Below are 121,896 nucleotides of genomic sequence, written 5' to 3' on the forward strand. Positions count from 1 at the left end.
CTTTTTAAAAAATGTGTTTTTGAGAACGTGACCCTATATGTATCTAGAAAAAACAAGACCCGATCCTAAAACATTTTCAATGTATTTTTGTTGCGTCTTCTTTAAATATGTAGGTGGAAATAGTATTATATACATAACTTTTTATCTGGACACTACTTAGGTTTTTTCGGCACCTTCCCAGAAACATATTTTTTTAAGGCTTTGACAGTTATATTTTATTTGGAATTGTGTTGAATATAAACAAAGTATACGAAGCTATAAAACGTTTTTCTTTATTAAAAATAAAATCTAGAAATATTAATTTGCCCCAAAATTGTCTTTTTAAGACAATAATTATACATGGTTTTGAAATTTGGAGATACAGCAATATTGATATAACAGAACGTATGCAAAGTAATTCTATTAAAATTTCCAATAAAATTAAATAAAAGTACTCTAACTGTATGCTTTATGGAGAAACTGGTAACACTGCCATTGGTGGTTTACATAAACTTTCAATAAAAACTTTAACATTTAAAAAAAAATAGAAAAAAGTTTTATTAAGTTACAGCGGCATGCTAACTTTTTCATGACTGGTACTCCGCCGTAAAAGAAACGGGGTATGCGATTCTTGAAGACAGTTTGTTTTTGTCTGGTGCGAGGAACCATTTCCCTTGTTTCTCCATTTAGGGCAGAACAGACCCCAGCATATCTGGCGAAATTTGCTCCCCAAAACACAGTAGAAGATACAGTTGAGAGAAGAGTTTAAAATTACTACGAAATTAGCAGCAAGGTAAAATGTATTACACACTAACGTACAGGTTGTTTTCCAGTTGAGAAACTTAAACAGCATAAAGCCAATGGAGCTGAGAGAAGTATTGATCAACGACAAGGTAGTTATAGCGATGATCATAATTGTCAACCGGATGTCGGGGTTGTCCGAGTGGTTTCCCAGCTGCTGACTTTGTCTAAACTGTGTGTGCTGTTTGACTGTTCGCACAATGAGAATATTAAATATAAACATGGTGGTCATCGGGATGAGAAAAAGAAATATAAAGTCGAAGAATCCAAGGTACACAGTATTGTAAAAGGTGGATTCGAAAAAAGGGACTTTGTTTGGCATTATGTACGTCGCAGGACGGATCCACGTGATCTTAATGTCCGTGTTGTAGTAGAAAACAGGGTAAAGCACTAACCACTGTGGTATGTTGAAAATTACGCACCAGGCCCCAAGAACCGCCATTATTATAACCAATCGCCTCTCGCTCATCAACCTTTTCGCTGCCAACGGTTTTGCAACAGAAACGTACCGTTGTACGGTAATTAACAAAGTCATGTAAATCTCCGCCATGTATATTGTCCTAAACAGCGGAATGGTCACGTCACTCAGTTCAGTTAGTGCCTTTCTAGCAACTTTCCCTACTTGAAGATTTTCTGTATATCTAGAAATATTAAACACTAAAAACAGAATATCCACCAAAGCCAAATAGACTAATAACTTTGTACCCAGACACCGCATGGGTTTCTGTCGCAACACAACAATAGCGATAATGTTTCCAAAAATTCCGAATATTATGAAGCACAACCCAGCTATTCCAAACCCAGCAGATATGTTCTGCAATGCTTCAGTGTCATTATTTACTGTATCTTTAATAACCGAACTGTTGTTATACTTCACTGACAGGTTAAAAGACATCTTTAAAAATGGGCAAAAATATTATCAGTTCATAAACTACATGTAGTTGAAATTTCGAATGTTCACATAAACATCAACAACAATAAGAATCAATCCAAAACAAACCTCATCACCACTATGTATTGGAATAACGTATTCAACTAGCGGGATGAACGATGTCATTATTGACCACTTCACTAAATATACAGACACTCTATCGATCTCTTCATAAATATGCACACTAGGGACCATTTTGTTCAGTTTACTTACACAACTTTCAGATATCGCAGAACACAACTCAAAAATGTTAATGCTACTAAAAGACATGCTAATCAATTTTCAATGGATCGACAAATATAACTTATTAACATTTTGAAAGCAAAATATTCCAGACACACACGTACGTGTTATTAAATTATATTGTTGTGGAATTGACATTCTTGGTAATGACGTCGTTAAATATACAGACACTTTACACCGTACATGTTAAATATGTTTGTTGAAATGCGCATTGAAAAGAGGAAATACCCGGTGAACTTAATTTTGTATTGAGAATTCGCCCACAAACATACACACGTTTCACATACACGACTGAACCGTGGAGCTGAAATTTCGGTTGTACACATGGCAAAACTCTGTCTTTGTATTAACAGTATCCCAAACAGCTTCACATTAGGTGTCATTTGTAGTGCCACTTTTTCCAGTGAAAAATATGATGGTACACGGTCCACGAATTGTACGTCTGCCGTCAAGTGAGTTTGACAAATTGACACGTGATATTCTTCTTCTGCTACCTCTTGGCTTTAGATCTTACTGATGTTTTTGCCCTGACAGAAGACACAAAGCTATATTTTCAAGTTCTTGCATAGGCGTGCAGTATCAGTCTACTGTATGGGAGAATGAGAATTCAAATTATTTTGGGTAATATGTACTTAACTGTGAGCCACCAGACACTACTTCCGTTAATATTTTATAATCCTTGAAGTCACTATATCATGGAAAACATGCTATAAGCAGCATATCAACACACACAGGCAGTACGCCGTCATCGGACTTTGACAAATTGAAATATGTATTCTTCTTCTGCTACCTCATGGTGTTTAGATGTTACTGAAGTTTTTGCCCTGACAGAAGACACAAAGAAATATTATTTTCAAGTCTTGCATAGGCGTACAATATAAGAGAACGGAAATTCTAATTGTTTTGGTAATAAGTACACCAGACCCTACTTCCATTACTATTTTATAATCCTTGTAGTCACCACATCATGGAAATCAAAAATAACCAAGCAACCAGTCTGTACAGACGTTTAGCACGGCGTTAATTCTGAATACGCCACTCAGAAACCATTATGGCCAAACTATCCAGAACAGTTGAATATAATAGATGTTTAACGACTCCCCAGCTCGAAAAATACATCGGTTATTGGGTGTTCAGAAGAGTTTCGTCTGATCACCACACCACTACTCTCAGCACGATGGAGTATTATAACCATTATCCAGCTGTTGACTGTTTATAAATAATAAAAAAGTTCACCCATTAACGTCCATTAGCCCAGACATAAATTCTACTCTGACAATTTGTGATAATTCTTTGAATGTTTTTAATACACTTCTCGTAACTGGGTCGGGAACATTAAGTGATCACGTTCCTCAGCTATCGTCATTTATCAGCCAACCAGTTTTCGTGTCTGCTCCGGGACATGCAGGTTGCATGGTATCAACAAAAATAGAGTTCCGTGTTAAAGTTCGAGGTGTACGGAGAAAAACAGCTGTGGCTGAGATTGGTAGTAATATGTGACATTGATTATTTGTGCAAATTCTATTATCCATTGACAATAAATAAATAAATACACTTTTATTTGTTATACAGTTATTATGCAGTATATACCAGAGGTTGAAACTAATGCTGAGTACCCTCAAAAATAAAACAAAACTGCAATTTGCTAATAAAAACATTAATTAAATCTCTTAAATGGAGAGAGAGTAAACTAAAACATGAGCCGTATGTATTGGAAAGATGCATACCCGGACCACCAACACATAGTGACACTTTAAAGTTACATTATCTGGTTACCATATTATAACATCATGTACAAATGTGAAATACAAGCTCAAATGCACTTTTAAAAAAGTCGTGTGTGTTCGCTATGAATGGATATCGTCAAACGTATACGCTTGATTCGTCGCCTGTGCCGCCATAGCTCGGCAAAGCACAAACGACAGCCTGTTGTCAGTTTCAGTTAACACGTGCGTTTGCCGATTTCAAATTGTAGGGTTCGTCTCAAAAAATTAAAAGAGAAATCTTGCGCTGTACGAAGAACGTTCGGTTGAGGATACGGTACTAGAGTCTTTAGTAAAACCGGTTTGATCTTGACAACGTATTATCGACAGTCGTACCTTCCTATTTCAGAATTGATATTTCATAAAGTGTTAGTAGAACTTTCAAAGTTTAGTTTGTATACTAGTAACACATTAATCATGTATTTATTTTTAAAATAAAATGTACTAAAGTAGACAATGAACGTTTTCACTTCTTAATATTACGTGTTAAAATCGACAAATTCAAATAAATATTATTTCGTTTGGAAAGGGTAAAGTTGGGGGGGGGGGGGGGGGGGGGGGTGTTTAACGACATCAAAGATAAAGCATATTGATTTAATAATCATCCGACTCCATACAACCGTAAATAAAATGTGCTGAGTGCGTCGTTAAATAAAACATATCATATCCTTCTTCCATCTGCTGTTGGATGTCTAACATTTGGTAATTTTGACATATAATCTTAGAGAGGAATCGGGTGCATGTAAAGGGGGAGGGTATTGGAGGTCGAAACCCTTACTTGCCCAAGCTTAAAAAAAATTGAAATGTATTATTTGGGGGAGCATGGCTCCATATAAACTTCGCCCAACACAAGTCTATAACCCCAACCTCGCTGAAATCCCTGCACACGCGCCTTGGAAACCCGCTACATTTTTTTATTTTTTTTAGCAAGAGATCGTTTATATGTACCATCCCACAGACAGGATATCATATACCATGGTCTTTTTGTATACCCGCCGATGGGGATCGATCCTAGACTGACCGCGCATTTCCAAAAAACAACTTTTTAGCTCTAAGTAATGAATAAAAATAACATATAGTCTTGAAAAATGTTACGTAAATCGAACACAGTACCCTCTTCCTCTACCCCTAGAGCGTTACGTAATTAGTAACACCCCCTTACATGTAACGTGTATGCCAACAGCTGGCCACTGTGAACATTTCAAGGCAAATCCCCCACTCACCGACCCCTGGAAAGGCGTTGTACCATACCTCTATGGATATAAATATGTTTTGGAGATATGAGACGACCCCTCAATCAAGACAGTTAAATTTGTTCAAAAATTGTGAAATCTCACGTGATCTCTTGTTGGGGAATTCTATACTTGTGATAAGCCAATGAAAACCGAGATTGGTACGAGCCCGTCAAAAGTGTCCCACTTTCAAAATACTGGCTTTGTTTTTGACCTGGATAAGCCAGCGTATCAAACGTAATTGGATTTTCTGTTCTATATGCTTAAATAATAAAAATATTCCAGGGAATGTAGTTTTAAATATGTAGGTGGAAATAGTATTATATACATAACATTTTATCTGGACACTACTTAGGTACATGTATTTTCGGTACCTTCACAGAAACACATTTTTAAAGCTTTGACAGTTATACTTGTAATTGTGTTGAATATAAACAAAGTATATCGAAGCTATATTTCGTTTTCGTTATTAAAAATAAAATCTCGAAATATTAATTTACCCCAAAATTGTCTTTTTAAAGGGACATACCCTAGTTTTTAAACACTAAGGCATATTTTTTACTATTATAGCCGAAATCTATGATAACTGAAATCATACTTTACTTAGATTTTATGGTTTAGATTATGAATTTCCGTTTTTAGTCATCCTGGTGTTTTAATATTACAAAATACATTTATCATATTTTTAAAAACGCACGTGCATCTGAGTAGTAACAGTTATGAAGTGGAGTTTTAGTCTATTTATAGAGGGTATTTCACCATTTCAAAGTCACAGACTTATGTTTCACTCAATTGTAACTTTATCGAACTGTGTTACAGGTTTGTAGATTAAATAAACTTTGTGTTAATTTTCACGGGTTGAAACTAGGGTCTGCCCCTTTAAGACATACGATAATATGATTACAGCAATAATTATACATGGTTTTGAAATTTGGGGATACAGCAATATTGATATAACAGAACGTTTGCAAAGTAATTCTATACTGATGAAAAGAAATAAGGGATCGCAGGCTTATGTTATCTAAATTTAATTCACAACTTATTTAACAATTAAAGAAGAAATCATAAACATAACATTGTTTGATTGAAAGTTAATAACGGTTGTGTCCTCCATACACTCGGGCAACTTCTGCACAACGGCGGGGCATACTTTGGATAAGAGTACGGATGGTAGCCCTGGGGATGTTGCGCCACTCTTCTTGGAGGGCCAAGAACAGTTGATCCCTGTTTTTGAGGTGCATTAGGACGTTCACGAATACGACGACCCAAGACATCCCACAAATGTTCTATTGGATTCAGGTCTGGGCTTTTTGCTGGACAGGGTAAAATTTGGATATTGGCACTTGCTAAGCAGTCCATTGAAACACAGGCTATGTGAGGGCGTGCATTTAATATCATGCTGGAACTCAAAGTTGCGCCCAGCTCGGCGGGAAAACGGTACCACAACTGGCTGCAAAATTTCATTCCTATATCGAACACCAGTCACTCTTCCCACACCATTACAGACCCACCACCATATCTGTTATGTTGTTTAATGATAAAAACATTGTAACGTTCATTACGACGCCGCCAAACGCTCAATCTTCCATCTGCATAGTCAAGATTGAATCGAGACTCGTCACTAAACATTGTATAGCGCCAATGACGCATTTGTCGTACCCGGTACTGACGCACCCACTGTAATCTCAGTCGCTTGTGTTGGACTGTCATGTTGATTCCAATCACTGATCGTCGACTTTTTAAACCTGCTTTTTTAGCCGATTGCGTAGTTCGATCGGTGATTCTTAGCCGAGAGACAGCCTTGAAATCAAAGTTTATTTTGGAAGATGGTTTAAATCTATCCCGTAAGGAAATAAGCCGAATTTGACGGTCCTGCCGAGAAGTGGTTAATTTACGTCGTCCTTGACCAGGTCTCATTTTGACATTGCCGGTTTGTCGGTACAGGTTCCATAACTGTGATATCACACTAATAGACTTCCCAATAGTAGTTGCAACCTGTCTCAGTGATTTTCCTGACCTCACCATACTCACAGCAATCCATTTGTCTGCTAATGTCATGCATTGCCTTGCCATGTCAAAAGCGTTTACAAACAGTAATTTACATTCTTCAGTAACTTTTATACCCGCAAGAAATAACGTGGAAACATGTTGTGCACACGTGCATTACAGAAACTGGGGTGTGTTTTGTCACAGTTAATAGCGTTAGGAACAAGATAGGCATTAATACTAAATGTACAATCCTGACCATATTATATATTTATAGTATAAAAGCGATCTCTTATTTCTCTCCATCGGTATATTAAAATTTGTTTCGAATAAAATTAAACAAAAGTACTCTAACTATGCTTTATGGAGAAACTGATAAAACTGCCATTGGTGGTTTACATAAACTTTCAATAAAAATTTTAACATTTCAACCACAACAAAACAAAAACAGTTTTAAGTTCCAGCGGCGTGCTAACTTTCTCATGACTGGTACTCCGCCGTAAAATAAACGGGGTATGCGATTCTCGAAGACGGTTTGTTTTTGTCTGGTGCGAGGAACCATTTCGTTTGTTTCTCCATTTAGGGCAGAACAGACCCCAGCATATCTGGCGAAATTTACTCCCACAAACACAGTAGAAGATACAGTTGAGAGAAGAGTTTAAAATTACTAAGAAATTAGCAGCAAGGAAAAATGTACTACAAACTAACGAACACGTTGTTTTCCAGTTGAGAAACTTTAAGAAAACAAAGTCAATGGAGCTGAAAGAAGTTTTTATCAACGACAAGGTAGTTATAGCGATGATCATAATTGTCAACCGGATGTCGGGGTTGTCTGATTGGTTTTCCATATGCTGACTTTGTCTAAACTGTGTGTGCTGTTTGACTGTTCGCACTATGAGAATATTAAATATAAACATGGTGGTCATCGGGATGAGAAAAAGAAATATAAAGATGAGGTATCCACGGTACACGATCTCGCAAAAGGTGGATTCGTAAAAAGGGACATTCTTTGGCATTATGTACATCGCAGGACGGATCCACATGATCTTCATATCCGTGTTGTAGTAGAAAACAGGGTAGACCACAAACCAATAGGGAATGTTGAAGATGACGCACCAGGCCCCCAGAACCGCCATAATTATAACCAGCCGCCTCTCGCTCATCAACCTCTTCGCCGCCAACGGTTTTGCGACAGAAACGTACCGCTGTACGGTGATTAATGAAGTCATGTAAATCTCCGCCATGTGTATTGTCGTAAACAACGGAATGGTCACAACACTCAGTTCATTTAATGCGTTTCTAGCAACTTTCCCTACTTGAAGATTTACTGTATATCTAGAACTATTGAACACTAAAAACAGAATATCCACGAAAGCCAAATAGACTAATAACTTTGTACCCAGACACCGCATGGGTTTCTGTCGCAACACAACAATAGCGATAATATTTCAAAAAATTCCGAATATTATGAAGCACAACCCAGCTATTCCAAACCCAGCAGATATGTTCTGGAATGCTTCAATGTCATCATATACTTTATTTTTAATAACCGAACTGTTGTTATACTTCACTGACAGGTTAAAAGACATCTTTAAAAATGGGCGAAAATATTATCAGTTCATAAACTACACGTATATTATTGTGCTTTGTAGTTGAAAGTTCGAATGTTCACATAAACATCAACAACAATAAGAATCAACCCAAAACAAACCTCATCACCACTATGTATTGAAATAACGTATTCAGCTAGCGGGATGAACGATGTCATTATCGACCACTTCACTAAATATGCAGACACTCTATCGATCTCTTCATAAATATACACACTAGGGACCATTTTGTTCAGTTTACTTGCACAACTTTCAGATATCGATGTAGACAACTCAAAAATGTTAATGCTACTAAAACTGCTTGCTAATAAATTTTCAATGGATTGACAAATATAGCTTATTAACATTTTGAAAGCAAAATATTCCACACACACACGTACGTGTTATTAAAATATATTGGTGTGGAGTTGACATTCTTGGTAATGACGTCGTTAAATATACAGACACTTTGCACCGTACATGTTAAATATTTTTGTTGTAGAGTTGAAATGCGCATTGAAAAGAGGAAATACCCGGTGAACGCCGTGTATCTGAATTTTGTATTGAGAATTCGCCCATACGCGAAATGAATGTAACTTGATAACACAAACATACACGCGTTTTACATACACGACTGTACCGTGGTGCTGAAATTTCGGTTGTACACATGGCAAAGGTCTTGCCTTTGTATTAACAGTATCCCAAACAGCTTCACATTAGGTGTCATTTGTAGTGCCACTTTTCCAGTGAAAAATATGATGATACACGGTCCACGAATTGTACGTAACGAAGTTGGTCCGATACTTCTGCCGTCAAGTGAGTTTGACAAATTGACACGTGTAATTCTTCTTCTGCTACCTCTTGGCTTTAGATCTTACTGATGTTTTGCCCAGACAGAAGACACAAAGATATATTTTCAAGTCCTTGCATAGGCGTACAGTATGGGATATGAGAATTCAAATTATTTTGGGTAATATGTACTTAACTGTGAGGCACCAGACACTACTTCCATTAATATTTTATAATCCTTGAAGTCACCATATCATGGAAAACATGCTATAAACAGCGAATCAACACACACAGGCAGTACGCCGTCATCTGACTTTGACAAATTGAGATATGTATTATTCTCCTTCTGTTACCTCATGGTGTTTAGATGTTACTGAAGTTTTTGCCCTGAGAGAAGACACAAAGAAATATTATTTTCAAGTCTTGCATAGGCGTACAGTATAAGAGAATGGAAATTCAAATTGTTTTGGTAATAGGTACACCAGACCCTACTTCCATTACTATTTTATAATCCTTGTAGTCACCACATCATGGAAAACAAAAGTAACCAAGCAACCAGTTTGTACAGACGTTTAGCACGGCGTTAATTCTGAATACGCCACTCAGAAACCAGTATGGCCAAACTGTTCAGAAGAGTTGAGTCTAATCACCACACCACTACTCTCAGCACACTGGCGTATTATAACCGTTATCCAGCTGGTGACTGTTTGAATAATGAAAACGTTCACCAATTAACGTCCATTAACCTAGACACAACTAATATGTCAATCTGTGATAACTCTTTAAACGGTTTTAATACACCTCTCGGAACTAGATCGGGAACATGCAGCAATGTTCATCTGTGTTGAGGTTCCAATGTACCAAATCAATTCATGTTGCCGGTAATGTTAACGTTTACTAATAAAAACTGATAAAAGCACCGTATCAACAACATGAAAATAAAACGTAGTACCTCAAATTTAATCTACCTGCAAGAAAATGGGGTTGCATAAAATTAATGTTTATTAGCAACTCATTTTTGCTGAAAATTGCAGTTCCAGTTTTGGGAGTACCATGCACTGTATACTAAATAAAAGTGTATTAATTTATTGGGAATGGACAATATTAGTTGCATAAATAATAAATGTCACATATGATACGTAACCCTCTGCTCGATGCTTGATGCTCGATGCTCGGTGGACTAATAACGATATTCCATGCTAATGGGTCCCAATTCGCCAAACAAATATGTAATTAATGACAAAATTCTCTAGTAGGACGTCCAAAATATTACTTGATTTTTTTTTTAAAACGTTACGTTCTGTTGTATGATGTGGAAACGAGCTTCATAACATCCAAATACCTAGTGAGGGTGCGGGTAGATACAACCCTAGAAATGAAAAACAAAATGTCACGAACATCTATCATCATTGTTTTGACAGTGACTCACGAGTGCATGTAATCGTAGCTATATTTATACAAATGAGCTCCGTCTTGCGCTAGTTTTGACTGAGTAAATTGGTTAGAGTGGTAGTCCTCTATATGGCGGTTCAGTAAAATATATTTGGAGTGGCTGTCCTCCCATACATGTAGACGAGGCACTAGATACAGATTCATTGAATCAACCACAATTTTGCCAAATGCCCATTTGCATAACGGTTATGTGGTTCAGATTACACTGGAGTTCAATGAAAGAACTGTTTTATTTAACGACAGACTCAACACATTTTATTTTCGGTTATATGGCGTCAATGGAGTTTAGTGAATGCGTACCCAACTATTTCAACACCCAGGGTCTGCACCTGTATATTATGAATGGAAAGTTAAAAGTTTGTTGTGTTTAACGACACTACTAGAGCACACTGGACGTCAACTATTCAATATACATGTAATTTTAATATAAAAAAGACTGTCCGTCGGAAACATCTTACACTACAATGGTTGTAAACTCATGGCATTCCCTTTAAATTTGTAGGGGCGGGACGTAACCCAGTGGTAAAGTGCCCGCCAATACGCGGTCGATCTGGGATCGATCCACGTCAGTGGGCCCATTGGGTTGTTTCTCGTTCCAGCCAGTGCACCACGACTGGTATATCAAAGGCCATGGTATGTACTACCCTGTCTGTGGGATGGTGCATTTAAAAGATCCCTTGTTGCTAATCGAAAAGAGTAGCTCATGATGTAGCGACAACGGGTTTCTGCTTTCAATATATGTGTGGTCCTTAACCATATGTCTGACGCCATATCCTTCCTTCCTTTAAATTTGTATTATATTACTAGTACATGTAGCATTGATAATATATTACTAGCTTACCTGCATTCAGTTCTGCGGAACAACACTAGGGTGACTTCAATGAGTGGTTAAGGTAGAGGACAGGTCGTTTAGGTAGAAGACAGGTCGTGGGTTACATTACACATAGAAGAAAACTAAGACGTTTCCTTTGTAAAACGATTTGTAAAAGTGAAAAGGAAAAGAAAACAAGTGCGCTCATTAAGACGGGTTCAGCTGGATGTGACAACACAATGGGCATGTAGTCGGCTTGTTCCAGGAAATGGCGAACGATACTTTTCAAGTTGCGAAGTTTTGTTTATCGCCACCACTAGAGCACACTGATTAATGAATCATTTGTTTTTGGGAACCCGATCCTATATGAACCTTAAAAAAAAAACTCACCAAGTTGCCCCTAAAAACATTTTCAATGTATGTTTTAATGTATTTTATCTTTTAATTTTCATTGGGTTATTTCTCGCTCCAGTCATTGCACCACGACTGGTACATCAAAGGCCGTGGTATCCTGTCTATGGGATAGTGCATATAAAAGATCCCTTGCTGCTAATCGAAAAGAGTAGCCCATGAAGTGGCGACAGCAGGTTTTCTCCCTTAATATCTGTGTGGTCCTTAAACCATATGTCGGAAGCCATATAACCGTAAATAAAATGTGTTGAGTGCGTCCTTAAATAATAGTTCAACAAATTTAGTTAGAAGAACACATATTTCATTTTCTTTTGTCTTTAAAATACTCCAGCTTCCGTCATAACGTAATGTTCTACGTGAAATTGATGCCAAACACATGCAAATGCGACCGGTATAACTGCTAGTAGCAGACGTAAATTTACGATGTTTAGTGAAATGGGCCCCTGGTTTGCTGGACTCGGATGTTTGCACAAAAGGTTTACCATTACTGGTCCAACGTCGAAAGATCATGGAGTCTCACTGCTTCCATATACAGCTTATGTTTCTTCGCTGTCATGTCTTCGTTGACAAAAATTCGACGGCCATCAGGGGTGCGGAAATCTTTTAACTTCATGCGAGCCTTATAAGAACGTCTTCTGGCCTGATATTGGTGTATTCAGGACTGTTAGTAATCAGGTTTTTTTTTTTAACCAGAACCTGGGGGTCCGAGGCGATGCGACCTGTCAATCTCACAAATTTATAGTTTTATTCCCAAGACAGTATCGGCAAAGTTACACAAAATATCGTCGGTGTCCTCTCCCGGGTTTTCGTCGATCCCCGATACACGCAAACTATAACGTCTAGTATACTGTTCAACCTCGTCAATCTTTTGATCCAATGTTTCATTTGCAAAACAGAGAGAGGTTTCCAGTTTTAGAGGTTTACTTTGTTTCTTCCACTATAGCACGAAAATAAGAAATGATCAAATATATTCCATTAGATGATTCTGGCGGTTCTGCCTTATAACCGTCAGCCATTTTCGACCTTTAGTCTTCAGTTTTGGAAATGGATGCAGCGGCGGATTTGCACGGACCCCCCCCCCCCCCCCCCCCCCGGCTAAAAAAAAACCCAACCCCACCACGTAGATCTACATTGACGTCCACGTGAAATTTTTAATTTCAAATTATAAACATTTACATATTGTTTCGGAAACCAACCTTACCTAAAGTATAATCCGCCCCTGGGATGGACTGATAACTTTACGTTTGTTCTTCGTTTGACGGCTTGCCATGCATAATAAGCATACTATGTAGCTTACTGCAACTATGTTAATAAATTTCTGTCTTTTACACATACATCTCAGGGGTAGCATTAAGGAGTCAATTTTTTTCCAGCGGACTCATTTGCTCCTGAATTGGCTCATTTTCATGAGTCCATTCTCAAAATCCACGAGTCCTTATTTTTTCGGATATAACAGCTTAAGAACACGTTTCCATAGCTTCAGTCAAGACGGACATCAGTTATATTTAACAGTTGTGCAGTCAACAAAATTGATTTCATCATTTACCATAAAAAAAGAATAAAAGGAACACTTACTGGACTCAAGTAAAATACTGGTGATTTATTGAACAAAGAATTAATGTCAATTACTCTTCTACTGACTATACATCTGAAAGTCACTTGTCTGACCTAATCTGAGATGATAGATCATCACCTTCACTAACTTTAGAACTGCTTACAGCCATGATAATATGTGATGCTGAACAATATTTTTGACCTAGTGACCTACTTTTTATTTTCAAAGATAAACATATCGTATTTGGTATCTAAATAAATGTATTTGGTGGTGGTGGTGGTGGTGGGGTCAAATAAATGTTTCTTCGAGTTAGGTGTCAAAATAAAGGGAATTTGAAACTGAATAACATTCTAGTCCTCGTGATATATTTTCCAATTTTATTTTCAAACATAAACATATCGTGTTTGGTACCAAAATAAAAGGTATTAGAAAAATTAGCAACTTTTATATCCATGTCTTGTAGGCCTACCTGTTCGTTTTTTATTTTGTTTAATGATCTTAAAAATTGCGTTTTGGATCGTTCGAAGCGGACAACTTTGGAGGCCACGATTGTTTCTAGGTCTGATGTCGGGCAAGTCCAATTTCCATAATAGGGGTGCGATGCTTGTTACTCTCTTGGTTATCGTATTGATATTATGTTGTTATAGTTTAGTTATTTGTTATGAAAATGAACAATTAGTAATGCGTATCTAATTTAGATTGTTTTGTTTGTAGCAAAAAATATCTCCGTTTGTAGGAATATTCAAACAAGTTAATAAACTGTATTGCTACACTCTGTTCTGTTTCGACAGAAGTTACGAGGATTTCAGATTGACCAATATCAGTGTGGCCAATCTATGTCATAATGACGTCATTTTGTAGACTAATTTCGATAGTTATGTTAATGGTTTAAATAAATAATTAAACAAATCCACAAAATACCTAAACTATATCAATATTCAAACGCATAGTGATATAGTGATGTAGTTTGCTGATATAGTGGCCGCAATAATTAACTTCTTGTAACATTTCATCTTTCCACTATAGTAAGGTACACGTCGACTGTTAACACGGCTCCAGTGTTAGTAACGTAGCCCGTGTTCTGCTTACGGAAATCCATTGTGACGTAGATTGGCCACACGAGGATTTCCGATGGTGAAAATGATTTTCACTCATTTTGTACAATAGGTTTATAGTGGGAATGGCCGGATTATGAGTGACGGATTGTTTGACTTGGCTAAATGATTCCATGCGTCCAGATCACTTAGGACGTGGTGATGATGAAATAATAGAATAAACATGGGTCTGGAATGCGTCTTTGAAAATAAACTAGGACGGTTTTATTATCACCCGTGATGATGAGCAGGCGTCCAAGTCTGCTTTCCATACGTGCAGGGACGTATGGACGCATCTTAACGCGAACCCTGCATCTCCCGTGACAGGCAACATCTTCGTCACGGTATACAACATGGCGGATACTAGCACGTAGAGAACGTGTATAGCATGTGACGTCACCAATTGTTTTGACTGTTTTTCCCCCGTCGAATTTACAGTAATACAAAATTGCAAAAACTACCAATCCTGCACAAATATATTAAGAAAGCGTTTATGAATAGAATGACTACCAATAACCATGCTCACAGATGTTTATCCCAGCATTATCGCGGTCTCACAAGAGAACATGTTGTATCCGCCATAAGTCACGTGGTTTCACTTGCTGTATTAGAAAAAATGTAGCGGATTTACTCTGTTGACTACTAGTCAGAAATACCAAATATTTGACATCCAATAGCCGATGATTAACTAATCAATGTACTCTAGTGGTGTCGTTAAACAATATACCCAGGTCTACTGGCCAAGTCATAAAAACACATAAGTGAACAGGCTTCTAAGCAACTTTTTTTTTATTAAGAAAGTCAAGAAATATTAATTGATAACAAGATTGTATTTTTAAGACATATGATCATATAATTACACCAACAATTATATATGGTTTGAAATTTGGGGATATAGCAGAACATTTGTCAAGTAATTATATTAAAATTTGTTTATAATAAAATTAAACAAAACTGTATGTTTTATGGAAAAACTGATAAAACGCCCATTGGTTTATAAGTTATTAAAATAATAACATCGTACTGGTGTAAACATTATTTTGGACAAGGACAAGTTCCTGGGAATTTAATTCTGGTCGTCGTTTTGGGACTATATAATTATGTAGTGGTCAAACATGCTTACTAGATAAATACAATATTTTGTTCAAATTACACACGTGTGCGGGCACTGAACAAAACATACATTGCACGTGTAGTAAACAAAATAGCGACATGATGATTCCTTTTGTTAAGACAGACTTCAAACGACACCATAACGACACATTGGCTAACTGTTAGTCACCTAACGACACCATAACGACACATTGGCTAACTGTTAGTCACCTAACCTGTGGCATGCTGTTTTAAATTGGATTTTAAACAAAAAAGGAATTCGAATAAAATTAAATAAAACAATTCTTTTATTTGGACAAATAGGCGATATAAAAGACTTATTTATAAACTGGCTGTTAATAAATATTACATATTATATATACAAGGCAAAAATGGAAAAAAAAATGAAATAAATACAATAGCTGCTCAAAACGTTTTGCAAAATAAATACGAAATATTTTTTTTTTTTTTTTAATAACTGTAAATATGAAGAGTATAATACACTCTGGGCACCATGGAAACGACTCTTCAGTCAAGAAAGTAATTTGATGGAAGAAAATAGAAACAATTATCTTGACGTGAATTTTGACATTATTACTTATCACTATAATTACTACTATAGCTTTTCTTTTTAACAATCCTTTCTAAACTTATATTTATTTTATGTCCCCATTATATCAACCAGCCTATTTAAATATATTTTTATTAACTAGCCATTTATAATGTGTTGTTAATATTACTATCTACATGTACATATGCATTAATATTAAATATATTTGTATAAGTATTACTATTACTATAATCAGCATACTGCCACAATGTGTATGTACTCCTAGTATTTAGCGTGCATAATTTAATTCATCTTCTATGAGGCGATGAATCAGGGCAATCCAACCCTGGCATCGTCAAAATGAGCTGGGGACAATAAAAAAAACCCCTCTTTGTCACCTTGTCGGAACAAGGCAATTGCCCCCACCTCCAAAAACAAATATAAAGACACTTCAAGATTATAAGTAAATGTTTTCATTTGATCAAACAATTTGGGTCATGATTGTTTTGTTTATATATACTAAAAGGCAAAAGTTATTGTGACATAGATTGTTTGGAGTAATAAATTTGTGAATAGATTTATGGATGTAAACCAGAGAAAATGTGCATGAAACAGCTCGAAGAAATGCAACCAAGCAGTTGTCGCAGCGATTGCATGCTTTGCGTGAATAACATGGGATATTCGGGACGAATCCTGTCCAGTGTTCATCATAAAAGGCCAGACATTCAGTCGCAAATCATTGCCACTCTGTGCAGCCTTCAGAAGTTCAGAAGTCAGAAAAACACCATTAGTGAACTGTTTGATGCAATTTCGTCATGCCACGCTTCAGTAAAAATGACAGGTGGCGAGTCATAGGGATGCTTGAATCTGGGACCTCGCAGCGTGACGTCGCACGTCAATTCAACGCCCACAGAAATACCATATGGCACTTATGGCAACGATATCAACAAAACAACCAGGCCGGGAACCGTCCCCGTAGCGGCGCTTGCGACGTCTTCCAAATCCTCCAACAACACTACAGGAACTCCGGCTGATCCTTCTTCAGATCTGGAATGGCATTCCCAGGAAGGTTCTCCAGCGTTTAGTGGCCTCAGTGAGACGATGTTGCCAAGCCTGTATCAATGCTCAAGGTGGACACATTCGCTACTGACTGTGTGAACTTCGTTCTTGACCGCCTCTAGTAATGTGGCTCATTTGCATTTGGCAGGTGCGCCCTTTTCATGGACTATTGCTCGTTTCCATACCTTCTGACATTTCTCTCTCCATGTTATAACGTTCCATACACGGCAGTAAAAACTTATCATCAATTATCTTTGTCTTTTGTGTGTCACAATAACTTTTGCCTTTTAGTATAGTATTCAAGGCAACACAAAATTATACGTCGTGAAACAATGCATTTCAAATGTTGTATTTACTAGCATTTGTCATGCAGAATTTTACTTGCAGAACGCAGGAAATTTCATTTCAAGATATCTGATTTTCAAAATGAAATGCTAGATTCTAAAGGAATCGAAGAACGGTGTAACATGGGGCCATAACAAGAGTTCACAGTAAATACTTTTAGATTTGAAAAACAATTCTCAAAACAGCAACTTTAACTACTTTTTGTCTCCACTTTGACACTACCGTCAGTTTAGGACACGCGGTCACATTGATGACATTGACTTAGGTAAAATCTACCAATGGAAACTTACAGCGGGAATGACGCGTAAGATCTGCATCAGTTAGACTGGCGCCGTGGTTTATAAACTTTCAATAAAGTTTTAATCTTTTGTATAAGTCACAGCGGCGTGCTAAATTTCTCTTCACTGGTACTCTGTCGTAAAACAAACGGGGTATGTGATTCTCGAAGATAGTAACCCCAACCAAGTTCAGCCAGCAAAATTTTTCGCTAACGTTCGCGAACTATTTGATTGGTTCCGGCGTGGCCATTTTGGTTTATATTGAAGCGCATAAACCAGTCTGGCGAACGTTGTTTTGCTCCTTCTGGCTGGACTCGGGCCATGTTTCCGTCTGCTGCGAGGCATCGCTTTCCTTGTTTCTTCATGTAGGACACAACAGACCCCAACATATCTGGCGAAATTTTGACCCGCAAACACAGTAGAAGACGCAGTTGAGAGAACAGTTTACAGTCACCAAAAGAATAGCAACATGCCCACAAGTAATGCACGCCAAGGAACACTTGGCTTCCCAGTTGAGAATCTCAAACAGGGCAAAGTCTACAGTGTGCGGGAAAGAAGCCACCAATGACGAAGTGGTTATAGCAATGATCGTAATTGTCAGACGACTGTCGGAGTTGTCTGATTGGGTTTTCATCTGCTGACTCTGTCTAAACTGTTGTTTGATTGTTCGCACTATGAGAATATTAAATATAAACATGGCAGACACAGGGATCAGAAAGTGAAATATAAAGTCGAGGTATCTACTGTACACGGTAGCGTAAAAGGTGGATTCGTAAAAAGGGACATTGTTTGGCATCACGTAGGTATCGTGACGGATCCACGTTATATTCATGTCAGTGTTGTAGTAGAAAACAGGGTAAAACACTAACCACAGTGGTATGTTGAAGATGACGCACCAGGCCCCTAGAACCGCCATTATTATAACGAGCCGTCTCTCGCTCATCAACCTTTTCGCCACTAACGGTTTTGTGACAGAAACGTACCGCTGTACGGTAATTAACGAAGTCATGTAAATCTCCGCCATGTATACTGTCATAAAAGGTGGACGCATCACGTTATTTAGTTCACTTAATGCCCTTATGGCAACTTTCTCAACAAGAAGATAGTTTACTGAGCGCAAACCGCCGAGCACTAAAAACAGAATATCCACGAAAGCCAAATAGACTAATAACTTTGTACCCAGACACCGCATGGGCTTCTGTCGCAACACAACAATAGCGATAATGTTTCCAAAAATTCCGAATATTATGAAGCACAACCCAGCTATTCCAAACCCAGCAGATATGTTCTGCGATGCTTCAATGTCATCATCTACTGTATCTTTAATAACCGAACTGTTGTTATACTTCACTGACAGGTTAAAAGACATCTTTAAAGCGACATACCCTAATATTTAAAAACGCACGTTCGTCTAGGAATTAATGATTAATTAGACAAGCTCTAGTTATTTTTGACGGTATTTTCCTGTTTATACATCACAGACTCTAGCTTCTCTCTGTTATAACCATATCCAAATGTGTGTAGCAGGTTTGTAGATTAACTAAACTTAGTGTCCATTTTTGCAGGCTGAAACTAGGGTCTGCGCCTTTAAACATGGACGAAATGAATATCACTTCGTAGGCTAAACTACACTCTCTTATTTTTGAGGTAAATGTACTGACGGAAAGCAATAAGAGATCGCACTAAACCTAAGAGGAAAGAGTGACTGCAGCCGAAATCCGCACCCATGGTGACAGTACGGTAACCGTGTTACTGACGGCCAGTCTCAAATTATTGACATTATCCAACATTTGTTTTTCAGTTAAAAATAGTGTTACTCGACACAATTGACGAATTTCACACAACGATGTTTATAAGCTGACACATTTATTCTTCGTCTGTAGGTATTTCTTGGTGGTTAGATGCTACTGAAGTTTTTGTCCAAAAGGAGAACACGAATAAATATCACTTTCAAGTCCTGCGAATGAAATAATGAGAATTAAAGTTGTTTTAGGTAAACTGTTAGCTATAAATCTATATTTCCATTAAGATATTGTAATCCCGAAAGTCACAGTGTGGTACATTAACTAACCAATCTGTACAAACAGTTAGCATGGTTGTTAATACTGCCTACCAGTGCACCACTCAGAAAGATCATGGCGAAACTGATCTTGAGAGACACCACATCACAATTCTCCATACACTGGCGTTCAGTCAATATCCAACTGTTGACTGTTTATAAATAATAAAAAGAAAAAGGTACACGCTTTAAAGGGACAGTCCTTAGTTTATTGCCTCAAATTGAGACGTTTTAATACCCCACTGTTGGCTGTTTATAAATAGTAAAACCAAGTACACCCTTTAAAGGTACAATCCTGAGTTTAAGATGTTGCCTTCAATAGAGTCGTTTTAATGACTAAAATTGCATTTTGAATACATTTTTCCTGCATCAGATATTAGTGGCTGTATATTAAATGTGTTTATAATCGTCCCAATATTGGACTTTGTCAAACTACATTTTATTCCTTAATACTAGTGTATATTTTTTGTACGTACGAAATTATTAGGAGACCAAATCCAGTTTGGGCTTCTTACAAAAAATGAGGACACGGAGATAACCATATACACATACTGATACTCGAAACAAGAAACTGTATTCAGTTTGTAATTTTAGTCGTTAAAATAATTTTATTAGTCGGAAGCAAAGCTAAAGTTTGTTTTGTTTTGATCCTAGACCGACCGCGCATCAAGCGAGCGCTTTACCGTTGAACTACGCCCGCCCCTTGTCAAAAACATCACACAATGCCAGGACACTCATGACTGTATCTTTAAATTAACTCCCATTAGGCCTAACCGAGATATAACTACTAAGTCGATCTCTGACAGCTCTCTGTACGGTGTTAATACACCTATCAGAAACTGTTCTGGAACTTTAAAACGCCATGTCCGTCTGCTATCCTCGTTAATTCTATCTGATGCCACCAGTCACCTTTGGCGTCTGCTCTAGGACATGCAGCTAATAGTGAGGATGATTACAAAAACCAATAACGGTAAATGTCAAACGCATCATAAATATCATATGGTGGAGTAATATTGTTATTGCATATTAATGGGCCCCAATTCATCAATCACATAAATGTGTCATTAATGTCAAAATTCCTGTAGTCTGACGTCGAATTCACTTCATTTATTGAATAAATAAATATTGTTTTGTTTTTTTAAAAAAGACGTTCGAAACTCTAACGTGTATGGCTTAATTGAATTAGTTTTTTCCATTACACTCTTATAGTATGATGTGGAAATTAGTTTTATACATCTCTACGCACATCAGAACCATGCATGAGGTGCTGGCGATACAGCAAATACAACACAAAGATATGAAAAAGCCCCTTTACAGACTTCCCTTCTTCAAGGGCGTGAGCATGATGGTATCTCCGCACACCCATTAATTTAATTCAAGGACTGCAAATTGTCGCGTTCCTTGTTTGAAGAAACCGTACTTTCCATCTAACTGACGCTCTTTGGTTTTTCTAAAAACGAAAATACTGTCGCGGACAATGAAAATGGCAATTTGAGAGTGTCTCTCAAAGGGGTATACTTCGAGCATCATGGTAGGCGCAAAGAACGATTGTTATGTGCGACAATTGGGTCTAGATAATGTGAGACTCTCGGGCGTTCGGGTCCTGGTTGGAGTTTATGAGTATTTAGTTAGAATCACTCCATGGAACGGGTCCTACCCTGTGTTGTATATATAGAGACTATATGATATATATAGATATATTCTCCAGCTTGCTAGTCAGATATATTCTACTGCTTGCTAGTCATTGAACTTGGACCAAGGTAAAAAACTCTCTTTTATCATAATAGAAAATATTATTTGCATTAAGTCAAAGCCGTTAGGACCTTCTTTAGTATAACATATTGTATATCGTGAATTTCTAGAACTGTGTTTTTCAATCCATGTACTAAGTTGATAAACCGCTAGCGACTCATTATATTGTATTAGGAAACACCACTTTGTAAAGTCAAAACCGCTAGGACCTTTTAGTAAAATATATTGTATATTTGATCTCTTAGAACTGTTTTTGTTAATTCATGTATACTCCGTACCCTGAATTTTCTAGAACTGTGTTTTTTCAATCCATGTATTAAGTTGATAAACCGCTAGCAACTCATTATATTATATTAAAAAACACTATTTGTATAAAGTCGAAACCGCTAAGACCGTATAGCAAAATATATTGTGTACCTTATCTCTTTAGAACTGTTTCTGTTAATTCATGTATTAAGTTACTAAACCACTAATAATTAAGGAAACTCAACCCAAAACAGAGAATATTATAGACCTTGTTTAAACTTTTAATTAAAAGCAACTTAGTGACAAAACGCTGCTAAACCTAAAAAACAATAACAAAATAACGAAAATTACTGGCTCCGTTCAGGTCCGCAAAGAAAAGCCTTTGTCTAAATCACTCCCTCCATCCCGAGTCAGGCTATCGATCTTATCGGAGGTCGGGCTCGGGATGGGCGTGTTCGAAACCCTAGTGGTATATGGGCACGTTAAACTAGTTGTCATCATCATCTAAATCACTTAACTCGCTATATTAATTACTAAATTTACTAATAAACTTATTTTTTAATTAGCTCTAGTTGTACAATAATATAAGTATATCGTAATACTACTCAAAATTACCTAGATAGCTCAACAAAGCCTTAAAACGCCCAAACGAAATAGGAAAAAAAAACATAATAACCCCGCTAAACCGAAAAACAAAATGGCTGAACAAAATCAAACCAAAAAAACCACGCCCAACATAGCCGAGGAAGAAATTCACGTCCTAACCCAGGACGATAAAGAGCCAACCCCCACCCCAAAATCTCCTACCCCACCTCCCCAACCCAGTAAGCCCACCACCACCAAAAAAGGTAGAAAAAACAAAATAGATAAGGAATTAAACCCTGAAACTGAATTCGTCAGCCTTAACCCCCACCTTAAAACAAAGGAGCTGGCGCTAAACCTAGCACGTAAATCCACCTGCCGCCCCACCCCCACGAATCCCAGGAGCTCGATAAAGCGGCCCGGGTCTCTTAATCTGAGCCAAGAGTTTAACCTGTTTTCGGATAGTGAACCAGAAGATGAGATGGATATAAATGATATCCATCCAGAAATCCCCATTAAAAACAAATTTGACATACTCGCCACTCCGGGCAGAAGCCACAAAAAACAAAACAAAAATGGAAAAAGAAAACAGCGAAAATGGAGTTAGGCAAATTAAAATTAACGGGACTAACCCAACTCTGTACCAGTACATGTACTGGTAACAGACCGTTGCCGAAGCAACAACAAACCTAACTGATAAAATCTTCCACACGCGTTTAATAAACGGAGATACCTTCATCAAAGGGGACGAGAATAACCTTATAGAATTAGGCCAAATAATTGAACTAAAAACAAACCCAAATCAGGACAAACATGAGAACCTCCAATTACTGCCAGTCGCCTTAGGCAACAAAAATAAAGAGGTAGAACCAAGGTCAGGAAGTCTCAAGCTTCACTATCAAACAGAAACTGTCAAGGTCAGGAAGGTCAGGAAGTCTCAAGCTTCACTATCAAACAGAAACTGAAGCAAACAAAAATCCACGAGTTACTCAAAACCGACCTCAACAGACGAACGCCGAACAAAAACTGCCCAAAAAAAAACTAAACTTCATACAGCAGGAGAACCCAAACACCATCAGTGAAACCACAGCGGACATGATGGATGTTACCGTACCGGCCAACACTAATCAAACCAACAAACACGGGATTGAAGCTACCGCGTCCGCCGTGACAGCTGTCAAAAAAAAACGAACAAGCAAGCCACAGCGAACCGACTCTCGACTCGTCCAAAAAACTACTTACCCACAAGGGCAACAATGCTGAAAAGAATAACTAAACAAAAAATTAAAACTCCGACCAAAAAACGGAAAAAATGCCAGCAACTTCCTGAAAGTAAATCAACCCAAAACGTCTAAACCAGTAACAAAGTCTGACTGTTGTATTCTTGAACGATATCGTTTCGGGGGTGGGGGTTGTGACATGGTCTGGGCAGCCATTGCCCACGGTTATCGTTCACCACTAGTCGTCATTGATGGCAATTTAAATGCTCAACGTTACCGCGATGACATTCTCGCTCGTCACGTCATTTCTCTGTTCCATAACAACGCCAACATCTCGATTTTTCAGCATGATAATGCCACCTCTCATACAGCTAGAGACACTGTAAATTTTCTTAGGACAAATAACATTGATTTCATTGATGACTGGCCCGCTAAACGTCCTGATCTCAACCCCATCGAGCATGTCTGGGATAGTCTGGACAGACGATTGAGGCGTCGTCCCAACCCACCCGCTAACGTCAACGAACTTGTCAACGAATGGAACAATATTCCACAGGCAGAAATCAACACTTTAGTCAATTCTATGCCCCTGCGATGCACTGCAGTGGTCAATTCAAGAGGTGGTCATACCCGTTATTAAGTGGGTGTTGTTTTTGTTAACCCCTACCACACTTGGTCAACATTTCTCCCAGTTTCTGTTAACCTATGGCCATGATTTTTGCACCAAACGATGCATCATGGAACACTCTTTAAACGCATATATAACAATTATTCCCCCGGTTTGTTTTCATCAAGTTATGTTCAAGCAAAGTTAGCGGAAGGTTCTTATTTTGTTCAGTATATATATATATATATATATATATATATATATATATATATATATATATATATATATATTATCACATGTATATTTGAATTGCACTGCGAGATCGCCAAGTTGCGAGACTTTAGTAAATTAGGCTCCATATTAGACATGTAGCCGCTTGAGCAAGTCAGGGGCCTAATTCACTAAACAGTAGCAACTTTGCGATATCGCAGTGCATGCTAAAAGACTTGCAAAGAGGATGCTTTGTTGTCTAGCAGAGCCTAAGAGAGCTTTGTGAATTAGGCCCCTGATCCCCGTTCCACGAAGCGATCTTAGCGCTAAGATCACTTTAAATGCATAACTACCTAATGTACTTAAGGTGATCTTAGCCCTAAGATCAACTTAAGTGGTTAGGGTAGCTATGCGTTTACGGTAATCTTAGGGCTAAGATCACTTCGTGGAACGGGGTCCTGGTGTTATTCATAACTGACTATACATCGATCACTGTTCACTATAAAGCATTCACAATACGTTCATCGCAAACACTGGACTAAACATGCCAGCCTTACAGGAACACTTACTTAATCTAGACAGAAATAATGTGAACACGTTTTCATTGAGTGAAATGGCTTTTCGAGATTATTGTTTATGCTTGCCAAAGTCCTCGACCATTCATTCAAGACGTTGGACGGAGTCTATCAATATTTATGTGTGCCGTTGGTTAGTAACTGATTACGAGTAAGAAAAAAAAAAAAAAAAAAAAAAAAAAAAAAAAAAAACGAAAAAAAAAAAAAAAAAAAAAAAAAAAAAAAAAAAAAAAAAAAAAAAAAAAAAAAAAAAAAAAAAAAAAAAAAAAAAAAAAAAAAAAAAAAAAAAAAAAAAAAAAAAAAAAAAAAAAAAAAAAAAAAAAAAAAAAAAAAAAAAAAAAAAAAAAAAAAAAAAAAAAAAAAAAAAAAAAAAAAAAAAAAAAAAAAAAAAAAAAAAAAAAAAAAAAAAAAAAAAAAAAAAAAAAAAAAAAAAAGAAAAAAAAAAAAAAAAAAAAAAAAAAAAAAAAAATGTTTGTTTTTCAATGCCCTCTTGCCCGAGCGAATATTTGAGTTGTATGGGAGTTCATTATCGCGCAACTTGTAATTTGATTATGATAATGTTCCCTCGCAGGCACGCAGAGCTAGTCTACCTGTCGACTAACTCCGACGTGCCCATTCGTGGCATCATGCCAGAACGTGTGTACAGGTGGACGTACATTGCTAATGATAGGACACAAATCAATATAGTTTTATATCGCTGGTTTAATTAAAAGAGTCAGGTGTGTTCCGTCGAGAAAACAAACAACAAAACAACCTGGTCACAAAATCCTTTGAGTGGAGATTTGTGTTGTTGGGAAGAACCAAACGAAACTGTTTGATTAGAGCTCTTGTTTTTGTTGACGTCATTTGAGCCATTTTCACAATACAGGTATGTGTAATAGTGTAGTTCATGTTTACACACACACACACACACACACACACACACACACACAGAGAGAGAGAGAGAGAGAGAGAGAGGGGGGGGGGGAGAGAGAGAGACATGCACACATGTATACACATACATACGTACATGCACACGTACGAACATGCATACACACACAGGTGTATATATATTACAGATATAATAATATGTGAGAGAGAGAGAGAGAGAGAGAGAGAGAGAGAGAGAGAGAGAGAGAGAGAGACAGACAGACAGACAGACAGATACATACAATACATACATACATAGGCCTACATACATACATACATACATACATGGGGTTACTGGAGTAACATACTACGAACTTGCTTTGACTGTTGTAAGATTTGTGATGTGTTATCGTTGAGCATGTCTTTACATATAAGCCTAAATAATACACCTAACTTGTCGGGCCTGTAAGAACCTTAGCAGTTGCACAGCCTTCCAAACTGGCCGTAAGATATAACAACACATTTATTACGATCTTTATTTACTTAGTACTAAAACCTGTACAGTGGTTTAGGAGGGGGTGGATATCACGTGTTAAACTGAAACTACTTAAATCGCAGTTTGTAAACTGACTGAATAGTTTAGACGTGTTCTTAAAATAATCAACCTGTATGCTTCCGTGCGCTTAAGTCTTCATTATTTATATTGTTCCCTGTTGCCATTGGCATATAAAACAATCCCCGAACCATAACCTGTCAGTAAACAGTGGTGTCGTATTGTGTTTCCTTTACTTGTTAAGTGTACTGAAAATCCATTGTCCCTTCACCAACCTGAAACAATAATGGAAGCGCCCTGCTGTTTAAGTTTCAAATGTAGCAACTGCAAGCACAATTAATTTCAGAACAAGTATTAACAACGAAACCATGTTCTAATTTGTCTGTTTTATATTTATATCTTATGTTCAATGGCTTTAAAGATATAAATACAAACATAATTTAAAAATAAGTATGAAATATAGCTTTATAGAGACAGACATATTCGGTCTACTTGCACTCTACCAACACTGTCCCCGACTCGTATTTTAGTGATAGTAACTGGTTAGAGGCGGATCCAGTGGGAAACCAGGGGACCCATCCCTCCTAAATATATTCAAGTGCCTCTTTTTATTTTATTTTTAAGAACATTGGGATGCCCTTTTCAGGAATTGGTCCATGTGCCCTTGTTCTCTTACCACCCCCCCCCCCCCCCCCACCCCCGCCCCCCATTTGTTCCTGGATCCGGCACCGAGGAATGTCGGCAAAAAATGATGTCGGAATGGCAGAGAAACAAGCAGTTTTGTTTATAAGATAAAAAGAAAACAAAAGAAGGAAAACAAGTGAAGAGATAAAGTTTAAAGTGTTACGGTAGATTACAACACTTCAGATTTCTGATAACTGCCTACACTTGTGAATGTACACAGCTGTACTGGGGAAAGTGCATACATGTATTAAAGATCCGTTGTTGCTGCCTTGTAAAAGTAACATACAATAAGTGGTGAAACCATGCGTCTTCTTTTCAGTTTGGAGGGGCGGGACGTAATCCTGTGGTAAAGCGCCCGCTTGTTGCGCGGTCGGTTTGGGATCGATCCCTGTCGGTGGGCCCATTGGGCTATTTCTCTTTCCTGCCAGTGCACCACGACTGGTATATCAAAGGTCGTGGTATGTGCTACCCTGTCTGTGGGATGTTGCATATAAAATATCCCTTGCTACTAATGGAAAAATGTAGCGGGTTTCCTCTCTAAGACTATATGTCAAAATTACCAAATGTTTGACATTCAATAACCGATGATTAATAAATCAATGTGCTCTAGTTGTGTCATTAAACAAAACAAACTTCAAACAAAACAAACTTCTTTCAGTTTGAATTTTTTCCGTCCCTTGATTGGTGGTACATGCTGTTTTGGCGTCTTATCAGTAGTCCAGTTTATTGTAACGACATAATTAGAACACATTGATTTATTGGCTATTTTCTATTGGGTATAAAAAAATTAGTAATTCTGACATATAGTCTTAGAAGAAACTCGCTATATTTGTTTTATTGACGACAAGGAATCTTTTATAAACACTTTACCACAGACACGACAGCACATTCCACGGTATTTGATATACCAGTCGTGTAGCCCTGTTGAGACAGGAGAAACCCAATGGGTCCGCCGAGGAGGTTTGACCCCACGTCTGTGTCGAATAACATACGAGACATCTTACTGTTATTCGTTAGGAGCAGGCTATGTATAAAAAGCTAAAGTTCTGCATGTAGTTTGTTAAATGAATTCTTAGAATTTTGCAACCCGTTGACTTAAAAATATTACATATCTATTACGACTCTTAAAAGCAACAGTAGTAACAAACAAGACAACCCCTTACTACTAAGACGGGTGTGGTTAATTCTTATCTGATTAAAAAAATTAATAATAACGTATTTTTTTTAAACTGGCCATTACTTAAAGGGACACACCCTAGTTACGGCTAGTTGTTAACCATTACGGCGTTGTTTTTCGCTATTAAACCCATTTTTTCACAAATAAAATTGCACTTTACTTACCGTTTATTATTTAGAATATACATTTCCATTCACCTGAAGTGTTTTTTTGGTAATCCTGGTAATCCTGGTGTTTGTAATACCACAAAATGCATTTTTCCTATTTCTGAAAAAACGGGCGCACATTTGAGAAAAAACCATTGAGCAGACAAGGTCTAATGTATTTTTAGACGGGATATTTCCATTTCAATGTCACAGACGTTGGTATACCACGTGACCGTTATCATTTTGGTTCGGTTTGTTTTCTCGTGCACGGTTCGCGCGATCAACATCATTTGTTGTTGTTCATTTGTGAGATTTTTCTTCACAGTTCGTGAACATTTTCAGTAACAATAAAGTTCAGACAAGTAAGTATCTCAATACAAAACGTTACAAACCCTTAAAACCAATAATTTTGCTAAGTCCTACGATATCTGGAGAGGGGATACAACCAGGACAGAACAGTTGAAACATGTCCAGGAGAGGTGAAAAGAACGCACCCCAAGTCTGTGAAATTTGTTGTGACGTAGGCATTGTTGTGCTTCGAGCGACATCTACCGGTGACATCAGAATACAAACTTTCAAAATTATTTCAAGCAATTGGGACATGGGGATTCCCATGGTATTTATCGATATAAAACCTGCTTTTTCACTCCATTTGATAAAAACGTGATCTAAGTGTGTTACAGGTTTGTAGATTAACCAAATTATAATTTATTTTCGCTGGATGTAACTAGGGTGTGCGGCTTTAACTTCTTTTCCAGTTATAATTCCTATACACTGTTATTATATACATATAACACATATCTTATTTTACATTTCAGCTATGGTGATGAAACTGTAATTATAGTGACACGATTTCTTTACCAAGACATCAACTGCAAATATGAGTAAAGCGAAGCAGAAGTACGAAGCATCAAAAGCGAAATTAAAACCGCTGACCCCAATAAAGGAGACCTCCAACCTTTACACACCAAGGCTTTCCGAGAAGAAGACGGTACTGGTACAGAGAAACAAGCCGATAGTGGTTCAGACATTGCCCGAGGAGGTTCTGCCAAGACAACCAACAAATAGTGATCGGCCCAAGCCGTATTCGGGGTCTAGACGCGGCGATGACGTTGAACAAGTGGTAGAGGAATACCTCAACTATTCCAAATACAGCAGCGCCATGCCCGTGCAGCATGAGATACTGGATGGACGCAGCACGTTGACGTGTGCCTGCTGTCAGAAGCGGAACATGGAAAACATGCGCTTAAAACGAGAAGTAGCCATTGCGTCCAATCTACCGCGGGCCAGTCTCGAACTCAGTGATTCGCCAAGTCCCAAAGACACACGAACAAGCCCGAGAAGAGAACGAAATGTTGAAGCTACCGCACAGCAAAAGAACCCAAGCGACTGGATTAAATACCAACCAGTGCCAAGTGCTCAGACATACCTAAGTCCCGAATTTAACAGGCCATACGTGCTTCAGGATTTTTATGATAATTCACAGCTAGACGCTCAAAGTACCTACGTCAAAGTGAAAATTATTGATGCCGATGCTAGGTACAAAGAAGCGATGGAAAAACTGGAACGAACATCTCAGTACTTTGGTCCTGATAGAACAGACACAGACAATGGAACAGATTTCTCTTGATGACACATTTGCAATGTTGTTATAAAGTGGTTGTTCTCGGTAATATAAACTATCGGACCGGAGGCTTGATGCATTCTCCCACCCTATGATCAAGATGTACATCTCTCTCTCTCTCTCTCTCTCTCTCTCTCTCTCTCTCTCTCTCTCTCTCTCTCTCTCTCTCTCTCTCTCTCTCTGTGTGTGTGTGTGTGTGTGTGTGTGTGTGCTTCCTGTTAGCCACCAATTAAAAAAATACTAGAGCTGCACCTGTTCATTTGCCACATCTCCTTAGCTGATAATCATAATGCATTTACACCATTGCCATTGATTGTTTTTCTTTAAAGATTAATATCCTTTCATTATCGTAACTGGACATTAATTTTACATGCAAGGAAATGTATTTTATGAGTATTAACCTGGAATATATATTTGTATATAAACTTATTCTAATATTGTATTCAGGTTTAGTTATATATTGCAGGATATTGGAATGAATAGTGACTGAATCTTGAATGGATATAGACACGTTAATACAACTACTTGGACATGGAATGCATAGAATTATCCTGTCTCTTGGACAACGTCTTTGTTTTCTTTTTTCATAAAACCGGCTGTTATATCACGCGACGCATTGCTGTTTTGAAACTGGTAAGCCTAGTCCACACTTTTGTCTAGCTTAATATTAAACAAGAAAAGCTAAATAAAAAATATCCCAAGTGCTGTTTAAAGCATCTACCATTCAAAAGATTGAAGGCAGAAAACCCCACGCAACCCTTCAGTTTTCAATATTAATCTTTAATACACAGACCTTCCCTAAAGTCTCTACTGCGGACATGTCTTGAGTGTTCTGGAAAAACGTAGTACGTCTGATTTTGGTCAAAATTGGGTTAGGACCATTTTTGGACTTACTAGGTTTTTACCTCATCATATAAAACATGTAAGAATAAAAAATCATCCGTGGTTTCACGAATTTTGTAATGGTAAAACCTAGCAGGTCCCGAGTATTGATTCATTTATTCAGCCAAAACCTAGTAAACTGAAGTGGGGCATTGTTCTGATACTTACTAGGTTTTTCCTCAACACATTTCTTACTATTTGTATTGGCAAAACCTAGCAAGTCGAACTAGCCAATCATGACGCAGGAAACACAATGAGGAAAGACCCAGAAATCCCTGATTTTAAAGATTTTGTTGATCTGTGTGCCAGGGCCAGCAATCACACTTCAACAGTAGTTATGCACTACAACGACTTCTACTTTTTTCAAGATGGGCATAAGACTCGCCAAAGCAAGAATGTGCAGTTGCCACTACTGGTTAGCATTTCCGAGGTTGAATTCCATAAGGGTTGTCGATCACTCTTTTACAAGCAGAATTTTGGTGATGAATTTGTAGAAATCGAGTTTTTAAAGCCAAAGTTTGATATCCTGACGTTTCCGGGAGTAATGGTGGAGCTGAGAGGCATCCCTGCAGCGAAAAAACAAAAGCTCCTGAAATTAGCCAAGTGTTTTGTCCCTGCAAAGAAGAGATTCTGGCTAGATCTGCCCAGTAATGATGCTAGCCATGACCTTGTGGTGACTGATGTAGCCATCAGTGGGAATTATGTAACCCCCCACCCCACCCCACCCCACCTCGTCAGGTATTCAATCAACACTACACCAAAATCCTTGACAACCCTTACTAGGTTTTTCCTGACGGGTGGCCCAATAAAACTAAAATGTCCTATTTGTAATGACTAAACGGCTGCTGAAGTAAAAACTTCTGACTTTGCAAGACTGCCAAAGTGCACTATAAAGGGAAAGCTCAGAGCACCTTTCCATGATTGATTAATGCATTAGATTTTGGGACATTTATTTTTACTGTGCCATCCTGTATAATTATGGAAAAATTGGACTGATGTAATCAACATTTTGATGTAGCCAGGTTTAAATTGGCCTTTTGGAGGTAAAATGCACATTTTGTGAATTTTTGTGAACTGTGGTCCTCTTCCAAGGTCTGCTGGTAATAATTGAGAGGGGGTTTCAAATGACTGGTTGTGTATTTTATATTTTGTATTTGCCCTGGAGTTCAGTTAGATCGGCAGTTTGTATTTTTTCAAGATGTGTGGAATAAAGAAACCAATTTTATTGACTTGCTAGGTTATTGTTGATAAACCTAGCAAGTCAAGTTGCGATGGAACTGTCAAAATAAAAACAAAAACATGTTTTCCCTAATTTACTCTTCCTGAGTGATGAACAAATAATCACAAAGCAAGTTGTTTTGATAAGTGGCTGCTTAATCCTGACAGGGTGTAGACTTACTAGGTTTTTCCAGAACATTCAAGATGTTTCTAACAAACGTTGAGCTCGACTAGTATGAGTGCCTGAACCTCTTTTGGATATAGGCACGCTAATAAAGTAAAGTAAGTATGAGAGTGGTTAGTCCAAATAATAAATATACGATATCAATGATCCACTATTGGTAGACCTATATGAGATCCTGTATACTGGATAGAACAGATAAATAAAATATAAACAATATAAAAGATCCCTTGCCGTTTAAACGTATGACAGTTGTCTTGGGTTGTTTTTGTTTTTTTTGTCATACTGTTTCATAAACCCAGTTACATCCATGAAAGCATGCTTGAACTTGAAATACTGAGCCCTTGGTGACATCGTGGTTGTCTTCAGTTAGACCACCGTGGCTAAAGAAAGAAAATAATGTTTTATTTAACGACGCACTCAACACATTTTATTTACGGTTATATGGCGTCAGACATATGGTTAAGGACCACACAGATTTTGAGAGGAAACCCGCCGTCGCCACTATATGGGCTACTCTTCCGATTAGCAGCAAGTGATCTTTTATTTGCGCTTCCCACAGGCAGGATAGCACAAACCATGGCCTTTGTTGAACCAGTTATGGATCACTAGTCGGTGCAAGTGGTTTACACCTACCCATTGAGCCTTGCGGAGCACTCACTCAGGGTTTGGAGTCGGTATCTGGATTAAAAATCCCATGCCTCGACTGGGATCCGAACCCAGTATCTACCAGCCTGTACACCGATGGCCTACCACGACGCCACCGAGGCCGGTCCCATCGTAGCCAGTTTAGGCGGCAGCGTATCCAGGATAGAGCAGGCACGGTGGATCAGGGTGGGTGGAAAATATTATTGGCAGTAAATCCCCCGAACCCTCTAGAAACTTGGGCGCTTTGTGCCCCCCCCCCCCCCCCCCCCCCCCCCCCCCCGAAATGTCTACTTGTTTACACCGTGCCTTTAAGGTCCTATAATCTTATATAGAATAGAATCACGAATACAAACTAAAAGGGAGGAATGGAATGAGCTTTAAAGTGTCTGCATGGACACACCACATTGTATCCGATTGGTGCTTTGGCCTCGCTGGTTAACTATCTTCGTGATCCATGAGTGGTGTGCGTTCATGTGGTAGAGTAGCACGAGTACTCTGACTGTAGATAGCTAGACGGACATTTGGACATATATTCAGCCTTGAATATCTATCCAAATGTCCGTCTAGCCCTCTACAGTCAGAGTACTCGGGCTAGCGATAGAGCGCTCACGGTCTATTTGACTGATACCGACGTCTTCTATCATATCACATTCATCTAACATCGGGCGCAAAAACAAGTATAGGGAGAAACCACGATACGTTCGTCCTCAGAACATGCATCAGGTAATGCACAAACTTAAGAGAAAACCCCAGCCATGCCACTAATTAGAAGCGGTGTCTTTCACGTCAACGAGATATTTTTTTCTTACTCCTACTTTATACAGGGGCGAGAGGTCGATCCTAAAGCGCTCGCTTGATGAGCGGTCGATCCCCGTCGATGGGCCCATTGGGCTATTTCTCGTTCCAGCCAGTGCACCACGACTGGTGTATCGAAGGCCGTGGTGTATGCTATCCTGTCTGTTGGATGGCGCATATAATAGATCCTTTGCTACTAATGGAAAAATGTAGCGGGTTTCCTCTCTAAGACTTTACCAAATGTTCGACATCCAATAATAGCCGATGATTCATAAAGCAATGTGCTCGAGTTGTGTCGTTAAACAAAACAAACTTCTTATGCTGGGACGAGATGTTGCTCAGTGGTAGATCGTCCATCCAAGGTGTCACTGATCAACCTCAGTGGATTCAGGGTTTTTTTCTTCTGTTGCAAATGTCATAGTATGTACTGTCCTGCCCAAGAAAAACACCCATTATTGCTTTTTATACAGAAATAGACCGACTGAGGCAGCCCTCTCAGCAATGTGTCAAAATAACCAAGTTAGACACTCCAAATAACGTAGTTTAAAATTTGCTCATGTTGCTTAACAAACATTCCTTTCCTTTTCCATCTTTATACTGGACATTGGGAGCAAGAGCTCCAGAACTCATCCTACAATTAACGACAAGATCATATACATACTGTGAAATGATGAGAACATTTGTAACGAAATTCCACTTTTGTCTGGAGAATGAGAGGAAGAACCCACATAGATTTTTAAAATGTATTTATTACAGAAAGGATAGCATATATAGTAGTAATACTATGGCCTGCGTTAGGCCTTTTTTTTAAGTTTGGAAGTGTTCTTTTTGTCTGGCAGGAGACACTACATTATAATATTGTGCCATGTTATTTTGGAACAGGTATAAGTGGGAGAGCACTGGTTATTTTACACACCTAACGGTCAAATACGAAGAAACGACACATAGGGAGATAATTTAAACATGAACTTAAAAAAAAGTAAAGACTATTTCTATATTTTCACTGTAGCTAAAATACAGTGAAAATATGACTTTTCACTGGATATAATTTTTATGGTTTCTATATATATATATATATACACACACACACACACATATATATATACACTTCATTGCTATGTATATAATAAAATTAAAGAATAAACATGATGTAGTAAAATTTATTCAGTAAATATATAAATGGTTATACAGTGTACATGTATATCACATGATAAACAGAAAAGGCAGCATACAGCATACCACTGTTCGGTTATTACAAGCTTTGTTAAGTATGCCAAGCACAGATGTTACAAATTATCCACAGTACATTTTCTGTAACATTACAACATTAGAGAAAAACACTTGCGCACTTAAGTTTTTTGGTTGGTTTGTTCATTTTTAACCAATAATGCATATCAAAACAAGTTATTTTCCAATACAGTACACATGGTATGAATGGTCCCAGTACCAAAAACATATACCAATAACATTAATTGTTGCAGACAAAGACATTAAACATTATAACAAAATATTGTAACAGTCATGTATATACAGACCACACTGGAATGTGCTTTTTCATCTACATGAGAGCCAAATGTGTCACTTTAATAATAATAATAATAATAATAATAAAACAAGATAATATTAAGTCCTGAACAACTGGAATTTTAGAACTTAGACAAGCCAAAATAATCCATACATGGTATGTGCAGTTATTTCACAAAAGTACTTCTTACATCTCAAATGACGAGTGAACAATATGCAACAAATACGACCAAATACATTAAATATAAAATGCAAGATATATATGGATAACTGAAATGTACGAGCATGCTAATAACAATACAAGTATATACATTGCATCTACAAAGCTATAACTATTGTTAAGTATTTTTAGTTCTACCATAGTGATTCCAGATACCTCATTAAAAAAAGAAAAAAAGGTGAAAAATAGGGTGGTCCCCCCCCCCCCCCAAACTCCTGCATACACAGTTATGAAGTGTTCAATGGCATGATCAGGAAAGTTTGTTGTAGGGGCATAGTGTGGGAATTTATGTGTTTTTTAAATGCTTGAAAATAGAACCAAATGTGATGCTAGAGAGCAATACACCTCCATAACCACATATTAGGATGTTTGTTTTTGTTAACACTCCCCCCAAAAAAACTTAACTTTTTTTCCCCACCCTGGTTATACCACCAAGTTGTGTGTACCAGTAATTTTATATCATGAAGGTACCCGTATCCAATAAACTATACTAGTTCTATTTGAACATTCACTGTTTTTGAGGTAGATGTTGACATAATTTGGGGCTTAACTGTGGTTTATATTTCATGATGAAGTTAGCAACATAGTTTAAGGTTAGTGCTCTAATCATAAATGTTGATGCCCACCAAAATATGAAAACAGTCTACATTCTAAGCAACAGGTTTAAACAATATGTTTAGTAATACTATGATTAGTAATACGTTTATACTTGGTAAAATAAAGATTTCATATTTTTAACTCATCAGTGGAAGACTTTTTCTTTTATTATTATTATCTCACTTTCTCATTCTTCAAATGCACCATCACTTTACCATTAACAATATATTTTGGACCCAAAATATATGTTAATATAATAACTGGAATGCACACAACCTTACAACATGCCTATTGAACAATTACTGCAACATGCAATATGCAAACAAATGTCCGATAGGAACAAGTTTTCTGTAAACAGGGATGTCAATGTTGAAAATGAAAAAGTTACATGAATTACAACTCCTGCATTTCTTCACAGTAATCAGTAATGCTGTGAAGTTTTTAATTTGCCAGGCCACTTTTTTGCTATTGACTATATTTGACCCCCCCCCCCCCCCCCCCCCCCCCCCCAACCTCTGCATGTTTTTTGCAGTGGACATTTTTTTAATTGCAGTGGTAGGACTAAATGATAAGGGATTCTGCAACTTCTGCCATTTAAAGCAGTGAGACTAAATTTAATACTTAAAAGAGTTATCTTGGATATAGACTAGAGTACAGATGTTTTTCTTGCTGGTTTGGAATATAAAGTAACACAACTGAACTGTGAGACTCGCATATTGTTGAACAGTTCACACCCCACCCACCCACAATTTGATTTTATCTGATATTAATAATATATTATACTGTAGCATAAACAGCAATGGCATATACAACTAACTGAATATTAGTATTTGAATGGAATAATAAGACAAATTGGAATCAGTAGCAGTCACTTGCACCAAAACATTGTTATAATAAAATAAACACTGTTATAATAAAATAAACAAAGTAATTATGTTTGGTCCCAGTATCTTGGAAATTACAGTTTAACAAATGAACAAGTTTAGTTAGGAACTGATCCTGGTATTCCTAACAAAGTGGTTGAAATTGAAACCGAAAATAGAAATCTGAATGTTACTCTGTCAACCATGATTAACAAATAATGCTGGCGTGCATTTAAATGCAGCACATCAAAATCAACAAATTTATCTGAGGAATGTTGTTAAGTATACATCCTACTGATGTCATGTATAAACATCTAACCTGAAAAAATACCTTTCCACTTTAAAAAGATTTTCAAATAACATTATGGAATTCAAAAACAAATAAAAATAAAGAATGCTTTCTTTTTTTTTAGAAAGAAATATATAACCTAACATCAACATAATCCCATCTCTGTTCATAATGTATCAAATATTGTATTTGAAGAATGTCAAGATTCAAACTGAACAATAGGATAAACTTGGAATGAAAGGTATAGTTAGAACTGCTCTACCTATAAAAATACTTAATAGCAAGTACATTTATATATAATATACTTATGTATATATATTTTAACAAAATTCAATATAATGAATGTTGAAATAAGCATATTGGATATCGATAGGAAAAAACAAAAAACAAAGACAAAACCATGCTAGACTCAAAGCTTTAAATTATATAAAGTCTGAAGACTTTAACGTCACACGAAGTGCATGCAACAGTTTACACTTTACAAAAAGTCTGGATATTAAGAGTTTTAAAAACATGGCCCCGAATCTTGTTTACAAAAAGACAAAAGAAAAACCCCACATAAGCACAGCTGTAAGTTGTACTAATTAACTACAAGACCCAAGACAGCATAATAAATCAAGCCAATATTCCATGATATATTTTCTTCAATGTACAGAGATATGGACATGACCAGTGTAAAAAGAAAAAAGAAAAAGAAAAAAAAACGAGGCGGATGTTACAGTGCATATGTGTATGATATTTTTGATATCCGAAATTCCTGCCTTCTCTAGCTATTCCATTAACACTCTGACCTGACACACTGCATCACATTCAAGAAAATATGTCCAATGAATACTCTGTGAAAACAAAAATAAGCACCTTGGTTAGAGATTATACTCTCTTCTTTTAGGACAAGTAAAGTGTACAAAATGGGAGATCACATTTTTTGACACCATCATTAATAAATGTTATCCTTTTGGGTGTAGTAGGCTAAAATAGTAAATGGTGTTTAAGGTGAAATAAAGATAAAATTTTGAGAAATATTTTCAATACTAAATATTTTACAGACAATAAACATTTTATTTAGGCATTTATCGTAAACATGGTGGGTTTTTTTACATTTTTCTTTTTAGTTTTGTTGCTGTGTCATGAGTGCAGTGTAAAAAAAAAATTATATTTATAAAATTTTATATATAATATTTAAATATTTAAAACAATAATCGCAACTTTAATAACTGCTTTTTCATAATTTATAAAATATTTGTTTTAAAAAATTAAATACTTTAAAAAGACAATGAAATAGTGACCTCTTTTAGACATTACTAGAAAATTAACTTCTACCAACAATAATTAATGATAATACAAATAAGAATAGTTTTCACTGTTAATGCCCACAGCAGTGTGTCAGTCAGCACATGTTATTTTGTTTTACAGATGAAAGTATGTGTAACTACTAAATATTAGTAAACATGAAACATCACTCGTCTTTTTTGCCATATTTCAAAATCCGAGTGAATTCCAAGTAATCAAAGTTCCCTCTCTTGATTGGGGCATCTCTAAACATTTCATCCACCTGTAAAAGAAACAAAAACAAAACCCCACATCAATTTTAAAGATCTAAGCTGTAAACAAAGAATTTGTCTGTATTTTGTTTCCACATGGTTGTCCGTGTATTTAAGTTAGTGTAAAGACTTTTGTACTTATTAATGACTCAACAAATATAAAGAAGAAATGTTATACATATTCAATTCTCACAGTTAGGGGAGATAATTCACTACGTGAGTGGATATATGAAATGTAAAAGTGTTTTGAAGTAAACACTGATGTAATTATTAGACAGAATTTAAAATATGATTTTTGGACTTTGGTTACAATTTTAAACATCAGATTTGTGACTTAATTAAACACAGATTTTACAAATAATTAAACAGAATTTTAAATATTTTTGGGCTTGAACTCTAAGGTCAATTCATGTGATTTTTAACTAGTTAATTTACTGTTAGTTTACATGACTTTTATCAGTGTAACTGTAATTTACTTAATCCTAACACATCTGTAGTATAGTTGGATTTGTGACTTAATTAAACACCGATTTTACAAATAATTAAACAGAATTTAAAATATTTTTGGCATCAACTTTAGGGCGATTCATGTGTTTTTAACTAGTTAATTTACTGTTAGGTTTCATGAATTTTATCAGTTTAACTGTAATTTACTTAATCCTACCACATCTGTATTATAGTCATATACCATATTGACAGACTAAATGTAATTTAAACAAAATCATTTTGCAATGAGATAGCATTTTTTAATTTGACTATATTGTACAGCAAACCCACTGTCCAAAAATTCTAGTCTAAAACATTTTTGGAATACATGAAGTTCTGGAATATAGTTCTGAAGGTCCAGAAGTTTGCAACTTTTAATTTTATAATGTAATGATTCCCATGTAACCAATTGGCGGTTCTTGTTAAATTAAAGCTGGGCAACCGACATGTGAACAGAATGACAATTTGTGCAAAATATTGTTCCCTGAAATTTAAACTGTTTATAACCTTAATGTGACATAATTGTTAACAGAATTTTTTTTTTGTGTAATATCCAACGAATAATAGCATTCAATTTCTAAATTTGATATCTCAACCCCTGAGATGTACTTTTTCTTTATTGTTAAAAATAAAATTTACTTTGTGAACTGAAAACAGATTAAAAGTAAATATTAAAACAGTAACTGCACCCTTTAGTACTAAGTATCTGAATCTCAGCATCATCGGGCATGATCGAAAATAATGTTAATTACCAGCATTAAGCGAGTATCAACTAGGTCATTGAACTACTGACTGTTCATAGCACATGCATTGCAGGGACCATTTGATTGCAGGGGGGTGACAACTTGGTATATTATTGAACCGTGGATGTGGTACATTACGGGTGTTTTATTTTCAGTAAAATGTTTAACATACACTCCTACAAGTCACTTGAAGTCTTATGGTGATAATGAGATATTTGTAGATATACATATATACAGAGAGAGAGAGTTCCGATAGTTTAATCAACATTATATATAAGACTCCATCATATGTGGTCATGGGATAGAAAAAGTACACTCGAGGTGGTGGAAATTTCGACCTGGGACAAGGCTTGCAGAGTCCCAGAGTCAAAATTTCCACCACCAAGGGTGTACTTTTTCTATCCCACATGACCGCATTTGATGGAGTCTTTTTCTCCCATCCATTCATGTGTTAACTTCACGTAACATACTTTTAGTCAATGAATATTGCCACTGGTATAGATAAATCTTACAGCATATTGGCAAACAAAACAAATAACACTCATCATTCAGATTTACTTACAATCTAGAGTTGCAAACATGTTAACGGTAAAATTGCTGTGGCAAATGCCATGGGCACTATTTTACCAATTATTTGCTGTGGGTTTTTTCTTAATTGCTTGAGTTGTATATAATTGTAACTTACCTCATCTTCTGAAAAACGGTCACCCATTGTTGTTAGCAACTCTCTCAGTCTGTCTTCAGGAATAAAACCTGTAAAATAGCAGGTCACAAATATACTCATTGAAACTGAACTGTATTATATACATAAACCTGCTGAGATTTTAATTTATCTGTGACCTTCAAAGAAATGTAATCAATAAAATTACCATTGAAATGGGCTTACACTGAGAAATATACTTGAAAACTAAAGATGTGACATATAATCTCCTCTGAATGGTTTTGAACCTTAAACCCTCAAGACAAGAGACTACTAACTGAACTAGTATGGAAATTCTAAAAAACTGCTGCTATGAGCACTTTGTACCATCATCAAAAGCAATGGAAAGTTGAACTAGTTTCATAAAAATGGTACGACAGGCAAGCGATTATAGTATTTTATTTATTAATTATGAACCAACTACAACAAAGCTGCAATGCTTAAGGTGATATCAAAACTTACAACTTGTAATTTTCCTTCGAATTGGGTCAGCAAGTGATCTATGTTACACCTGAACTTAAATGTCACAATGAGCAATAAGACGTTAGCAACATATAGTTTAGATTTCGGCACGCTGCTTGCATTAATTGTCAGTTAATGATGTATTCAAATTCACAATAATGACTGAATCGTTAATCGAACCAGCAAAGATGTGACACAGACATTTCAATGATTTACTCCAGAACTGGGGGTGGGGGTATTTACCTCCTCCCTCCCCAAACCCGGTCTTGTATGATTATGTTCTTACGCTAAGAACACATCCTATCCCTGTGTCCCAAATGTAACATTTAAACCAGTCTCTTCTCTGTGGGGTTTGAATCAGTCACTCACTTATATTGTGCAGTAGAAATTCACACTTGCTTTTGCTTCATACCAACACTACAACAAAACCACAAAGTACATACCAGTATTATCTTCATCAAAACAAGCAAATGCATTTTTGATAACATCTTCTGGATCTGTGCCGTTGAGCTTTTCACCAAACATTGTGAGAAACATTGTAAAGTTGATGGGACCGGGAGCTGCATTCATCATCTCATCGAGGTATGCTTCAGTAGGATTTTTGCCTGAGAAAAAAAAAAAAAAATTAAGGAAAGAATTATATATATATATATAATAAAATAAAAAATAATAATAAAAAAAAAACCTTGAAGAATAGCATTAATCTTTTTGGTTTTACAGGTAATCAGTAATTACTGCCTGTTGTTTTAAAAACCTGATTTCTGTAAATAACTGCTTATTTTCCACATTTTAATACCCCCCCCCCCCCCCCCCTTTTCAAATGCTATTAAGTTTTACAATAAATGGTGATTCGCTGTACCAGTACTACTATTACTTTCAAATTGTTTGAGATTTTAAAAAAATCTCGCTGAGAAATATTATTGAGTTGAGATTTCAATTGTACATATTCAAAAATAAATTAAAATGTCTGCTAAACAAAATGGACTTATTACGTAAAGAATAATTTGCGGATGGGAGCCAAAATGATACCCCGAGTAATTGTAGTTCTCAGCAGGCATTGAAACAAGTCGAGAACGGTTGTTCAGTTTATCAGGTGGTTATCACATGTTATGAAAGTCAAGAACGGTACTTCGTTCTCCACAAAATCTTGACCCCTAAATTTGGATTAAAATTTTGTTTCTTACTTTAATATATTAAACACATATAAGTATCAGAAACAACGAGAACAGTGACATGAATGAACAACAAAATACCATGGTTTCCGTGAAGGGAATTTATAGTAATAATGGTATTTGACCGGAAATAAGCCCAGGGGGCCAAGACAACTCATTGTGAGCTTGGCACGGGGTGGGCTTATTCCCAGACAAGGGGCCAGTTTTGTTGAAACATTTTTTAATAATAATAATTAAAATAAATAACAATACTTAAATGAACTAGGAAGAAAAAAAAAACGTTTAGTAGCACATCTATTAATTAGTGTTCCATTTGTTATTAATAAATAATAATTGTTTATTAATTAAATTGTGGGTTTTTTTTACTAGTATCTAATTATCAGAAACACACCTTCTATGTTACAATTACTTACCAGTGCTGTTTATTTACATCCAAAATTTAATGCTGAGAAGACTTAAAACAACAGCAATTAACAACAAACTCTTTGTATACACACGTTTCTGACACAGGCAGCCAGCTTACACTACAAAGAATTGTCAATCTAAGGTCATTGTTCTTAGCCAATCAGAATAAGGTATTTGCTTAATTAGCATTAACTGCGGACCCAGTGTGGTGGTAAAAATAGACATTGGTTTTTAGTTCATACTTGGGCTTGGATACTTCAGAGAAATACTGCAGGCAGGAAATTGAAAACAATGTTACACACTGTTATTGTTAGACAGCTAAATCTCACTGGTGGTAAAATATTGTGTTACATTTGTGTTTAATTATCTTTTAAATGAACTTTGAGCAAACTTGCAATTTCATGTTATTTACAAGGTGACGAAGTTGGGGGTGGGCTTATTTATGAATGAGGGCCTAATTTCTTAAATGCTATCAAAACGGAGGTGGGCTTATTCAAAGACATGGGCTTATTTCCGGTCAAATACGGTAATTGTAAACTTAATAAATATGTCTTAACAAAGTAAACCAAAGATTAGCAAACCTGTATTTTGTGATAACCTCTACATTCTGTGCATATTTTAATGCCTGCTCAGCATCAATCATTTATGGTGACATTACACATTTTATTTGCGAATAGGAAAGAATCAAGTAAATTATTAAAATCAAAGGTCAAATTTAGGGATGATTTTTGAAAGTATAGGAAATATTGTTTTAATTATAGACTGTAACAAAGGATGAAAAACAAACAAAGAAACACTATTGGAAAATATTATTCCGTATATAAAACATGATCCGTATTCACCATATTTAACTAAGTCATATTTGGAGATTTTACCAACTTTATGACATCCTAAATCCAGAATACTTATTTAGTTAAGATATCCCTGCATACAATTATACCTATCAATATTTTGGGGAGGAAATAATTTTAGAGATTAAATTTTAAAAAATAATTTAAATATACCCATAGAAGCAAACATGTCATGCAAATCTTCCTTGTCGACAAACCCATCTCTGTTTTGATCTATCATGTTAAAGGCCTCCTTGAACTCCTGTATTTGCGACTGGTCAAACATAGCGAAGACATTTGATGTCGCACGCTGGGCCCTCTTCTTGGTCGTCTTGCCTTTGGTTTTTCTGCTCGACATTTTGTTATGTGTAGTCGTCTAACAACAAAAATGAAATCTGTAAAACAAAAAGGTAAATCAACATGAAGAAGAGGTGTTCAAGTATAGACCATCACGGTGGAGATGTCGGACTGAATGGGTACTGTAACTGTGACGGTGTGAAGATCGTTTATTTGCTGCACCTTGTCGCATTTTGTTTGAAGTAACATTTGTATAGAATTTACATGGCTGGCAAATTGGCGACTTTGGCATACATTTAGATTAATGTTGGCTGCTCCAAACAAATATTATTTTTCAGTGTATTTTCCGGTGAAGTATGACCCAACCTCCCTAAATAGTTGAGATCCCCACCCTTGTATAATTTTCAGCACACACGCCTGACAATAGAATTAAAGTTATACGCTTCAACAGTTAGTAGCACATGTAGTCATACTGTTAGAGTTAAACACGGGTGTTCAGGGGCGTGCGCAGGAAATTTTGCAGGGGGGGGGGGTTGAGGTGTCTGGTGAAGCCCGACACCGCGAGCGCTGCAGGCACGAAGCCCATGGCGGAGGGCCTGGGGGGACCTCCCCCCGAAAATTTAAAAAAATTGACCCCTTCTAGGGCTATTCTGAGGTGTTTTCTGCTGGCTAGCCGAGCTGCTTTCTGACAAAAAAAAAATTTGCCTTGAGCGGGGGGTGTTTCGACCCCCAACCCCCCCCCCGCCTGGTGTTCTCTGAGCTTTGATCCTGTCGCATGATTTTGTGGCACCACTGTCGCTTTGAACTCTGATACTTAACACTTAATTATTATCTATGAACAGGTATTCCTCAAGTTATTCACCATTCATCCGTAATTGAGTAAAATGCAAGTTGTCACTATTATTAAAAGGCGACACAGATTTCGCCTTACTGTGACTAGCAAGGCGAAGTCAAGCTGGTCAAAGCAAAGTTTTGGCTCTTTTGGCTCACTTGTGTGAGCCCTGGTTAGGTATATTGGTGGGTCACAGATTATTAGCAACCACACATTGCTTGCGAAATATGCATGTAAAAGCAAATCGAAAGAAGTGACTAGTAGATCAGTTTCTTTTGTTTTTGTACAATCGTAGTTTTTGTATTTTTTCCCCACGTGTCATCAGGCTCACCCAGTGTAATTATTTGGTGGCCAGAGTCTAGAAATATCTAGAACTCCTGCAACATGTATTCAAATAAATATAGCATAAATACACAACTGCAATCAAATTTAAAGGTATTTTAGCAATTTGGAAAAAAACTACAAAAACCCCTATTATTTTCTACCAATTGTTTGTTTAACACTGAAGTATTTGGGGGGGGGGGGGGGGGGTGAGGAGCTGCATATCTGCCAGTGTTTTCTTAGAGTAATAAAGGAAACTGATGTCTGAGTCAGTGATGAATCATAAGCTGTCACCAATTTTTCCTCTGTCCAGTCCATTAAATTTAAAGTTAACCCACTTCTAAAACCAACACCAACGTATTATGTTACAATGGACGCATATGCACCCCAACTACTTTACAGCAACATATTTTCAATTGTCCATCTATTGTTTACGACAGCTTTGAAACAATGAGGCAGAACCCACCTGTGACAGATCGGGCAAGTGAAATTGAAAAGACGGAAGCAGAAATAGGTCATCGGCAACTCAAATGTTGATAAGCTTAAAATTAGTTTAAATCTAAATAGTAAAGAAACCAAAGTTCAGAATTACAAAATAGATTACTCCATAAAAATACGATAGCAACAACAAAAATAAAACAACACCCGGAAACAATTAGTTTGATAAGTTCTTGTTAACCCACCTGTAAAGACAAAACTGCAGACAGGAAGGGAAATCTTGTTTTGCGCATGCGTTCTACCTCGTACCGTGATGGTCTCAAAACATTTACACACAGGATCGGTTAATGACGTAAAGATGGAATGCAAGCTATGTTAAATATGTCATTATAGTAATATTAGGAACCATTCATGTCACTACTAAAGAATTTACTATTATTAAAACAATTAACGACAGTGATGATCAATCCTATAAGCAACACACAGTAAATGAAGCATTTACAGTAGCAAGTAGGCTACATGGCATGCAATAGGCCTATATAGCCTAAGCGCCCCCCCCCCCCCCATAAATACAACGGAAAAGGACGCTGCCATCTTTGCATACCTGTCAAGTCTCATGCATTTGACGTGAGACTCACGCATTTGTAACAAAGATCACGCTTTCACGCAACGCTACTATAATCTCACGGGTTGGGGTGGGGGTTTTTTTTTGGGGGGGGGGTGTTTTTGTTTGAATAAAAATATTTTATAATCGTGGTTTGTATTTTAGAGCTGAATGGAATTATATGGATAGTATCCAGGGTATCTGTATTCGTTACCTACTAATAGTAATACAGCATATGACACCTGCCCTCTAGTACCAACACGTACTCGGTATAATAGTAATAGGACAGACTTTAGGAATAGTCATCTTTGATCACGATTTTAAAAATGGCCAATCCAGAATCACAAACATCCTGCAACAAATGGGAGTCAACTAAGGAACTAGGGCCTCTGTCGACACGAGTCAAACTCGACCCGGACCCGAGTAGCCTACCCGACACTAGATAATAATGAGACTAAGGAATAAAGTAAAGTAGTATTATGGATCTTAATTCCAACGCTGAACATGGATGCCAAATCATGCCATTGATACACTGACCCATCATATTGCATTCCACACTGTGACATTCAGCTTTTCTTTTCCCTCCATGTCTCATAGCTCTATAATGTAATCAGCGGCAAGCATACTATGACAAAATGACGTACAAAATATAATTAAATGAGAACGCTCTTCCTTGCACGGGTACTTGAGTCCCATACCCGAGAAGGCTACTCGAGTACTCGCGGAGACCCTATAAGGAACTGGGTTAAATAAAACCCCAAAAAACAAAACAACAACCAAACAAAAATTCCCCCACCAAAAACAAAAAACTGAAAGTGACACCATGAACTACAATATACAACATAGAAAGTAAACATCATTTCATCATCCGAGTTAATAATAGTACTCCCAAATTACTGCCTGAAAATGGTAGACACTGATGACTGTCCATCTTAAATCTGAACGACAAAACCATTTTCATCATCAGAATCGTATCTCCACACAAGGCAGTCGAAATAAAATGTTGGCAAGGTTGTGATTGCTTCCACGAATCGCTGTCAGGTGCCTTATCCATAGAAGGGCTGCCACTCTTCAGGACACTACATCCGTATGTCGCTACCCCCAAGACTAGTTGGACACATCGTAATCTTGCACCAGGCAGAGCTCAATGGATATATATGTGGGTGGGGTCAAAGAGAGAGAGAGAGAGAGAGAGAGAGAGAGAGAGAGGGGAGGGGGGGGGGGGGGGGGGGGGGGAGAGAGAGAGAGAGAGAGGGGGGGGGGGGGGGGGGGGAGGGAGGACTGGCACGTATGAATCGCTGCCAAAACAGTAATAATATCAGGTGTTCACGAAAGGTGAAAATACTTCCAAATAACTTTTTATTCAGAATCATTATTCACTAAGTGAGAGGATTACTTAACAAAGTAATTAAATTCCTTCTTTTTTATTGACCCCAGAGCAATATGGCCATGCCAAGATTTTTAAATTCCCTTTTTATTTCTTGTTCTAACAGAATGTTAAAAAGCTTCCAGAGATCTCCATTTTGGGCTTAAAACACAAACAAAACAACATGTTTTTACCTAGGGGGTGCTTCTTACCCCTGGATCCCGGCTTCTAATTTTTTCAATTCTTAGAATTGCAACATGTTGACAGCTCTGCACGGGTTACTACTTGTAGCCTACACACAATATAACAAGATAACTATGTTTTATATAAAAATAATATACACATAATATTCATAAAAAGTCTTAGGAAGAACATAATTATTGATAATATTTAATAAATTATTAATTTAAAGGATATGGCATAAAAATGCAGCTGTAGCCTAACAGAACGAATTGGCTATGATTGGCACCATTTAGGCTACTTTATGAATAAAAAGGAAACATCGTTTTCAGAATTGACAAACTGCCATAAACTGATCTTACTCTCCCACATAATTGGCACATGGTTATAACGTTTTGTAATGTCAAAAATGTGTATGTGAGATTCGAAGACGGCCATTCAGAAATCTTAGTCCCCACTGGAGAATTCTCAACAAATTTCAGGGCTGAACAGTGTGCCATGTTAAAAGCTAGAAACGTTTTGGCGGATAGAAATAAATACAACAGAAACATTGTCTTTCTTTGTGACTGCAAATCAGTATTGCAAGCCCTCCACGAGGCAACACCGAAAGGGAAATGCAAAACATGCTTAACAGCCTGAATACCAATTATTGGTATTATTTCTGCTCACTGTGGCATTATCAGAAATGAGAAAGCCGACCAGTTAGCAAAAGAAGGCAATCAAAAGTCACAGTATCTACATCAGATGTCCTATGATGAAACAAAAACACTCATCAAGAGAAGATATGAAAACATTTGGAAATCCAGAACAGGTAGTACATACCCATCGGACCCAGTGTGGCACCTGGAAAGAAAACAGCAAGTCCAAATTCAGGACTGAATATTGTAGACTAAAGGCTCACCTCCATCGCCTAAGGCTCAAACATACAGGAGAATGTCCCTGCAACAGTGGATCTCAGACACCTGAACACGTTCTTCAAAGCTGCCCTCTCCTCCAAAACATAAGGCAAAATATCTGGCCAGAAGAAAATAGCATCAAAGAAAAGCTATGGGGCAGCCCTGGTGAGCTCCAACTGACGATCCAATTCATTGATGCAGCATACCTTAGGGTTTAGTGAGCATATGAAACCGAACGAGAAGAAGAAGAAAGAAGATAATCCCTTATAAATCCGGCACTGCCTGAAACGCAGGACCCGTAGCATGTGCAGCATGTGCTACTAGGATATAAACCGGCTCTGCAAAGCTCAGTGTACGGCCACCATACCAGGGCCGTAGCTAGGATTTTTTGTTTGGGGGTGGGGGGGGGGGGGGGGGGGGGGCAACTGAGTAGTTAATAGTCTAAAACTCCTTAAACAATTAAGAAGATACTTTTCTTTAAGTTTCTATAATGCTTTCCGGATTTTTTTCAGGAAGGGGGAACTGCGCCTCCCCCCCCCCCCCCCCCCCCCCCCCCGTAGATACGGCCAGGCATACCTCATCTTTAGAAACTGTCTCATGCGTAACACCAGTTACATCTAATTTCAGCATCATATAACCGTCCGGGAGATTGTTAGCTTTTCAAAAAAAATTAGGGTTTCTAACAAAACCTTACATGTTTTGGTAAACATCAATTTCATTGCAACTAGAATATGAGGCGCTACGCCTTTTACCGCTGTAGGCCGACTGTCTGGTTGTGCTGATACGATACTTACATATCAATTTTTATTAGAAAATATTAATATCATCAGCAATTGATTTGATTAAAGAGTATGAATGAATGAATGAATGAATGAATGAATGAATGAATGAATGAATGAATGAATGAATGAACGAATAAATGAATGAATATTTAAGGACACTTCAGCACAAAAAAGACATAGGCTATTGGGAGTCACATCTATGAATGAACTGATGATCGATATCATTTGATATACAAATTCAAAAGTTAAATTAAAACACGTTGTTAAAAGCAATGCGAACCCCCTCCCAAAAATCACCGGAATATACAATTAAAATTTAGAATGGAATTCAATATATTTGAGAAAAATCAAAACAAGTTACAAAAACTAAAATATATTTGCTTAAGATGATTGCATTCCACCAAAATGTGGTTTACCGTCTGTGGACCCATTGGGCTGTTTCTCGTTCCAGCCAGCGAACCACGACTAGTATATCAAAGACCATGGTATGTACTATCCTGTCTGTGGGAAGGTGTATATAAAACAGTCCTAATTGCTACTAATGGAAAACTGTATTAAAAATATCAGTTTTATGAGGAAAATGTTAACTTTGTTGGTAATGGGAATTGAGTTGGTCCAAGATAACCTAAAAGCCATTGACAATTCTACCGGAAGCAGAAATTCATAGACTGGTTATTTGTTGTTATCAAATTATAATGGCTTGTGTGCTGTTAAACAAAGGTCTAAAATACAGTTTTGTCAAAATGGCCAGAATTATTGCAAACATTTTGGTTTCAAATTAAATTATTGTTGATATTTTGCAGTATTGTGTAAAATCTGTATCAAAATGAGTGTGAAATCAATAGAAGAACAAGTGAATGATGTTGTTTCTGAATTACTGGTAATGTAGCGTTCGAGGCTACTCGACCCCACTACATATACATATCGTCAACGTCCTTAACTCAGTAACTGCGTTACGGTTATGATTCCAACTCCGTTCAGTTTGTTTTCTCGTGCACGTTTTGCGAAATAGACTTCCGAATGGTTGTCGTCTGCATGTCGTGGAAGGACTTTCCTTTGGCCATGTCACTAACCCTAACTCTATTTATGATAAGTATTTATAATGTTCTTTATACGTGACAGTGCCGAAGAAAAGTCCTATCAAAATTTCTGATATCGGGTCCACATGACTCGTAGAAAATTAATGAAGATGAATTAATATTTGGTGCCAGATCAACAAGGCCAAATAATTTGTTTTATGATTTTTAACCACCCTGTTAGAATTTGTTTTCAGTTATTATATTCGATCTGCATTAGATATGCTACATTTTTGTGCCTCTACTGTAGTGAATAGTACAGTGCTGTCCGGTGTATCGACGCACCTAAGCTTTCAAGGACCATTTTCTATGTGAACATTGTGAAATATTTAATAAAATGCGTCTCTTGCCAATGAAGAAGTGCATAATGTGAAATACACTACAAACTGTTTTATGTCTGTAGTAAATAAACATTTTAAAATGGTGCATAAATATAGGCACCCCCTTGTATCCAAAACGATTTGCATGTCCGGTGATTCGGCGCAGTAGATGTAGATCGTTGACCTGCTATTTATAAACCGCCCATGACCTCACTTTTAGCCCATAAACGCTACACTATTGTCCCAGAATTATTTTAGTACTTTTTTGTTTTGTCTTGTTAAAAATATTACTATGAAAATGAACGATCACATATGACCCATCTTATGATCAGTTTCGGAATCGTTTTCTTGAGTGGCACATTACTGCAGATGCATACATTTTCATTGTCATGCATGGCTAAGATGCCTATATGGATTTTATTTTTCTCGGGTAGATTGTGCACATACGTGGATCTTATTTTGCTTTTATTTTTTTTAACAATGTGACAATTGTGAACTGGAATGACTGTCAATTAAGGTGTAAAATTTTCGTTTTGTTTGCATTTGCCTGTGTTTTCATTTTCGGCTTAAATAAAAAAATAACCGAACAAAAAGAATTACATATACTATAATTTTTAAAATGCGGGAAAGATGTTTTTAGACTGGTTTTAACATTCTTAATATCAACATGGATGACCTACTTCGCGTTTATAAACACGAAAACAGGTGAATGATTTATTTTGAAATTATTATATAATTATTGATAATTCTAAAAAAAAAAAATTAATTGCACCCTTAAACAATAAATATGTTAATAGTTGATTAACCATTGAAAAAGGAATTGAACTTTAATCGTTAAAAACTCCGACAACATGACAACTTCCTAAGCATACTCAAGCAAAATACCAAGTGTGCCGAATCACCGGACGTGCCGATACACCGGACACGGTTGTATTCATAATTCATTCATAACAATTGTAAATAATTTTGCGTGTATAAATTGTGTTAATTAAGAATCAATTCATTAGAAAAAAATATATTTTACAAACTATTTACTGGTATGAACGCAATGTCTATCAGTATTGACATCAATGGTTAGCAATGGGTATTGGTAAAACGAAAACTAGTCCAGAACGCTTGACATACTGAATTTTTTCTTTAAAAAAAATATTAACAAAGTTTTCGTCAACAATGCATAGTTAAGAGACACCTGTTTTTGTCATGTAGTGACCTTAAAAATGGAAAATGACAAACTGCATATGCGTCATATCTAGCCAATTTGCCAATTGCGAATTTCAGGAACAATTGGTGAATTTTATTTTGATTTGGCAAAAACATTTCATGTAATAATTGGTATTTTTTTTTTAAATAACGGTGGATTTTGCATATTTAAAGATAATTTGGCGAATGGTTTTGCTCACCCTGAGCTAGCCCTGTTCGCGGTACAATACTTTTTGCAAACATATGCACCTGAACGCAGCAGGGTGTGCACTTTATGGTCGCCCAATCGCCCATGGTGAGTCAAAATAGCGTCAGGCAAGTCAAAACCTTATCACGTGTCACCCGCCTGGTGACCGAAAATCTCTGCATATTATATTATGTATCAAAATGCAAATAACTAATGTTTGTAAAACCATTCGGAATGCCTCGGCCGGTTTTGATTATGTATTCGGAAAACCTCGGTCACGTAAATGTATTCGTAGGTTCAATCAATATGCTTTCTATTTAGTTACAATCGTAACAACTCGTCACATTCCGCTACACTATATTTCGCAGAAAGAGTTTGTTTACGAGCCTGAGGTTTTCCGAAGTTACATTGTATTGGAACATTTTCGTTTCTTACGGAATATACCGAGTCTACTATACAAAACACCCAATCGTCACTGCAAACGATGTCAGCGACAGCTATCATTGCTTGTGCACGTGCGAGTGTTGTGGGAACGTCAAATTAACTGAACTCTTTGACAGGTCACTTACGATGAGTCTGTGTAGATTTCTAAACAGTCAGGTTTTGTAATTAGTTCCCAGTTTGATACTGGCTCAAATTAACGAATGCAATCTAATTAAAATTAGCTCCACTGGTTAATTACTATTACTTGTGGATCTAACAGCACCCAATTGGAGCTCGTGTCCAGTTGACCTTTCATTTGACCAATCAAAACCGTACTTGCAAAATCATGCCAGCGATTTGAAAAAAAAGGAGAAAATATTCGGGATTATGACAAGGGTATACGAAATGATTTGGGTGAATTAAGAAGTATGCCGGAAACTAATTTCAATATAAAATTTATATAAAATTCGTTTCAAGACGGAAAACCCCCCCCAAAAAAACTGTGGTGGTATAGCCATAAAATCTGTTTATACTAGTATACAATCCAGAGTTTATTACTGCACTTTTCCCCCTTTTTTGTAATGTTGAAATAGACAATTGCATAAATAGTCTCGCCCAATATTTTTAGAATTTGTATGCTCCTGAATAACGCTATAAAAGGCGAAGTGCAATTGGTAGATATTTAAATTGTTATTTATAGATGAAATGTCACCTGGACATGGGAGTCCATGCAGTGCTGTTAGATCTACCGGTAGACCAGTAGAGCTAATTTTAATCAGATTGTAACGAATAATCCTAGCTCACATTATTGTATGATATTGACACAATATTCTACTACGTTATTATAGTGATTTACTTTGTATGGTTTAGAAATATTGTTGTTATCGTTATTATCCGTTTCATAATTGAATAGTGATTATGACTTTAACTTGTGTTGTGTATTTATTTCTCTAGTGGATGTGATTATTTTTTGTATAGATTGCTATCAGCTTGGTATGTTTTTTTAAATTCTTCGTCATATGGCCATAAGAACACATTGATCATTCCAAGACCGAGCCTTGGTAAAACATTCCAGGTGTTTTGGTTGTGTGGGTCCTGTGACAACATAATAATTATAATTTGATTACAACAGTTTGTAATATAACTAAAACAAGTTCTGTTTCCTTCTTTTGTGTTGTTATTATTGTTTGTATGCTATGATAACATGTTTTTAAAGAACAATTTAAGTAAGTTCTTGTTTAACGAAATTCAGTCGCGGGCCATTCAAAAGTTTTACGGGCGAGTCAAAGTGTTGCTGTGAGTGGTTTAATTGGCCAGTCAAAACATATCCTAAGTGCATACCCTGACGCAGTTAGAAACGTTGCACTCTTTACTGTTTACTGGAGGGCGCTTCACTTTTGTTTACTAGAATGGATTTATTTTACGTCCACATTGTTGATTTTATACATTAACTGATTGCAATCTGTTTTGTTTCACATATCATAGCTTAAAAATGTAGAATAGTATTTACATAAATATCATATTCATGTTGTTGCTGTTAGGTTTTCAAACATGTCGATGGTAGTGCAGGGCGCACATTAAGTCAATACTTTTTTTTAATGTGCAGGGTGAGTTGCTTCCCTCTATTTAGCAAATTTAAAATGGGCAAATTTTTTATGCTGTCATTGGAAGATTATTTTGTTAATAATGATACAGGTACTTCAATCAGGCTTCAGTGAGTATGGTAGGGTGAAAATGGTGCGACAGATTTTGCATACCAGCTATATAACTGATGATTTTTATACACCCATCTATGATGTGTCGTATTGTGGTATGGTGTTGTCCGTACGTCCGTCCGTACATACGTATGTTAATTTTTTCTTGTCTGGACCATAACTTGCATACAGATGCATACAGGACCATCAAACCTCACATGTAAGAACAACTTGGGATGGTGGTATGTCGCGTACTATTACCAGGTCACTGTGACCTACCTTTCACTGCACATAACAGTAAATCCTTGTCCGGATCATACAGAAGCATACAGGACCATCAGCCCTCACTTGTAGGAGCAACTTGGAATGGCGGTGTGTCACATACTATTACTAGGTCACTGTGACCTACTTTTCATGGTCAACTGCACACAACAATAAATTCTTGTCTGGACCATATCTTGCATACAGAACCATCAAACCTCACATGTAGGAACAACTTGGGATGGTGGCGTATCGCATACTATTACTTGGTCACTGTGATCTACTTTTCATGGTCTACTCCACATAACAGTAAATCCATGTCCAGACCATATCTTGCATACAGATGCATACAGGACCATCAGCCCTCACACCACCATTACAAAAACAAAACTACTTTTTATCAGCTGGCGATATCAAAGCGATCGATTCATTCTTTATTGCTTTTTATATATCTTGAAAGATTCATTAAAATATTAATATTAAAATTAACGGTACATAAAACAACAGTTACTGTAACATAATTTAAGAGTATTTCTATTGTATTCCATTCCAGTATCCATTTGTATGTTTGATACACACAGTAAAAGTTATATTTTATTTGAGCAATGAAATGGTTTTTTTTTTATTGTTTTGGCAATCTCAGACTGAAAAAATACTTATTTTGTGCCAGTTTTGTCACGTGATCAGAGCAGTCAGTCTTTAGTGGCCACTAACATTCGTCTCATATTTTGTCCTCAGTTGCAGACTTAATTAGTTGTAACTGAAGATTTTTACTTACTGTTATTTGTTTATTCATCAATTCTTTATAAAATGTTATAAACTTTTAGTTTTTTGGGGGATATCACTACTTATAAAAACAATGGAAGTGGTAATGGGTATCATTTAAATCAAAATATACACCGCCTTTACAAAAACAAAATTACTTTTTATCAGCTGGTGATATTGATCAATGCGATTGATGAAGATGAAAATAAAAAGAACAGAAACATATTATCCTACAATAGCGCATAAAAAATATTAAAACTTTGATTGGTTCAGCAAAACAAATGTCCGTGAATGTGATCAACAATGTCTCTGGTTTAACTAATGGTACATAAAAGAGGAGTCAGCTTGTATATTGTACAAATGTTTTTTTGTACCAGATACTGAAGGGCAGTAATTAGGGGTAGGTCAAACAACACACAACAATATACAGTAACCAAGCTTACCCCACCCCATTTTTTTGCTTGTTAGCGTTTCTTGTTTTGTTTCATTGTTCTTGTTTTTAAGGGCGGGAGGTGGGTAGCGCAGCTGCCCTCCTTTAATTTTCACCCAGTGAGAACACTGAGATATCAATATGAACATTTTACTATGAATATACATCACAATAACTGCAAAGTATCACTGTTTTGCATTGCATTTCTTGCTATTCAGTGTCAAAATGTGGAATTTTGTGTGTGTTTTAAGCACCCAATATATACAGTATATTACTGTTGAAAATACTGTACATCCCTGTAATGAATGCAGACAAAATTGTAAACATTTTTGCCAGACCACCTATAGAACACTGAGTTGATATTTTTTACAGTATCATAATTCATATTAAATTAATAATTATAATTAAATTAATAATTATCAAAATATGTTACATAATTTCAGAGAGGAGAAGCCATTGAAGAGGCATTTTGCAACTTTATTGTGTTTAATGAGGAGAATGACAAAGCGAATAAGGCCTTCACTTGTGAGAGAATGAAGAAATTATGGCAAGGCATTCCACAGGTAAATACATGTAGTATTAAAATGATGAACTCACATAAGATAACTCTTACCATACTCAGCGGGCAGGACATGGCCTAGTGATAAAGTGCACACTTGATGTGATCCGTCTGGGATCGATCCTCGTTCTATACAGTGCACCACGACTGGTATATCAAAGACCATGGTATGTGTTGTCCTGTCTGGGATTGTGAATAAAAAAGATCCCTTGCTACTTATGGACTGTCAAAATTATGAAATATTTGATATCCAGTAGCTAATGATTAATAAATTAATGTGCTCTAGTTTTGTCATTACACAAAACAAACTTTAACTAGCCATACCCATTCAGAGAAAGGTATGCAAAAACTAAAATACAACTAGAAAATAAACTTAATGTGGTTCATAATACTATGAATAGTACATTTATAATATATTTATTAGGGCTGACTTTGAAGAAAAAACAATTGGAACATTTTTTTAAATAGAGTAATATATCAAAGATAATGTGCTTGTACAATCCCAATGGATTGATGGAATTACTCACTTGTGAAAAAATGCTCACCTTGTCACACACCAGTACTGTTAATTAGTTTACTGAAATTTGAAAATCTCTATGAATTTGAACACTGAAATTAAGTGCTCTCATACCTAATTTCAGGAGCGCAGTTTCAGGACTAGCTCTTGGTCACCAGAAAAATTTCTCCACATTATCTGATAAACTTCCACATTTTATAGATACCCAGTTATTTTGTAACAAAAGATAAATTAATAATAATATTTGAAATTCTTTCACCAAATTAAAATAAAATTCACCAAAAAATTTGTTTTTAAAATTTGCAATTGGCAAATTTGGCATGTGCTAGAGCTAGCCATGAGGTTTTTTTTTACTCACCATTGATTTTCACACCATAAGCACTGGCTTTTAACTCAGGATATTCATGATGAACTTGATGAACATTGAATGGGGTCGGGTGAAAGCTAAAACCAATGTACTGGTTCAAAGTTAAAATTTGCCTGTACTAAAAATACCCTTCCTTCAAGCTTTAACCTTTTCCTAATTTCTGATATAAAATTTTCAGAGCTTGATAGGCCAAGCCATGTGTTTCACATGTACCTGTGTTTCACATCTTTATTTGTTTGTGGATCCATCAAAACTGGCTCTTATTTGAGTTTACCCTCCCTTTAATAAAATATTGGTGTAAAAATTATAAGACATTTAGTTGGTTAGCACAAATGCAGATTGCATATATAGAATCTGACACAATAATTAATTTTATTATACATAGCTGTGAAATATATAGATCTACAGAAACCATAAAAGTGATATTCGGTGAAAAGTCATATTTTCACTGTATTTTAGCTATAATTAATAGGATAAGCAAAAGATATTAACAAAAAGTGAAAGATATTGTTAAATCTAATAAATAATATGTAATAAATAGACCATTTTATGGCGTGTTTTTTCAAATATGATTTTTATCGCAATTCGTGAAAATATGGGTTTGACACATCACTCGTTAACATAAATATTGTATTCGAAAAGAACCATGAAATAGCCACTATGTATTTGTTTATGCAAAATATTAACATTTTATCCTTTAATCACCCAAATGTTGTTTTACAGGAATCACATGACACAGCTCTGAGAACGTACATCCAGTGTCTTTATCGCCAGTACAACCTCAAGAGGGTTTCTCTCCTGTGTGATCTCTTAGAGAGAATGGTTGAAGATAGTGTCATGTCAGCTAAGTAAGTCCGGGTTTTTATCATTTGTTTTTTTCATTCAGAGTTATCTCACTTTCTAACTACAGTAACTATAAATTTTAGGAACAAAATGTCCGTTTTTTTCCAGCTAGGATTGCTTCCCAATGGTGGCTATATTGGGCTGTTTTTCATTACAGCCAGTGGTATGTACTGTCCTGTCTGCAGCTAATCAAAAAGAGTAGCCCATGAAGTGGGTTTCCTCTCTAATTATCTGTCATCCATAACCTTATGTTCAATGCTATATAACTAATTAAAATGTATTGAGTGTGACATTAAGTCAAAACATTTTCTCTTTTCTTCAGTGGATGAATTATTTTTATCTAATTTACAAAAACCCGACATTTTAATTCAGAATTACATGTATGTCATAATGATATTAGATTATCTTAATGACTGCAAAAAAAAAAAAAGGGTAATGAAAAAGATGCATTAAAAAAATTGTAGAAAGTTAAGGATATGAGATATCTTAGTGTATTTTTAAGTAGGGAATTTTTAAAATTTATTTAGGCATGTCTTTCACATAAATGTGAAAAAAAATTGAATTTTAAGTAAATCGTAATACAGAGACTGAGTTTCAGACTATTTGAAGCCTGAAAACATTTCTCAGGAATAAATCATACATTTTATTGATTTTAACCTTATTTTGTTTAACCATTTAACAAAATTTGTTTTATTTTACCCTTCAACAAATGACAAAGTTGAATTCATATGTATGATTGTCTATTTATTACAGGCAGATATGTGAGGAATTGTTAGCCCATGAAGGCTTGAGCTACAAACAACCTTTGCAGTGGAAAGCAACATTTACACTGATACGAAAAATTATTGGTGGAGTTGAATACAAGGTTTGGTGTTAAAATTAACAAATATATTTTTGTGGCAGTAAAATTTGACATTCAGTATAAAGCATTTGTGGTTAAAGGGTCGGTGATTTTATATGTATGGTTTTGTCACACATAACTCGTTCCAGCCAGCGGCAGGAAGTAGCCCAGTGGTAAAGTGTTCGCTTGATGCACGGTCGGTCTAGGATCGATCCCCGTCGGTGGACCTATTGAGCTATTACTCGTTCCAGCCAGTGCTCCACAACTGGTGTAACAAAGGCTGTGGTATGTACTATCCTGTCTGTGGGATGATGCATATAAACTTGCTGCTAATCGAAAAGAGTAGCCCATGAAGTAGCGACAGTGGGTTTCCTCTCTCTCTATCTGTGTGGTCCATAACCATATGTCTGATGCCATATAACTGTAAATAAAATGTGTTGAGTGCATCGTTAAATAAAACATTTCCTTTCCTTTCGTTCCAGCCAGTGCACCACGACTGGTATATCTAAGGCCGTGGTATGTGCTTTCCTGTCTGTGGGAAAGTGCATATAAAAGATCACTTTCTGCATTAGGAAAAATGTAGCGGGTTTCCTCTGTTGAGTACAAGTTGGAATTACCAAATGTTTGACATCCAATAGCCGATGATTAATTAATCAATGTGCTCTAGTGGTGTCATTAAACAATATTTTTTTTATGTCACACTTAAAAAGTTGCATGTTATTCTTAAATTGCTGTTGAATGAAATGTGTTTGTGATGTAAACCTGCTTGATTTTCCGGTTGTAATCTATGTACTTATGTTCGCAGGGTGTTAGAGATCTTCTACGTACCATTCTGCAAAAGTGTCAGAATTCAACACCAGCAGAAAACGTGGCCTCGCTGCCACAGGTGGATTCTGTAATTGAGGTAGTCTACTTATTATTATGTGTATGCATTCTGTCCTGAAAATTTTGAAACAATATGTTACTTCAAAGACTTATGCCTGTAAGAAAAACCTTCACAAGTATTGTATACAAGTCTATGTGTCCCACCCTATTGTCTCTCTCTCTCTCTCTCTCTCTCTCTCTCTCTCTCTCTCTCTCTCTCTCTCTCTCTCTCTCTCTCTCTCTCTCTCTCTCTCTCTTTTTTCTCTCCCTAACTCTTTGTTAGTTAAATGATCATAAAAAAGTCATATTCAATAAATTTGACAGATTTACATAAAATGATATTTTTAATATCTACATTTAAGTTTTACTTCAAAGGACTATTTAGACGTGTCTAAATGTGTAGTATTTGAATCAACAATTTTGTTTAACGTTAGGTGGTGAAATACATTCTGGATCGGAATGCATGTCTTCTCCCTGCTTACCTGGCCGTGAATGAAATAACCAAAGTGTGTCTGGATGTCCACAACTGGCCAGACTGGGTAAGTACGAATCATAGAATGAATCTACAGTTTTAACCCATCTGTTTTCCAGTGGTTCCTGAAATGAAATATGAAAATAAGTCACAGACTTTGACATGAACAAAACAGAGGAGATTGATTAATGTTTTTCCTAACTTAGATTAAGGGCAACCCTTTGAGATAACACCATTTTGATACCATATAAATTCACATGCTAAGGGAAGCTAAAAATTAACTGTCCTTGAACTAGTCTCTAGGCAAGGACTGAAGTCACATAACCAGAAATGTTTGGAACTTTGGACTAGTCTATAAAGATGGGAATGGGGAGTGCAGTAAGGTTTGTGGTCAGGTTAAGTATATTGAAAGGGGAAACTGTCCTTACGCTATGCTCTATTAATTAAAATAATGAGTTTTTAAATGTTTGACATTTATAAATATTTCTTATTTGTCATTTCATATGATGTGTTGATCAACAGAAGTATATGTATTTAAGTTTAATGTATGTTTTTTTCATTTTTAAGAGGATGGGAAAATTGATCTCAGATTATGTCAACAGTTTCAGACCAGCTGCACAGATGGTATCAATATCTGGTAGGTAGTAGTGATGTTCCAGTCATTGATTATAATAGAAAATTAATCGGTTTAGCTTTACAAAGGTGATGATTGGTTGTAAAAATCTGTAATTTATTATGTTGGAAAAAATTAACTGTATGAGTTTCTCCAGTTTAAATGCCAGAATGGATGTAAAAGTGTTTGGGTTGGTGTTTGTTTTCATGTGTATATTAAAAAAAAGGTAATAAATAATTATTATAGGTAAAAATAGAAATGTGTAGGTCTGTCCTGATGGACACACTAATAGGGACGTATGTTTCTTGTAAATCAAGACCTTCGTATGTTCATCTAATAACCGATTGTGTAATTGAAAGTTGATTGGTTGGTGTAAACCGATTATAACCGATGATCGATGATGAAATTCCAACTGATTCCTAACAGTACTAGGTAGGACATCAGTATTACACAGTGGAGAATGTACCAAGAGGTGTAGATTGGGAAAAAATAGGGCTGATTGGATTATTTTTCATGAATCAACACTTCTGAGTGCATTCGGCAACTTAATCATTTGTTATTAAATGTTTTATCATGATGGCTAAATTAACTATTATTTTTTTATGAAAATATTGATAAAATGTCCGTTTTGGACCTTACATGAGCGATTTCAACAGTAAATCCTCAGCAGTGAATGGCTGGCATTCAGCGTGATGTAATCTCTGATTTCCAATTTAGTTTCCAACAATCTTCGGTGTATTCCATCAGAATATATTACTATCACTAGTATTTTGTTTTTGTATACCAAATAAGATCAATTAATGACATCCTAATGCATCAACACATGAGTAACTAAAATTAACTGTTTTTTATGTTTTTCCTTGAAATTTGAGGCATTTTCACACTTTTTGGGGCAATTTTTTTTTATATTAAAAACAAAAAAAAGTAATTGATATGCTGGAATTAAGCGTGAACTTTTGCAAAATATATAGCATGGAAATTTTATTAATTACTAATGAATTTTTTTAGTGTTTTATAAAGTCAGTTTGATAATTAATTCTTGGAAAAGGCTTGTTTAATCTTAGGGCATCATGGTGCTGATTAAGGCAAGACAGTGCTAGGCTATTTAGGCATGGTGCTTATTAAGGCAAGACGGTGCTAGGCTATTTAGGCATGGTGCTGATTAAGGCAAGACGGTGCTAGGCTATTTAGGCATGGTGCTGCACCATGCTAAAACAAGCGAGGGACATAAAAGCACTAGTTTTGGAAATAATAAACAATGGCACTGCTTGTTTTATTGCAATGTAATTTTCCTTCTGATAATAAGATATACTACGGTCTGTATTTTTTTCTTTTGCAGGCAGACATCACCTGCTACCTGTAGTTGGTCATTCTATGTCTATGAACAACGTGTGGCATCTCAGTAAAAGCAGTCTTCATTTTCAGCTGGTTGGCCCACTTCCATACGACAAGGTACACTGTAACTTCAGAGGCATTCAGAAACAGGGTCTGTGACACACCAGAATGTTACTTGAAAATATGTACAGTGAAACCCCTCTAAACCAGACACCAAATAAAAGTCCAGTTTTAAGGGGTATCCAGTTTAGAAATAGGGCTAGCTCTGGCACTTACCAAAATTCGCCAAATGCGAATTTCAAAAACAATTAGTGAATTTTATTTTAATTTGGTGAAATTATTTCATGAAATAAGTTATATTTTGTTAGAAAATAACTGGCTTTCTGTCATTTTTTAAGTTTAGTAGATAATTTGGTGAAGTTTTCCGCTGACCCAGAGCTAGCCCTGATACAGGTTGTTATCAAGGACCGTGTAAAGGTCTGGTTTTTACAAGTATCCAGGTTTGAAAGGTGGTGTCTTTTCTGATATCTAAAATGGGACTGGTAAAAAATTTCGGTTTTAAAGGAATTCTGGTTTACAGAACGTCCGGTTTTGACAGATTTTACTGTACTTTCTTTTCATGCACAAGTAACTATGGCACTTTACCCTTTTCCCATGGATTGATAGCTCACCTGAAGTGGTTGCGTCACAGGATCGAACCGCCTTTGTTGATCCATTCAACTGAGTGGGTTTTTTCTCATTCTATCCAGTGTACCACAACTGGTCAAAGGCCGTGGTTTGTGCTTTCCTGTCTGTGGAAAAGTGCATATAAAAGATCCCTTGCTGCTAATGGGAAAATGTAGCGGGTTTCCTCTGAGGACTAGGAGTCAGAATTACCAAATGTTTGACATCCAGTTGCAAATGATTAATTAATCAATGTACTCACAGTGTATATTTCAAGTTGCTGAATCTGCACAACTGTATTTATCGTAAAGTTACAAGTGAGTTGCGTAGCGTGGGCAGGGTGAAAAATTCGGGACTGGTGGAAGGGACTCGGGGAGTGCTAGCGGTCCATTGGTTAGGGGGCGCAATACTTGCCTTTCCCCGGGTGCTGGCAACCCACGCTACACCACTGTTACAAGTGACTAAATTTTTATAAATTTGGCCCAAGAGCCTTGTATGATATTAGTGAATTAAGCTTTAGAATGTTTTTTCCCAATTCTATCATTTCTATATTTCAGATTCTACAACAGCCTCAGACTGGACTCCTGCGTTATGTGTTAGAACAGCCCTACTCAAGGGAAATGGTCTGTAACATGCTCACCCTAAATAAACAGGTAATTGTGATGAGTGATATTTCTAGGTATACAACTCACAGGTGTTGGTCTGTCATAGAGATCATTTTTTAAGATGGAAAACATTTTTATTTTTGTCCAAAAAACACATTTTTCTCTCGGCTGTAGGTGGAGGGTTCATTTTTCACTGATCAATTTCTGTCTTTCGAATTATGATATTCTTCATTCTGTTTAGTCATTAGAGACACAAATTTATAATTAAATTGTGAATTATTCATATTCATGTTTATTGTCTGTCCCACAGTTACCATGGAAGAATGTTTTCTTGAGAAATGTACATATGATAGGTTTTTGTGGGTGGGAATTAGCTTAGTTGGTAGAGTGCTCGCCTGAGGTGCTTTAGTAGACCCATTCTGTAACTGGGTCTCCGCCACCCCCATTTCAATTTGTGCCTCATGACTGGTAAATCAAAGGTTGTGATATGTGCTGTCCTGCCTGTTGGTAAGTGCATATAAAGATCCCTTGCTGTTAATGGACAAATCTAGGTTTCAGACTGTATTTCTCAATTACTAAATATAAAAGCTGATGATTAATTAATCAATGTGCTCCAATGATGTTGTTAAACAAAAACTTTAATATATTTGCTAACTAGCCTCAGTAGTGTAGTGTCTCATCTGGACGCTTTATGGCTGGTACATGTAGGTACTGGGTTCATCCCTCAGCACTGATTGCAATAATAGAGTGACTTTTCATAGCTCAGTAGTATGGTGAAATATCAACTCGGCATTCAGGTGAAGTGTAAGGTCACCTCAGTAGTGGGCAGACACTTTAGAAAGCTGACAAAATGCTTAAAACTTAATTGCATATGAGCACAAAAATCAATCTGAGATGAAATGTTCGATTACTGATTGTAAGAATTTGTAGCATATTTTGTGAAATTCTGTTGGCAGGCATGATCAGAACTGTGTTTAGAAATTAGATAAACTTAAATGTTGTATTGCATGGCTCTTGCTCAGCGATGTTAATATTATTATTATTTTCTTAATGCATTAAAGTAGATTTTTATTTGTAACTTGCTGTATAGTATTTAGACCAGATAACTTAACCAAGCCAGATTTAACCCCAACAAATCTGTATTTTATACATAAAAAAGCCATAAAGAATAACACATTCACCATGACTGCTATATCAAATGCTGTAATACATGCTTTCCTGCCAATTGCAAAGTGGATATAAAAGATCTCTGGCTATTAATCTAGTAAAGTAGCAACTGCAAGTTTCTTCTCCAGTACTAACCCATCAACTAATGTCCTGGACAGATAGCCCTGGAAGCTGAGCTGGGTTTCCAGGGCAGCATGATAAACTTCAGTACTTTATCTTATGCATTTTAAGTCAGAAAAACATTGAATAAAACTTAACTTAATTTAGTTTGTCAACCAATATTGTATTTGGAATTAGGTCATCAACTTTAACTTCTAATATATTCATTTAAGTTAAAAAAAGAAGAAGATTTTAAAAACTCAATAATCCTGTGTTTTAAAACAAACTTCCTTTAATTTTTTAGTCATCAAGTTAGAACTGAATCTACAAACAATTATCTTTACTTTCAAAATTCAAGGATCCTGTCTTAACACGAACATCCTTTAATTGTTTTAGTCACCAACTTAGAACTGGATCTACAAACAATGATTTCAAAATACTTCTAAAATAATTCAACAGAACTAAACATACCAGAGGGGTGTGATGTAGCTCAGTGTCAGAGCACTCGCATGAGCTGCTATGACTCAACAGAATAGATTACACCATGACGTACATCAAAGGCTGCAATACATCCTTTCTATGGGAAAATAAGGTAGCAGCAGGTTTCCTCTTTCTCTTCACCAAATGTTGAAATAACCATGATAGACATCAATAAAACTTAATTTTAATATGCCTTGCAAACTAATGGGAAAATGTGGCGGGTTTCCCACTAAGACACTATATATACTGAACAAAAAAAGAAACTTCCGATTTGTACATATAGTATTTGTTGTGTTAAAGAATTCATTGTGTAATGAAATTATATAGGTAGTATTAGCCTTGAGCTGTATTATCAGGATTCATGAATTTTATCGATTATTTTTGCACTGTTAATCGTCGACAACATGAAATTCGATTTGCACGTGCATGCATGGTTCAACATGTCCCGTGTAGTATTCGGTCAATTTGTTTTACTTGTCTTACTGACATTGTTGTCAAGTGAACGAAAACGCTTCAAAATTTGTAAAAAAATAATTAAAGTTTTTTACATTGTAGCATTTTTAGTATGCCAAGAATACCCAGTAATTTACGCGAACGGGCGATTGGCATGCTTGATGCTGGCATGTCGACAGAAGATGTTGCAAGGCATGTTGGGAGTTCTAGTCGAGCGATACGAAATCTTCGCGTAAGATTTCGAACGACAGGAAGCACCAACGACTTGCCACGTCGTGGACATCCGTGTGTTACAACGCGTGGTCAAGACCGCTATATCATGAACACGCATTTGCGCAATCAATTCCAAACTGCCACTGCTACTACTGCTAACACACCTGGGCTTCATAATAACCGAATCAGTGGGCAAACTGTTCGTAATCGTCTGCGGGAGAACGGTTTACATGCACGATGTCCTTACGTTGGATGCGTTTTAACGCAACGCCATCGTCTAAATCGTCTTAATTGGGCACGTGTACACACTCGTTGGATACGGCGACACTGGAATACCGTTCTTTTTTCGGATGAATCCAGATTTTCTTTACAACGTGGTGATGGCAGGGTGCGCGTCTACTGTAGGAGAAATGAACGCTATGCTGACTGTTGTGTTCTTGAATAAGATCGTTTCGGGGGTGGGGGTTGTGTCATGGTCTGTGCAGCCATTGCCCATGGTTATCGTTCACCACTAGTCGTCATTGATGGCAATTTAAATGCTCAACGTTACCGCGATGACGTTCTCGCTCATCGCGTCATTCCTCTGTTCCATAACAACGCCAACATCTCGATTTTTCAGCATGATAATGCCACCTCTCATACAGCTAGAGACACTGTAAATTTTCTTAGAACAAATAACATTGATTTCATTGATGACTGGCCCGCTAAAAGTCCTGATCTCAACCCCATCGAGCATGTCTGGGATAGTCTGGACAGACTATTGAGGCATCGTCCCAACCCACCCGCTAACGTCAACGAACTTCGTCAAGCGCTCATTCAAGAATGGAACAATATTCCACAGGCAGAAATCAACACTTTAATCAATTCTATGCGCCTGCGATGCACTGCAGTGGTCAATTCAAGAGGTGGTCATACCCGTTATTAAGTGGGTGGGGTTTTTTTTTTTAACCCCTACCACACTTGGTCAAAATTTCTCCCAGTTTCTGTTAACCTATGGCCATGATTTTTGCACCAAACGATGCATCATGGAACACTCTTTAAACGCATATATAACAATTATTCCCCCGGTTTGTTTTCATCAAGTTATGTTCAAGCAAAGTTAGCGGAAGTTTCTTATTTTGTTCAGTATATATATATATATATATATATATATATATATATATATAAAAAATTACCAAATGTTGAAATCCAATAGCCAATGATTAATAAATCAATGTGCTCTAGTGGTATCGTTAAAAAAAAAACAACTTTAATTTAACTTTCCTTTCTTGGAAATACCAAAGTTGTTAAATGCAGTTATCAGTTTTAGTACCAGTATTTACATAAATTTACTTAATTATAATCCATGAATATTATTATGTTTAATCTTTTAACCATTTTCAAGATTATCCTACCCTGTTTAATCAGCGAATTGGATTGTAAATTGGTATGTTAATTTGTCTTTTGTTTGCTTTCTTGCTTCTTGGCTTCTTTGCTTGCCCGGTTTATTTTGTTTTTCTTTCTTCTACATTGGTAAATTAATCATGTGTCTGATTTATATATATATTAAAGAGATATAGTATTTTATAACTATTTTTGTACAGTTTTAGAAAGTACAAGTTTGGTTATTTTATTGTTCAGAAGATTTTTTGCTGTTTACACTTTTCTTGTGTGATGTTATTATGATTATACAGTTATTGTGGCACTTGCAATTCTGCCCATTTGTTTGTGTGTGTGTGCATCGGAAAGCCTTAAAAAAAATCATCTTATCATTAATGAAATGTCTGTAAACCAGGCCTTCTGGAATACGGTAGTATAACGCCTGTGGCAAAAAAAAATTCATGGTAGGGTTAGTAGAAAGTTTATTCCACTATGCCCCATGGGAAGTAAAAAAAATAACAACAACAGAAAAGGGTTAAAAAAAAAAAAAATCCACAATCCCCAGAAGAAATGTCTCCATTTTTTTTCACCAATCTCATATCAAAATCAAATTATAATCGATATATACCGTCTAAAAATTAATCTACTTACCAGACTGAGTTTAATTTTAGTCATATCTAAGCTGAACAGACAAAAACGATTTCTAAGAAATACTGTATCCATCCAAGTACTTAGTAATTTGCTATTTTAAGAAACACATTGTAGGTGTAATGAATCAGTCTCCAGTCAAGTACACCAAATTAGTTTCCATAGCTGATAATGTTAATTTTTTTTAAGGAAACTGATCTATAAACAATGTATCCCATTTTGTATACAAAAATTGTTATGCTTATATTTTATTTATCTGCAAAAGAAAGAATAGCACTTGGCATTTGAGATAATTAATTAATGCATTGTTGATTAGTTGTAAATACTGTTTTATTAGCAACCCTCAGACTGTAATTACTGTTTGCATTTTGCCATGGTATACTAAATAAAATGTGTTAATTTATTTGAAAGAGTTAATGGTATTTGCACTTGTAAATAAATATAATACAAATTGCATGTTAACTATTATTAATAGTGATTATAAAGTGCTTTGTACTTGTTTGTTTTGTTTGGGGTTTCTTTTTTTTCTTTTTTTACTTTCTAGTATTTTTGGTACAAATTTAAGATACATACAGAAGTAGGACTAGTAGATTTTTAATCATGTCAAGTGGATTTTGAAAATCACTGATCCTATGACTAGTGGATTTTTTTGAAAATTCTAGAAGCCCTTTGTAGACTCAAATTTAAAATGGGATCTGTTATCAGTCTGTGTTTAAACATATTTTTATCTCCCAAATCTTCCTGACCTTCTAGGCCATATTGGTGTCAGAGAAGATACAATGATTGTACACCAAGGTATATGGTCACATTTTGTCACAGATAAATGGATGAAATTGGACACCTGATAGACATTTTTGTTTAGAGGTCATAAGTCAAGATGACCAGCAAAATCTGTATAAAATGTTGTTTTTTAACCGACACATAAAATATTAATAAACGTAATCTTTGATAATTTGATAAACTTTAAAAATCAGGCAGTGTGACAATACAACATTGTTTGTTTGTGTGTGTGTGTGGTGTGTTGAATTTCTTTTTGAATCTTTTTATTGTTTAAAGAATGAATAATAATAATAATGTGGAAATTTGTACTTCTAGTCAGTATAGAACTGTTTAAAATGGATACAACGGTTACTATAAATATATTGATTACCCAGCATATAGAGTTTTAAAAAACTAATAACAATTATTTTTTTAAATGAGATACATCTTCCTCTAGTCATTTTCAGATTAATAGTAGCACTGCAGTGACTACATCTATTCAGTGGTATATCAAAGGCCGTGGTATGTACTATCCTGTCTGTGAGATGGTGCATATAAAAGATCCCTTGCTAATAATTATAAAAATGTAGCGAGTTTCCTTTCTAAGACTCAAAATTACCATGTTTGTCATGCAATAGCCGATGATTAATAAATCATTGTGCTCTAGTGGTGTTGTTAAACAAAAACAAAACTTTTAAACATCTATGTTTAGAGCTTTACATTACATTTCCCTTTTAGCTCCATTTCTCACAAACTATGTTTCTTTATGGGCCCCGTTCCACGAAACAATCTCACCTAAGATCACCTTAAGTGCATAAGGTAGGTATGTACTTAAGGACTTAGGTGATCTTACAGGTAAAATTGCTTCGTGGAATGGGGGCCTGGTCAATGAATAAGTCATACTAGTATTTGCACTTATCAATGTCCATCAATTTTTTTTTTTTAATCTATATTTCTGTATATTAAATTAAATTAAAAAATTTAAATTATAAAAATAATAATTATAAAGATAATAACTACACAATGTATAAAGATTTCTTAAATATAATTTGATTAATTATGAATTGTACAGAATGAAAAAAAAAAAAAAAAAAGTTTGTTTTTGGTGAGATTTGTTCTGGTTTATCACATGGAATAACCACTTTATTTTATCACTGGTCCATCTGGTCATATGTTCAAGCTTTCATATTACCCTTCTTGTTATATGCCGTTTTCCAAAACTCCACAACTTCTTGCCTAAATTATAAATTTTGGCACATCCATTTTGGCTCTTGTGGGGGTTTTATCTTTAAATTATACCTTAAGTACAACTTCTTGTCTAAATTATAAATTTTGGCAGATCCATTTTGTTTGTAGTAATTCCAAATGCATTTTAAGTGAATCATTTAAACATATTTACCTCAGAAACTAGAGCGAATAGGTTTGACATACTTTTAGCACATTGGAGAAAAATAAGCATTTTATGGTGCAAGTTTAATAATTAATTATAGCATATGATTAAGTAAGAAAATAATTTTATTTTTTAGACTTCAGTACTTTTTTCTATAGAAGTGGAAGATGTATCTGGTTCACATAAAACAATGTTTATAAATATAATATATCTCCATGCATGCATATATTTATATTATATATCATATATACACACAGAAATATTATATACCTTGTGTGTGCAGTATAAAATTAACGTGTGTTATGGGTCTTCGTGTAACCCTTTTCTGCATGAGTGTACGTTACAAGAAGATCTTTTTTGTTAATTCTGGTCTCTAGGCAACTGTTGCTGTGGTAAAATTTCAGCATGGCATGCAGTTATTGGTGATTTCAATGATTGCATGATAAATGAGAGTGAAACATAAGGATTGGGGAAAACGTCACTCGGTATTGGTTGTGGGTTGTTTATAGGTCAATTGTTACTTGTTTAACTATGTCCATAACAGATGATTTGTGTTAAGGATTGTATGTAATTTCTCTTTTTTACGTTCATTGAGTGTGATTGATGTTTTGTTTGTTTATACCCTGATGAATGTAAAGGAAATAACGGACAATCCTTATAATTAAATTTGAAACATACAGTAGAATTTCATTGGGTCGAACTCGGAAGGGTCGAACACACCACAGCGCTCGAACCAAAAAGTCAAGTTGCGAGTTACACTTACACAATGTTTACCTGATGGGTCGAACACTTTCTCGAGCATCAACAGGGTTCGAGCCAACGGGATTCTACTGTACTTACTAATAATAACACTAAAAGTTCATATTTTACTTCAAATTTTTTATTTTTTTATTTTTTTTTTATACTTAAACAAAAACACTCAATAAAACAAAGTACAAGATATGATGTTCCTAGTCATTGTTATTTTTTACGTTCATTGAGAAATGAACAAACTCGCATTGCAATGGCTGGACTAGTGGAAGGATGTTAAACCGTAATGAATGTAAAGGAAATTTAATTATTATTATGTGCTTAGTAACCCTGTTGTTTTTAATATTCTATCAGTGAAAGGATAACGACTGGCTTGATTTGATTTATTTTTACCATTTTTGAATAGGGTACTTTCTGTAGATGATGAAATATATTTATGTATTGTGTTGAACATATATTTGGTTGTAAAATATTGTAAAGCTAACATATTTATACATGACCAGTATCTGCAAAACATCCAGATATCGTTTGCTCGGGAAGAAAAACAACTCCCAATCTCCACCCCACCCCCATCATATTATGTCACTATGTATACGTGTATGTGGCCAGCAACATAATTTGATTAGTATATGGATGTATGACATCTATTTGGGAGCATTGATTGCTGTAAATATTACTAGTTCTCTACAAATGCCAAGGCCTGGGTAGGCCTTCTGCCAGAAAATAATTTGAGGGTACGTAATGAAAAAAAAAAAGACCATAGGTGGATCTGAGGTTGAATATTTCTGGAATTTGACCGTGTATTTCATACACTTTGACTCAGTTTGAACAACAGTTCCTTTACTGTCGATCTGTGTATAAATTACACTGTTACACAGTGTACCCTCTGACAGATACCCTGTAGTGGACTATCCTGTTTTGGAAAATGTAAGTAAAAACTCCCTTGATGCTAATCATCAGCAGGAACCCATTTGCCAGAAGCAGAGTTTCTTCTAAACCATTACTGTTTCTTTGAACCATAGTTGTCTGTAAGCAGAAATATAAGTTATATTATAATATAATAATCATCATAATCATCATCATCATCATCATCATCATCATCATCATCATTAATATCACTATCCTTGACATCATCACTTTCATCACAATGGAAGTAAAAGAAAATATTCCTCACAAATTTGGTTTAGGAATTGAATACTGTAAACCGTATTAATATTGCGAAGTGTTTTTTTCGCGAATGTATACCTTAGCGCATGTTCGCGACGTGTAAATTTCACGAACGACCGTTGACAGCTCAAAAACAAAAGTGGATAAAGACAGCTCACTGTAATTGTTATAAAGTTACTGTCTGTAAATCAATATTCTGTTATCCTACATCAAGCAATTGTGCCTGGTACAGAGTCTATAGAGGGGATTAGGCCCTACCCACCTCACCTGTATTAGAATCACAACTCACAGCTTCAGTTGTTAACTGTTAACACCCTTTGGTAGATAAAACAATAAACGATTAGTCGCCATTGATTGAAGTTACATAAAACAATTAACGATTAGTCGCCATCAAGGAGAGCTCGTGTATAGGCTGTGCCTGTTGAGTGAATCTTTTTGTGAATTTTATTCTCAATAAAATATTTCAAAACAAAACAAATTAGTCGCAGTGTATGTTAGCTTGTTCAATAAACATGTTATTTTTGCATGATTTTGACTTTTATTTCTGAAACGAGAGTACTGATATACATGAAATAAATACAAAATGTTTATCAAATGCGCTTGGAAATTTGTTGTTTCAACATGTATCGCTATCTGCAGAAAACGAACGGTGATCCTAAAATTGAAGGCCACATGCTACCGGATCTGAATAAAGCGGGAACAACAAACGAAGCATCGAGACATCGACAATCGAGACATCACTTTAAGCACACTTCAAACTGGAAAATAGTGCGTGCGTATTAATTTCGCGACATACAGTTGGACGCAAACGACGCAAAATTTATACGCACGCATTTTTTTCACGGTTTACAGTATTCTATTCTAAAGGACGGTTTTTACTTTAGTGTTTCACATGTTTTAAAATGACCAGCAAAACACAGCGTTTAGCACTCCCATCTGCTGTTTCCATCTTGGTGTTAAACGTGAGCGGATAGCACTTGCTGTCAACACAGAACATATAAAAAAAAACATTGTGTGATATGCTCTTTTTGCATTCTGGGTGTTTCACACACAGTAGTAGCACCAACATGATTCACGTTGTGTGAAATGCTAAAGTGGATACAGGCCTTCAACATTCCCAATTAGTTGAATGGTAATGCACGCCCTGTGGTGAATATACACGATATCTCATCTCAGTCAGTTAGTGAATTGTTTTATTTTGCTTACAGGCCAAGCAGCGATGTGAAGTTCTGGAGGAACAGCTTGTAGATTTGGTCGTCTTGGCGATGGAGCGGTCTGAAAACGAGTCTGTGAATGATGATACAGGACTTAGTCAGTTGCTATGGCAACACCTGTCTAGTCAGCTGATCTACTTTGTGCTGTTTCAGTTTGCCAGTTTTCCACACATGGTTTTGTCACTCTACGAAAAGGTAAATTTGTACTTTTTCTGCTATATAGTTCATCACTTGTGTTTCTCTAGTTCTGTAAAAAGGTAACTTGTATTTCATGATGTGAGTCCAAAGGGAATAATTGAAATATTTCACAATTTATTCTTAATGAGTAAAACTTATTTGTTGTTTTAATGTATTAGGAAAGCTACATGTACCATTGCCAGATTTTCACCAGAACGTGGTGACCCCACATCACATAACACCATTTAACACATCTCTCCTATTTAACAATGTCCCAGCATAAACTTTTTTTTGTAAAGTTGATTGCATGAATTAAAATTGGGACTTGTTTGTAAATCAAATTTTCTTTTTCATTGCAGTTGAAAGGGAAGAACTTGAAGAAAGGACGAGATCACCTCATGTGGGTTTTACTTCAGTTCATATCTGGCAGCATTCAAAAGAATCCAGTAAGTTTGTTATCTGAAGCTGTTCATCAGTAAAGGGTCATACATAAAGTGCGTACACTAAATACTTGCACCCCTTGCACTCCATATGCAAATGTATTCAGATCTTTGACCCCATCTGAGCCTTAATGTACATATTGTTGATTCATATTCTCTCCAGCCACACAAGTCCAATGGAATGGTAATTGGAAGAGTACCATCTTTCTCAAAGTCAGCTGTACGGTTTTTCTGTTACATTAACTGATGACAGCGGTGGCAATTTCATCAGTTGGCAACACATACCGGTACACTACCTTCCCTTTCCCATCACTAACAAACTCCTCCCAACTTGCAAGAAACACACCTTTGTTTTCTTTCAAACTTTCAAGGCACTCAGGTGACATATATATCATTGGTTAACAAACCTCTAGCTGTGGCATTGGTACAAACATCTTTTTCCAATGCCAGACACAATGCAGGATACGTTCTGTAAAGTACCTCAGTAGACCTCTCAACACTCACCTAACACTAAATATCTGAGCATATTTAAGGGTTGGGATGTTTAACATTTCCTGTATCTCTATCTCAGCTTATTGCTTTGAAAAGCTGATCCACTGAAATAAAAGAATACATTTGACAAGACTCTATTGCAATGTTTAAGATCAGGGACAGCTTGGGCTGCTTGCGAAGCTGCTAAAGCACAACAATGTGCTGCACGGTGAACACCAACTAAATGGCTGTTTATTTTCTGTAGGCATGCAATGTCACCATTATGACGACCTGTCATTACAATGACAGTCATTTCCCATGCTAATCAGTTTATTAAAAAAAAATTCCTTTAGCCTTAAGCTCATCCACTGCACAATTGACAATGTTTTCTGAATTAGCAATTGCTGGGCTAGTTTGTATATTGGACAAAAATTCCATCTTTACAAATGATCTGGGAACATATTGTGTGTACAATAGCAGACGGTTCTTTTTGGCACTATCAGTGCTTTCATCAGTGGATAGAGAATAAAAGTCGGCATTGTTGATGTCTTTTACACATTCATGTAACTCAGTTTCTTCCAAAGCTGACTGAAATTCACTCATGCTTTTGTGGCTTGTATAATTAACACTTATACCCCTTTTTTTGCAATTTACAGGTTTATTGGGTTTCTCCTTTAAGGCTTATGATTCCTTCAAAGCTGCTATGGCAGTTTTGTTGTTTTTGTTCAAGGTGTTAATCATTATTTGGAGCATTAGGGCTGTCTCTTTCATTTTCAACATAAGCACGTCTTCTAAGTGTTCCTGACCTGAAAAAAAAACAAAAAAACTTTTTTAATGTTATATACTACTCAAAAGAATTTAAGGGTCAGACGATATTTTCGACATTATTTTCTGAATGTCAATTATATTAGCTAGACCATAATGTCACGCATGGTATTGTTCCATTTTGACGAAAGTGGGTCTAAGCAACCCATAAATGAATTAAAATCCACTGTCATTGACACTGTCGACTAGTTCTAATGGCGAAAACATGCTTACATTTGCACGTAAATTAGGGTGAAAGCGAAAGGTCTGCTAAGTGCCCATAACTTGCTTTTTCACAAAGCGCTTCATTTGCACGTTTTGCATGTGTATTCCATGTTCCCAATGCTGAATTTCCGTATAATTGGAGCTTGCATTCGTGTACGGTGCACACTCCAAATTCGACAATGGTACGACGTCAACTGACTATCGAAGATCGAGGAAGGGCTATTGCTTGGCTTCAGGATGGCAATACGCAAAGAAATGTTGCTCTGAGACTTGGTGTCAGTCAGAGTGTCGTTGGCCGACTGTGGCAACGGTACCAAGCAACGAATTCTGTTCGAAATCGTCCACGTTCGGGAAGATCCCAAAGCACTACAAATAGAGAGGACCGCTACATCACCAATATGGCTCTACGTCAACGCACAACCACTGCACGCCGATTACGTGACAATCTGCGGACTGCGACTGGAACTCGAGTGTCTGATCAAACCATACGCAATCGTCTGAGAGCCAATAATCTACGCTGCCGTCGCCAGGCTGTTCAACCACCACTCCTACCACGTCACAGAACGGCCAGACGTCACTGGTGCACACTTCATCTGCGGTGGCAACGTGTTCAGTGGGGTCGAGTGATGTTCACTGATGAGTCCAGGTTTAGTCTCCAGTTCAATGACGGTCGGGTTCATGTCTACAGACGTCCTGGGGAGCGCTTCGCTGACGTTAACGTTAGACAACGTCACCGGTTCGGTGGTGGCAGCGCCATGGTGTGGGGCGGCATCTCTATCCACGACAGGACCCCCCTCTATGTGGTGGATAGCAATCTGAATGGAATCCGCTATCTGAATGAGATTATCCAGCCGTTGGTTCTCCCAGGCCTTCAGCAGATTGGCGGCGGGGCAGTTCTGCAGGATGACAATGCCAGACCCCACCGTGCCAGGGTGGTAACGGACTTTCTCAGACAACAAGGTATCGCCAGGATGGATTGGCCAGCATATTCGCCTGACTTGGCCCCAATAGAGCACGCCTGGGACGAATTAGGCAGGAGAGTTCGTGATAACCATGCCCCTCCGGCCAACCTTCATGATCTGGGTCAACTTCTTATGGCAGAGTGGCAGGCCATTCCCTAAGAGTTCTTCAGACGTCTGATCAACAGCATGAGGCAACGATGTGTCGAGTGTATTCGCACCAGGGGTGGATTCACACATTATTAAACGAATGTTCTAATGTGTAAAATCCATGTTTGACAACCTTCAACTTTGACAGCATGTCATGTGACTTTCTTGTATACAGTGACGTTTATTTGTGTTTTTTTGTAAATATGGAACAATAAATTAAATTTTTGGTGTAGTTTACATCATCAATCTAATACACTCTGAAACTTATTTGGTTATAAATTTTTGACCCTTAAATTCTTTTGAGTAGTATATTATTTTAATAGTTTTTATTCATTAATTTATATGTATTAATTTTATAGCTTAAGGATAAAATAACAAAAATTGTAAACCCTAAAATGTAATAGGTATTGTTCATTTTATTTCTAAACAACAACATAAGCTCTGCTATATTTTTTCTTCATATCTGTGAATGAATGAACCAGTTGACAATGTCAATCATATGTAAGGAGACGGCTCTTGTCTATTCACATAGCTGACCAATCAAGTAGCTGCAAAAATAAAATTAACATAAAAAATACTTATGTCTGGCGGTCATGGTTTGTTGTTTTTGCTGGTGTTTTGTGTCTTCAGGTTTATGCATTCTTTTTTGTTGCTTTTTTTGTTACAAACAATGCCATAATCCCTTTTCATTCTGTTGGTACCAGCTGAAATCTGTTTTGTTGTATATCTTGTTAAATGGTTTGTTGGTTTTGCTGGAGTTTTGTGTCTTCGGAATTATTCATTCTTTTTTGTTGCTTTTTTTTTACAATAAATGCCATAATCCCTTTTCATCCTGTTGGTACCATCCTAAATCTGAAATCTTGTTAAATGTTTTTAGCATTTCTCTCTCCAAAGAATCTATTGCCTTTCGCTTTTTACTGGAAATTTCTATTACTTAATCAGAAGAGTTTGACACACCTAACCAGCTTGTCAAAAAGCATGTTTGTGACAAGTAATCATTGTAGCAATTCACTTGCATTTTTATGTTAAATCACATGAAGCCCCTTTTTGCAGACACTGAGTATGAGTTACTACAGTACTGTTTATTCTTTAAAAAAAAACCCACAGCTATATTGGCGATATGATATTAAATACCAAATCACATATTTATTTGATTACATGTACTTTTTTTTTTTTTTTGCTTAATAATAGCTTTTATTTTAATGAATAATACTTTTATTAAACCTTAATTGCTTAAATGCATATGTCGCCTTCTCCAAATTTCTGGTCACTCACCTACAAATGCATGTTGCATAGCATGTGACCTCTGTTTTTGCAAGACAAAGTCTGCAAGATCAAGGCGAAGTTTTGGCTCACTTTGCCTTGTCGTTTGAGCCCTGCATACTCCAAATTTGGTTCCTAATATGGATTTCATTGTTAATGGGGTTTTGTTTTTTGTTTCCTAAAGACATCCTTAAAATCTAGTTGTCAGTCAGTCAGCTTTTTGTTTAATTTATTAATGTATTTAAAAAAAAAAAGGAAGAACAAAAAAGCAGAGGGAAATAAGACTTAAATTTAAAAATGTATCAGTCATGTCTATCTCTAATTCCCAGCTAGCAGACTTTCTGCCTGTGATGAAGCTGTACGACTTGCTGTACTCGAGCGATGAAATCATCCCCATGCCGGACGTCTCCAAGGCCGACTCCACCCATACCATGGCCAGCACGTGCATCTGGATTCACCTCAACAAGAAAGCCGAGCAGAGCGATAAACAGAAACTTCAAAGACCCATTCCATTTGGTCTGAAATCTCACTTAGAGTATGTTGTAAACCGGTATATTATTGATTGGTGCCAATTCCATTTGGTCTGAGGTCTCACTTAGAGTATGTTGTCAACCAGTAGATTATTGATTGGTCCGAGGTCTCACTTAGAGTACGTTGTCAACCAGTAGTTTATTGATTGGTCCGAAGTCTCACTTAGAGTACGTTGTAAACCAGTAGACTGTTGATTGGTGCCAATTCCATTTGGTCTGAGGTCTCACTTAGAGTATGTTGTCAACCAGTAGATTATTGATTGGTCCGAGGTCTCACTTAGAGTACGTTGTCAACCAGTAGTTTATTGATTGGTCCGAAGTCTCACTTAGAGTACGTTGTAAACCAGTAGACTTATTGATTGGTGCCAATTCCATTTGGTCTGAGGTCTCACTTAGAGTATGTTGTCAACCAGTAGATTATTGATTGGTCCGAGGTCTCACTTAGAGTACGTTGTCAACCAGTAGATTATTGATTGGTCTGAGGTCTCACTTAGAGTACGTTCTCACTTAGAGTTTATGTTGTGCCAGTAGATTTGGGTCTGAGGTCTCACTTAGAGTACGTTGTCAACCAGTAGTTTATTGATTGGTCCGAAGTCTCACTTAGAGTACGTTGTCAACCAGTAGTTTATTGATTGGTGCCAATTCCATTTGGTCTGAGGTCTCACTTAGAGTATGTTGTCAACCAGTAGATTATTGATTGGTCCGAGGTCTCACTTAGAGTACGTTGTCAACCAGTAGTTTATTGATTGGTCCGAAGTCTCACTTAGAGTACGTTGTAAACCAGTAGACTGTTGATTGGTGCCAATTCCATTTGGTCTGAGGTCTCACTTAGAGTATGTTGTCAACCAGTAGATTATTGATTGGTCCGAGGTCTCACTTAGAGTACATTGTAAACCAGTAGACTATTGATTGGTCCATAGCTGTCGGAAATGGAGGTGGTCAGGTGACACTGCTCCCACAACTCTAGAAATTATGCTTTCCAAACTTAGAGTACGTTTTCAACCAGTAGATTATTCATTGGTGCCAAATTGAACAGACCATTGCTGTCGGAAGTGGAGGTGGTCAGGGGACACTGCCCCTGCCCATTCTCAAATTATGCTCTCCAGACTTTAAAAAAAAAAGTAGGAACATGAAAAATGTTAAAGATTGTTATGTTTAATGATACCATTAGAGCACATTGATTTATTAATCAGTTGAAGGAAGGAAATGTTTTATTTAACGATGCACTCAACACATTTTATTTACGGTTATATGGCATCGGACATATGGTTAAGGACCACACAGATATTGAGAGAGGAAACCCACTGTCGCCCTTCATCGGCTACTCTTTTTCGATTAGCAGCAAGGGATCTTTTATATGTACCAACTCATAGACAGGATAGCACATACCTCAGCCTTTTGTATACCAGTTGTGGTGCACTGGCTGGGACGAGAAATAGCCCAATGGGCCCACTGACGAGGATCAATCCTAGACTGACCGCACATCAAGCGAATGCTTTACCACTGGGCTATGTCCCGCCCTTTACTAATCAATGGTTATTGGATGTCAAATATTTGATCATTCTGACATAATCTTAGAGGAAATCTGTTACATTTTCCTACTGGTAACAAAAGATCTTTTATATGCACTTTCTCCAAGACAGGACAGCACATACCACAGCTTTTGACATGTGGTACTGGTTGGGATAGAGAAAACCCTAATCAGAGAATGGGTCTCCCAAGAGGCTTCATATGACCTAAACCCCTCAGGCAAGCACTCTACTAACAGCTAAATTCCACCCCAGTGCGTGAAAAATCACACTTCTCAAAAATGTTAAAGAGAGGCAAAATAATAGAAGTTAGAGGGGAAGTGTGATTTGTTCAAAAGAAAAGGTGCAATATCCCTTACCCCTTGACTTAAAATTTAGAGTAATGCAGAATTGTGATTGTGCTTGGGCCCCTCAAAAACTAAATTCTGATAATCATTAAAAAAGGAAGAAATGTTTTATTTAATGATATATTCAAGTCATTAAAACAACAATTTTGATCATTAATGAATATTTTTGAACTTGTGTTTTCAGGTTTCTGAAGAAAACGATGAACACTAAAAATCTCAGTCTGAATGACTTCACCATAGCTCTGCTCTGTAATGCATGTAAGTACTTAGTCTGAATGACTTCACCATAGCTCTGCTCTGTAATGCATGTAAGTACTCAGTCTGAATGACTTCGCCATAGCTCTTCTCTGTAATGCTTGTAAGTACTCAGTCTGAATGACTTCACCATAGCTCTTCTCTGTAATGCTTGTAAGTACTCAGTCTGAATGACTTCACTGAAGCTCTTCTCTGTAATGCTTGTAAGTAGTCAGTCTGAATGACTTCACCATAGCTCTGCTGTGTAATGCTTGTAAGTAGTCAGTCTGAATGACTTTGCCATAGCTCTTCTCTGTAATGCTTGTAAGTAGTCAGTCTGAATGACTTCACCATAGCTCTGCTATGTAATGCTTGTACCCAGTGTGAATGACTTCACCAAAGCTCTACCCTTGTCATTGTTATTTTCATGATTCAAACCAAACAATACCATGAATCAGACCTCGCCATTAAGGGGTGCTATCATAGAAAAAATGAATGCTCCAAAAGCTGTTGTGTGTTTAAACATGATCATTTTGGAGAATGTTCCATTATGCTGAAAATATCTACTGACCCTTAATTGTGTTGAGTATTGTTCAAGGTACACACAACAAAGTTTGTTTTGTTTAACAACATCACCAGAGCACTTTGATTTATTAATCATCAGCCACTGGATGTCAAACATTTAGTAATTTGACATATAGTCTGAGAAAGGAAACCCGCTACATTTTTCCATTAGTAGCAAGGGATCTTTTATATGCACCATCCCACAAACAGGATAGCACATACCACGGCTTTTGATATTCCAGTCATGGTGCACTGGCTGAAACAAGAAATAGCCCAATGGGCCCACCGACAGGGTCAAGGTACACAGTCAAATATCCTCTCTAACTGACTAATTGGTGGCTCACCCCCAACCCCCCAGTCCTGGTGCTGGCAAGTTGCACTTGTACTACTGCCCACTCTACCCCCAACTCCAAGTCCTGGCAATTCATATTTACACTACTCTCCACCCCACCATCGCCCTGTCCTGGCACTGGCAAGTCTTATTTATATACTACTGCCCACCTCCACCTACTCCATTCTTGGCACTGGCAAGTCTTATTTATATACTACTGCCCACTTCCACCTACTCCACTCTTGGCACTGGCAAGTCTTATTTATATGCTACTGCCCACCTCCACCTACTCCACCCTTGACTCTTGGCACTAGCAAGTCTTATTTATATGCTACTGCCCACCTCCACCTACTCCACTCTTGGCACGGGCAAGTCTTATTTATATACTACTGCCCACCTCCACCTACTCCATTCTTGGCACTGGCAAGTCTTATTTATATGCTACTGCCCACCTCCACCTACTCCAGTCTTGGCACTGGCAAGTCTTATTTATATGCTACTGCCCACCTCCACCTACTCCACTCTTGGCACTGGCAAGTCTTATTTATATGCTACTGCCCACCTCCACCTACTCCACTCTTGACTCTTGGCACTGGCAAGTCTTATTTATATGCTACTGCCCACCTCCACCTACTCCATTCTTGGCACTGGCAAGTCTTATTTATATACTACTGCCCACCTCCACCTACTCCACTCTTGACTCTTGGCACTGGCAAGTCTTATTTATATACTACTGCCCACCTCCATCTACTCCACTCTTGGCACTGGCAAGTCTTATTTATATACTACTGCCCACCTCCACCTACTCCACTCTTGACTCTTGGCACTGGCAAGTCTTATTTATATGCTACTGCCCACCTCCACCTACTCCACTCTTGGCACTGGCAAGTCTTATTTATATACTACTGCCCACCTCCATCTACTCCACTCTTGGCACTGGCAAGTCTTATTTATATACTACTGCCCACCTCCACCTACTCCACTTTTGACTCTTGGCACTGGCAAGTCTTATTTATATGCTACTGCCCACCTCCACCTACTCCACTCTTGGCACTGGCAAGTCTTATTTATATACTACTGCCCACCTCCACCTACACCACTCTTGGCACTGGCAAGTCTTATTTATATGCTACTGCCCACCTCCACCTACTCCACTCTTGGCACTGGCAAGTCTTATTTATATGCTACTGCCCACCTCCACCTACTCCACTCTTGGCACTGGCAAGTCTTATTTATATACTACTGCCCACCTCCACCTACTCCACTCTTGACTCTTGGCACTGGCAAGTCTTATTTATATGCTACTGCCCACCTCCACCTACTCCACTCTTGGCACTGGCAAGTCTTTTTTATATACTACTGCCCACCTCCACCTACTCTACTCTTGGCACTGGCAAGTCTTATTTATATGCTACTGCCCACCTCCACCTACTTCACTCTTGGCACTGGCAAGTCTTATTTATATACTACTGCCCACCTCCACCTACTCCACCCTTGACTCTTGGCACTGGCAAGTCTTATTTATATACTACTGCCCACCTCCACCTACTCCACCCTTGACTCTTGGCACTGGCAAGTCTTATTTATATACTACTGCCCACCTCCACCTACTCCACCCTTGACTCTTGGCACTGGCAAGTCTTATTTATATACTACTGCCCACCTCCACCTACTCCACTCTTGGCACTGGCAAGTCTTATTTATATACTACTGCCCACCTCCACCTACTCCACTCTTGACTCTTGGCACTGGCAAGTCTTATTTATATGCTACTGCCCACCTCCACCTACTCCACTCTTGGCACTGGCAAGTCTTTTTTATATACTACTGCCCACCTCCACCTACTCTACTCTTGGCACTGGCAAGTCTTATTTATATGCTACTGCCCACCTCCACCTACTCCACTCTTGGCACTGGCAAGTCTTATTTATATACTACTGCCCACCTCCACCTACTCCACCCTTGACTCTTGGCACTGGCAAGTCTTATTTATATACTACTGCCCACTTCCACCTACTCCACTCTTGGCACTGGCAAGTCTTATTTATATGCTACTGCCCACCTCCACCTACTCCACCCTTGACTCTTGGCACTAGCAAGTCTTATTTATATGCTACTGCCCACCTCCACCTACTCCATTCTTGGCACTGGCAAGTCTTATTTATATACTACTGCCCACCTCCACCTACTCCACTCTTGACTCTTGGCACTGGCAAGTCTTATTTATATACTACTGCCCACCTCCATCTACTCCACTCTTGGCACTGGCAAGTCTTATTTATATACTACTGCCCACCTCCACCTACTCCACTCTTGACTCTTGGCACTGGCAAGTCTTATTTATATGCTACTGCCCACCTCCACCTACTCCACTCTTGGCACTGGCAAGTCTTATTTATATACTACTGCCCACCTCCATCTACTCCACTCTTGGCACTGGCAAGTCTTATTTATATACTACTGCCCACCTCCACCTACTCCACTCTTGACTCTTGGCACTGGCAAGTCTTATTTATATGCTACTGCCCACCTCCACCTACTCCACTCTTGGCACTGGCAAGTCTTATTTATATACTACTGCCCACCTCCACCTACACCACTCTTGGCACTGGCAAGTCTTATTTATATGCTACTGCCCACCTCCACCTACTCCACTCTTGGCACTGGCAAGTCTTATTTATATGCTACTGCCCACCTCCACCTACTCCACTCTTGGCACTGGCAAGTCTTATTTATATACTACTGCCCACCTCCACCTACTCCACTCTTGACTCTTGGCACTGGCAAGTCTTATTTATATGCTACTGCCCACCTCCACCTACTCCACTCTTGGCACTGGCAAGTCTTTTTTATATACTACTGCCCACCTCCACCTACTCTACTCTTGGCACTGGCAAGTCTTATTTATATGCTACTGCCCACCTCCACCTACTTCACTCTTGGCACTGGCAAGTCTTATTTATATACTACTGCCCACCTCCACCTACTCCACCCTTGACTCTTGGCACTGGCAAGTCTTATTTATATACTACTGCCCACCTCCACCTACTCCACCCTTGACTCTTGGCACTGGCAAGTCTTATTTATATACTACTGCCCACCTCCACCTACTCCACCCTTGACTCTTGGCACTGGCAAGTCTTATTTATATACTACTGCCCACCTCCACCTACTCCACTCTTGGCACTGGCAAGTCTTATTTATATACTACTGCCCACCTCCACCTACTCCACTCTTGACTCTTGGCACTGGCAAGTCTTATTTATATGCTACTGCCCACCTCCACCTACTCCACTCTTGGCACTGGCAAGTCTTTTTTATATACTACTGCCCACCTCCACCTACTCTACTCTTGGCACTGGCAAGTCTTATTTATATGCTACTGCCCACCTCCACCTACTCCACTCTTGGCACTGGCAAGTCTTATTTATATACTACTGCCCACCTCCACCTACTCCACCCTTGACTCTTGGCACTGGCAAGTCTTATTATATACTACTGCCCACCTCCACCTACTCCACCCTTGACTCTTGGCACTGGCAAGTCTTATTTATATACTACTGCCCACCTCCACCTACTCCACCCTTGACTCTTGGCACTGGCAAGTCTTATTTATATACTACTGCCCACCTCCACCTACTCCACCCTTGACTCTTGGCACTGGCAAGTCTTATTTATATACTACTGCCCACCTCCACCTACTCCACCCTTGACTCTTGGCACTGGCAAGTCTTATTTATATGCTACTGCCCACCTCCACCTACTCCACCCTTGACTCTTGGCACTGGCAAGTCTTATTTATATGCTACTGCCCACCTCCACCTACTCCACCCTTGACTCTTGGCACTGGCAAGTCTTATTTATACTGCCCCCCTCCATATGCTACTGCCCACCTCCACCTACTCCACCCTTGACTCTTGGCACTGGCAAGTCTTATTTATATGCTACTGCCCACCTCCACCTACTCCACCCTTGACTCTTGGCACTGGCAAGTCTTATTTATATGCTACTGCCCACCTCCACCTACTCCACCCTTGACTCTTGGCACTGGCAAGTCTTATTTATATGCTACTGCCCACCTCCACCTACTCCACCCTTGACTCTTGGCACTGGCAAGTCTTATTTATATGCTACTGCCCACCTCCACCTACTCCACCCTTGACTCTTGGCACTGGCAAGTCTTATTTATATGCTACTGCCCACCTCCACCTACTCCACCCTTGACTCTTGGCACTGGCAAGTCTTATTTATATACTACTGCCCACCTCCACCTACTCCACCCTTGACTCTTGGCACTGGCAAGTCTTATTTATATGCTACTGCCCACCTCCACCTACTCCACCCTTGACTCTTGGCACTGGCAAGTCTTATTTATATGCTACTGCCCACCTCCACCTACTCCACCCTTGACTCTTGGCACTGGCAAGTCTTATTTATATGCTACTGCCCACCTCCACCTACTCCACCCTTGACTCTTGGCACTGGCAAGTCTTATTTATATGCTACTGCCCACCTCCACCTACTCCACCCTTGACTCTTGGCACTGGCAAGTCTTATTTATATACTACTGCCCACCTCCACCTACTCCACCCTTGACTCTTGGCACTGGCAAGTCTTATTTATATGCTACTGCCCACCTCCACCTACTCCACCCTTGACTCTTGGCACTGGCAAGTCTTATTTATATGCTACTGCCCACCTCCACCTACTCCACCCTTGACTCTTGGCACTGGCAAGTCTTATTTATATGCTACTGCCCACCTCCACCTACTCCACCCTTGACTCTTGGCACTGGCAAGTCTTATTTATATACTACTGCCCACCTCCACCTACTCCACCCTTGACTCTTGGCACTGGCAAGTCTTATTTATATACTACTGCCCACCTCCACCTACTCCACCCTTGACTCTTGGCACTGGCAAGTCTTATTATATACTACTGCCCACCTCCACCTACTCCACCCTTGACTCTTGGCACTGGCAAGTCTTATTTATATACTACTGCCCACCTCCACCTACTCCACCCTTGACTCTTGGCACTGGCAAGTCTTATTTATATGCTACTGCCCACCTCCACCTACTCCACCCTTGACTCTTGGCACTGGCAAGTTGTACTTGCATTACAAATTATTACTCCTTAGTTGATGAGAATGAACTTTGTGTTCAGAAGATCCAAAGTGTTTTCATGTTGATTATTTAGTTAAGTATTAACTATATGCTATATAATTGTTTTGTAGACAGTACCAACACAGACTTCTTTGGCTTGCCAATGGGGATCCTCATTGAAAGTGTCTATGGAAACACCAAAAGCACAACCATGTTGCCAGGCAACATTGTGGCATCGGCTCCAACAGTGCCACTTCCCATGAGCCTATTGGACTCTTTGACAGTTCATGCAAAAATGAGGTAAAAACGTGTTTTATGGTGTATTTTGGAGACAGATTGTTATTCTTCCAGTTTGCAATTTTTAATGAACAGGATTTAAAATTTTATGTTTTCACTAAAGCAACCAACTTGCTGAAATCTTTTTCAATGTTTTCTAAGATGCATTTCAATCACTGGGCCCATTGAGATATTTCTCATTCCAGTCAGTACTCCACAACTAAATATGTTCTATCTTCTATATTCTACACAACTATCCTGTCTGTGAAATGGTGCTTTTTTAAAAATCTCTTGCTGTTAATTGAAAAGAGTAGCCCATGGTATGACAACAGTATGTTTCCTCTCTCATTATCTGTATGGTCCTTAACAATATAGCCATAAATATAATGTGTTGTGCATGTCATTAAATTTTAAAAAATTGCTTCCTTTCTAAAAGTAAAAAAATAAATAAAATAGCATCTGTTTGTTTCACAACTTATTGCTAAATAAACGTTGTGCTGTTTTCATTAAATAAACTGTGGCATGTGCTATCCTGTCTGTGTGAAAGTGCATTAAAAGATCCTTTGTTGCTATTGGGAAATGTAGCAGTTTTCTCTAAGACTATGTGTCAGAATTACCAAATGTTTGACATCCATTAGCCATCTGGGGCCCATTTCACTAAACATCGTAAGTTCATGTCTGCTACTAGCAGTTATACTGGTCGTGCATTTACACGTGTTTGGCATCAATTTCACACAAAAAATTACATCATTACGGAAGCTGGAGTATTTTAAGGACAAAAGAAAATGAAATGTGTGTTCTTCTAACTATATTTGTTGAAGTATAATAGTAATAATAATTGTGGTTTAGTCGTAGATTTACATTTCTGCAAAACTAGACTTACGATGTTTTGTGAAACTGGGCCCTGATGTGCTCTAATGGTTTCATTCATCAAAAACAAACTATAACTTTAGCTAACATACATGTGTATTTACAAAATCCTTATTTTCTTCTTTTTTCTAGTCTCATCCACAGTATTGTGACTCGAGTGATCCGCCTTGCCAAGGCCAAACAGAACATGTCTCTGGCTCCAGCCTTGGTGGAGACGTATAGTCGGCTGCTGGTCTACATGGAAATAGAATCTCTTGGAATCAAGGGCTTCATTAGTAAGTTGGTGGATTGAAACATATTTTATTGCTTTTTAAAGAACAAATAATTAAATTTCTGTTACATTCATTACAACATAACGTCATCCAATTGGTCCAGACGTAGCAACGGGAGTTTGTTCATTTTTCGATGAATGTAAAAATTAGGTCGTCAGGGAACGTCATATGTGATGATGTCATTTTATATGGGCAAGTTGTCTTAATGAGCGTTATTGTTTATGGATAAAAAATAATTCAAAATAAAGTATGACGTTTTAGTGTTATTATTAGCATGTATCATTCAAATTTAATTATAAGTATTGTCTGTTATTTCTTTTACGTTCATCTGGGTATGAACAAAAAAAATTATCCGCAAACTTATGTGAGAACGGCTTCGCCGATTCACACAGTTTGCGGATGATTTTTTTTTTTTCATACCCCGATGAACGTAAAAGAAACAACAGACAATACTTAAATGGATTAGGCACAAGTTACACAACTTACTAGGCTTTCTCCAAAATACGTACATACATATTACGACAGTAATATATTTTTGAAAGTTGGTGGATGCTGTTACTTATTTTGTGGCATTGATATCAATTACTGGGAGGGCAGATTCACACAATTGGAATATATTAACAACTGCAGAATTAAGTCAGGCCAGTGAATGTTTTCAAGACTTTCCCCAAGTGTTTTATTTCTGCACATCTGCCCTTCATGTCTTAACAAGACCTTTTTGATATTTTTGATATTCCCACCAAAAAACCCTAATCAGCTTAACAGTGTTTTGTTCGGTTAGGTTCGGGTTTTTTTTTTTTGGGGGGGGGGGTATAATTCTTTTGACACATTTTAACAATATCAATATTATGCCAAAACACACAATTAAAAAATATATTGTGTCACTCATAAATTGGTAAATTTTTTGTGAATAATATATTTTTTGTTCATTGTTTATTGCATCTCTGTTAAACAAACATGTTATCTGAAGTTCTGGTAAGTCAGTTTTTGTTTCCAACCATTGTCGTATCAAACTGTCGTAGAACCTTACTTAACTGTTTGCAGGTCAGCTCCTTCCGACCGTGTTCAACAGCCACGCGCTGGGCATCCTGCACACCCTGCTGGAGATGTTCAGCTACCGACTCCACCACACTCAGATCCACTACAGAGTCCAGCTCCTCGGCCATCTGCACACACTGGCCTCCATTCAGCAGACCAACCAGAACCAGCTACACCTGTGGTAGGTGTCCCCTATTAAAGCATTAACAATTGTTTCCAGGAACCCAATCCTAACTAAAAAAACCTTTGGTAGGTGTTCTCTGTCATAAGGGGACAATATTTCAAAATCTTAAGTCACTGAAAGTTTGTTCATATGATTTATACCTGGGTAACTGATTGTTAGGTTATGTGAATATTTCTGTGAAAAATACCTGGGAATTTTTAGTTACAATATGGTTTTATTTGTGAGGAATTGATAGCTATTGTGGCACATAATTTGATTGTGAATATGAACATTTTTTAAATAACGGAAATGACATAATATTGGGATGTAAATCACTATATGGTAGTACTAAACCAAATAACTTCCAGCTGGGTCAAAGTTCGAGGTGCACCCAACGTTTGATAGAGAAGTGAACACCACAAGTCCTGTGATTGGTGATAAATGTGAGTGTGTTGATTGTAAAAAAAAATACTTTTAATCTGGGCAAAAAATGTATGCAATTTTATTTCATCTAGTACCACTGTGTCAAGTAGTCTTGTGCTTGACATGAATAGGGTACCTGTAAAAAAAAAAGTAATCGAATTTTGTGTGGAACTAGGGTTGTCATAAACACTACCCATTATCTCAGAAATGAGCAGCTTGACCCCCAATTTTTTCTCATTCAATTTAAGGGTGAGGGGTGGTAGTGTTTATATCCATGGCGTTTATGTCGATTGATACACTGCAGGTAGGAGTTTTAGCTACATATGTTGCTATTGTCATCTATGGGATTTAATTTGGTAGTGTGTATCCACAAATGGTATATCCACATGTAATTCTTCTGAATCTCAATGTGTGCTAATTCATTTTTTTTTTTTTAAATCATTGAATCATCTTGTGTTCCAGTGTTGAAAGTACGGCTCTCCGACTCATCATCAGTCTGGGCAGCTCGGAGGTCCAGCCTCAGTTATCTAGAATCTCGAGTGAGTCGAAGTCTCAGGCCTTTCTCGCTGGCGAGTCGGAGGAGTTGAACAGAGCTCTGATCATCACACTGGCCAGAGCCATGCATATCACAGGTTTGTTCTGGTTTAATCAAGTCAGTTATCTAGAATCTCGAGTGAGTCCAAGTCAGTTGAACAGAGCTCTTATCATCACACTGGCCAGAGCCATGCACATCACAGGTTTGTTCTAGTGTTTTATAAATTAAAAAAAACCCAGCAGGCTTTCCGTTTTTTTTTCATTTGCTTGTTTTTTTGGTTTATTTTATTAATTAAATGGGTTTTTTTTTATTATTAAATGGTTCAAACTCTGGATGTTTTCCAGGGTTAATTCTACTGGTTTTATTAACCAGATATCAGCTTTATGATAGTCAAGTTAAATGGCAGATTATAGCTATACTAATGGAAAGAAATATGGTATCACACCAACATAAACACGAAAGAGTGACAAACCAAAACCCTCATTCGTAGTGTCAGGAAGGTATCTGTGTTACTGACATTCAGTTCCACATTACATCTTTTTTCATTTACTTGTTTTAGGAGTGGACAGTCACACCACAAACTGGTGTAAGGATATCTTGACGTCGATCATGCAGAACACTCCCATTGGCTGGCCGTCGCACACTCTACAGTACTTCCCACAGAGTTTGGTGGAATTCTTCAGTCAGAACCCGGTGACGAAAGAGGACAAGACTCAACTGAAGAGAAATGTAGAGGCAGAGTACAAGAAGTGGAAAAGTGGTGAGGCAATCTTTAACTCTTTCACCACGACAGGCCGGTATACCGGCTAGCGATATCCAGTGCCTCTCAGCATGACAGGCCGGTTTAGCGGCTTGTAACACCTGTTCATATTTGGCGCTGAGTGATGGGTCAATATTATAATTAGACAAAATCTCGCGCGACCATAGCTGCCATGTGACACACTGTAATGGCTGCGCCCATGTTCTAGCGAATTTTGAATGAGTTTTTCCAAGTTTATACTGATATTCTGACTGTAATTAAACATGAACCGAGGTGACGAAATTTCGTCTGTTGAAAACAATGGTTGCGATTCAGATGACGGGTTTTCCGATGATGAAATGTGGGATAATATGGACTTTGGTGCATTTGATTTAATCGAGATTGGCGATCGTGAACGAAATGTCATTCAACATGGCATTTAGAAGAAAATGATACCGATGACGAGTTACAAGATGACTTGCCACTGTTTTACCACGCGCCTGAGTTTACCTGGACACATGAGCCATATTTGGTTACCTGCAGATCAACATTTACTAAAAATCCGGTGGCCGTAAAAGTGTTTGACGTCAACACAAATGCCATAGAATACTTTTCGCTATTTTATTCCAATACAGTGTATGGAAAAATTGTGTAATTTACCAACATGAATGCCAAAAAAAAAGCTTGATACAGATCCTGCTAACAACAAAGGTGTGTGGTATGATGTTTCTGTTGATGAAATGAAAGCTTATTATGGCTTGTTAATTTTGCAAAAGCATTGTAAATATATTTTTTAAATTATAACTGGAATGTTAATTAATTAATTATCTAACAAGAAAAACATTTGTACTGTTTTTTTTTTTAAATTACCAGTCCTACCTACTCAAATAGATGAGTAATATGTATAGTTTACCTGTAATTACCAGATTTATACCTGTTGAATCTAACATTTTTAAAGTATTATTTATTTATCTAGACAGTCATCCATTCACCTTTCTGGAAATGTATAGCCTATAACTAAAATTAATGATAAAACAAGTAGTTTTATCCTTTAACAAACATGATCATAAATCTGCTATTTAAACTCAGTGTGCAGGGAAGGTCAAGGCTGTAAAATTTAGTGGTGAAAGAGTTAAAGGAACTGATCCTCATTATCAGACAGTGAGAAATGTTTTACACTATTACAGCTTTTTTACTGTTAAAGTTTACACATTACTAACTTCAAATTTATTTTTCTTAAATTGTCAATCTTGGAAAATCCATTGTGTATGTATGTATGTTTGTAGTAGATTCAAATGGGTGTTATGCAGATACAAAAGGTGTGTCCCTTAGGATCTTGGATCAAATGACTTAAAAAACCCATTACTGGCCCTTAATCAGTTTTGTTGACTATTTTTTACACTGAAATTTATTTATAATATTTATCTATACTACTACTTGCAATCAGTTCCTTTTTTTCTTCTTTTTAATTTTTTTTTATTTATTGTCCCAGATCATATAGCAGTGTCGGGGTTGGGAGCCCCAAATCATTGCTTTACATACATATCCATGTTCAAAGCAACAAAAAAATATTTTTAAAATAACAAAACTAACAGAAACTGATTCAGTCTCAAGTTCAACACTTGCATTCGCATACATAGGGTCAGGATATACAAGTAGGAAAAAAAGACTTACATGTCCATAAAAAGATGTAAATAGTCCTAGATTTTAGCATAGAATAAATGTGACTGCATATTTTAATTTCAAAATTATGAATAATTATACATGCATAATAAGAATCAAAATCTGCTGCCACCAAATACACTTCTCCAATGTGGCAGCAAGGGACCTATTATATTATGTCTACTTTTCTAAGAAATAGGCTTTGATAATTCAATCACGGATCATCGGGGTCTGAACATAATTTACTGGATCCACTAAGGAACAGGTCAGGTCAGGTCATAGGGTTTTACGTGCACATTCAGAACAAGCTGTTGTAGCACACGCCTGTCGTGGGCACGGGCTGGCCTTAGCCGGCTCTTCCGTCCATGACAGGAAAGGTAGGGGGAGGAGAGAGGAGGGACCGCCTGTACTGGCAGGTGCAAGGGAGCACCAGCAGTCTGATCGAATCAGTAGCAGGTGGGTGGGCACTGAGGAACTGATCCAGATGATAGATATTGTTAGCATTTGTCTTTAATTATGGTACAACATTCATTTCTTTTTGGTCTTACAAAGTATACAATGCTTGTGTGTCAGATTTTACTGAAACAATGTTTAGAAATCACCTGTGATGACAACTTCATAAAATAGTATAACACTGGCAAAGAATTTAAAAAAAAAGTCTACTGGTCCTTACCTAATTTGTCGAGTTTATTTAGGATATTTAGAACATTATTATATTTTTTCAAGTAGATAAAATAATTTTTACTAATTAAAAAACGTTTGTGTTTTCTTAATTTTAGGTATGAATAGTGAAAATAACATCATTGCTCACTTTTCCATGCAAGGAATAGCTCCAATATTTTTGTGGTAAGTCATACAGAACAATGTACAATTAGCAGTCTCAAGTATTATTATTTTTATTTTTATTGACAATAAATGACATATATGTTGTATGTTGTATATATTACTTTTCTTTATTTTCAATATAGATAATATGAACATGTTATATTTTGTTGACAAAAATCTGTTGTAGAGCATTATTTGTAAATGTTTAAATTTGTCATCTCCCCATTTTTGTTATTGTTTAAGCATGTATCCGAGTCAAAGTGTTTAGAAGTCTGTATACAGTAGTCTAAAGTATTCAGTTTAAATTGCAATTATTCAGATTTTTATATCTAAACATTCTTCTTTAAACAAACATTCTTAACAAATGACTATGCTAAATCTGTCGCTGACACTAAGTAAGAGTTAATGATTTTGACTCCATAATTATTTTTTAAAAGTATGTTAATTTTGTTAAAAAAATTTTTAAAGTATGTTAATTTGTTTTAGTATATAATTAATGTATGGTAATGTTTTACATAAACCAAATTTTTTCCGTGGTTGCAAAATTTAAGAATTAATAGAAACTTTATATCTCATCTACTTCAGCATTGTTTGGAAAAACCTTTTGGAAGAGAACCGAATCCCACCAACGGCCTTCAAGTATGTATTCTCAGTTTTTTTCTCCTCTTGATGATGTCATGATATAGGTGTTACTTTTACAGTGGCAGTGATACATAGTTGTTACTTGTCAGTGGCAACAACCATAATTTGTACTGTTGGGTCTCCTTTACGTTTGGGGCAGGACGTAGCCCAGTGGTAAAGCGCTCGCTTGATGTGTGATCAGTCTAGGATCGATCCCCGTCGGTGGGCTCATTAGGCTATTTCTCGTTCTAGCCAGTGCACCACAACTGGTATATCAAAGGCCATGGTATGTGTTTTTCCCTGTCTGTGGGATGGTGCATATAAAAGATCCCTTGCTACTAATGGAAAATATAGCGGGTTTCCTCTCTAAGACTGAATGTAAAAATTACCAAATGTTTGACATCCAATAGCCGATGGTTAATAAATCAATGTGCTCTAGTGGTGTCGTTAAACAAAACAAACTTTTATCCTTTTTCACATATAGCTCTGATTCTCACAATGTTACGTCTTAGATCATTGAAACTTTGCTCATAGCTGTACTTGTGTATGTTCCTTAGCCTGGTTTGTGGAAGCGCATCCTATTTAAGAACAACTGGCTTAGAATATTAGTTACAGTACCAGTGTTTTAGGTAATTATTTTGTATCTCTTATTATTGTCCCCATTTTATCCACAAGTTCAACAAAAGCTATGAAAATGTTGACTACCACTGGTAAACAGCTGGATCTGAAATCAATTTTATAAAACATGGTAAACCAAATTTTGCACATAAACATAAATCTACAGCTAAACCACAATTCATATTACCACAAACACCTTCCGCAATGATGTAATTTTCTGCATAAAATTGATGCCAAACATATGTAAACATGTAAACATATAACTGTTAATTGTACAATGTTTTATAAAATTGTCTTCTGATTTTTATTTTTATGTTGCCGAACTATGGAGTGTGAATCACTCAGTTGATTATTAGCACACTGTTTAAATTTTTCAGGGTGCTAGATCGTTTGGGACCCAGAGTCCTGTCGTCTCACCTCAGGACGTTCGCCGACTTCCTGGTGTATGAGTTTTCCAACACTCAGGGTTCAGGCAACATCAACAGGGTAAATATAATCAAAAGACGAGATAGGAGTATTACTTTTGCCCCCCATGGTGACAGCATCATCTATTGCTTGTAGCTTCAATTCTAAGTTTTTCAGTTTAGGTCCTTATCTTACATCCAGGATCAATGAAAGTTTTATAGTTGCATCTATGAATACATTGGACTGGTTAATTTTTTAGCCAATTGGCTGTGGGGATGTTTGGACCAATCCATATGTAATAGAGGGAAAGGGCAATAGATCAGGTTAAGTATTCAATAAATAAAAAAAACTATGCAAGTTTTCTCCAAGCTTTTATGTATGAAGTAAATTGCGAATGAATATTGTGAATGAATGCATGAATAAAAAACATCAGCATTAAAGAAACACAAAAAAGACCCCAACCTTTTTTGAAAATGAATACATAACTTTATTTTCATTCTGTTTTCTAGTACCTGGATGCCCTCACAGAAATTATCTGGCGCAGCAACATCATCACCATAGACCGACTGGTTCTCTGTTTGGTAATTGATTATCCATAATAGTTGTTATCACTGACATTCCAAAAGTAATTTAAACACTGAATTATGACTGCTGTGCTGCATATCTTGTGTCAAAAAATCTTTTGAAACTTTAATTTTAGAATGTAATGGTTCACCATAATGTAACAAATTGGAAGACACATGAACAGAACAGTTGTTATTGTGAAATAGTGTTCCCTGGTGAGAGAGGTTGGAAGCAATCAAATCACTTCCCAGTGATTGCAGTAAAAAAGATTAACTTTTATAAGTAAAAATCGGACATATTTTTTTCTTTCTAAGTTGTAGTCAAATATCGGGAATTTTGGTCTAAAAACAAAAAGGACTAAGAGTTAATTCTGTTGAATAGGGACATAATTTGTATGCTTGTCCCCATTTGCTGTATACTGTACATACTCCATCATGTATAAGGTGTCCTTGTTTTCAGATTTGAAACGTTTAGCATAGGTATTTTGTCAAATACTTTGCAGCACTTACTTCAGACCTTGGTTTTTAAGGTGTGCGGGGTCCAATCGTGCCCGTACAGCGCACGTAATTTCAGTATGGCGAGTGTGAAAAACGGAACATGTTACACTCGACAAATGGTGCACGTAAAATAAATTTGTATATTTATTTCCACTATTTACAAAAACCAACACTTTTCATAGCTCATTTATCTGATAGGAAGGTCCTTTTACTAAAACAATAAAAATTAAAAACATGACAGTGGCTTCCATGCAGTCTTTAAACTGGTATTTCTCTTTGTTGATCAAATCGGTAAATACTGGTTTAATAGACAATTTTGTAGACATACCAGTCAAAATCCAATCTGAGCTATACTGCCTATTTTATTTATTTTGGAGAAAGAAAAAAAGAAAGAAATGTTTTATTTAACGACGCACTAAACACATTTTATTTACGGTTATATGGCGTCAGACATATGGTTAAGGACCACACAGATTTTGAGAGGAAACCCGCTGTCGCCACTACATGGGCTACTCTTTCCGATTAGCAGCAAGGGATCTTTTATTTGTGCTTCCCACAGGCAGGTTAGCACAAACCATGGCCTTTGTTGAACCAGTTATGGATCACTGGTCGGTGCAAGTGGTTTACACCTACCCATTGAGCCTTGCAGAGCACTCACTCAGGGTTTGGAGTCGGTATCTGGATTAAAAATCCCATGCTTCGACTGGGATCTGAACCCAGTACCTACCAGCCTGTAGACCGATGGCCTAACCACAATGCCACCGAGGCCGGTTTATTTTGGAGAGTGCAATTTTTCACTCGCCTTAGCATATTGAGGTTTGTGATTTTCCACTCGCCTGGATTTTTAAAAAACCAAGGACAGTGACATGAAAGCAAAATTGGGAATAACACCTTTTACTCATTATTTGGAATACATGTTCACAGTAAAATAGATTTAAATTGTAGAGCTCATAGTTCATAATTTTGATATAAAGTTAAACTTGAATGTGGCTTGACTGACTTGTAACCTTTATTCTAATTAATTTCCCTTGTGTTGTTAGGTCCTGCGTAACCTGGAGGGTAAGGAGGCACAAATCAAGTTTCTCATCGTGCAGCTTCTGCTGCTGAATGTGGCGGAGTTCAAGAACCGGGTGCATGAGTTCGTCAAAGAGGTGAGAAAAACATCTTTCACAATACGTTTAGTACATAAATATCAAGGGCCAAATTTACAAAGCCTATTTTTTCTTTAACGCAGATGCAGGTGTGTTTGCAGTGGGAGGTTTCAAGTGTCGAAACACCCCCTTGCTCAAGCAAATTTTATCTTTTTTTTCAATATACTTTCTTGGGGAACATGAGTCGACTGTGCCCCCCCCCCCCCCCCCCCCCCATAAATTTTTCTCGCCACAGTTTAGCATAAATTCCTGCACACACCTGATATATTTAACCTTTAGACTACTGGATTTATTTTTGACAAAAAACACATTGAGTGGGTACAAGTTTATAATTTTTACTCGCATATATTCGCTTAAATGTTTTATAAATACATAAAATAAAGTTCATATTTGAATCGGTAAGTATTATTTTTGTGTATTTTTCTTATTTTTATGATATTTTAGATCAGTTAATTTTGATTAAAATTAGGCCCAAAAAAAGAAGTTGCATTTACTTACGGGCATTTGTAGCCAGCTGTCTAGTATTTATGTCCATTATTCCCAATAACGGTGGCTTTCTGACCAGATTTTTTTTTTAAATCCTAACTGATTCATATCCCTGAAAATTACTGCAATATGCCACCATTGTTGGTAAGCAAAAATATTTGCCGGAAACCACTTTTCAACTCAAAATTCCAAGGTATTTTGCATTGAAAAAACTAAATCTAAAGACACAGGAAGCTGAGTTGTCGTCTATGTCTTATACAAAACAGTGTGAAATATGAATTGGGGAATGCACTGTATAGAGTGTACAGTATGTCGACAGGCGAGACATCGGGCGAGATATCTCACCTGCAGTAATCGGAAGGTTAAGCATTGTCAATGTATGTATTTACTTACATGTAAGACTAAAACAAGCTTTATAAATTCAGCCCCAACTTTTTTAATAATAACTAGTGATGACATTAAGAAAAAATTTATTGATAGTTTTAAAATAATAGAACATAGCTTACACTGATCCTACTTTTCAAGGTACATGGCTTTACTTGTTTACTGAAATGCATTTCCAGATAATACAAACATCAGGATACCAGAAATAATTAAACTTCACCAAACACACACACACACACACTCACACACACACACACACACACACACACACAGACACACACACACATGACACACACACACACACACATGACACACACACACACACAGAGAGACACACACACACACACAGAGACACACACACACATGACACACACACACACACACACATGACACACACACACACACACACATGACACACACACACACACACAACCAAAACAACCATTTAGCAACAAGTTAAAAGTAATTTGTTAATTTTTTTAAAACATTTTTAATAGCTAAAGATATTTTCCACAGTCTAATAACTAGGGTCAGAACTTGAAAAAAAAAAAAAAATCCTGGATGATAAAATCTTAACCCAACTTTATGGGTTTAAATTAGGAAGGTTAAAGTCCACATTTTGAATCATGTTTGTTTACTATGTCATATTATATGTTTTGTGAAGTTGTTAATGTTGTATTCTGTGTATAGTTGTAGAACAACCCAGAGCACTGGTCGTTAATGTCGTATTCTGTGTATAGTTACAGAACAGCCCAGAGCACTGGTGGTTAATGTTGTATTCTGTGTATAGTTACAGAACAGCTCCGAGCACTGGTCGTTAATGTCGTATTCTGTGTATAGTTACAGAACAGCTCCGAGCACTGGTTGTTAATGTTGTATTCTGTGTATAGTTACAGAACAGCCCAGAGCACTGGTGGTTAATGTTGTATTCTGTGTATAGTTACAGAACAACCCAGAGACATTGGTCGTTAATGTTGTATTCTGTGTATAGTTACAGAACAGCCCAGAGCACTGGTTGTTAATGTTGTATTCTGTGTATAGTTACAGAACAGCCCAGAGCACTGGTGGTTAATGTCGTATTCTGTATATAGTTACAGAACAGCTCCGAGCACTGGTCGTTAATGTCGTATTCTGTGTATAGTTACAGAACAACCCAGAGCACTGGTTGTTAATGTTGTATTCTGTGTATAGTTACAGAACAGCTCCGAGCACTGGTCGTTAATGTTGTATTCTGTGTATAGTTACAGAACAACCCAGAGCACTGGTTGTTAATGTTGTATTCTGTGTATAGTTACAGAACAGCCCAGAGCACTGGTGGTTAATGTTGTATTCTGTGTATAGTTACAGAACAACCCAGAGACATTGGTCGTTAATGTTGTATTCTGTGTATAGTTACAGAACAGCCCAGAGCACTGGTTGTTAATGTTGTATTCTGTGTATAGTTACAGAACAGCTCCGAGCACTGGTGGTTAATGTCGTATTCTGTATATAGTTACAGAACAGCTCCGAGCACTGGTCGTTAATGTTGTATTCTGTGTATAGTTACAGAACAGCCCAGAGACACTGGTCGTTAATGTTGTATTCTGTGTATAGTTACAGAACAGCCCAGAGCACTGGTTGTTAATGTTGTATTCTGTGTATAGTTACAGAACAACCCAGAGACACTGGTCGTTAATGTTGTATTCTGTGTATAGTTACAGAACAGCTCCGAGCACTGGTTGTTAATGTTGTATTCTGTGTATAGTTACAGAACAACCCAGAGCACTGGTTGTTAATGTTGTATTCTGTGTATAGTTACAGAACAGCCCAGAGCACTGGTGGTTAATGTTGTATTCTGTGTATAGTTACAGAACAACCCAGAGACATTGGTCGTTAATGTTGTATTCTGTGTATAGTTACAGAACAGCCCAGAGCACTGGTTGTTAATGTTGTATTCTGTGTATAGTTACAGAACAGCTCCGAGCACTGGTGGTTAATGTCGTATTCTGTATATAGTTACAGAACAGCTCCGAGCACTGGTCGTTAATGTTGTATTCTGTGTATAGTTACAGAACAGCCCAGAGACACTGGTCGTTAATGTTGTATTCTGTGTATAGTTACAGAACAGCCCAGAGCACTGGTTGTTAATGTTGTATTCTGTGTATAGTTACAGAACAACCCAGAGACACTGGTCGTTAATGTTGTATTCTGTGTATAGTTACAGAACAGCTCCGAGCACTGGTTGTTAATGTTGTATTCTGTGTATAGTTACAGAACAACCCAGAGCACTGGTTGTTAATGTTGTATTCTGTGTATAGTTACAGAACAGCCCAGAGCACTGGTGGTTAATGTTGTATTCTGTGTATAGTTACAGAACAACCCAGAGACATTGGTCGTTAATGTTGTATTCTGTGTATAGTTACAGAACAGCCCAGAGCACTGGTGGTTAATGTCGTATTCTGTATATAGTTACAGAACAGCTCCGAGCACTGGTGGTTAATGTCGTATTCTGTATATAGTTACAGAACAGCTCCGAGCACTGGTCGTTAATGTTGTATTCTGTGTATAGTTACAGAACAGCCCAGAGACACTGGTCGTTAATGTTGTATTCTGTGTATAGTTACAGAACAGCCCAGAGCACTGGTTGTTAATGTTGTATTCTGTGTATAGTTACAGAACAACCCAGAGACACTGGTCGTTAATGTTGTATTCTGTGTATAGTTACAGAACAGCTCCGAGCACTGGTTGTTAATGTTGTATTCTGTGTATAGTTACAGAACAACCCAGAGCACTGGTTGTTAATGTTGTATTCTGTGTATAGTTACAGAACAGCCCAGAGCACTGGTGGTTAATGTTGTATTCTGTGTATAGTTACAGAACAACCCAGAGACATTGGTCGTTAATGTTGTATTCTGTGTATAGTTACAGAACAGCCCAGAGCACTGGTTGTTAATGTTGTATTCTGTGTATAGTTACAGAACAGCTCCGAGCACTGGTGGTTAATGTCGTATTCTGTATATAGTTACAGAACAGCTCCGAGCACTGGTGGTTAATGTCGTATTCTGTGTATAGTTACAGAACAGCCCAGAGCACTGGTGGTTAATGTTGTATTCTGTGTATAGTTACAGAACAGCCCAGAGCACTGGTTGTTAATGTTGTATTCTGTGTATAGTTACAGAACAACCCAGAGACACTGGTCGTTAATGTTGTATTCTGTGTATAGTTACAGAACAACCCAGAGCACTGGTTGTTAATGTTGTATTCTGTGTATGGTTACAGAACAACCCAGAGACACTGGTCGTTAATGTTGTATTCTGTGTATAGTTACAGAACAACCCAGAGACACTGGTCGTTAATGTTGTATTCTGTGTATGGTTACAGAACAACCCAGAGACACTGGTCGTTAATGTTGTATTCTGTGTATAGTTACAGAACAACCCAGAGACATTGGTCGTCAATGTTGTATTCTGTGTATAGTTACAGAACAGCCCAGAGCACTGGTTGTTATTGTTGTATTCTGTGTATACTTATAGAACAGCCCAGAGACACTGGTCGTTAATGTTGTATTCTGTGTATACTTACAGAACAGCCCAGAGCACTGGTGGTTAATGTTGTATTGTGTGTATACTTACAGAACAGTCAAGAGCACTGGTGGTTAATGTTGTATTGTGTGTATACTTACAGAACAGTCGAGAGCACTGGTGGTTAATGTCGTATTGTGTGTATACTTATAGAACAGCCCAGAGCACTGGGGGTTAATGTCGTATTGTGTGTATACTTACAGAACAGACCAAAGCACTGGTTGTTAATGTTGTATTGTGTGTATACTTACAGAACAGCCCAGAGCACTGGTTGTTAATGTCGTATTGTATGTATACTTATAGAACAGCCCAGAGCACTGCTTGTTAATGTCTTATTGTGTGTATACTTACAGAACAGCCCAGAGCACTGGTTGCAGAATAACTGGCATGAGAAACACATGGCGTTTCACAAGGTATTGTGTTAATCCAGTCTCTCTTTTTTTCCTTTTTTTTTTTTATTAATGTATCGTAAAAATCCATGAACCGAGCTACCTCCATAAACCGGTCTATTTATGTTTGACTTGTTTTTAAGGAATCTGCATACAACTGAACCCTGACATCAAAATACTTTTGTTAATTAAGAAAACCTTCCCAAAATATTTTTATACAGAGGGAAATGCATACATGACCGCCATTTTGCACTGTGTGCACTATATTAAATGGCATGTAAAATAAAAAAAACCCTAAATAAACAACAGTTTCACACTGCTGTTATTGTCAAAGTCTCATCTGCTCAGCAGATTCATTGCATAAGAGTTTTGGTGATGTCACGTAACATGCGTCACTCTTGAAAAACAATAGCCCGGATTATGGGAGTAGCTGAAGAATGTCAACATTAGACTATAACATGTATTTAATCTCTTCACAACAGAAACTGGCATGAATATTAACATTTGTGGTTTGATTTTGACAATTAATATGCAATCAATCATATATTAAAATTTTGTGTGTGTGTGTGCAGAGGCCATTTCCTATTAATAGGCCGGTTCACGGTTATTCAAGGATACAGGTAGATAACACAAATCTACACCATGTCAAAGCAAATAATCTCATATTGTCAGAATGATTTTAAATTATGCTACCAATAATTATACAATGTTTCACAGGTTGATTCTGCTTTCAGGATTTGACATTTCATTCATTCCAGTCGTATCAATAAGTGAAACCCCTCTAAACCAGACATCTGCAGGACCATGTAAAAAGTCCATTTTAAAGGTGTATCTGGTTTAGAGAAGTTATGGTCTGTAATTGTACTTCAAAAGGACCATCAGAAAAAAAGAAAGAAATGTTTTATTTAACGACACACTCAACACATTTTATTTACGGTTATATGGCGTCAAACATATGGTGAAGGACCACACAGATAATGAGAGAGGAAACCTGCTGTCGCCACTTCATGGGCTACTCTTTTTGATTAGCAGCAAGGGATCTTTTATATCCACCATCCCACAGACAGGGTAGTACATACCACGGCCTTTGATATACCAGTTGTGATGCACTGGCTGGAACAAGAAATAGCCCAATGGGCCCACCGACGGGGATCGATGCCACACCGAGCGAGCGCTGTACCACTGGGCTACGTCCCGGCCCAGGGACCATCAGAAACATCCAATTTCGCTATATCCTGCAACCACCGTTTCTATTGATAGAATATGATGACAGATAAAGCAGAGTCATATCCAGCTACTAGCAGGATATGAATTTTGACGTCACTCATGTGACATCACACGCATGGCCTACATTACAAAATCGCTCATTTGACCTCAAGGTCATCGTACAATGTGGCTGAAATAACAGAAATAATAGGTTTTCCCTTTAATTTTTATGGTCTGCGTGATAAAGATAATAACTAGTTAATGACGTCAGATATCTGCTTTATCCTGTTCAGGCTGAATGAGAAATTCCATTCTTTCCTTCACAGGATAAAGCAGATATCCGACGTCATTAACTAGTTATTCTCTATATATATATGGTGACAGTATATTTCCTCACCTGCTCTAGATCATGTTCGTCACCTAATGACCACTGATCAAAACACTGTTGGAGTGTAGTCGAAACCTGTCATAAAATTTCCTTTTTATTTTCAATTCCATCAATTTTACGTGAACATTGCAGCTTAGTATATTACTTTTGTTTTTTATTTTCAGAAATACCCAGAGAAGTTTTACTATGAAGGGATCCAAGACTTGAATAACCCAATCCATCATCAGTATTTACCTGTTTACTTCGGAAATGTCTGTCTCAGATTTCTTCCTGTGAGTTGGAAATACAAATAAAATGCCAATTGTCGATAATTCTGTAATATTTATTTCATTATTATGTTTTTTATGTTTATGTAACCTTTTGCCAATTCCATTTTTTGTATTGTAGCATAATTATATCAATTATATTCTTAATTTTAAAAAATACAAATAATACAAATTACATAGTAATTATTTAATACAGTTTTAAGGTGAATAAATATCTCTATATTTTAAAGCTATTGTGGTTTATTTAGGTCTTGGATGTCACCATTCATCGTCTGCTTGAGTTTCTTCCTGTCCAGAAGATCTTGGAAAACATTCTTGACAATATTGGCTGCCTGTACAAATTCCATGGTAGTACATTTCACGTTCGTTCATTACAAATCTACATTATCAACATTTTTGTGGTAGTACATTATTTTATTAAGACGATGATCAATGCATTTTGGAAAAAATTATAACTTGTTTTTGTTTTCTTAATTTTTAAATTGTCAAATGACACTAGTAAGTCTATTTTGTTTGAAGCAGCTTCAATCTCCCTCTTTAGGTAACATCTGATTATTTCTTTTGGTAAAATTGTATTTACTTAAAGTAGGGCTAGTAAATTTTAAATCTAGGCTAGTAAATCTTTAAAATCACTGATCCCATGCCTAGTAGATTGGTTTTTTTAATTCTAGAAGCCCTGATTCTCATGTTTCTGTGGAAAGTGCATTTAAAAAACATGTGACTACTATTTAGAATTTTTTTCATATACAGACTGTACACATACAAAAATATTCCTTTATCTTTCATTGTCATTTGGTGTCCAAAATTATGTAATTGTTACTTTTGCTTGTTTGTTTTAGACCGACCAGTGACGTATTTGTACAATACACTGTTCTACTTTGAGAAGCGATTAAACGGAAAGCCCAGTCTGAAGAGACGACTTGTCCATGCCATCATTGGTGAGCCGTGATTTTATTTATTACAGAATGTTGTAATCTTTTCAGTATAAGCACAGTACAAGCAAATAGATTATTGTACCCGTCAGCATGTTCGTAATCACCATTAATGTTGATAAATGAAAAATTTCAGAATTTTTCTGGAATTCCATGTAGAATATACAGTAATTGTTGGCAATATAGGCTGTGTCTGACTTGAGTCAAATGATATATTGAATTAATTTTTTGTTTTGTTTTTATTTTGTAATTTTCAACATCCAGGGATGAAAAAAAGAGAAAAAGGTTTGTTTTGTTTAACGACACCACTAGAGCACATAGAATTATTAACATCGGCTATTGGATGTCAAACATTTGGTCATTTTGACACTGTCATAGATAGGAAACCCGCTACATTTTTCCATTGGTAGCAAGGAATCTTTTATATGCACCATTCCACAGACAGGATAGCACATACCACAGCCTTTGATATACCAGTCCTGGTGCACTGGCTGTGACGAGAAATAGCCTAATGGGCCCACTGACGGGGATCGATCCCAGACCGACTGCACATCAAGCGAGCGTTTTATCACTGGGCTATGTTCCGCCCCTCCAGGGATGAAAATGACACTGGATTAAAAAAAAAATAATAATAATAATAAAAATAAAAAAAAAATTAAAATTAAAATTAAAATAAGAATAAAAATAATAATAATAATAATTCTGAACAACTTTGCAGGATCTTATAAAGTATAGGGTGTTACTATGAGTTGGTCATCAAACAAGGAAAGGAACAGTTACTTTCTCTGTATCAAACCGTTTATTTCATTTATCCAGTGCCCTACTATTGGTATATCAAAGGGCTGTGGTATGTGCTATCTTGTTTGTTGGAAAGTGCATATAAAAGATCCTTTGCTGCTAATAATTTTTTTTTAGCGGATTTCCTCTGAAGAATTTAAAAATGTTTTGACATTCAGTAGTTGATGATTAATTAATCAGTGTGCTCTAGTGGTGTTGTTAAACCAACTAAACTTTATTAGTTTTTATAACTAGTAGTAAATTATGACAATGTATTAGAAAAAAACTTTTGCATTTTTTTCATTCCACTTAAACTCTGTTAAATTTTATAATGTGTTTCTGCACATGCGAGCTAACAAGCATACAAAAATGGTTCCAGTAATTTTTGAATTGTATTAAGGTGCGTTCAAGGACATTCGCCCCCCGAACTGGTGCTTGTCGAAGGAATACGGACACTACCTGCAGATGCCCCATGACAACATTGACTGGGTTCCCAACCAGGAGTATTACGTCCATCTCATCGGCAGACTTGTCGACAGTATCCTTGTTATTGTGCAAAAGTCGTATAAGTATTGAACCTAACCTTGTTTCAGTGGTAGTCCACAGCTTAGATAATATAATTGAAAGTTGATCATTTGGGCTCTACCGATGTGATGATTGATTATAAAAATCCATAATCGATTGTCGTGGAAAATGTTAACTAATTCTTCCTGTAGTTTAGATGATGAAATTGATGTAAATATTCAGGTCTTTGTGGGGGTTTTCGTGTGTAAATAAAGAAAACAGATATTGGTTATAAAGGTAAAATAAAGGTAACTCGTACTTTCCACATGAATTTTATTACTTTACGATAATAAGTTAACTTTACTAGACAGTGATGTAAACAAAATGTACAAAAATGTAATAAAAAATTGACATAGTTTGGTTACTTGATGAATCAAATGATGAGGTTCTCTCTTCAGATAATGGTAGCGTTATTTACAGGTATTCTTTTTGCTATTACATGAAATAAAGTTGAATTTCCTCAGTGTAATTCCCCTATGGGAGACCTGACTTAAAAAAATATTGTACTTGAAAGGGATAATATGCTATTAATTATATTATATTAGACGTATACTTTCATCATTAAATCTAAAAAAGATGTGTAGACACCTTAACAGTGTTCATCTATTTCTGGCAAGATTCCGCCCCCCTTTCCCAACTGTGATTGGCGATTCAACGAATTCCCGAACCCGGCCGCCCACGCTCTGTACGCCACGTGTGTCGAGTTGATGGCCCTTCCCTCCAACAGTAACATTGTAGGGGGCGCTCTGCTCGATGTGGCCCTCAAGAGGTACACGTATCTAGATGATCGAGAACAAAAGTGACTATGACATTTTATTATTTCCGTCTACGTGCATGTGGTAAAAAAAAAAGTGTTTGTTTTTCATTTCAAAATTGTGTTGTCAGTATTGCACACTTTGTTGAACACATTTCTAAAATGTTTGTTTATTTTAAATTGGAATGTATTCTACATATTCAAGACTAACAATGAATGTGACATTTAACTATTAATCCAGTTGGGTGTTTTTGTAGGGGTTTTTTTAACTGGACTAAAAACTATCTAAATTCTATCATTTAACACCCATTAGTTGATATTTGATGGTTGTTTGTTGATGTTGGTTTTGGGGAGTTTTTGTTGTTGTTTTTTGTTGGGCATTTTTGGTTTTGTTCTTTGTGTTAGAGTATCATTAAACTGTCATTTATTCAAATTCTATCAGTTTTAGTCACCAAATGGTAGTTAGTAGATTTATCTGCAGTGAATGGTATTTTTTCTTTATATATTGTAGTGATTTAAATGTTTACTCTGATTAATAAAGCCATAGCAACATCATTTCATTCATGTCTACATGAACACAGAAATAATTATATTTAAGGAAATTTATACATGTATTTCAGTGGATGTGGAAAATGGAGTTATAAATTTTATCGATTTAACATAGCATTACGTCTTTAAGTTTGTGAATAACAATTGCTATGTGTTATGACATTTACAATAATGTTAAATTGTAAACGTTTGATGGTATGTAGAAGAAGAAAAAGAAACAAGTTATAATAATATAATGATATGTTGTTGTGTTTCAGTTGCTTGCAGCTTCCACAAGACAAGATAATATCATGGATGAATGCTGTTGGCCTTGTCCTGACGGCACTTCCTGTAAATAGTTTTTATTTTTTTTATCATTTGTCATTAAACATTTATTCATGCATTCATTGATTTATTCATGCTCTTATTAATTTATTAACTCATTATTCATTCATTAATGCATTCCCTCATTCATTCATTCATTCATTCACACACTCATTTAAAAATACTTTTTTATTATTTTATTCCATAATCTGGGTTTTTCTTCAGCACATTTAATCTCTTATTATCAATAGCTATTTTTCAGAGCCTACTTTAATTATCTTCGCTATGATGGAATTTTTCTAATACAGATTTAAACAGTGTCCATCCGTCGTCTGTCCATCCATTGTCTGTTCATCAACTTTTTATTTAATGTCTATCTCAGTTTAATTACTTTCAGGGGCAGTCTTTAGAAAGTAATAGAGAGAGATTTTGAAAAATTTAGATTTTTATTAAAACATTTTTTTAAATTTAAATTAAAAATTTGAAAGTCTATCTTGTAAAGTTTAAATTGGATAGCTCTGAAACAAAGTAATATGATTCTCTTGGACAGATGCTATTAACTGATAGTGAGATATTTTGGATGTTTTAAATTTTTGTATTTAAAAAAAAAGAAGGAAATTAAATAGTGGAGCTGTCTAGGTCTCTTGTCTGTTGTTGTTTTACACTTGATCCAAATCTGTAAGTGGTGTTACTTTCATGCCAATAATTCTTGCCACAGGATTCGTTTTGGGCAGTTCTGCATGCACTTTAATAAATATTTTTTTTTTTTTAATTAATTAAAAAATTAACTTTGAAAATTTAAAAGTCATCTTTTAGTGACAAAATTGAAAACAAAATAGCAGAGCTGTCATTGTTTTACAATGGAAATCCAACTCTGTACGACATGTTACTTTCATGCCAATAATTCTTGTCATATGATCCGTTTTGGGCAGTTCTGCATGAAAATATAGTCTCAAATTATATAATTTTTATTAAATTTAAAACATTTAATATTAAAAATTTAAAAGTCTCTATGAATCATCATCTTTTAATGCAAAATTAAAATAGTGGAGCTGTTGTTGTTTTACATTGTAAAATCCAACTCTGTACGACATGTTACTGTCGTGCCAATAATTCTTGTCATATGATCCGTCTTGGGCAGTTCTGTATGAAAACATAGTCTCAAATTATATAACTTTTATTAAATTTAAAACATTTAATATTAAAAATTTAAAAGTCTCTATGAATCATCATCTTTTAATGCAAAATTAAAATAGTGGAGCTGTACTCTGTATGACATGTTACTTTCATGCCAATAATTTTTGCCACAGGATCCATTTTGGGCAGTTCTGCATGAAAACATAGTGTCGACCATCAGCATGCCGCAGCTGGTTGTCCCGAGTGGCAGCACGAACCCGTTCCAGATGTTCAACTTCTTCACGAGTCACATGGTGTTTGCCGAGCAGCACTGCAGCTACCTGCTGGGTCTGTGTCACACCGTCTGGCACCACGCCGGCATCGGCCAGCTCAGTCTACTACCGGTGTAAGTGAAAAAAAAACAAAAAAAAAACTCACAGATTGTTTTTGTTTTTCTTAACCTATCTTGGACCGTTTTACGAAGTGATTTTAGGGCTAAGATCAACTTTAAGTGTATAGCTATCTTACGCACTTAAGGTGATCTTAGTGTTAAGTTCGCTTTGTAAATGGGGCCCTGATCATTGTGACCCTTTTGAAGAAGTGGAAAGTATTTCCATATTAAATGGCGAGGTCTTTATTTTTCTTTTCTTCTTCAACTCACAATATAGTACATAATACACTTACTATTACTGTAACACAATTGCTTTTTTTTTCTCTCTCTCTCTCTCTGTTTTTGTATGAAGTCTTTTGGACCGAGATACATGTAGGTTACTTTGTAAACCAGGATTTTGTGAATGAAACCAGAAACATTTTATACTGGATTACCAGTTTTCAATGTCAGCCCTCCATTTGTAAGTAACAACTTTTAAATTGAAATTCTACCTGACATACTGTCATGGCAGAAACATCATATAGAAGAACAAAACTTTCTAAAAAGGCATAAGAATCATAAAATATATTCATTCCCATGACCACAAGTGATAAATTAAACTGTAATTTTAGATATAGTCTGCACAGATGTGGTTTTGATTTATCTGTTACTGTTTTTAGTCCCCTACCGGTCCAGCCGTCTGTATGAAATTGTGTGTATAGCTCTATCATATACTGTTACAGATCAAGTTTAACTTTCATGACGATTTACACACCTTTCACAGAATCATGACCCTTGAATTTTGGAGATACGAAAAATTGTGGGCTCCGGTTGGGGACATGTATTGCTTTAGCAGTACTCTCAGAATGCTTCTTCACAGAGTTATGGCCCTTGACCTTTGGAAATATGACAGTGTTCGGTCCTGTAAGGGACATGTATTGGTTTAGCAGCACTTTCAGAATGCTTGTTTTTTCAGGTTTATTAAGGAAAAACTGCGGCCCATCATCAAGACGGAGGATCAGTTCCTGTATCTGTGCCATCTGGTCGGACCATTCCTGCAGAGATTCCACCTGGAAAGAACCCGCTGCTTGCTCGATGTTAGTAGTACACAGGTTGAAATAGGAAAGAAAAGGAATATCTTTCTTTAACAGCATCTCAGAACCTTTAACTCTGAGGCTATTGATGTCTAGCATATGGTTATTTTGAAACTTGGGAGGGGTGTGGAAGGAGAGTTAGGTGGGAAGGAGGTAGACGAGAGAGATAGGAGGAAAGAGAGGGAGAGAGGGAGGGAGAGAGTGAGAGGGAGGGAGGGAAAGAGTGAGAGGAACCTACATTGGCTACTCCCACCCAAATCTGCAAGGAATCTGTTCTATGATTTTTTCCTTAACAAGACATTACAGTACCATGGGGTTTTGATGTTATATGATTGAGGATTGGTTGAGATGGAAAAAAGACAGAATCAACTGAGAGCAATCAATCTGATAGCCCATCATATATCAGGAAAGCACTCTCACATGACAAGTTCGATTTATTCATATATCAGTAACAGCTCATTGAGGAGTTGCATATCTATTACACCAACTCCTCTCCTGCTATCCACAAACAACTAACCGCTAACCCATTGTCCTGGACAGACAGTCCAGATAGCAGCTGAGATGTGTGCCCAGCACAGGGTTCTTGATTGTTAGCATAAAAATAAGTTAAAATGAAATGAAATCCCAGTTCACTGGGGAAGTTTACAGCTTATTTGAATTGTACAATGTATATGTTTGTTGTTTAAAATTGTGAGTGTGTTTCAGATCACCATGGAGCTGTACGAGATCCTGATGACTGTCGACAAGTCGTGTGAACACATGCGCTACATCGACCCCATCAGTGACTTCCTGTATCCTTGTGTCCACCATTCACTGTAGTTTAACATCATACTATTAATAGCAGTAATTCATCTTTCTAATCTATCACCCTCTGTTATTCAGCCAGTGCTCCACAACTGGTGTAACAAAGGCCGTGGTATGTACTATCCTGTCTGTGGGATGGTGCAAATAAAAGGTCCCTTGCTGCTAATCGGAAATTAGCCTATGAAGTGGCGACAGCTGGTTTCCTCTCTCAATATTTGTGTGGTCCTTAACCATATGTCCGACGCCATATAACCGTAAATAAAATGTGTTAAGTGTGTCATTAAATAAAACATTTCCTACCTTCCTTCCCTCTGTTAATCATTCTCGTTATCTTAATATAAACAAAATACCCAATTTCTCCCACGGTTTCCTCCAACTTGTCTTCTGAGCTGTCCACATCATCGCCTACCTGTCTCAACTTCCTCTACGGGTACAGTCTCTGTGTACTTCCCTGCACCCACCTGGCATCCTTGTCCACTGCTGCTAATAAAACTGGATGCAACCCACTGCACTAACAACCGTCAGTATAATTATATGAATATTATTAATTTGTACAAAGCCTATGAATATAATAATAAGCAGAATTAAGTTATGGACAGATTACATTTCCTTGACCCTACACTAGATACCACATAAAGTATATGTTTGTCGGAGACGGTGTGAAGAACGAAGTGGAAAAGGTGATACGCAATTTACGTCCGGCTCTGCAGTTACGACTACGCTTCATTTCACATACAAACGTGGAGGAGGTGTCATCGTGAAGAAAGTAGACTGGTGGACAGTGATGCTGAAAAACATTTCATTGTGGCCCTTGATGATACTTTGGAGGAACGGTTTCAGTCAAAAGTGGACTGTGCATTTCAGGATAGAATTCCATTTCAGTGTATTTCATGAATACTGGAAAGTGCATTTAAGGAATGACTTCCTAGCAAACGACAAGATGGAACTATTTAAGAAATGGGTCCCTTGTAAAATGCTGGACAGTGAATTTAAAGAAGAGTGTTATAAAACTGGACAGTCTATTCAAGGAATGGTTTCCTGTAAAACAGTGTATGTCAGGAAGAGTGTTATAAAACTGGACAGTCTATTCAAGGAATGGGTTCCTGTGAAACAGTGTATGTAAGGAAGAGTGTTATAAAACTGGACAGTCTATTCAAGGAATTGGTTCCTGTGAAACAGTGTATGTATGGAAGAATGTTATAAAACTGGAAAGTCTATTCAAGAAATGGGTTCCTGTGAAACAGTGTATGTAAGGAAGAGTGTTATAAAACTGGACAGTCTATTCAAGGAATGGGTTCCTGTGAAACAGTGTATGTATGGAAGAGTGTTATAAAACTGGACAGTCTATTCAAGGAATGGTTTCCTGTAAAACAGTGTATGTATGGAAGAGTGTTATAAAACTGGACAGTCTATTCAAGGAATGGTTTCCTGTGAAACAGTGTATGTATGGAAGAGTGTTATAAAACTGGACAGTCTATTCAAGGAATGGTTTCCTGTGAAACAGTGTATGTAAGGAAGAGTTATAAAACTGGACAGTCTATTCAAGGAATTGGTTCCTGTGAAACAGTGTATGTATGGAAGAATGTTATAAAACTGGAAAGTCTATTCAAGAAATGGGTTCCTGTGAAACAGTGTATGTAAGGAAGAGTGTTATAAAACTGGACAGTCTATTCAAGGAATGGGTTCCTGTGAAACAGTGTATGTATGGAAGAGTGTTATAAAACTGGACAGTCTATTCAAGGAATGGTTTCCTGTAAAACAGTGTATGTATGGAAGAGTGTTATAAAACTGGACAGTCTATTCAAGGAATGGTTTCCTGTGAAACAGTGTATGTATGGAAGAGTGTTATAAAACTGGACAGTCTATTCAAGGAATGGTTTCCTGTGAAACAGTGTATGTATGGAAGAGTGTTATAAAACTGGACAGTCTATTCAAGGAATGGTTTCCTGTGAAACAGTGTATGTATGGAAGAGTGTTATAAAACTGGACAGTCTATTCAAGGAATGGTTTCCTGTGAAACAGTGTATATATGGAAGAGTGTCATGAAATGGTGAACTGTACATAAGGAATTATTTCACCAAACAGTGGAGAGTGCATCCAAGGAATAATGGCTTGAAAAAGTAGGGGCTAGCTCTGGGTGAGCAAAATGTTTTGTCAAATTATCTAAGAAACTTAAAAAATTCCATAAAACACTTACTTTTTCATAAAATATCAATCTATAGATAAAATTATTTTTTTCAAATTTAAATAAAATTGGTCAATTATTTTTAAAATTTGCAATGGATGAATTTGGCAAATGTTAAAGCTAGCCCTAACAGTAAATTTGCCTTGATAGTACTGACAGTACATTTGCCCCAAGGGTACATTTGTCCTGACAGTACATTTGCCCTGATAGTACCGACAGTACATTTGTCCTGAGGGTACATTTGTTGGTGGCACAGTGGTTGTCAGATGAGGAATTGAACAGCGTATTTGTGAAATGGTGTTATCTTTAAACCGAGAACAGTGTGTTTCACAGCGAAATCGTGTTCTCTGTAACCCTTTCAATCTTGCAAGCTACTTTAGACAAGATGCTTACAATAAAATGAACAGTTCATTACAAAACAACAGGAACGAAGGGTTAAACAGAAAACAGTCTGTTCAACATTTCATCATCAAGGAAAGAATCTTCAGTATTACATTTTGAGGACGAGTTTCCTCATCATGAAAATGAACACTAAAGTCAATATATCATCATGTCACTTAGGTAGTAGTCATCATTACAATGATCATCTTAATAATGTTACCGACGCCAAACCCTGAGTGAGTGCTCCGCAAGGCTCAATGGGTAGGTGTAAACCACTTGCACCGACCAGTGATCCATAACTGGTTCAACAAAGGCCATGGTTTGTGCTATCCTGCCTATGGGAAGCGCAAATAAAAGATCCTTGCTGCTAATCGGAAGAGTAGCCCATGCAGTGGCGACAGCGGGTTTCCTCTCACAATATGTGTGGTCCTTAACCATATGTCTGACACCATATAACCGTAAATAAAATGTGTTGAGTGCGTCGTTAAATAAAACATTTCTTTCTTTCTTTATTTCTTAATAATGTGTAATATATTATAATAATGTAGGGGTATGGATGAAAATCAATCTGGTTTCAACCGAGAAGAACATATGACATAATATGCAGCATCGTGCACCATGCTGCATGGATGACACTGAGGGGGCCAGTTACTAAATGTCAGGTCATATATATATATATGGTCATTTTGAAACAGTTTCTAATAACATGGTCCCTCTTGATGATAAAGTAATAAAGATACTGATTTTCACTTGTATTTTGTTTGTGTTTGTTGGAGTTATTATAGAGGATTATATTAGTGTGTTTCCGGGAATGTGCCGACAAAGTTAGGTAGGGTGAGTCACCTTTAAAAAATATATATACCGTGAAACTCCTCTAAACCGGACTCCCTAAAGACCTGTAAAATGTCCAGTTTTAAGAGGTATCCGGTTTAGATAGATTAAGTTATGTACTGATTTTTAAAAAAGGACTGAAAAACGTCCAGTATTGGGGGAATTCCAGTTTACAGAGGGTCTGGTTTTGAGAGGTTTCACTGTATATATTTATTTATTTTACTACATTCATCCCTACGAGTCCAGATAAAATGTTATGTTTGAACTAAAGTACCTATTGGTCTTAAGACTGAGGATAATCACTACAGCAGCTGTTGAGGTGGTAGAAACTTAAGTTAAAGCTTATTGTGTTGTTACCAACACCACTAGAGCACATTCTCTCTTTCATCTTGTTTTTGTGCTTTTATCCAATTAAGGTTCAAGTGCGCTGTCATGGGCACACACCTCAGCCATCTGGGCTGTCTGTCCAGGACAGTGGGCTAGTTGTTCATTGTTAGTGGTAAGTGTGAGAGAAGAGGGTGTAGTGGTTTTACATCTGTCCACTGAGTTGTTAAAACTCGCTCTGGGTGGGAGCCAGTATCGGGCTGCGAACCCAGTACCTACCAACCTTATGTCCAATGGCTTGACCATGACACCACCGATGCCAGTTTAGAGCACATTGATTTCTTGATAATAATCTATTGGATAACAAACATTCAGTAATTCTGACAATTGGTCTTCAGAAAAAACACCCTGTTACAACTTTCTATTGGCGGCAGTGAATCTCTCTTCTTTTTTTTAATGCACTTCCTCATAGATAGGACATTATATACCACAGCCTTTGGTGTACTAGTTGTGGGGGCACTGGTTGGAATGGGAGAAAACCCCAGTTAGAGAATGGGTCCACTGTGGAGGTTTGATCCTGCAGGCCAAACATCTCAAATTAGCGTTCTTGTGACTCGGCTAGATCATGACCCTGATAGGAACTAGGACTGGGATATGAAGCTGGTTAAAAAATAAAAAGGTGAAATAAAATTGTTTAAATCTCCTGTCCCGATCCCAGGGCTTGAACTTAACGACGGCATCGACGGCAATCGCTGTCGCCGTGATATAAATTGCCGTAGGTCATGGGTATCACCAATGGCACTCTTGTGTCGCAGGATAAAAATTACTACCGTAGTGAAGCCAATGATGGCAAAATGTATCCACAGTTCTGTACATTTCAAACTAACTTTTCAGTCATGCTTATTTGATGCTTGAAAAAACAAATTGCCGTAAGTGGCCTGAAAATTGCCGTCGGTGGGCCATTTCACCCACGGCAGTTTAAGAAAAAAATTGACGTGGGTTACAAATTCTTAAGTTCGATCTCTGCTATCCTGAAACATCATTTACTAAATGCAAAACATAAATATTTAATAAGAGATTAAAGTTTTCGGAATTTTTCATCGTCTGTAGAGTGTTTCCGGGGTGTTTCTGCAGGTTGTCAAAAACGTTTTCATATTCTCAGTCGAAAATGTACGATGTAGTTTGCATACATTCTAATTGGGAACCACCATTTTTAACACTGCCACCCTAACCCTAGAGGCAATCTCAGTTGAGACCACCAATATTACAATTTTCTAATTATTATTTTTATTATTATTACTATATACATGTAGATATATATATATAAAAAATCGTAACCCACTTTCATTTCTGGGGTGGGGGAGGGGGGGGATATAAGCTGGCTGATCTATTAGAAGCTGCAGATAAAAATTAATAATGTCCATAAAATATGAATGCCTTCCGCCACCCTCCTGATCCCAGCAGTGCCACTAACTATCATATAAAATGTAACTAAGTGAAAATGAAACTAAATCTACCCTTGGGACAGCAGTCCAATTGCTGGCTGTTTTATAAATGTAATGCACTTTAGGATCTGACTTCTGATTATCAACTGATAAAGGCCTACTCCTGCATTCGTGTAGTGCAGAAAGGGTGAAAACATCAGATGGCTTTCGATTACAGGGCCGTTACCTGATCAAAATCCTAGGGGGGGGGGGGGGGGGGCACTACTTTTTATAAACAAATGAAACACTATACAAATTAAACCATGAGATGTATATGCTATTCTCTGGAGTAAAAAAAGAGTGAGATTCTCAGGGGGGCAACTGCTCTTCTACGCCCCGGAGGGTACGGCCCTGGATTAACTTAGTTACAAGTCCCTTGAAAGACAAAACGACAGGTATTTGACATTGTTAATGCAACACGACTGGTATATCAAAGACCGCGGTGTGTGCTATTCTCTGTGAGATCATGAATATAAAGATCCCTTGCTACTAATGGTAAAATGTCAGAATTAACAAATGTTTGACATCCAATAGCTAATAATTAATAAATCATTGTGTTCTAGTGATGTCGTTAATCAAAACAAACTTTAACTTTTGTTATTGATTTGTCTGAATCCTACAGTAGACACCTAGTGCATAAAAGTTACAAATTTTAGGAGCAAATATATAAATTCGGAGAAAGAAGGACAAGGAAAGAGAGAAAGAGAGTGAGATAGTTAATGCAAGTAAACAGATCCCCCAAAGTGTACACGTCCATTAAATATAATATATATATATATATATATATATATATATATATATATATATATTGAGAAATTCCTGGTGTCGCCAATTCAAAGTACTTTGCACAATACCAACTTTAGTGTGCTTGGTTTCAACTAAGACAAATCTATAGCAAAATTGCACTTATGGATTATATACTACCATAAACGTAAGAAACGGGGGTCGGGGAGGGGAGATGTCAACAACCCTCCTCCAAGTGCTAGAGCGAATCTTCGCATTCTGGAAAACCAACAGAGACTATCAGGCAAAATGAGCTAACCTGAAACCTTTTCACCATGATGTGTACTCACAATATTAGTTGTAATTTATGTAAACATTTGTAGTGATTCCTTTTGAACTTTATATGACTATTTGGTAGTAGTAGTAGTAGTAGAGGAATATAATGCAAATATGAACCAAAAATTCCAGATTTTGGTATTTTTACACAGGCACTTGACACAGATTAGTATAGGCCTACATGAATAAAAAAATTTTTTTTTTGTATATCGGTAAATTTGATATATTTCCGCAATATTTTGCTTATACTCTCTTCATACGTACATGTTATGTGGCAATAAATTTGTCATGTATGAAGAGAGTATAAGCAAATTTTGAGTTTTATTCATGTATACTAATCTGTGTCAAGTGCCTGTGTCTTTTTGTTCAAAAGCTGATATAGACTGGATGCGGCGCGTGCGTGCGGTCCGACTTATGCGTCTAATGCGTCCGCGGCTTGCCTTTTGGGCATATACACCATATTATTATTTATTTATTTAGACGGACCGCATACAGTCTATATGAGCCTTAATTCGGATACAAAAAAAAATCAGCCTAAACCCTACATAGACCTATGTTCAATGAACGCGAAAACTAAGGTAAACATGGACATAGCCCGTGTTTAGAAAACGTTTAGTCTAGACTGAGCCCGAGTAGTTTGCCGCCCAAGAGCTCCCACAACCGAACGGCTGAGTACTCGAGCTAGTCTAGACTCAAAAATCTTTAATCTCGTCTCATGCATGTAATTTGTAAGGCGTTGCCATGGCATTAAAATCTCAGACTCTGTTATAGCACCAGGCCAGGAATCCGATGCAGGGGGCAAATACTTGATTAACAGTAATACAATTAATGTATTTGTGCTGGGGTGTCTTTAAACATTAATTTATTCATTCAATCAATCAATCAATCAATCAATCACTTTCACTCACTCACTCACTCACTCATTCACTCATTCATACATTGATTCATTAATTCATGCATTGATTCACAATGTCAGTGGTGGGTTTATGACCATCATCTGCAATACATCATCGTGTGAGTGAACAGATGGCTCTCTTGGTGACAGCCATGACTAAACTAGCTGCAGTTTCTCAGTGTTATTGGCAGGTCAAGTCTCCTACCCACACTGGCGTAACTAGGGGTGGTTTGGTGGGGACATGCCCGTCCGCGATCACATCCCATTTTCCACACCTGTCGCCCTATAACACGACTTATAAACATTGATTGCCCCCCCCCCCCCCAATATAAAACTGAAACTGTGGTTATACCAGTGCATTCCAGTCTCTCTAAACATATCCAGTAGTAGGAGATAGTGATGGTCGTGTGTGTGTGTGTGGGGGGGTGGGGGGTGGGGTGGTATTATGTCCAACTGCCGCATGATGTGCAAGCAGTATCCAGTGGTATGGGGTCGTGTAGGCTACTGTCCTGTCCAGGCCAATCTTCGCAAGCAGTATCCAGTGGTATGGGGTCGTGTAGGCTACTGTCCTGTCCAGGCCAATCTTCGCAAGCTAAGGTGCCATTCCATATAACCAAAAGGAAGGAAATGTTTTATTTAACAACGCACTCAACACATTTTATTTACGGTTATATGGCGTCGGACATATGGTTAAGGACCACACAGATATTGAGAAAGGAAACCCGCTGTCGCCACTTCATGGGCTACTCTTTTCGATTAGCAGCAAGGAATATTTTATATGCAGCAGCCCATAGATAGGATAGCACATACCACGACCTTTGAAATACCAGTCGTGGTGCACTGGCTGGAGCGAGAAATAGCCCAACAAAACTGATCACTGACAGGGATCGATCCCAAACCGACCTCGCATCAAGCGAGCGCTTTACAACTGGGCTACGTCTTGCCCTCCGTATAACCACTGCATTTCCAAATGCATTACGTAGTTATACGGAATCCGAATGGTACCTTGCCTCGAATCGGGGAGAGCCACATTTGCACGCCGACCCCTCCCCTACCGGTCTGGTTCCTACGGGCCTGCTGTCACATGTGGAGACATCGATCGGCGGCCATGTGATGAACGATTGCATTTCTCTCGGTACTTATCAGAGTATGTCTGGGCTGGTTTGCGATCACATTGTAGCACTGCCGTCATCACAGTGGTTAACCTGCTGAACACAACAGCCTAAAGCCGAACGCACACAGCACTGAAAAACATGTTTTCCAAAAAACAAAAAACATGTTTCTGAAGATTTTGTTTGTCGTCTGCGTTGCCGGGTTAAAAAAAAAAAAAAATAATAAAAAAAAAAAAAGAAGAAGAAAAAACATGTTTCGCAACTGAATAGCTAAATATTTTAAGCAAATCAAACCATGCTTGATTTGAAAATACGTTTAGGAATAACATGCACGTTTTTCAATGCTGTATGCAGTCGGCAGGTGTTGATCCAGGGAGTGGGTGTTGGGGTGTAGCATGTGTGTTTAGCAAATGATTACAATAAATTGTATTTGTATTTAGTGGGGGACATGTTTTGTTTTGTTTTGTTTAACGACACCACTAGAGCACATTGATTTATTAATCATCGGCTATTGGATGTCAAACATTTGGTAATTTAGACATATAGTCTTAGAGAGGAAACCCACTACATTTTTCCATTAGTAGCGAGGAGTCTTTTTATATGCACCAACTCAGTATAGCACATAGCACGGCCTTTGATGTACCAGTCGTAGTGCACTAGCCGAGATGAGAAATAGCCTAATGGGCTCACCAACGGGGATCGATCCTAGACCGACTACGAATCAAGCGAGCGCTTTACCACTGAGCTATGTCCAGCCCTTGGGGAACATGTAGTATCTTCGTCGGTTTAGTGTTTCTTTCGGGGGAGTATTGCTACATATATATATATATAGTTATATATAGCATGTTAATGACCTTTTGAATATTTTAGGTACCCGTTTTAAATATTTCACCCCTTCATATGAATACTGTTATTGGTACCGTAACCTTTTTAAACAATGCCTTCTTTTTCCTGTCTATACGTTCCCACGACATCATGGACACCAATACTGGTTCAAGGGACTCTTTGTATCGATGGGGACTATTTCTCGTTCCAGCCAGTGCACCACGATTGATATATCAAAGGCCGTGGTATGTACTATCATGTCTGTGGGATGGTGTATATTAAAGATCCGTTGCTACTAATTGAAAAATTGTAGCGGGTTTCCTCTCTAAGACCATAAGTCAGAATTACCAAATGTTTGACATTCAATAGCCTATACTTGATAAATCAATGTGTTCTAGTGGTGGCGTTAAACAAAACAAATTTGTATTGGTCTTTGCATCACTATCTGTGCTTGCGTTGTTGAATCGAACCGTCTCAGTGGACCCATTCTGTGATTGGTTTTTCCCCCGAGTCCAAACCAGTGCCCTACGAGTCGTATATCAAAGGTCGTCGTATTTGCTGTCCTGTCTGTGAGAAAGTGCATATAAAAGATTCCTTGCGGCTAAGACTGTCAAAATGACATCCAGTAGCTAGTGGTTAATAAATAAATTAATTGTGCTCTAGTGGTGTCGTTAAACAAAAGAGACTAACCTTTCTGAACTCAAATGAAATGCATCGATACAATTATTGCATATAATATCTGTGTGTTTAGGGGATATAGCTCAGTGGTAGAGCATTCGACTGCAGATCGAGAGGTCCGTGGTTCGATCCCGGGTGTCCCCTCAATTTTTTTAATTTTTTTTTTAAAACTGAATTATAAAGTTTTTGAACTGTCATTTAAATAAGCCACCACTAGAGCACATTGATTTATCAATCATCGTCTTATGAATGTCAAACATTTGATAATTCTAGAGGGTAGTCTACAAGGAAATCCTCTACATTTCCCACAGACAGGACAGAACATATCACGGCTATATACTAGTCGTGAAGCGGAAGACTGTCAACAAAAAAACCCAGCCACCCATCCCTAAAAAAACTGCAATGGGTTCGCCTTTTGGGTCCGATCCTACGAGCCAGTCATCTCATCCGACTGAAGTGAAGCCTATCCGCTGTATTTTATTAATACGTGGCTGGATTTAGCTCAGTTGGTTGAGTGCTCGCTTGAGGTGCTTGCGTCGCAGGGTCTAACCATCTTGGTGGATCCATTCAACTGATTCGAGTTTTTTCTCGTTCCAAACAGCGCACCACAACTGATCAAAGGCCGTGGTATGTGCTTTTTTGTTTGTGGGAAAGTGCATATAAAAGATCCCTTGTGGCATTAAGAAAAATGTAGCGGGTTTCCTCTCTAAGACTATATGTCAAAATTACCATAATATATTTGACATCCAATAGCCAATGATTAATTAATCAATGTGCTCTAGTGGTGTCGTTTTACAAAACAAACCTTTTATTAATACGTGGGCTAGATATGAGGTAAAACACACAACACACATGGACTTCTCTTTTGGATTAACAGCAAGGGATCTTTTATATGCACCATCCCACAGACATGATAGCACATACCACAGCCTTTGATATACCAGTTGTGGAGCAGTGGCTGGAACAAGAAATAGCCCAATGGGCCGAAAATGAACCTACCGCAAGCGTTTGTCTACATTATCTAGGACATCTATATGAAAAGCCTGGAGGCGGGGCATAGCCCAGTGGTACAGCGTTCGCTTGATGCGCGGTCGGTCTTGGATCGATACCCGTCGGTGGGACCATTGGGCTATTTCTCGTTC

At 37.1% G+C, this 121,896-nt stretch overlaps 4 protein-coding genes and 1 non-coding gene across 5 annotated transcripts; 3 read left to right on the top strand and 2 right to left on the bottom strand.

The window, feature by feature from the left end:
* Positions 1–18,321: 18,321 nt before the first annotated feature.
* On the bottom strand, positions 18,322–19,329 carry LOC121374754 (FMRFamide receptor-like). Its single transcript, XM_041501862.1, has one exon. The coding sequence runs from the start codon at positions 19,327–19,329 to the stop codon at positions 18,322–18,324; it is 1,008 nt and encodes a 335-aa protein (XP_041357796.1).
* Positions 19,330–25,773: 6,444 nt separating this feature from the next.
* LOC121375900 lies at positions 25,774–30,445 on the top strand. Its single transcript, XM_041503595.1, has 2 exons — positions 25,774–26,079; positions 29,439–30,445. Exon 2 carries the CDS (start codon positions 29,501–29,503, stop codon positions 30,248–30,250), a length of 750 nt encoding a protein of 249 aa, XP_041359529.1. The 5' UTR covers positions 25,774–26,079; positions 29,439–29,500; the 3' UTR covers positions 30,251–30,445.
* Positions 30,446–35,114: 4,669 nt separating this feature from the next.
* On the bottom strand, positions 35,115–45,979 carry LOC121376167 (myosin regulatory light chain 12B-like). The gene is made up of 5 exons (XM_041503976.1): positions 45,934–45,979; positions 43,975–44,195; positions 41,837–41,998; positions 40,917–40,984; positions 35,115–39,013 (listed from the first exon to the last, which is right to left on the bottom strand). Exons 2-5 carry the CDS (start codon positions 44,156–44,158, stop codon positions 38,918–38,920), a joined length of 510 nt encoding a protein of 169 aa, XP_041359910.1. The 5' UTR covers positions 44,159–44,195; positions 45,934–45,979; the 3' UTR covers positions 35,115–38,917.
* Positions 45,980–50,265: 4,286 nt separating this feature from the next.
* Positions 50,266–113,896, top strand: LOC121374926 (mediator of RNA polymerase II transcription subunit 23-like). Its single transcript, XM_041502067.1, has 34 exons — positions 50,266–50,396; positions 56,316–56,435; positions 58,039–58,163; positions 58,912–59,023; positions 59,805–59,903; positions 60,298–60,402; positions 60,903–60,972; positions 62,288–62,400; positions 63,504–63,599; positions 73,245–73,445; positions 73,787–73,873; positions 78,069–78,274; positions 80,330–80,403; positions 86,511–86,679; positions 87,658–87,800; positions 88,842–89,016; positions 89,884–90,053; positions 90,516–90,716; positions 93,137–93,203; positions 93,768–93,821; positions 94,799–94,907; positions 95,336–95,407; positions 96,928–97,038; positions 101,822–101,881; positions 103,616–103,723; positions 103,966–104,065; positions 104,557–104,655; positions 105,827–105,972; positions 106,608–106,759; positions 107,551–107,623; positions 108,907–109,118; positions 110,059–110,179; positions 110,882–110,967; positions 111,606–113,896. The coding sequence occupies exons 1-34, from the start codon at positions 50,343–50,345 to the stop codon at positions 111,739–111,741; spliced, it is 4,026 nt and encodes a 1,341-aa protein (XP_041358001.1). The 5' UTR covers positions 50,266–50,342; the 3' UTR covers positions 111,742–113,896.
* Positions 113,897–120,826: 6,930 nt separating this feature from the next.
* Positions 120,827–120,898, top strand: Trnac-gca. Its single transcript has one exon. It is a non-coding gene; the product is annotated as a tRNA-Cys (tRNA).
* Positions 120,899–121,896: the final 998 nt, after the last annotated feature.

Source organism: Gigantopelta aegis, chromosome 6 (genome assembly GCF_016097555.1).
Source record: "Gigantopelta aegis isolate Gae_Host chromosome 6, Gae_host_genome, whole genome shotgun sequence".
In the NCBI taxonomy this organism is placed as follows: Eukaryota; Metazoa; Mollusca; class Gastropoda; order Neomphalida; family Peltospiridae; genus Gigantopelta; species Gigantopelta aegis.

What these genes read in the sequence shown, in the direction of transcription:
- LOC121374754 (XM_041501862.1), bottom strand. Translation starts at nt 19,329, where the DNA reads ATGTCTTTTAACCTGTCAGTGAAGTATAACAACAGTTCGGTTATTAAA.
- LOC121375900 (XM_041503595.1), top strand. Translation starts at nt 29,501, where the DNA reads ATGAGTAAAGCGAAGCAGAAGTACGAAGCATCAAAAGCGAAATTAAAA.
- LOC121376167 (XM_041503976.1), bottom strand. Translation starts at nt 44,158, where the DNA reads ATGTCGAGCAGAAAAACCAAAGGCAAGACGACCAAGAAGAGGGCCCAG. An exon ending in TGACATGTTTGCTTCTATGG is followed by an intron (nt 41,999 to 43,974) that starts GTATATTTAAAT and finishes TTTTTTTCTCAG; the next exon opens with GCAAAAATCCTACTGAAGCA. An exon ending in ACCGTTTTTCAGAAGATGAG is followed by an intron (nt 39,014 to 40,916) that starts GTAAGTTACAAT and finishes TTTCTTTTACAG; the next exon opens with GTGGATGAAATGTTTAGAGA.
- LOC121374926 (XM_041502067.1), top strand. Translation starts at nt 50,343, where the DNA reads ATGAGTGTGAAATCAATAGAAGAACAAGTGAATGATGTTGTTTCTGAA. An exon ending in AGCTCTGCTCTGTAATGCAT is followed by an intron (nt 80,404 to 86,510) that starts GTAAGTACTTAG and finishes ATTGTTTTGTAG; the next exon opens with ACAGTACCAACACAGACTTC. An exon ending in TGGAATCAAGGGCTTCATTA is followed by an intron (nt 87,801 to 88,841) that starts GTAAGTTGGTGG and finishes AACTGTTTGCAG; the next exon opens with GTCAGCTCCTTCCGACCGTG.